Source organism: Loxodonta africana, chromosome 13, assembly GCF_030014295.1.
Source record: "Loxodonta africana isolate mLoxAfr1 chromosome 13, mLoxAfr1.hap2, whole genome shotgun sequence".
Classification (NCBI taxonomy): Eukaryota; Metazoa; Chordata; class Mammalia; order Proboscidea; family Elephantidae; genus Loxodonta; species Loxodonta africana.
Genome location: NC_087354.1, coordinates 1,881,926 through 2,026,104, shown reverse-complemented (window position 1 = coordinate 2,026,104; position 144,179 = coordinate 1,881,926). Strand labels below are relative to the sequence as shown.

At 37.9% G+C, this 144,179-nt stretch overlaps 2 protein-coding genes, 1 long non-coding RNA gene and 3 other non-coding genes across 10 annotated transcripts; all 6 read right to left on the bottom strand.

The window, feature by feature from the left end:
• Positions 1-31,135: 31,135 nt before the first annotated feature.
• Positions 31,136-31,202, bottom strand: LOC111747893 (small nucleolar RNA SNORD109A). Its single transcript, XR_002783845.1, has one exon. It is a non-coding gene; the product is annotated as a small nucleolar RNA SNORD109A (small nucleolar RNA).
• An 11,152-nt stretch (positions 31,203-42,354) lies between these two features.
• LOC104846949 (uncharacterized) lies at positions 42,355-99,658 on the bottom strand. Of its 3 annotated transcripts, XR_002783807.2 has the most exons (9): positions 98,680-99,658; positions 68,879-68,922; positions 67,491-67,585; positions 66,859-66,971; positions 66,140-66,279; positions 64,221-64,429; positions 63,184-63,345; positions 61,847-61,928; positions 42,355-52,540 (listed from the first exon to the last, which is right to left on the bottom strand). It is a non-coding gene; the product is annotated as an uncharacterized LOC104846949 (long non-coding RNA). The 3 variants fall into 3 exon arrangements; XR_010323738.1 differs by having other exon boundaries at positions 67,491-82,392; XR_010323739.1 differs by having other exon boundaries at positions 67,491-68,922.
• Positions 82,209-82,277, bottom strand: LOC111747891 (small nucleolar RNA SNORD64). The gene has a single exon (XR_002783843.1). It is a non-coding gene; the product is annotated as a small nucleolar RNA SNORD64 (small nucleolar RNA).
• On the bottom strand, positions 99,055-99,128 carry LOC111747892 (small nucleolar RNA SNORD107). The gene has a single exon (XR_002783844.1). It is a non-coding gene; the product is annotated as a small nucleolar RNA SNORD107 (small nucleolar RNA).
• A 4,265-nt stretch (positions 99,659-103,923) lies between the features above and the next one.
• SNRPN (small nuclear ribonucleoprotein polypeptide N) lies at positions 103,924-108,454 on the bottom strand. The gene is made up of 7 exons (XM_010600176.2): positions 108,340-108,454; positions 107,343-107,494; positions 105,864-105,975; positions 105,288-105,440; positions 104,684-104,822; positions 104,234-104,359; positions 103,924-104,109 (listed from the first exon to the last, which is right to left on the bottom strand). Exons 1-7 carry the CDS (start codon positions 108,340-108,342, stop codon positions 104,072-104,074), a joined length of 723 nt encoding a protein of 240 aa, XP_010598478.1. The 5' UTR covers positions 108,343-108,454; the 3' UTR covers positions 103,924-104,071.
• SNURF (SNRPN upstream open reading frame) lies at positions 108,375-136,382 on the bottom strand. 3 transcript variants are annotated; one of them, XM_064296184.1, is made up of 4 exons: positions 136,250-136,382; positions 127,737-127,847; positions 125,371-125,537; positions 108,375-108,485 (listed from the first exon to the last, which is right to left on the bottom strand). In XM_064296184.1, exons 1-3 carry the CDS (start codon positions 136,261-136,263, stop codon positions 125,432-125,434), a joined length of 231 nt encoding a protein of 76 aa, XP_064152254.1. In that variant the 5' UTR covers positions 136,264-136,382; the 3' UTR covers positions 108,375-108,485; positions 125,371-125,431. The 3 variants fall into 3 exon arrangements, with proteins under 3 accessions (XP_064152254.1, XP_064152256.1, XP_064152255.1); XM_064296186.1 differs by having other exon boundaries at positions 127,737-127,832; XM_064296185.1 differs by having other exon boundaries at positions 108,400-108,485; positions 125,397-125,537.
• Between the last annotated feature and the right edge of the window lie 7,797 nt (positions 136,383-144,179).

Genomic DNA, 144,179 nt, shown 5'->3' with positions numbered 1-144,179 from the left:
TTTAATCTTTCATGATATTTGGAACATTTCCTGCCAGCAAATTTTTAGCAATCATCTCAGTGTATTCCATTTTCTCTTCCTGTTCTGGAACTCTGATCGAACACAAATTTTTGTTCTTGATAGTGTGTCCCATATAATTCTTAGTCTTCATTTTTATTCATTCTTATGATTTGTGCTCAAAGTGGCATTGGGGGATTTGTCTTCAATCTTGCTGATTCTGTCTTCCATTATTGCAAATTTGCTCCTAAAACCTTCCACTGAGTTGTCCACTTCTGGAATTTTGTCTTTTATCTTTTTCATTTCTGGTTGCTGTTTTTGTATGATTTCTAATCGTTTGACGTTTAGATCTTGTATTCTTTTCCTAAATTCCTTCATTGCTTTCTCTGGGTTTTCCTTGATTGTGGCTATGTTTTTCTCGGTTTTGTCAGTTTCTTCTTTGCTCTTTCCTTATCTCTTGGAGAATCCTAAATATCAGTATTTTGAATTCCATATCAGGTAGTTACACTGCATTTTCTTCTACCAAACATTATCTGATTCTATATTTTGGTCATTTGCTGGAGTCATCTTGTCCTGCTGTTTTATGTTTTGTAATTTTCTAATGTCTCCAAGACATTAAGGTATTACTTTTTATTCATTGTTGAATACTTTTGTTCTGCTTTTTTGGTTTGTTTTGATATATCAGGGCAGGTGGGCCAGGCATATTTTGCTGCTTGCTCATCTCTGGGTACAAAATAGTCCTCAACATCTTGTCTCATAGGACAGCAACAGGCAGATAAAGCCTGCTTTGCTATACACTGGTTTGGCAAGGTGGCTGAGGGCAGGCTTGGCCACCACCGTCTGCCTCATAATGTTCATCGAGTGATGTGGACACTTTCTGAGCAGGGGTACTAAATGTGGAGTGCTGTGGCCTGACTTCCCAACATTCAGCAGCTGGTCAAGTGTCAGGAAGGGACAGTGTGTGCAAAGTGAGACAGATGGATGAGCACCAGGGGTGCTATGACCGTGGTGGAACACCAGGGACTGCTGGGAGGGAGGTGGCATACAAGGGCATTTGCGGGGGAGGAAGAAAAGAGAGGGAAAGGTTTTTAAAAAGTAGCTGGGGCGTGGAGGCTGGGTGATCCTGCAGGTTGGTGGTAAAGAGGGGGAGGTGGCGTACAAGGCTAGGCAAATGTAGAAAGAAAAGAAAAAAGAAGTACTGGTGTGGTGGGGGCATGGAAGACCAAGGGCAGCGGTGTAATAGTGGCTCTCCAGCCAGTGTTGAGGCGGGGTCCGGCAGCAGCAGGGAGATGGTTTATGAGCCTGGTGCAACGCAAAAGAGGAAGAGAGAGAAATGAAACAATAAAATTTTAAGAAGGTGGTAGCTTAGTGGGGACTAGCAAGTGGCAGCTGGGCAAACCGAAGGGCCAGTTGGAAGGGAGGGGTGTGATGTGCAGAATTAGGTGGGAGAAAGAAAAGAAAAAAGAGAGAGAAACCAAAGCAAAAAAAAAAAAAAAAATGGGACATTGGCAGACAGCAGGTGGGATCAGGGCAGATCCGGTGCAGTTTTGAGTCAGTGCCTCTTTAGCTGAGGCAGCAAGGTATGGCCCAGTAGAAAAGGGAGGATGTGGCATACAGGGTTATGCCGGAAGAAAAAAGAAAAGAAAGGGAGACAGATAAAAGAAAGAAAAAGGAAAAAAATGTCATCATGGCAACCAATGGGAGAGGGCAGAGCAGACTGATGAAGGCCGTGTGCCAGTGGCTCTCTAGTTGAGCAGTACAGCATGCCTGTCAAGAAGGGCCAGAGGTGGAGCACGGTGCTAGGTGGTCAAGAGGAAGAAAAGGCAAGAAGGATAAGAGAGATAAGAAAAAAAAAAACTGTACAGCTAAGAGGTAACTGGCCATTGGTGGCATGGCATAACTCGGGTGGCAGTGAACTAGGGTCTCTCTCACTATGTGGTGCGTTTCAAGTCATTGGTTAAGGGTAAGGGTGACACACAGGCCTAGGTGGGAGAGAGAAAAAAAAGGACAGAAAAAGAGGATAAAAATGGCATTGAGGGAGCTGGCTGGTGGGGGTGTGAAGGACAGACCATGGTGGCAAGCCAGGGTCTCTTGCGCTAAGCAATGAAGGGGCAGAGGCCACACATAGGGCTAAGTGGGAGGGAGAAAGAAAGGCAAAGGGAAAAAAGGAAAAACAATGGCTCCTGGGGAGACAGCAGGTGGGGCAGAACAGACCCAGGAAAGTCATGTTCACCTGGCTCTCTAGCTGTGTGGTGAGGCACGGTCCATCGAAATGGGGCAGGGGTGGCACATTGAATAAATTGGTGTAAAGATGGAAGGGATGAGAGAGGAAGAGAAAAAAGGCTCCATGGGAGACAGCCGGTAGGGGTAGGGTGGGACAGAGCCGGCCACTACTAGTGGGACAAGCCTGGGGTAGTACCGAGTTACTGCATCTCCAGTTGAGCAGCACTGGTTGGCCTGTAAGGAAGGTGTCGGGGGGCATCACAGGTGGCTAGTTGGAAGGAAGAAAGGGAAAGACAAATGAAAAAAAAATTATAAAATGGCACTTAGGGAGCTGGCCAGGGGGGAAAGGAGTGGACCCAGGGCATCAGTGAGCTGGTGTCTCACCAGCCAAGCTGCCACGGCCCACTGGTAAGCATCAGAGGCAGGGTACAGGGCAGAAGGGTGGGGGTGGGAAAGTGTACTTGTATGGTTATTGGATCTTCTGTTTCCTGTTAGGAGCTCCATGAAGTTGCCTTCGTATACTTAAATCTTCCATATTAGCTTGAGAAGAAGGCATATTCTGCTGTTGTTGGTTCTGAGGTCAACTATATCCTTCTTGATTTTCTGAATGCTTGATATTATCATTTAATCAAAGAAAGGCGTAGAAGTCTCTAATAATAATAGCAGTTTTGTTCATTTCTTCTTATACTTTTATCATATTTTACCTTATGTATTCAGATGCAGTGTTGTTAAAGACTACTATTTCTTCTTGAAGAATTTATTATTATATAAAACTCCACCTTATTCTTGAAAATTTTTTGTTCTGATTATTGCTTTGTCTAAAATTAATACTTCTAATTTGTTAATTAGCGTTTTTATAGTAAATCTTTCTCCCTTTATTTCGAACCTATGTTGATATGTAAAATATGGTCTTTTACATGGCATAGAGTTTCCAAAGAGCAGCTGGTGGATTCCAACTCCCTATGTTTTGGTTAGCAGCTGATTTCTGAACCTCAGCGCCACCAGGACATCGATATAGCATAAACTTGGATCTTATTTTTTCTATCCACTCTGACAAACTCTGACTTTTAACTTATATTTTCAGATCATCCTAATATGAATTTATCATTAATTTAATTAGAGTGGAGCCCTGGTGGTGTCGTGGTTAAGAACTCTGTTGCTAAGCAAGACACTGGCAGTTCAAATCCACCAGCCACTCCTTGGAAACCCTATGGGACCATCCTACTCTATCCTATAGGGTTACTATGAGTCAGAATTGACTCAATGGCAATAGGTTTTGGTAGCTGGAGTAATATCATCACTGACGATTAAATGCTGAGTGATAGATTTCTTTGTGTATGATTTATTTAGGCTACACTGATCATCATTAAGCTTAAAGTCTTTATTTCCTCAAATTTGATAATATTTCAGCTGTTATTTTACTGCATATATTTTGTCTTTTCCATTTTTTTCCTTCTTGGACTTGGTACACTTGACATCATCCCCCAGGTCTCTGAAGTTCGGTTATATTTTCATGAATTTTAATCTCCCTTCTACTGACTGGATAATTACTGATCTATTTTCAAAATCACTGATCCCTTTTTCTGCAATCTCTAATCTGCTGTTACAACCATCTATTAATTTTTAATCATTTTTCCTTTATTGAGAACCCCTATTTGCTGAGTAATAACATTTTTCTATAATTTTTTGATCAGAGTTTCCTTAATTCTTTGAATATATTTAGAATAAACCAAAAAAGCCTGCTGCTGCCAAGTCAGTTCTGACTCTTAGCGACCCTATAGGGCAGAGTAGAACTGCCCTATAGGGTTTCCAAGGAGCAGCTGGTAGAAATGACCTGCCACAGCAACCTTAATTTACAATAAACCCTGCAAAAACAAAATCTGTGTAAAGGCATAAAACCTGACAGGGAAAGAAAACTCAAATATTTTCCACTAAAACAAGTGACAGAAAAGTGCTAAGACTGCAACCTGTCAAAGGTGGAAAACTTGACCATCCCAGAAAAACAAGGCAGTTGCTTCAAGTTCTGGCTCTTAGAGGTTTCACTGTACTTACTTTTTGAGCCAGAAAATCAACATCAACAAATGTACTCTGAAGACAACTCCAACAATATGAAAGCAAACATGAAAATAAATACTGAAACATTTTTATAAATACAAAATATTTTTTTAAAAACTCAAAATGTCCAAAACGAATAAAATATGATATATCCACTTAATAGGATATTATGTAGCTTGCTATAGCAGGCCACACAGTGGAGTCTGCTTCCATGGTCATGTCTGCCACCATGCATAACTCAGTCCTCTGAAACAATGGGACAGACCTCTCTGAGGGTCAGTTTGGGACTGTCTGCTCCCCCTTCCAGTCATCACTAAAGGCTGTTGACTAAAGCTGCTGTATGCTAGGAAGCAGGCATCTTGAGCGGAGGATACACCCACAGGCCAACATACTACAGGACAGGCTTTGACAGCAAGAAGGTAGATCTCCCTGAGGGTCCACAGTGAGTATGACAACCTCTCTCTCAGCTAGGATTGGTCTACTGCTGGATGGATATGAAATCCTACAGAAGATTCCCTACAGCGTTGCCAGAAGGAGGAAAACCTAAGTGGAAAATGCTCCCCAACCACCACAGGGCAACTGGGGCCCTGAAACCAAAAATAGAAATCTCTTGGAGGTCCTTCTGGGGAACAACAGACCCTTTTCCTCCTGCAACAGAGGAAAGCCTACCTACACTTCGAGTAAATGCCAGCTCAGATATAAGCAGACCGCAGACAGCATGGGAAGAAAGCCTCAGGCAAAACCATAAGGCAACACACAGACCCAACTGAATATGTAGCTGCAGAAACAGAGAAGGGAAGGGATTAATAACAGATAGAGAAGACTGCGAACTCTGGTGGAGAGATGGATTAGTACATAATATCTCACCTATGTGGAGTTGTCCACTGGTGAACAGACTGATCACAGTGTGTTTTCTGGTATCTGGAAGACATTTATAGCTGAAAATTGAGATCAAGGACTTTCTAATCCTAATTAAGCCTGGGAAGGAAAAGGAGCTATCACAGAGTGGGAGAAGAAATGGTAAGGAAAGGCCAAAGGCTCTGACCACCTAAGAGGTTTTTGCAGAAAGTAGTGCTGGCAAAAATACCAAATAGGGGAGAACTGAGAAAGATAATACCATTAAAATTTCAATGCCCCAACAACAACAGCAACAAATCACAAAACACAAACAGACAAGAGAAACAAAGTTCCATGCAAATGAACATAAATAAGGAATTTAAAGAGCTACTAGGGAAGACTGAATAATAATAACAAAAAAAAAAGAATATAAAACAACATTAAACATAATTCAAGACAAAAGGGAATAGTTGGACAAAGAGGAGAAAAAATAATGAAAATGATTCAAAACAAAAATAAGGACCTAAAAAAGAGATACCGCAACTGAAAAGGACAATAACTGAAATGAGAAACACAACAGAAGACATACAACAGATTTAATCGTGCAAGAAAAAGAATCACGGAATGAGGATAACAAAATTATAGAAGCTGAAGAGCAAGAAGAATGGAGACTCATGAAGGCTGAACACATTTCAATGGAATTATGGGACAACAACAAGTACCCTAATACACACATCATGGAAATAACCAAAAGAGATGAGAGAGAGAGAGGGACAGAAAGAATATTTGAAGAAATAATGACAGAAAATTTCCCTCATCTAACAAAGGACATGTCTATACAAACAAATGCAAGAAGCTCAAAAACTCCAAGCAAGATAAATCCAAAAGATCTACACCAAACCACGTCATAGTTAGGTTCTCACAAAGTAAACATAACAAGAGAATCCTAAAACCAGGGAGAGAGAAGCAAACAGTCACATACAAAAGATTCCTAAAAGATTAAAGGGTGATTTCTCCTCAAAAACATTGGAGTCCATAAGGCAATGGAATGATATATATAAAGTGCTGAAAAAACAAATTATCAATCAAAAACACTATACCCAGACAAACTGTCCTTCAAGAGTTAGGGTGAAATTAAAATATCCCCAGACAAACATATTCACCAGACCAGCTGCCTCAGTTATCTAGTGCTGCTATAAAAGAAATGCCACAAGTGAATGGCTTTGGCAAACAGAAACTTACTCTCTCATACTCTAGGGGGCTAGAAGTCTGAATTCAGGGTGCCAGATCCAGGGGAAGACTCTACTGACTCCAGGGGAAGGTCCTCTGTTCTCAGATCTTCTTTCTTAGCGATGGGCGGTCCCCTTTCTCTCTGCTCAGTTCTCTTTCCTCTTATCTCTTGTAAAGTAAAAGATGATGCAGGCCACACCCCAGTGAAACTCCCCTTACACTATCAGTGCTGAGACCTGGATAAGGACGTTGGATCCCACCCTGATCTTATTTAACATAATCTAACCTTCCCTCATCAACTACAGGCATAGACTAGGATTTACAATACATAGAACAATTACATCAGATCACAAAATGCAGGACAACCACACAATACTAGGAATCATTGCCTAGCCAAATCGGCACATATTTTTGGAGGACAGAATTCAAGCCATGACACCATCCCTATAAAAAAAAACAAAACAAAAACTGTTAGTTCTGTACATAGAAGGTAAGTAATTCAAAGCTATACATAAAAAGAAAAATTCCTAATAATGGGAACTGCATGGACAAGTATAAGGGCTAACAATAAGGGATTTATACTTGAAAGTTATAATTGTTTTGTTCTTCACGTTTTTCAGAACAAATATATTTAAAAAAAACCTGTTGCTGTCAAGTCGATTCCAACTCACGGTGACCCTACAGGACAGAGTAGAAATGCCCCAGTAAGTTTCCAAGGAGCGCCTGGTGGATTCAAACTGCCAGCCTTTTGTTTCACAGCTGTAACAGTTAACTACTATGCCACCAGGGTTTCCAAATACATAAAAAGGATAAAATTATGTTAAAGGCTACATGAACTATAAAGACATAATTACAGTAAAATGGCACAACCACAATGGAAAACAATATGGCACCTCCTTTTAAAAAGCTAGAAATAGAAATACCAACCATACTATCCAGCAATCCCACTCCTAGGAACATAGCCTAGAAAAATAAGACCCTTTACACAAATACACATATGCACACCCATGTTCACTGCAACATTATTCACAAAAGCAAAAAATGGAAACAACCTAGATGCCCATCAACAGAAGAATGGATAAACAGACTATGATACATACACACAAGGGAATACTAGCCAATGACAAAGAACAACCTAAGGACCCATGAATGGATAAACTAATCATGGTACAATGCAAGGATTTAAAAAACAGTGATGAAACCAAAAAATATCTCCCGACATCAATGAATCTAGAGGACATTATGCTGAATGATATAAGTCAATCACAAAAGGACAAATACTGTATGAGACTATTATTATCAAAACTCAAGAAAAGGTTTATACACATAGAAAGAAACAATCTTTGACAGTTATGAGGGAGGGGAGGATTAGAGAAGGGAAATCATTAACTACTTAGTAGGTGGGTGTTAACTCTGGCGAAGGGAAAAAGAACACGCAGTATAAGGAAAATCACAGACCAAAGAAAAGGCACAGAAGCTTCCTAGACACATTCAAACATCCTGAGGCACAGTGTTACTGAGACCGAGGGCAGGGGACCATGGTTTCAGGGAACATCTAGTTCAACTGGCATAACGTAATTCATAAAGTAAATGTCCTACATCTTACTTGGTGAGTTGTATCTGGGGTATTAAAAGCTTCTGAGCAGCCGTATAAGATGTATCTCTTGGTCCCATTCCATCTAGAGTAAAGAAGAATGAAGAAAACCAAAGACACAGGGAAATATTAGTCCAAAGGACTAATGGATCACACGTACCACTGCCTCCAAAAGCCTGAAACCAGAAGAACTACATGGTGCCTGGCTACCACCATTGGCTGCTCTGACAGGGATCACAATGTAAGGTCCCAAGCAGAGCAGGAGAGAAATGTAGAATAAAATTTAAATTCACAAAAATAAACCAGATGTATTAGTCTGACAGATACTGAAGGAATCCTAGAAACTACGGCTTCCAGACACCCTGCTAACTCAGAAGTGAAGGCATTCCCCAAAGTCTACCTTTCATGCAAAGTTTAGATAGGCCTATAAAACAAACAGTAACATGCACGAGGAACATGCTTCTTAGTTCAATCAGGTATATGAGACCACATGGGCAATGCTTTCCCAAAAGCAGAGATAAGAAGGCAGAAAAGGGCATGGACACAGGGAAACCGGAGTGGAAAGGAGGAGAGTGCTGACACATTGCAGAAATTTCAACCAATGTCAAAAAACAATTTTTGTATATATTCTTGAACTGAGAAACTAATCTGCGCTGTAAAGGTTCACATACAATATTTTTTTTTTTTTTAAAGAAGACATAAGTAGGGATAACAATACCAAAAGGAAAGGCATAGGAATGGTATAGATACAGAATTCCTTGTATGTTACTTAAGTGAAGCTGGTACCAACTTATTAACCTTTTGCTTAGCAGCTGAGCTCTTAACCACTGCACCACTGGGCTCTGTAACTTACACTAGGGTTATACATACAAGCTTTTAAATGTAATATCCACAGAAACCACTAAAACATATCTAAAAAGCATATACAAAAGTAAATGACAATGAACCAAAATGGCTCACAATAAACAAAAAAAATATGAAAGCAAGTGATAATAAAGACAAAGAAGACCTAAGACATGCAAACAACAACAAAAAAAATGGCAGCAATAAGTAACTTATTATCAGAAATTACAGTGACTGTAAATGGAAGAACAGACCCACATGTTAGGTCACAAGGAAAGTCTTGATAAATTTAAAAAAGCTTAAAATCACACAAAGTATTTCCTATGGCCACAAGAAAGTGAAGCTTGAAACCAAAAACAGAAAAAAAAAGAAACTTGAAAAGACAAAGGAAAATATGGAAATTAAACAACACACTATTAAACTAGCAGCGAATGAAGACAAATCAAAACAGAAATTAAAATTTTCTTAAGACTAAAATGAAAAACTTCTGGGATACAGCAAAGGCAGTACTCAAAGGGAAATTTATAGCAATAATTACTTCTGGAAAAAAAAGAATGATCTCAAATCAACAGCTTAACTCGACAATTTAAGGAACCACAAAGCTTAGAGCAAACTAAGCCTAAACATACCTGAAGAAAAGTAATAACAAAGATCAGGTCAGAAATAAATAAATAACATAAAAGCATTTCCACTCCTAGCTATATACCCAGAAGACTTGAAAGCAGGGACTCAAACAGATACTTGTACACCAATATTCATTGCAGCACTATTCACAAGAACAAAATGGTGGAAACAACCTAAATGCCCCTTGACGGATGAATGGTTTATACAAAATGCTACATACATTCAGTGGAATACTATTCAGCCAGTAAGATAAATGAAGTCTTCATAGGTGCTACACTATGGATGGAACTTGAACACATTATGCTGAGTGAAATAAATCAAACAATGAAAAATATTATATTACCTCACTTACATAAAAAGATGCCCACCCAACCCAAGATAAGAACAGGCAAATGTACAGAGACCAAGTTTCTTAGTGGTTACCAGGGGCGAGAGGAAGGGGTTGAAGAAGGGGGTTATTGCTAATGGAGTGCTGAATTCTGGTTTAACATGATGGAAAAATCACATTGATTAAGGGTAGAGATGTACCGTCAATCAATATAATTGCTGTCAATAAGTAGTATACCCGGAAAAAGTTAAATTGGCAAAAGCAGTGCAATAGATATATTTACCATAATGACACACACACACACACAAAAATTAGCTGCTGATGTTGCTTAGGTACAACCAAACACTCATGGCATTTGGTCCCTTAGTTTGGAGGTTTAGGGTCATGATTTCATAGGACATCTCAGTTAATTGGCCTAATACTGTGTTTGGAGTTTCTGTTATACCTTCTGGTTTGTTGCATAGTGCCTGCGTTCTTAAAAGCTCCCAAGTGGACATCCAAGGCAACAGAGAATGGAGAGTCAGGAATAGGAGAAGAAAATGGAATATGTAGCCAATTGCTTCTGTGAACAAGTACCTCCTTTGCCATGAGTCCAAAAGAGCTGTATGGTAACCAGCTACCTTTATTGAACATTTTGATCAAAGATTCTACAGTAGAATCCTGATCAAAAGGGAGAAAATGCAAAGCAGAATCGCAAATTTTCATGGAATACAGCCTTTCTAGATCCATAGAGAGTGGATGAACTGTGGAACTATTGCCCTAAAATAATCTTTAAACCTTAAACCAAAAATATTCCTTTAAGTTTTCTTAAAACCAAACCATAATTCAGCTTAACTATTAAAGAATGTCTGCCTTGAGCATTATGCTACCTATCTATATTGGATCAAATTCACAACAGCAACTGGAAAGAACGGATAGGAACCTTAGGAAGAAGTAAGTTTCTGTCAATGGAGGGAAAGACTCAGAAAAGAAGGGTCAGAATGTTTGCACAACTAAAAGAACGTAATCAATTTCACTAAATTGTACATGATGAAACTGGAATTGGTTTTTGTTTTTCCTGTGTATGCACTCAGCAAGAAGAAAAAATAAAATGAAGAAATGAGGACACTGCCAGATAAATAAAAAGAGAATTTGTCACCAACAGACATGAAATGCAAGAAACACCAAATGGAGTCCTTCAGAATTAAACAAAAGAACCCTAGAGAGTAATTTGAATTCACACGAAGAAATAATACCAGAAAATAATTTTTAGGCAAACACAAAAGACAGTATAAATGTACTATTTGTTGTAACTCCTTTCTTCTCATATCAGATTAAAAAAAAAAAACCCTGCATAAATTGTGTAGATGACTCTAGTTAATTGTACTAGACACGTTTTGTAAAGTTACTGCAAGCACTGAATTAGCTTAGAAGTAAAGAGTTAGTTCCCTATGAACTAACATTGAAATTATGGCCAATAGCACCATAACTTATGCAGAGGAAAACAACTGTTTTCCCTGTTTGAGTTTCACTCCCATTCTCTCCGTGACTACCTGATTATACTAAGTATTCACCCCAGGGGAGGTATCTTCTCCTTGTAAGTTTTAAGCTGCTGTATCATCAAATCAGAATGCAGACCTACAATATTAATCGTTTAGCTAGAAGGGAAGGAATGTTTTTCTGTTCACACACACATGGTCACAGGAGTGCTATGCTGTTTGAATTTCAACAAACACACGTTTTTGGTCATAGGATGGTAAAAAGGTGGTCAAGACAAGGTTCAACTGAACAACAGTCCCTTCCTCTTAACCCCTTTGTCTTTTCCATTGCACTGTGAGGTATAAAATCCCTTGACCACTTGTCCCTTCATCTTTCGCCTACAACATATATAGTGGCCATACATGTTTAGAGGAGGTTTCGTAAGTCAACTCACCCTGTAGTAAGGGTCTGAGGAAGACTGACCCCATGACGCAGCTTACCTAATTTTCATCCTAATCATTATGTTAGAAAATAAAACTTGTTAAAACACAAGTGAATAAATGTCAGTGAGAGCTACAGACGTGCATAAGCACATTTTTCATCATAGCTCACAGCAGTCTACGTAAATAAAGCTTATCTAACACATGTCTTTTCTCTCTGAGGTACGTCACAGGCTTCTTACTCTTAATAACACTACACAGCACTTCAATATTACATTTTCTGGAAATTTTAAACAGTTAAAACTGTGGCTCTGAACACAACATTAAAAGGACGCTTTTTTTTTTTTTTTTAAAAACTATAAGGGAGAGGATCACCTTGTTCAGTCTTAGCCAAGAAAGTGACCACTGGTAGCTCAAAATTTTTGCTGTTCTGTACATTACTGTTAATGTCCAAGAAAGCACCAAGAGTACTGGTTTGGGGATTAAACTTTAAGTAGAAGATTCACAAATGAATCTATGTATAGGGCTATCAACTGTAATTCTAAAACTGCTGAAGTAGTTATATGTATAAAGATGCTATTGGAAAGGCAATTAACAGAAAAAAGGAGAGCAGAGGGAATGTAGCTATACTGGAGCAATGTTTTTGAATACTATTTAATTTCGTATTAATCCAAAATAGACCGTCTTAAGTGAAGACATGAATTATAACCCCCAAGGCAACCATTATAGAAACAAACCAGAGATAGCCTTTATATATTTGGCCTATGCTGTTTACTTCTTCAAAGCAGGTTGGGACACATTATCTCAAAAACCCAATGGTGCCAAACTCAAAAATTTTTATATCCAGTGGTTTTAATGTACCCAAATAAGAAGATTTTTAGCCATTTAGAGCCTTCATGCTTTATGTACTCCACAAAACTACACATACTATCTGATAACCATAGAGAAGATAAACCCCAGGACTATAAAAGACTGCAAGCTGCTGATGTCCTATGGAGCTCTCTGACCCAGAAACCTTCAAGCTTGCTTTTGAGTGGCATTACCTACACGTGTAATCCCCATTTCAGATTACTCTCTTCCCTGGGAGCTCTCTGGCCCCTTCTCCCTTCTGGGTGGTCCCATGCCATTGACTCTGGAAGGCTGCATCTGTGAGGGAATTCCCCTCTCACCTAACCCTGTCTAAGAGTCACCCCAATAAAGAACTTGTTTTGCAACACATCCATCTTCTGGCCCTGTATCCTCCTTGGTCAGTGCAGAAAATCCCTTTAATTTACTAAATCACTACTACCAAAACAAGCAACCTAAAAAATAAATAAATGAGGAGACATAAAATTAAAACTTAACACTAGAAAATATTTAACAGAAAAAGTCAATAATGGAAAAATAAAGGAATATATAAAACCAACAGAAAAATGATAGATGTAAATATTATTTTATCAGTAGTTATATTAAATATAAATGGATTAAATATTCCAATTGAAAAGAAGAGACCATACACATGGATTTACATGGGTCCTGCAAATTATCTGACAACTTGTTGAGGTCATGATTCCCAGTATTGTATGATTCTCCACCATTTTGACATCTGATGTGATTTCCCTAAGTGTTGTAAATCCTATCACTATGTTAATAACAAGGAGAATTGTTAGCATATAATAAGATCTACAATGTTAAATAGTGTCTTAAGCCAATCTCTTTTGGGACATAAAAGAAGCCAGCAGAGAGACACGCGGACCTCATACCACCAAGAAAGAAGTGTCAGAACCAGAGCACATCCTTTGGACCTGGGGTTCCTACACAGAGAATTATCTAGTCCAGGGAAAGACTGATGACAAGAATCTCCCTTCAGAGCTGACAGAGAAGACTAAGTCTTCCCCTGCAGCTGATGCCCTTAATTTGGACTTGTAGCCTGAGAGAATGAATTACTCTGTTAAAGCCATCCACTTGTGGTATTATCTGTTACAGCAGCACTAGATAACCAAGACACTGTGAATACAAAGAAATTGTTGTACCCTGAATGGCCACTGGCAAGCTTTTAAGACTCCAGACACTACACAATCAACTAAGAGGCAGAACGGAAGCACTAAAAACACTAAGGGCCAATAAAGTAGGGAGTCCCATAATACCATGACCCTTAACCCTCAAACCAATAAACCAACTCCCGTGAGGTATTTTATTATACATATGAAGCCTAAGCAGCTATTCTACTCATCTGGAGCAACAGAGGAATAAGAGTCAGGACCAGGGGGATGAAATGGAATGCACGGTTGATTGCCTCTACAAAAAACTGTCTCCTTTCCCATCAGACAAAAAATGGATGGTGCCTGATTCTAAAAAAGAGTCCTGACCAAAAGGGGGAAAATGTAGACAAAAATTTTGATTCTCCTAAAGTCCAGATTATCTGGAATCACTAAGGCTAGACGAACCCCTGAAACTACTGCCCTGAAATAATCCCTCACCCTGAAATCTTAAACCAAAGTATAGCTGAGCTCGTCTTTAAACCAAACGATAGTATAGCATAATTAGTAAAGGATATCTGCCCTGAGCACTGTGCTCTTTTAAAGAACTTTCTAGGGGCAGAGCCAACATGGCACTACAGACAGAAGCACGACGCCGGCCCTCCACTGAAATGACACAAAAAAAACTAACAGAGACAGACTTCATTCCTGAAAACCTAAGCACCAATTAAAGGGATCAAAAAAGTCAATCAAGCACCAAATGGAATAAGAAACTGAAAGAAAACAGGCAGTGAGAAAAGATACGGAATGGAGGTCCCCTATCAGATAACGTTTAACATGGAATTGCAATCTTGGACTCCTCAGCCACGAAGAGTGGCAGACAGGTAGTAAGACAAGGCAGCTTCAAAGAGTTCCCAGCTGGAGACAGAGCACACAGTAACCAGCAATACACACCTTCCGACCCCCCACCTATCTTCCCCCTTCACAGCCTCTGCCACTTTCGCTCCGCCAGGAAGTCTCCAGCTCCTAGACACTTAGATTTGACCTGCTCATACCAGCCAGGTTCTTCAGTACCATTTTTTTTTTTATTATTATTGTTGCTCCTTTCTTCGGCTTCTTTTTGTTTCCTTTCTTTCTCTCACTTCCTTACTTTCCTTCTTCTTCAACAACTGGCTCCATGTGCCATTTACACTCCTTCCTGATAGGCTGTGAAACACCACTGGGCTGGAGAACCACATCCCTGGTCCATGCCACCATGCCTGTGGGCTACGTGGGGGAATATTTTTCTTATTTTTCCTCTCAGTTTTTCTCCGTTTATCGGTTTCTTGTCCATCTCTACCGGCCTTCTTTTCCTGTCTCTTCAATACCTGGCACTGTGTGCCATCTTCGATTCCTCTAGACGGGCTGTGCAGCACCACTTAGCTTGGGAGCCACTTACCTGTCCACATGACCAAGCCAGTGGGCTCCCTTGGAGATTATTTATTTATTTATTCATTCTTTTCTCAGTTACTTGTCTCTCTCTACCTCCTTTCCTTATTCTCTCCTGAACTCCTGTCACCTTGGGCAATCTCTGCTCCTTCTAGATAGGCTGTGCAGTGCCTCGAAACTTGGAAGCCACTTCCCAGGAATGCACCACCACATAGTGGGCTCCCTCAGGCATTTGCTTTTCTTTTTCCCTTCTTTTCTTTTCTTGGTTTCTTGTAGCTCTCTACCATCCGTCCTTACCCTTCTCCTGAACACCTGGCGCCATATGCCATCACTACTCCTTCATGATGGGCACAGCAGCACCACTACTAGTTTTGCCCACAGAACACTTTCCTAATATCATGAAAGTGGAAAAGTTGACCATCCAAGAAGCTCAACAAACCCCATATACGACATACCCTAAAAGGAAGTCACCGGGGACAAGATGTTGGAGTACTCAAATGCTTCTGGTAGTCCCTCTTACAACAAAAACTGAAAACACAAGTGAATCGATTATAAATACAACAAGCTAGGAACCCTGAACATCAATGGCAAAGTTATGAAATTGAACTGAGCCGCAGGGGGAGGGATAAACCGTTCAGAAACAGCGAGGAGTTGCAGGACCTGACCCAGTGGGAAACGACAAAAATCAGCCCCGATCCCCTGGAATGACCATGGTGAGGCTGGCGGTAGCGTTCGGGATACAATTACTTCAGCAAAGAAGGTGAGTGAAACCCAGATCCCCTGGCGAGATGGTGGTAGGGCAGGAGGTAGAGTTCGGGATGTGGTTACCATACCCACAGAGACTCAGCAGCACAGAATCTACTTATGTCTCCAGAATCAGGGAAGAACAACACTCTTGCCATAAGGTAAGTGACTGGATCTCATTTACCGTGCAAATCTAATACCTCAGCTTTTGAAGGGAATCTCTCCCATCTATCAGATCCCTTTCCCTCCTCCCTCTGCACTGAGCTGGTTTCAGTGACAGTTGATTTCTCGGGCATGAGACAGGTCATGCTATGCACCCTGAGCCATTTCTCAAACATGGAAAGGAACAAATTAACAAATGGGGAAAACTAATCTGCCACCTCCCCTAAACTGGGAACTTAGGGCAGAAGTGGCTACTGTCCAGGCACAAGTGATCCACAGACATTGAAAGCCTTTCACCCCTGCATGGACCCATGTAGCCCCATTTCAGCACCTAGGCTTTTGTTACATTGCAAGGGTATATGTGCCTAAGGTCTGACACTAACTGGTTCAGCTGTGCGGTGGAGAGGTGAGTTTTTGACATTTCACACCACTATGCCTATTAATCAGGGTCATCACCTATCCACATCAGGGGCCTGAGGACTGGTGGCTAAACCCACAGCACCTGGCCACCTGCGACAGGAGTCCAAATACAAGTGGCACCTCCCAGTCCTTAAAGTTAAAAGCCTTGGGTGCCTATGGAATGGCTACAAAGGCCACCTGCCTATATGCTCTGGAGAACAGGGATGCACCTTACTCACAGGCACTGGGGACAGTTGTGAGTCTCCTGTCTTGCTCAGAATGTAACCTATTGCTGCAACCAGAAACCTGTGTATACACCAACCACCACTGCCCCTCTAAGATCGTAGGGGAGAGTCTGCAGCACACATGAGGTGAGCAACCAACTGGACACCTGAGCTGAATCTATACAAGAGTACTGAATGGACTACTAGGCTCATATATCTGGTAAGAGCTCTAGCCATCTGGTGACAGGACATTAGAACTTCAAATGCTCCAATAATCAACTTAACTCACTCGAGCACCCTATTTGGGTATATCAAAACAAGAGAGTAGAAAATAGTAAGCAACCATAAAATAAATTAATACAATAACTTATAGACGGCTTCCAAACAACAGCTAATATCAAATAAAAATCATGTGGGACTCTATCACGAGAAATAACCTATGAGTGACTGGAGTAACAGAACAGGGAGGGAAAACAGAAAATATAGACAGAATTGTGGAAGACCTGTTGGCAGAAAATTTCCCAGATATTTGGAAAGATGAGAAGATATTTATCCAAGATGCTCATGGAATCCCACACAAGAAAATCCCAAAAGAAAGTCACCAAGACATATTATAATCAAACTTGCCAAACCAAAGATAAAGAATTTTAAAAGTGGCTAGCGATAAACGAAAATTCACCTACAAAGGAGAGTCGATAAGAGTAAGTTTGTATTACTCACCTTAAACCATGCAAGCAAGGCAACAGGATGACATATATAAAGACTTGAAAGAAAAAAAAAAATGCAGGCCAAGAATCATATACCCAGCAAACTGTCTCTCAAATATAAAGGAAAAATTAGGACATTTCCAGATAAACAGAAGTTTAGGGAATTCGTAAAAACCAAACCAACACTACAAAAACTTGCAAGAACCAAACCAAAAATTCAAGAAATATTAAAGGAAATCCGCTGGTTAGAAAATCAATAACATTAGATAAGAACCCAAGACTAGAACACGGTATAGAGGAACCAGATATCAACCACGATAGAGAAATCACACACACAAAAAAAATTAAGATAAAAAATGCTGAAAACAGGAAAACAGACATCATTATGTAAAACATGACAACATTAAATCAAAAAAGAGGGACAAAAAGATGCAGTCACAGATCTTTCATATGGACAGGATGTCAAGGTGATATAGGGAGATAAAAAGTTTGGTTTAAACTTAGAAAAATATGGGTAATTAATAAGGTAACCACAAAGGAGACTAACAATCCTACTCATCAAAATAAAATACAAGAAAAACATAAAGACTCAGCAAACACAAAATCAACTCCAATGAAAAAGAAGAAAACACAATTTATAAAGAAAAACTTGGCACAAAAATTAAGTGGAAAAAAGAAACTGTCAAAAACACACAAAAAAAGGGTCAAAGTGACAGCTCTAAATTCAAACCTAAATGTAAATGGACAGCGCTAAATTCAAATCTGAATGTAAATGGACTAAATGCACCAATAAAGAGACTGAAAGTTGCAGAATTGATTTAAAAAAAACACACACACACACAATGTCTATATGCTGCCTACAAGAGACACTTCACACTTAAAGATATAAACTAAAACTCAAAGGAAGAAAAAAAAATCAAGAAAACAATCAAAAAAGAGCAGGAGTGGAAACAATAATTTCTGACAAAATAGATTTTAAAGTTAAATCTACCACAAATGATAAGGAAGGACACTACATAATGATTAAAGGGACAATATACCAGTAGGATATTACCATATTAAATATTTACACACCAAATGCCATGGCTTTAAGATACATAAAACAGATTCTAACAACACTGAAAAGAAAGATAGACAGCTCCACAGTAATAGTAGGAGACTTCAACACACCGCTATCACTGAATAGAACATCCAGAAACTCAATAAAGACACAGAAAATCTAAATGAACTTGACCTCACAGACACACATAGAACACTCCACTCCACACAAGACTAGTACTATTTCCTTTCCAATGCACATGGAACATTCTCTAGAATAGACCGTAGATTAGGTCATAAACCAAGGCTTAAAAGAATTGAAAACATCAAAATATTACAAAGCAGGTTCTCTGACCATAAAGCCATAAAACTAGAAATCAATAAAAAAAAAAGGGGGGGGGGAGGAGAAATTCAACACATGGAAACTGAACAACGCCTTGCTGAAAAAAGGACTGGATTATAGAAGAAATTAAGGATGGAATAAAGAAATTCATAGAATCTAATTAGAATGAAAACACTTCCTATCAGAATCTTTGGGGCATGACTAAAGCAGTGCTCAGAGGTCAATTTATAGCAATAAATGCACACATCCAAAAATAAGGGCCGAAATCAAAGAATTATCCCTCAGACTTGAAAAAATAGAAAACAACAAAAGAAACCCTCAGGCACCAGGAGAAAGCAACAAAGTTACAGCAGAATTAAATGAAATAGAGTACAGAGAAAAAATTGAGAGTTAACGAGACCAAAAGCTGATTCACTAAAAAGATTAACGAAATTGATAAACCATTCAACAGACTGACAAAAACAGGACACCAATAGCTCAAATAAAAAATGAGATGGGTTGGAGAGAGATGCTGATGAAGAGTGAGCTACTTATATCAGCTGGACACTTGAGACTGTACTGGCATCTCCTGTCCGGAGGGGAGATGGGAGGGTAGAGAGGGCTGGAAACCGGCAAAACGGTCACGAAAGGAGAGACTGGAAGAAGGGAACGGGCTGACTCATTAGGGGGAGAGTAAATGGGAGTATGTAGTGAGGTGTATATAAGCTTATATGTGAGAGAAAAAAAAAGCAATTATTTGGATGCTATAGATTATGTTAAGGCTTGCTTTATGGCCTAATATTTGGTCTATTCTGGAGAATGTTCCATGTGCCTTGGAAAAGAAAGTATACTTGGCTGGTGCTGGGTGGAGTGTTCTGTATATGCCTATGAGGTCAAGTCGGATAGCTGTGACAGTCAGATCTCCTTATCTTTATTGAGCTTCTTTCTCGAAGTTCTTTCCCTCACCGAAAGGGGTGTGCTGAAGTCTCCCACTATTACTGTGGAGCTGTCTGTCTTTTCAATGCTGTTAAACATCTGTTGGAGTCCTGCTGTTGGGTGTGTAAATATTACAGTTCTGTCCTCCTGTTGTGTCTTAGTCATCTAGTACTGCTATAATAGAAACACAAGTAGATAGCTTTAACAAAGAGAAATTTATTCTCTCACAGTCTAGTAGGTTCTAAGTCCAAATTCAGGGTGTCAGCTCCAGGGGAAAGCATTCTCTGTCAGCTCTGGAGGAAGGTCCTTGTGCTCAAAGTTCCCCCGGTTGAGGAGTTTCCCAGGCACAGGGATCCCTTGTCCAAAGGACACACTCTGCTCCTGGTGCTGCTTTCTTGTGGTATGAACTCCCCAACTCTCTGCTTGCTTCTATTTCCATTTATCTCTTATAAGGTTAAAGGTGGTACATGCCACAACCCAGGGAAACTCCCTTGACATTGGATCAGTGAGGTGACCTGAGTAAGGGTAGTGTTACAATCCTACCCTAATCATCTTTACGTAAAATTACAATCACAAAAAGACAGCCACACAATTCTGGAAATCAGGACCTAATTTGATACACACATTTTTGGAGGGACAGAATTTATGCCATGACATGTTGTATTGACCCTTAAATCATTATATAGTGTCCTTTGTTACTTATCCTTTGTGATGGATTTTAAATTCTACTTTCTCAGAAATGAATACTGCTCTTTTTTGATTGTTTGCTTTGTATATATACTTTTCCATCCTTTGAATATTTGTTTCTTTAAGTCTAAGGTGTATCTCTCATAGGCCGCTTACAAACGAATTTTGTTTTATCCATTCTGCACCCCTCTATTTCTTTACTGGTGTATGTATTCCATTTATATTCGGCATATTATCAATAGGTATGAGTTTAGTGCTCTGATTTTGATGTCCTTTTTGTGTGTTGTTTTAAATTTCTTTGTTCCACTTAATTTTCCATGCTGAGTTGTTTTTCTTTACTTTTCTTTTCCACTTTTCACTGTTGCTGATTTTGTATTTGATTTTTTTTTTTTCAATTTTGATTGTTTTGTTAGTTTTTATTTTGATATGTAGGATTATTTTCCATTGCACTTTCCTTAATATCTACTCATATTTTTATAAGTCTAAGCCAATCTTCTGTTCCTTTATATCAACTTCACTTCCACTCCATATGAAAGATCTATAACTACATTTTCTAGTCCCCCTTTTAATGTTGTCACTTTTACACAGTGAAGTCTGCTTCCCATTTTGACTGTTTTAGCTTTATTTTTGCTATTTCCCTATCTGGGTTGATAATCTGGTTGCTCTATTCTGTGTTCTAATCTTAGGCTGTAATCTGATGTTGCTGATTTTCTAACCAGAGGACTACCTTTAGTACTTCTTGTAATTTTGGTTTGTTTTTTTATAAATTCCCTAAATGTCTGTTTATTGGAAATGTCCTTATTTCACCATCATATTTCAGAGGCAGATTGGCTGAATATATAATTCTTGGCTAGCAATTATTTTCCTTCAAGTCTTTATATATGTCATCCCATTGCCTTCTTGCCTGCATGGTTTCTGCTGAGTAGTAGGATCTTAGTCTACTGACTCTCCTTTGTAGGTGACTTTTAGTTTATCCCTAGTTGCTTTTAAAATTTTTATCTTTCGTTTAGGCAAGTTTGACTATAAAATATATATACATATATATATAAAATATACCTTAGTGACTTTCTTTTGGGATCTACTTTGTTTAGGGTTCAATAAGCACGTTGCATAAGTATCTTCTCAACTTTCACAATATCAGGGAAGTCATCTGCCAACAAATCTTCAATAATTATTTTTGTATTTCCTGTTATTCCCCCCATCCTAGTACTGCAATCACTTGTAGGTTATTCCACTTGAAAGATTCCCATATACTTCCTAGGGATTCTCTGTTTTCTAAAATTCTTTTATCTGATTTTTCCTCAAATATGTTGGAGCCAAAAGGTTTATCTTCAATTTCACCAATTCTTACTTCCATTACCTCAATTCTGCTCCTATGACTTTCTGTTGTCTAATTCTGAAATTTTATTTTTAATCTTCTTGATTTCTGTTTGCTGTCTCTCTATGGATTCTTGTAGCCTATTAAGTTTGTCGTTATGTTCCATTCTAATATTAAGTTCCTCCCTTGTTTTCTGTGTGTGCAGCTTGGCTTGTTCTGCATTTTGCCTGTTCTTCTTCCTGATCTCTTGAATTCTGTATATTAATCTTCTGTATTCTACCTCTAGTATTTTCAAAGATTTATCTTCCTCTGGAAGATTTCTTGATTCTTTGTTCTGGGAGCTTCCTGAAGACATCCTGACCTGCCTCTATATGTAATTTGATATTGACTCATCTCTGAGTCATCAATACGTTATTGTATTTATTTATTTTGCTTGCTTATTGTGTCCTAACTTCTTGTTTGTTTTGATATCCCCAAAAAGGCAGATCAAGTGAGCCAGTTTGATTATTGAAGGCTTTGAAGTCCTAGCGTCCTGTCACCAGATGGTTAGAACTGTTATTAGGTATGTGGGCCCAGGAATCTGTTCACTTTTCTTTTATAGATTCAGATCAGGTGTTGCTCACCAAGTGTGTGGTGCAGGCTCTCACCTACAGTCCTAAAAGAGCAGGTGTGATTGGTGTAGGCCCAGGGATCTGGATACAGTGGGGGGTCATGTGCTAAGCAAGTCATGGGGCTGACGACCACCCAAATGTCTGTAAGGAAAGCTTGTCCCTGCTCCTTACAGCACATAGGTGGGTGGGTTTTACAGCCAGACCATGGTCACCCAACACCCTTGGCTGTAAGGACTGGGAGGCACCACTTATCCTTGGATCCCTGTCTCGGGTGGCTAGGTGACATGGGTGGAGCCACTAGTCCTCAGGCCCCTGATATGGGTAGGTGAGGACACTGTGGAATAAGTAGTGACAAATGTCATGATCCTGCCTTTGCACAATACAACAGGATATATACCTAAAGTCTAACTTCAACTGTTTCTATAGCTGAAACAGTTGAAGTTAGACTTTAGGTATATATCCTGTTGTATTGTGCTAATGAGGGCCTATGCTGTTGATATGGCCCCTAACAGGTCTATGCAGGGGTAAAAGGCATTCTATGTCTATGGAACCCTTATGCCTATGCCTAGGAAAAGGAGCTCTTTCTGCCCTGAGTTCCTGGCTTAGGGGAGCCAGCAGATCATTTTATCCCTGTTTGTTAATTTGTTCCCTCTCCAAGGCCAGAAGAATGTCTCAGGATGAGTGCCAAGTCCTACTTTTGGCCCAGGGGATACAGCCAGATGAGACACAGTGCAGAGCAGAAAGGGAGCAGGTAAGTGGGAGAAAGGTTTTTCCAAAAGTGGTATTTTTTTTCATCTGCATTGTAGGTTAAACACATGTACTCACCTTTTGCCAACTGAGCACAGCTTTTCACTGATTCTGGAGGAACAAGTATACTCTCCACTGCTAGTTCTCTCCCAACATGGAAAATACATCCTGAACACCACTGCTTGTGTTACCACACTTGCGCCAGTGGAACCAGCCTGCTGGGTGCCAGTTCCCGAAGGGTCAGGTCTGGCAACTCCTCACTGCTTCTGAACCTCTTCTCCCTCTCTGTGCCGCTAAGTCCGATTCCTCACCTTTTCCTTCGATGTTCAGGGATTCTAGATTGTCATATAAAATCAATTCACTCATTTTTTGGGGTCTCTGTTGGAAGAGGGACCACAGGTAGTATCTGACCACTCCGCCATCTTGAACCCACCTCTCATAATAATCAACTCTTCATAAACTAGTAATAAAAGGTAACTTTCTCAACCTTATAAAGGGCATTCATGAATAACCCATAGGTAACATTATAGTTAATCATGAAAAACTTCATGTTTTTCCTGAAGAACTGAAAAGAGATCAGGGTATCTGTTTTGACAATAAGGAAAATAAATAAAAGGCATCCAGACCAGACAGGAAGAAATAAAACTGTATCTATTCACGTTTTATATAATCCTGTATGCAAAAAACCCTACATGACACAGACACACACACACAAACTGTGAGAGATAACAATTTCAGAAATGTTGCAGGAACCAGGATCAATGCACAAACACCAAATGTATTTCTATATATTATCTACAAACAATCCAAAAAGATATTAAGAAAACAATCCGTTTACACTAATAACAAAAAATAATAAAATATTTAGTAATAAACTTACGAAAAGAATTGTAAGACTTCTATGCTGAACAGCACAAAACACATTTTTTTAATTTTTGAAATAAGTGGAAAGCTATCATATTTCAAAGATCAGAAGATTTAACATTATTTTAAAAAACGAAAAACTGATCTAGAGATTCAAAAGGGGAAAAGTAAATTTCACTTCTTCAAAATTCAAAATTCCTTTGTTTCAAAGGACATTAAGAGAAAATACAATCCAAAGAATGGTGATAAAATGCTTACAAATCGTACCTCTTATATGGTAATTGTATCCTTTCTGAGAGCCCCAAAATAGAGGCACTTGGCTATAGTAAAAATGACTGGCCTAGATCAGAGCTCTGATTCCACCTTACCGTAGAGTAAAACAATTGCAATTGGGGAACGATGCAGACAATTCAAAATGGAACCAGGCAGTCCCAGGGCAGTGTCATCATACAAGTATTCTTATGGGGTAAAAAGAGAAACCAAACCACAGGAAGGGCAATCACAGGAAAATGAATGAATACTATAACAATCACACTCTGCCTGGGTACTGATTATCAACGCTGCAGTTAGGGACCACAGACAGTTTCAAAGGATGCTTAGATCATGGTCCCAAGACGCTTACATGTATTTTCTTGTCTGTCTTACAAAAACATCTTGTTGGCAACACCATCCAAACAGATGGTCACTTTGTTAAAGAACCCTCGGGGCATATGGTTTCACATTCTGGTTTTGACCACCAAGGAAAAACATGTTTTTTGTCAAAAACATAGCTGTTAGTCTAGAAATCCAGATTAAAAATAAACAGCATGGTGAGCATATTATGCCTCTAACTGACTGCACCAAAAATTTTCTTCCAGAGACACTTCCGACCTCTTCATCAAACATGTCATATGGCGTCCTTCGAACATGGATGAATAGAGTAGTCTCTCTCACATGGATGCGCTTGCTAGTATTGTTTAAGCTGGTGATTGCTTAAATTATGAAGCATTTAGGAACTAGGATGCCACACCACAAATGCAAATGCAGTAAGTAGGCAGCCTTAACATCTAATAGTTACGTTGGAAAAATGTTATATCAAAACATGGAATAACTTTAAGTTTATGGAGTAAAGCAATTAAAAACAATACAGCAAAGAAAACAAATGGAAGAGCAAAGAAACTAATATAAGTAAACTTTATATATGAATTCAATTTATCTTTTTTTTTTTTAGATTATTTAGTCCAGTGTACCTAATCTTGGTTACATGTTATTCTGGATCAGCTGTAGTCTGTGAACCTGACACCTTGTACATAAGAGTTACGGAAACTGTGATTCGGTCTAGTCACATTCACTTTACAAGTCTAATATGGTCCACCTTTTTATTGAGATATTTTGGGCAAACATTTTCAGCAACTCAGCAAATTTAAAATTTACCCGCAGATGACAAAACTTAATATGGCCATGATTAACTTATAATAATAATAGTTCTTAAAAGTGAAAGACTTGATGGGAATTATAAAAGTAATGTAAAGGCAAAAGTCACTTAAAATATCTCTAAACATAAGGATTAACCAAGAGCTTCAGATATAACACACAATATTCTTGAGGCATAAAATTATGACATAATATTAATTGTTTGCAGTCTAGTAGCAGGCATATAAATTGTAAATTTTAAAAATTTGCTTATTTTAGTTGATTGACATGTTTCATATAATCCATAACATTTTAAATAAATTCTCTGGGCTATTTATGAAGTTTTAAAGTTGTCAGAAGTTTATCACAGATTTTTGAGAAACAATACTTACTTCAAACAAAGATTTTAAAGGTAAAAATCTTAGTTCCCTCAAAACTATGTAATAAAAGTTGAATTCTTGTCTTTGAGGGAGATTATATAAATAATAAACTTTTAATTTAGTAACTAAGGAAATTTTTGTTACTTCAATCGTGAGAAATTCCATTTTTTGCTTTACACATTATTTGACATTGAAAGCTCTTTTTAAATTTTTATGAATTAACCTTTTATAAATTAAGCCTTTAGTTATAATAGAAACATTAACTCTTTTAAATTTCATTTGAAACACTTCCTTCTAGGTGTTTATTATAACAAAAATAGAAGTTAAATCTCTTTTTAGCTAACAAAATGGATTTATTTTTATCATTTCCTAAAAACAGAGACTTTCTAATTTTATAAGATCTTATTTATCATTAAATCCACTAGAAATATTATAACTTACATTCAGCAATACTATTTATAGAAAACTATTATCTTCTTTTTCCATGTTTTATAAAATCTGGTAAAAAGAGGTTTTGCGAAGAGAAGGGTTTTAGAATAACTAAACTCCTGGTTGTACCAACCACCAACCAATTTATCTTCTTCCATGCATTTTTGAATACACTATTATGTAGCTACCATAGGCCCAACTCATGGCTTTTGGAACAATATATAACTTAGACATAAGTCAAAAATTAAATAAACTGATACTATTGTTTGTTGAGAGCCAAGTAGTACATTCTAAATTTCATGAAATTAATCAAGGCATATATGGAAAACAAAAAACTACAGATAATCAAATATTTACCAATAAACAGACATTTACCAATAAGCAACTAGGTGGGCTTAGTTTTGGTGAAAAAAAGGAGAATAAAGGTACGCATACAGCAAACATCTGATAGTCTTCTTCAGTAAGTTTTTCTTCAAACTGTAGATGACAATTTGACTTAGACCATTTGTTCTCTCCTTTTCATGGTAGGCTAAAGAATTTAGGCCACTCATGAAAGTATTTGGAGAGACCATGAGTGTTTGGAGGCAGACAGAGTTGTTTCTAATTAATGAATTTTCTTTTGGTAAATTTAATGGTATTAAAGGAAAGATCTCTGTTAATTCCCCAGCGGCTGGTTTTCCTCATGGTTCCTGGCCTCCTGTGTGCAATGGAAAGTTGAATTTGTTCCTCTCCTCCCTTTTTTTTAAACTCAAAACATTTTTTTTTTCCTAAAATGATCTAGTTTTTACAATAAAAACAATGGATTTGCAGTCTAGAAGACTGCTGGGTTATATCTGAAGCTGGTGGAGTTGTAAAGCCATAAGCTTACGTGGTTGTTCAAATTGTTCCTTTTTTTTTTTTTTTTTTAATTTGTAACCATCTTTTTCTCTAATACCCAGGTTCCTGTAATAACTGTAAAAACCAGGAAGGAAAAGATTAGGTGGAAACTCATTTTCTCAACGTGATTATTAAAGCTTTAAATTATTTCTAAATGCTCTCAGTCCGCAATATTTAGAATTGTTACCATCTAAGTATACATAAAAAACCAGAACAACAACCCTAAATACCCGAACCCTTGAAAACTTAGTGTTTAATAATCCAGTTTTGAAGGCTTACTAGTTCAGAATCAAGTTTATAGAGAGGGGTATCTCTGAAGGGACAGAAAGAATAATTTCCACGGAAGACAGCAGAAAAAGGAGGCACCTCTGAAGAGCAGAAACAGGATGTACCTCTCAAGAGCAAAAGGAGCAATGATTATTGGATAGAGCAGTTGTAGAGTTGTAACAAGTTTAAACTAATATTATCTTAATATTTTTTAAAAGGTCTAAAAATACCAGTTGAAACGATTAAAGGCTTCAGCCTGATTAAAGTTTAAGACTTTCAGACTCAACAATCTTAGTGGATTGTTATTTAACTAGCTAAGCCAACCAATCAATTAACATCTTGTAATATTAATCAATTAATAAATCAGTTAATAATTAACAGTCCTAATGGCTTATGGGGTCTGAGATTTTACAAACTGAAAAACACTCAGGATAAACAATAGTTGAATGCTGCAATTAATGAAGATAATATTTACAACTCCCCTGGACAAAACAAAATGAAACAAACACAAATTCTCAGAGAATTAGAGAGCAAAAAAATGTGAAATTCAATCTGAAAGGTTATTCTTCTGTTTGCTATTTTTGTGGATGAGATCTTAAAGATTCTTGAGGATGTTAAAACATGCTATTAGAGGCTGAAAAGGCACACACACACACACAAAACTCTGCATACTTAGAGAAATGAAAATAACTTTTTATTAAGTGATGTCAAAAAGACAAGCAGAATTCAGTGTTACCGAGTTTGGACAGAAGAAACTAGTGAAGACCTTTGGAAATGTACCCCAGCAGCCAGAATGGCTCTCAGGAATTTTCCCTGTTTTTTAATTTTTTTCTTGCTAGAAAAGCAGAACTTAAGGCTCTGGCAGCTTCTGGCCAGAAAAGAAAAATTGTGTACCCTCTGAAAAGCTGAAGTTAAAAGAATTTTCAGGTTTTCAACTCTGAAAAATTCAGGTGTTAGCTCTGAAACTTCAAACTTTAGATTTTAAAAATTTCCTAAATATTAAATTCAGCTTAAATTATTTAAAAGGATTCTGGAGCTTAATTTAAGTTGACATATTATAAAAAAATAAAAACTTTACAGAATGAATTTACATTAAAATTTTCAAAGTAGCTATTAGAAGCTGAGGCACACTAAGCAGTTTCTGCAAGACGTAAAAGAATTATGAGGGGGGAATGGCTTTTAAGACAAGACATGCAAAAACTTAAAAATGAAACGAGACAATTACAAATACTATTCTGTAAGGCTATTTCAAGTAATATATAAGACAACTTATGGGGCATTCTTTTTGAACTTATTTTGCAGGCAACAAAAATGTGTATCGCTGTTTAGAAGAAAACTTTGATTTCTCTTAAACAATTCTATGCCAGTGGATAGAAGTGTTGATCTAAAAATTAAATTAGAGTGAGAAACCACTCAAACCGATTTTAATTTAAAGGCTCTTAGATCCTAATTCACTGTGCAGGAAACTCTAACCCTTAAAGAGTGCATTCTGTGGCTAATGGTACTCTCTATACTCAAGTAAGAATGCCACCACATGTGTGAAAACCACTCCAGAACCTTTTTACCAAAAACACACCTGAGGAAACCTTAAACGGGCATTTAGGGAAAAACACTGCTAGTTCGCACAGCCAGAACGAAGCTGCAATTAGCGAAATAACAACCTCATCAAAAAGTTCTTAAGCAAGCCAAAAGTAAAGGGATGAAAGATGGAACAAATCTCAGAGGACTTCAAATGCAAGGAAGGTGGAGGTCCTTGGTCCAAGAAATTTTGCCTGGAGATGACTCCTAAGAGCTGGAAAAGCATGCAAAGGGCTCATTCTGGCACTGACATTCCACAGTCCCCTTGTGGGGTCCTTAACCAGGCAAATTGCCTTTGGATCCCATGTCATTGACAGTAAAATGTTATACACATCTTGCCAGTTTGAACTACCTTGAACCTCCAATAATTCTTTTTACTTTTATTTTAAACAGAGTATGCATTCTTACCATTTGACAATACAGAGTATGTAAAAAACCATTAAAACTCAAGAATAAGAAGACAAAGAACCCAATTAAAAAATGAGGAAGAATTTGAGTTGTCATTTCTCCAAAGACAAAGACGTGACAAAGAAACACATGAAAAGATGTTCCACATTAGTCATTAGGGAAATACAAATAAAAATCACAATGAGGAAAGATTTCGACAGAAGTAGCAAAGCAAGAAGCAGCAAAAACCTGTCTCACAAAAAAAGCAACAACAAAAAAAAAGAAAAAACCTGGCAAAATGTCAGAATCAACTTTTTCAGAACTTGAAACAAACCAAAAATTTCTAACAACAACTGAATTCCTTTACCCAAGAAAAAGAAGCTGAACCTTAGTAACAACAAACTTTTTGGTGTTTCAGCTTACTCTCATCCCATCCCCTGTTCCTTTGGTCAGTGGTAGTTTTGAAAGTAACAGCCCACGTTCCTGGTGCTTGTACGGAAAATGCACAACAGACCTCATTCACAAAGAATTGTAATAATTTGTTTTGATCTGTTTGGTGGCTCCCTTAAAGACTGCCTCAAAAGGCTTGCTTTTTCCTAACCTAGCTTGGACTTGTCCAGTGTTAAAGCAACTAGGCAGGGGGCATTTGTAGAAAATATTTTCAGGCTCATTTTTTAATTACTCATTGTTTCCTGAGGCAATGGAAAATAGTTGAGGTAAACTTTCTAACAATCCAACATGTTCCTGGGAATAAAGAAGACCACACTCAGGTATAGGACTCTCTGTATGCTCAGAAAAGACTTTCGAAGGCTCTATGCTCTCTCTTCTGGCTGATCTTGAAGCCTAGAGAAGCAAGAAGTGAAGGCTAAGGTAGAGTTGTAAACTGCCTGGCCTGAGGACTGAAGTCATGCCCCAATATATACACAAAGTTCCTCTACAAAACCTGGGAGATTTTTTCGGTTCTAGTAATATAAGGAAATGTCTATTCAGTCCATTAGACCTCAAATGTAATGCAACAGAGACTTCAGTGGCCACAAATGACAAAAAATTCAGACTTTGCAAAATGAGTCCAGGTTAAAAAAAAAAAAAAAAACACTACAAAAAGCAGCAATGACAAACCCTGGGAAGGAGGGTAATCTGGTCTCCAGAGTTGCTAGAATATAATATTCAAAATATCCAGTTTTCAAGAACAATTTATGAGGAATACAAAGAAACAGGAAGATGCCTCATATACCAAAACCAAACCCACAGCCATTGACTTGATTCTGACAAATAGCAACCCTGTAGGGCAGAGCAGAGCAGCCCTATAGGGTTTCTAAGGCTGTATATCTTTACGGAAGAAGATAGCCACATCTGTCTTACAACAATTTTTAAAACATTATTATTAGGTTGAATTTCACAAAAGCATATTTCATTGCAATATAAAACTGTTAAAAAACAAACAGAAAATAGCTTCTCCAAAATTTGAATTTGCATTCCCATTAAAAAATTAGATAAAATAAAGGGAAATAAAGGTAATGATCCACAAGTGCAGGTGGAGACAGTCTCCAAAGGAAAAGAGACCCAGAACCCATACTGTGAAAAAATTCTCTTAATAAGCCTCTGAAAAGATGCACAGTGCATTCTAACACAGAACACATGGCACACTGACATCAAAGCTACTCACCCTATTCTCTGGAGGAACGCATTTCAGTCCTTCTACCTCAGCAAAACATGACAGAAAGAAAAACAAAGAAATAGCTCAGAAAATGCTCAACAGTAAAATGACAAAGCACTAAAATTTCTTCCATTATCATTATTTAACATTTAATATACTTGATATTTCCTTTGTAAAACTATCTATCTAAAACTGGTCAAAATGAGCAACCCCTAGCAATTCTCCCATCACTGAGCACATCAAAAGGTGCACCTGCCTCATAAGACAGGATGTCACTGCCCTGTTCTGGAGAAAGAAAAGACACGCTTGCAGTGTTGTCATGCTTTCACTATGGGTTCACCAAATAGAGCCAGGCTCTCAGAGTCTTATTTGCCCTATTAGAAGGCTACTCATCTGGATCTCAGATTGACATCTGCAATGAGTCACTCAGCATCCTCGGACATTTATGTTCATCATTGACCCAGACCAAGCACCATCCTGACAAATAAGCATTTCTAGAGCCAGGCTTATTTCACACAAGTTTGTCTACTGCAACAAACTGTAGATATTTTGTTTAGTATCTGAATAATGGAGCTCTCATATATGTCTCATGAAAGACAGGTAACTTTTGATTGTTCTAATAAATTAGATAAAATCTATTGGGAAAAAGCAAAAATATTTCAATCAATTATAATTTCAAGCAGTAAATAAAGTAGCAGAAATAATGATCACAGTAGAAATTTGAGTAGAAACATCTATATTCCAAATATGCCAGTAATTAAAAAAGACTTTTTTAAAAAATCAATATTTTAACACACTTAAATTTTGCTACAAGATTATTTTCATCCAAAATAAAATGGTGGAAAGAGAAAATATATCTATAATCCAAAGAAATCCAGTTACTTAAAAACAGATGTTAAAAAAAGGAAAGAAAGAATAATGGAAATTCCTTGAACCACATTGAGTACGCTTAGGAAGAAAATCTACCACAAATAAATTCTCCTTTGAGTCTCTCAAAGCATGAACTTAGAGACCAAAAAGTTATATCACCGGCCAGAACACACATAAAAGAATTTCAAAAGCTGCTGCCCACCTTTCTTCCCTGAAGTACAGGAACTTGTTCTAGAATCTGTCCTGCAGAAAATACCACAAAGAAAACAGATCAGATCAGAAAACAGACATAATTCATTACAAATCAAGTACAACAACCCTACAGGCATCCGAGCACTACGTTGTCACTCCTGTCATTTCATTTCTTCATTTAATCCCTGAATTCTTTAATCTGAAACACAGTAATCCTTTCTACTATGAAGTTACCATTTACCTTTTAAACAAAAAACCCAGTGCCATCAAGTTGATTCCGACTTACAGTGACCCTATAGGACAGAGCAGAACTGCCCCACAGAGTTTCCAAGGAGCGCCTGGTGGATTCGAACTGCCGACCCTTTGGTTAGCAGCCATAGCACTTAACCACTACGGTACCAGGGTTTCCACTTATCTTATGGAGTAAACAAATACAGGATCCATTTATCTTATGGAGTACACAAATACAGGATATATATGTATCCCGTTTCTCCTAAATTTTCTCCAATGACTTTTAGCATTCTTTGATAATTATTGCCTGAAACAGTTATGATTACTCTCAAATGTTGATTTTTCATGCCCTATCATTCCTTTTATGGTTATTACTTCACTTTCTATTGTTAAAAAACAAAAAACTGTTACCTTCCACCCTGTTCATTCATTCAGTGCCTGAACAGCCCCAGATGCTGTCAAAGTCAAATTCGTAAGTGCCTCACTGCTTGCTGTCCAGAGACACTCTGTGTCCAATGCAGCCTTGCAACCCTGTCAGCTTTTGCCTTCAGTACTCCTCTTCTTCCGTCAGTAGTCTCAACATTGCAGAGACCAAACTACAAGCATCTCAAGTAGTCCATTCTTCCCACAAACACCAGAAGATAAAATGGTAAAGTTAAGCCATATTCCCCACATTATAAGCCACTCAAATTTCTAAACATACTTCAGCCGTTGCTGTGGCATAGTAAAGCAAAATTTCTGTCACCACTCCCCATCCTTATAATCATTTGGCCTACATCTCTATCACTAGGCTCAACATTTCCAACTACTTTGCACTTGCAAGACACAAAGTGTTGCCTTTAAAAAAGGGATAAAATAAATTTAGATAACTGTAAGAGTGACCTGATCATGGAATGCATATTCAAAGAGGTAAATCGGTCTTAAACTACAAGTTGAAAATATTCAAATTGAAGGTTGTGAATTTAAATTTATATAAATTAAGAGTTGTGTCTTCACTCAGAGATTCCCACTGGTCTTATCCCTGCATCTACATTACTGGTATTGCCTGTCTATCCCAAAGTTGGCTTCTCCCATTTGGTGGCTTTTAATTCAAAATCCCTTCCTGGCCATTTCTCTTTGGCTTCTGACCTGTGCTCTCACTGCTTCCCAGTGCTCTTTTCCTATAAAATGGTTTCTGACAAGAAACACAGAGTCCCTTCTCCTGACTAATCCCTGAAGAAGGTTAAAACCATTGAATTTTCCACAAACCAATGTCACGCTCATCTCTGTATCTCTTGTTCCTGAAACATCCCGATACTAACATATTTTATCCTGAGGGACTACAGTTAATAATTATCAAATATCTAAACTTAAAGACATGGGGGAGATTAATGTGATTTCGCCAAAACACAGTTTTGCTCAATGGATTTAGAAAAATGTAAATATTTCTAATTATTTCAAAGGCTATGACACCACAGATTAGTTTTTAACTGTAAATAATAAGATGAATTACATCAATACAATCAAACTAAGCCTCAATTTTCTTTAAAAATTGAATAAATACCCACCTGGAGTAAAGCAGAATGAAGAACACCAAAGACACAAGGTAATTATGAGCCCAAGAGACAGAAAGGGCCACATAAACCAAAGACTACATCAGTCTGAGACCAGAAGAACTAGAGGGTGCCTGGTAACAACCGATGACTGCTTTGACAGGGAACATAGCAGGGAACCCCTGAGGTAGCAGGAGAGCAGTGGGATGCAGACGCCTAATTCTTATAAAAGACCAGACTTAATGGTCTGACTGAGACTAGAAGGACCTCAGTGGTCATGGGCCCCAGACTTTCCGTTAGCCCAGGATAAGAACCATTCCCAAAGCCAGCTCTTCAGACAGGGATTGGACTGGACAATGGAATAGAAAATGATACTGGTGAAGAACGAGCTTCTTGGATCAAGTAGACACATAAGACTATGTTGGCATCTCCTGTCTAATGGGGAGGTGAAAGGGCAGAGGGGGTCAGAAGCTGGCCGAATGGACACAAAAAGAGAGAATGGAGGGTAGGAGTGTTTTGCCTCATCATGGAAAGAGCAATCAGAAGAATACAGCAAGGTGTACATAAATTTTTGTATGACAGACTACCTTGATTCGTAAACTTTCACTTAGAGCACAATAAAAATTTTTTTAAAAATTGAAGCAATACCCTTCTCCATGCAGTCATTATGAGCATTAAATGAGATAATCCATGTATATAACGTGTATCTCACCATGTGGTACACATACAAACTCAATAAAGCCATATATAATCAAAATATATATGAAACTACACATATATATGAGAGGTAGGGAGATTCACATGCATACAAAAGAAGTAGTAAAATAAAGACCAATAAAATAATGAACATTTTGTGATTATTTCTCCTACACAATTGGTTTATTGACCATATCCAATAAAGCACATACACGTATTATTTTACATGAATGATATAATACAATGTTAATGCCTCAAAGTTGATAATAATTCCTGAATAAATTGACTTTTAAAGTCTGGATTTTCATAGGAATTAATATGAACATACTTTATCACATTAATAACTGAATATAATCCAATTAAATGTGTCATCAATAATTTCTCTAGCATTATTTACAATTTTACAAGTATAACAGTGCAATGAGCACACTTGAGTTTATATACATGTTGAACACATCCTATTAACATCTTATAAATTCCTAAAACTGAAAACTATGAGTTGAAAATTTGCAAATTTCACACCTGATACATATTTTCCACTGTCATCTGGAAAGACTGTAACACACCAGGAGTTCCAAACTCCCCACATTTTGGTTAACACATATCACTGTTAATCTGATAGGTGAAAAAAGGCAAATAATTGTTGATCTATTACATTTGCATAAAAAATATGGTTTTTATATGCTCTTGGCCACTTACACTGCTTTTCTTTAATGAATTACTCATTTATGTGAGTTCCCATTTATCTTATAGGAAGCTTGTCTTTTTCTGATTGACTTGAGTCTTCCACAAAATATTTACCTTAAATTTGTCATATATATTTACAATTGGCTGCAAAATAATAGTTAAAATATAAACCTGGCAACCTTTGTATTAAAAAAAAACAGTGACATAGAGAAGTGACTAAGACTTAATAATTAATCAGGTTAACTCTTGCACTATGTGATAATCACTTCATTTTAATGAAAGCAAACAAAATTGACACAAAGGTGGAACAAAGAATTTTCTCAATTGTCTGTTTTCTTTCATCTCCTTTAATCCCTCCAATGCAGATAAAATGAACAAGAACGAATCCGAAAATCACAATTCGAGTACAAATTATATCCATTGGATACATACATTGCTGACTCCATGTTTTTGCAAACCAGGATAAATAGCAGCCTCGGGCAGATAATATCATATTCTGCTGCCAATTACAATTGTTTAGAGAATATCAAAATAGGTTGAAGTCAATGCCCAAGGAGGCTGGACACCAGCAAGACAGATAAGAGACAACATACTGACTAAGCCGTATTCAGTGGATAAGGAAGCCAGGCTAGACTTTGGAAACTGATCACTTGGGGCTTTGTAGGTGGGACATAGGACGAACAGGTCTAACTAAAAAAAATAATTTACTGGTATATGATAATCAGTTATATCACTCTTTTACGAAAGAGATTTGCCAAAGGAGCTAAAAATAATATTAATAAAAATAATCCCTACAAATTTTATCACATGGCTGAGTGAATCTTACTATGTCCTTGTTTATCCAAGTGCTTTAGAACTGGTAAACTCCAGACCACAGCTTGCCTCTTTAACGTTTTACTGGAACACAGCCACGCTCATTCATTTATGCATTGTCTACGACTGCTTTTGCACTACAGCAGGTGCCTAACAGAACATATGGCCTGCAAAACTGAAAATGTTTTATTTGGTCCTTTACAGAAAAAGTGTGTCAGTTCATGCTCTAGTGTAGGCTAGGATAATAATTCCATGTATTTAAAATTTAGCTTTAAAATGCGGAAAGTATAAGAGCAGTGAATAAGCAGAGTCATCACATTTACTCTAAGTTTTTTCAAGTCAAGGTGAAATAGGCTAGAAGCAGTTCTATTTTGATTTTTCAGATTCAAGCAAAGTTACAGGCCATAGTTACTTCTGGTCCTAATGTTAGCATCCCTCCACCCTCATGTTCTCTTCTTGCTTTCTCCTTGAATGTACCACCACTTCAAAGACTACTGTCACCCGTGGTATTTGGTGACAACGGAGTTAACTCCCTTGGTTTTCCATTGTTATGCTCTTCTCTCTCTTCTGCCCAAGGGTATAGATATATGATAGGCAGATGGATGAACAGACAGATGATAGATAAGATTAGGTAAGACAGACAGATAGATAAGAGCAACATCAAAGCAGAATTTGAGAATCAGCATTACTTCAAGATACAAGAACACCAATCAAGGTGTTTCTCAAGAGACACCGTTTCATTTTCCACAGCGTATTATCTTACGTGTCTTTTGGAACACTGATTCCTAAAGCCTCCTCTGTTCACACAAGGACAGTGACTACTTCTTGTAAAGGGTGTACACTGCAAGAACTGCAGTTGTTCCCCTTCTGTGCATGGCTGTCATGGGAGCTGATGTGTGAGATGCCTATTTCCCATTTATCTTTAATAAAAAGATGGTATTTTTAAGAGCTGGATCAATTCCGTGTTCAGAGAACTCACATCAAATGACAACATGACAATTCACAAAATATTTTCTATTTCTATGCTTTGACCATGACGATATTTTCAATTAACTAGATAAATCATATTTCTACCACTAATTCTACCCAATATTTCTACCTCCTTAACAGAGATTCATTCGCTCCCTAGCTTATTATTTCACTGTAAATATCAAGAAGACAAACAGAGACATTTAAAAATATGGAATGGCTATTTTCTACATGACTTTATGGGAAGACAATAATATTAACAAAATAATTCCCTGTCAAAAGGAGCTCTTTTTATCAAAACTGGCAAATGGACACAAAGAGCTAGATTAAAAAAAATTGCTTATTGAATAGCTCTTCACAACTACACCATGTTTAAAGCATTTATCACATCCTGCCTTGCCAGCCAAAACCTCGGCTTCAACATTTTCTTATTCTAACAACCCAAAAAGAAACTGGCTATATTGCATCTTCAGGCTTCCATATTTAGAAGGCATACAAGCCTGGACTCATTTAAGATGGCCAGGATATCTATCATGGGGCAGGCTCAGCTAACTCATTACCTTTTCTCACATGACCTAAACACATCAGAACATTAAACCTCCTCTCTTAAACGGACCATTATGAAGAAGAACGTGGCATCAGGATTGGACGGAAACAACTGGATCAATCAGCCACATCATGATAAACAGAGAAAATACTGAAGTTGCCTAGCATATGATTTTACTTGGATCCACAATCAATGCCCATGGCAGCAACAGTCAAATGCCGTAATGCATTGGGCAAATATGCTGCAAAACCCACTGCTGTTGAGTCAATTCCAACTCAGAGAGACTCTATAGGACAGAACAGAACTTCCCCATAAGGCTTCCAAGGAGCAGATGGTGGATATAAACTGCTGACCTTTTGGCAGCCAAGTTCTTAAAAAACTGCACCATCTCTTTAAAGTGTTAAAAAGGATGTCACTTTGAGGACTAAGGTGCATGTGACCAAAGCCATGGTATTTTCAATTGCCACATATGCATGCGAAAGCTGGACAATGGATAATAAAGACCAAAGATGAATTGATGGCTTTGCATTATGGTGTTGGTGAAGAACACTGAATATACCCTGGACTGCCAGAAGAACAAGCAAGTCTGCCTTGGAAGAAATACAGAGTGATACTTGTTTGCCAGGATGACAAGACTTGTCTCATGTACACTGGACATGTTATCAGGAGGAACCAGTTCCTGGAGGAGGAAATCATGCTTGGCAAGGTAGAGGGTTGGCAAAAAAGAGAAAGACCTTCAACGAGATAGACTGACACAGGGTCTGCAACAATGGACTCAAACATAGAAGTGACCGAGAATGGGTGGCACAGGACCAGGCAGTGTTTCATTCTGTTGGACATATGGTCACTATGGGTCAGAACTGACTCAAATGCACCTAACAACTAACAATTTATGGACTATGGACCGAAGATCTCTCCAAGACTTGGACGATGGGAAATAACACATAGACAAGGTGAGCTATATATATTGGGGTAAACGACTTCCTTCATTTTTATCTTTTTAACCATATTTTCTCTGAGAGTACTTCTGAGAATGTTTTCATCTCAGAAGTGGTAAAAGCAAGCAATAATGTTGGAAATGAGGGAAGAGCACCCAAAAAGAGAGGTGGGGGGGAAACAAATCCATTGCCTTGAAGTCAATTCCTACTCATTGAGACTCTACAGGACAGAGCACAACTGTCCCATAAGGTTTCCAAGGTTGGATTCGAATTGCTAATCTTTTGGTTAGCATCTGTAGCTCTTAATCACTGTGCCATCAAGGCTCTGGGGAAGACTGGCAAGACTAAATCAATTACCTAGCATTTTGAATAACATGACAAGGGCAAACTGGACACACAACAAAGTGAAATCAAGTCTCCCACCTTTTTAAAAATATAATTTCATTTTGTTGTTGCTGTTGAAGACATATACAGCAAAACATATACCAATTCAACAATTTCTACAGGTACCATTTAGTGACACTGATTACATTCTTCAAGTTGTGCAACCATTTTCACTCTCCTTTTCTGAGTTGTTCCTCATTAACATAAAGTTCTTACCTAATCTTTCCAATTGCTGTTGTCAATTTGATCCCATACGCTGTTTTTTTTTTTTTTTTTTTAAATAATGCACTCATAGCTATAACGCACATAGCATGCCTATGAAAATAATGCAGGAGGGGGTTATATGGTTGGCAAAAAACATAATGTGTGCATTGTTTCTATAAAAATATGGTAGTTGGTTCTTAAAAAACCATAATGCTCAAGGCAGACATTTTTTACTAGTTAGGCTAAATTATTGTTTGGTTGTAAAAAGACTTCAGGGTTATTTTTGGTTTAAGGTTTAAAGATTGTCTCAGGCCAGTATTTTCAGGGGTTCATCCAACCTTCGTGGCTGCAGGTAGTCTGGAGTCCATGAGAATTTTAGATATTGTTCAGCATCTTTCTCCTTTGGTTTAGGATTCTTCTACAGAATCTTTGATCAAAATGTTCAGTAACTGTAGCCAGGTACCATTCAGTTCTTCTGGTCTCATGGCAAAGAAGGTAATTACTCATGGAACCAATGAGCCACACATTCCATATCCTCCTCCTACTCCTGACTCTCCTTCCTCTGTTTTTCCAGGTGAATAGAGAGACTATTGTGCCTAGGATGGCCACTTACAAGATTTTAAGACCCTAGGCAGTATGCATTGAACTAGGAGATAAAACAGAGGAATTGTTATTAAATCAGTTAACTGGGCTGTCTGAAACAATGTCCCTAAACCTTCAACCCAGGAAACCAAGTCCCATAAGGGTTTTGGTTGTACATTAACAGCCTCAGAAGTTTTTTATTTGGTCGTTGTGGTAAATATGTCCATCACACACCTTTTGCCAATTCAGCTTTTTATAGATGTACAACTTATTGACAGTTATTACATAACTGGCTATGTAACCCTACCTTATACGCTATTTCTATCATGGTTAACCCTCCCTTTCCTCCCACTCCAAATAACCAGTAATAAACTTTGTTCTTTATACATTTGCTGTGAGGTCATACAACATTCGTCCTTTTGTTATTGACATTATTTCTATAACGTGGCAGGTATCAAGACTTCAATTCTCCTACTGGCTGGGTAATATTCCATTGTCTGCATGTACCATATTTTGTTTATCCATTCATCTGCTAATGAGCATTTACGTTGTTTCTACTTTTTGGCTGTTGTGAATAATGCTGCAATGAACATTGGTGTACAAGTCTCTAGAGTCTTTGCTTTCAAGACTTCTGGGTATATACATAAAAGTAGAATTGCTGGGTCACATGGTAGTTCCATTTTTAGTTTTTTTCAGGAACTCCCTCACTGTTTTCTACAAAAGCTATACCATTTTGTATTCCCACCAGCAACGGGTAAGGGCTCCAATTCCTGCAAATCTTTGCCAACTTTTTTTTTTTTTTTTACCTTAGCCATCTTAGTGGGAGTAAAATGGTATCTCATTGTGGTTTTGATTTGCATCTCTCTGATGGCTAACGATGCTGAGCATCTTTTCATGCATCTGTTGGCCATTTGAATATACTCTCCAGTGAAATATCTATTCAAGTCCTTTGCCCATTTTATTACTGGAGTTGTTCATCTTTTTGTTTTTAAGATGTTTAAGTTTTACATATACTTTACTTATTAGAATCTTATTGGATATTCTCCCAGTCGTTAGCTTATCTTTTCACTTTTTGGCATTTTGATGAAAATGTTCTTAACTTTTATGAGGTCCCATTTATTTATTTTGTCTTTGCTGTTTGTGCTTTTGTTATTATATTAGAAAACCCATTGTTGAAAGCGAAGCCTGAGGGCATTGCCCAGCTTTTTCTTCTAAGAGTTTTATGGTTTTAGATTGCACATTCAGGTCCCTAATCTACTTTCAATTTATTTTTGTGTATGGTGCAAGACATGGATTCTGTTCCATTTTTCTGCATGCAGATATCCAATTTTTGCAGCACCATTTACTGAAGAGGCTATTCTTCCCCCATCAAATGGATTTAGCATCCTCATCAAAAATCAGTTGACCACAGATGTGTGGGTTTATTTGATGAGTGCAGAAATGCAAAACACAAACTAGGCAGAGCTTAGACTGTATTTCCTAAAAATTGCTACGTTAAAGAAATTCCTATAGAAATCTAAGTTCTTAACACCCTTTTTATAAAATAAAGAAAGAGAACTTTCAGGTAAGATACAGAGCTCCCCGATATGACACTTGGATGCTTTGGAATGCATGAATAAATGGAACTAGCTAGCACATATTGTATTTTAAGTTAAAACTTTATACTGTCAAAAAAGACACAATGGTCTAGCTACTAATAGAGGAGTACCTACTATCAGCAGATATTAGTAGCAAAGAAGCTCTCTCACACTTATCATAAACTACAGATGAAATATAAAAACAACTACCAGAAGGCACTGGAAAGTGACCGAAAGCAAGCAGAAACTAGAGGGAAGTACAAACCTGAAAGAAAAAAAGCTTCCCTCGGTAAGTGTGTATTTTCATGCCTTTTTGCCTAAAGGCAGACCAAATCCAACCTAGGAAATGAGGGGTCAGGGAGTGAGAGGAAACTTCCATAGAGCAGAGAACCAGACAAGCAGAGGTCCACATTTTATGTATAAATTCTAGCAAAATCGTTGGCTGACCCCTGAACTACCAATTGTATAGGACAGACTCCAAATGGCCCAGGAAAAAAAAAAAATGTGCTGCTATTTCCCACCATGGAGAGGAGACAGAGATAGGAATCTACATCTAGCCAATTTAACTGCATGCCTTAAATTTTTAAAAATTAGTAAAAAATTAGGGAAAGGTCATTCTCAACAGGAATGAGGGTGAAAGATTTTGTCCCCAGGGAACATTTGAAAATGCCTAGAGCCAGTTTTGTTTGTTAGAAGTGGGGTGGGGGTGCAACTAGCATCTAGTGGGTTGAGGGGATGCTGCTCACTCTCCTACAGTGAGCAAGACCGACCCTCAAAAGGAAGAATTACCGAGCCCAAAATGTCACTGATGCCATGGCTGAGGAACCCTGCTTTAAAGTAACAAAACAGAATGCAGAGTCTCTGTAACACAAAGGCAACAGTGCCCCAGGATAAAATCCAAATTTAACTGAAATGCAAAGGAAATAGAAAATTTTAGTCCATGATCAAGAGCAAGGGCAATTAATAAACCTGACCCTGAGACAGCCCAGATGTTGGAAATTTTAAAAATCCATTGTAATTATGTTAAAGACATAATGAAAAATATGCTTATTGTGAACAAATAAGAAATCTTAGCAGATAATGGAACATGTGAAAGACAGTCAAGAAACTCTGAAACTAAAAAATCAAACATTTGAAATTAAAAAAAAAATCACAAGATGGACTTAAGAGCAGATTAAAATAATACTCAACAAACAGATTATCAGAAATTATTCAAACTGAAAAACAGAACTTGTAGAATACTGAACGGTGCAGTGCAGGCACCCGCACGCACGTGCGCACACACAGAACAGTCCCAGGGAGAAGAGAGACAGATAAATTTTTTAAATGGCCAAAATTTGCCCCAAATTTGGTGAAAACCATAAACTTACAGACCCAGCTACGGAAGGGATTTGGTAAAAACAAATATTTTCTACAGTCATTTAAGTTGGGCATCTTACCTATGGCTAATAAAAATCAAGAGATGAGAAAATTATTGAAGCAATTACTTCCAACTTGAGAATAAAAAAAAAAATAGCCAAGATAAAAATCTTAACTAAGAATCAAGATTCAAAAACTTTAGGAATCAAACAAAGGTAGTAGCAACTGACACAGCAATTAAGCCCACATATTTCCATGGGCAACAAAGAAAGCATTCCTCAGTCCAGAAAACCCCATTTCCTTGTATACACAAAATATCTGAAGACAGGCCAAAACTGATGCCAACGGTGGCCCTTAGCTTTCCCAGCACAAATTTTTAAAATTTGGCAAGGTAGGAACAATAGCCATATGAAAACTACACATTAAAGTTGAACAGGGAAAGGAGGAAAGCCCCCCAAATAAATCCTTTTCTAATTTTCCGAATTCAGACATTTTGATGGTTGCTACCTATCACTAATTAAAAACACTCACACAAACACTACTTTCTAAAAAAGTTAGCATCTACATGTCCATAGCTCAGAAAAATTCACTAAATTTTATGTTCGTCTTTTCAATACTGCCAAACAAAGCATATTTCCAAATTACTCAAACTACAGTGCAAGGCTATATAAATATCACCATCTCTCTTTTATTGCTACATTTTCTAATCATTCATGATCTCTCTCATTCATTCATTCACACATCTGTTTACCAACAAACTTAAATGAAACTCTCCCTTTTTGACATAGAATAAAACAAGACAACAGAAAAAAAAAAAAAAAAGCCCTGTTAAGCAGAAGCTCATTATACTTATTTTGGGGGACAGAGACAAAACAATCCATTGAATCAAAAATAACTCACCTATAATTCCTTTTCCTTTTCCTTTTGTCTTACTTAGTCTTTTATTCCAAACACATATACCCAAGCCCCATCTGCCATTTATCAGTAGACATTTCTTCAGGACTCTTTGAATTACAATACTAAACGAGTAAACAGGGCCACAGACATGAGTATAACTCTATCATACTTTTGGGATACTGACCATACTCAGCATGGTATGATATATATATAACAGAACAATTTTTAAAAGTTGGAATTTTCTAAGTAATGTAAGTACAGTATTATGATAACACTGAATGGTCTCTCTGAAGCTAGCCAGGTCCACAGGTTCTGCTATATTTTTCCCTCTCATGATTAAAAATCATGAATCAGTTACTATATTCTACAATTTAGCATCTCATCATTAATCTGTCTGAAGCCTCTCTCCAAGTAAAGACCTTCTCTTTCAAGAAATTTTTTTAAATAGAAGGGTTGTTCATGTAGAAAATGAATCCTTTTGAGGGACTGATAACACATAAAACGAGCAATACTACAAAATATGCTGGCTCTTTTCAGAGTAAAAAGTTCACCATCCATAAGGATTCCTCCTTAGATTGTTGGAAACCCTGGTGGCTTTGTGGTTAAGTGCTGCGGCTGCTAACCAAAGGGATGGCAGTTTGAATCAGCCATGCGCTCCTTGGAAACTCTATGGGGCAGTTCTAGTCTGTCCTACAGGGTCCCTATGAGTTGGAATCGACTCGACGGCACTGGGTTGGTTTTTAGAGGACACAGTGAAAAAGAGGACACCACTGGCACAGGCCCTACAAGGGGCTGAACTCCACAGGAAAGAAAAGAGGAGTAACATCCTACACCCCAAACTCTGTTAGGGTTTACAATTGAATCCCAAATTTTCATTATTAAAAGACAGCGTATTCTAACGGAAGCTCAGTCCTTCAACCCTACAACCTATATGTGCACATTCCAATTTACTGTATTCTACAAATGCTATGGTTTCCTGTCATACCATAATATGTCCCAAAAATATCCTCAAAGAGCTACCTCATATCAGGCCTCTATAAACTCTTGTTTATAGAGGTTGGCTCATTCATCAAATCTCAGTCACCCACACAGTGTAAACAAGTAGTCTAGTCAACATGATTATTAAAGCAGACATCTGCTACACATTAGGCTGTGTAAGATAATGGAAAGGTAAATACGAGAAAGGATACATCCCTGTCAAAAGGAGCTCATCATTTCTAGTCTGTTAAACAGACATGAAAAGGAAGAATGAAACAAAATTTGATAAATATTAATGACATAAAGCACATTATAAATTACGTGGTGACAATTTAGACAGGTAGGACAATAAAAATTCCACACACTCATCTCTAACACACAAGTTGAGGAATGACAATGTACAATACATTTCTAGGTAAATGGGTAACACCCTTTCCAGGACATAACTGGAAAAGATCATCTTCCAAAGTCATATCTGCTCCCTGACTTAACTCGTGCTACTTCCATTTACTATCTCCTGGAGCTAGTGTCTAAAATGTAGGCTCAGCACTGTTCTGCCTTGCCCTTGCAATTATTTCCTTCAAAATTCTACCTTCTGTATGTTCTCATTTCACTCCCTCAATTCCTAGACTAACTAGGATTGTACAATTTGATTTGTACAACTTGCCTCAACCAGAGCCTTTCTTTTATTATGTTCTCATTATTGTTTCCTGCAAACCACTCACAAGGTATCAGCATGTGTCTGTGCTGGGCAGACATGGGTAACAACATTACAGGTAAAACAGTCAACTGAGAGGGATTCTTTGATTTGAGCACGCCGATATTAAAATCCCTGCCTTCTCTCTCAAAAATGCGCTTTTACTTATAATCAACAGTATCTTTATTTCTACACAAAAGCCAACTCCTGTCCCTATTCCTTTTCAAAAGACATTAATCGACTGCCCTCACAAGCACCACAATCCCTTGGTTTTCATCCAATAACTCTGGTTGGTCTTAACCATCTCCTTTAAAGGATCCTCCTCATTTTCTCAATACCTAAACATTAGAGCCTCTAAGGCTCAGAATTCAGACTATTCCTCCCTGCATTATGCATTCCATTTCTAGTGCTCATCCTTTCCCATAGTCATAAATAAGTCATTTATTGATGAATTCAAAGTAATATATCTATCGCCAAACACACTCATGAGTCCCAGCTTCCTCTTTCCAACCTAGAAATCTGTATCTTTCCCAGGGGGTTTAATATGAATTTAAAGCTTTCACTGGCCAAAAAAGACATCTATTTGTCATCCACTATGAGAAACTCAACCTTCCCTAAGTCTTCCTTATCATAGTAAAACACATTACCATTCACTCGGCTCTTGAGGCTCTGATATTAAGAGTCCTATTTAAACCCCCTCTCCTGTACAATATTCAATGCTTTATCATGTAGAACTGGCAATACTTTCAAATACACTGAAATTCTAGTATGTCTCAACACTTCTGTATCAACCAACCTAGTACAGGCCACCAAACTTTCTTATGCCTATTTAAATGGCCATGTAACCTGCCTTGCTATTTCCACTTTTGCTTATTTTATCAGTATTTTATCTAGACATCCTCCACACTGATTTTTATCCTACTAACTTGTTTTAATATATAAAAATGCTATGGAAATATAAAGAAAACATTACTATACATTCCATAGGACAAACTGGGTGGGAAAATAACAGAGAAATTTTCAAACTGTCAAATGGATATGAGGTGGTATTTTTATGAACTGTGTAGTTTTGCCTTAGAATTCACTTAATATCCTTTCCTAGTCAAATGAGACTGAAAAGACATGACACCTGAATGCAATACAGGATTCCCTTTCTGGATTCTGTATCGGGGAAAAAATGTTGTGAAGGACATTACTAGGACAACTGACTGAACCTGAATGTGTTACATAATAGCTCTTTACTGGTGATAAATTTCTTGAGTTTGAAAGTTCTATCAAGGTTAACCTAAGAAGACACCCAGGCTCTCATAATGTGCACGCTTAAGTATTTTAGGTTAAAGGGATCTTATCTCTGTTACTTAATCACAAACAGTTCACAAACAATGTTAACAAAGGGAGAGAGAGAGTGCACACACATGGTGAGAGGGAGAGAGAGGGCATAACAATGTAGAAGAAAACAGTAAACCTGAGTGAAGACTATGTAGGTTTTTTCTACATGACTCTTAAAACTCTAAGTCTAAAATTACTTAAAAAATAAAAAGCCAAAAAAAAAAAAAAAATAGAAACACTCAAATAAGGTACTCTTAATGAGTATATGAACTTCCCAGAAATGCTAAATTTGGAAAAGGTTAATAGTGTCTGCCTCTGACAATCGTGATGATGCTTGTGACTAGATGAAAAATGGACCATTCATCTTTACTATAAATCATCCATCACTGTTTGGTCTTTTTTTCTCCATGGCATGAAATCAGACTTTTTAAGTTAAAAAATTGAATTTTCATCTACTAGGTTTTTTTTTTTTTTTTTGGTAGATTGGCTAAAATTGTAAAGGACTAATAAGATCGATCATGCACAAATTTTTTATGAAAATCAGCAATGCTTTCACACCAATGCTGAAAAAACATTTTCAAAAGGGCAATTTCACAATATCCACTGAAATCAAAAGTCTACATAACCACTATTCCAACAATGTCACATCCAGAAATCCACCCTATAGAATTATGAGCCCAAGCGCATTGATACAGACGTATACTGATACACACATCACATTATATACGAAACAGCAAAAACAGAATCTACCCTATAGAATTATGAGCCCAAGCGCACTGATACAGATATATACTGATAACACACATCACAACATTATATACGAAACAGCAAGAACAGAAAAGAAGCTGACCTGCACTTCCCAAAATAGGAAAATGGATAAACTCATTATGACATGTGCTTTATATCCAACAAAAAGTCTGTTGATGAGCTATATTTATTGATTTGGAAGTAAGTTCACAATATACTAAAGAAAAAAACCGGCTGTAAAACAGTATCTACCATAATGATTAAATATTTATAAAATGAATTCCACATAAAGTTATATAATTAGAAAAGTTACTGTACACTATAGCACAAGTGGTTAACTCTTGTCAACCCTAGGAAGGAGGAATGGAAAATGGAGCATGAGTGATCGCAATTTGCTTTATATTGTTTTAATGACCCATACTTGGTGGTCCTGGTTCAAGTACTAGGTTAAGCCTAAGTGGAAACTTTAAAATAAATTTTAAAAAAGCATTAGGAAGAACAGACACTTTACTTAGCTTTTAGAGCCCAAAATTCAAAGGCCTAAAAGCAGATTTCTCCCATTTGTTATCTAATTAAACACTTTGTAATGCTGAGGATTCAGAAAAAGGGTATGGGAAGAGAAAACATTTTTTCACTCTCTTCTGGTTTCTCTATCTAGCTGCCTTAGGCCAGGGTTCAGCAAATTAAAGCCTGTGGTCCAAATGCACCCTGTCACTTTTCATTTTGTAAATAAGGTTTTACTGAAACAAAAGTGCATCCATTTACAGGTTACACATTACCTATGGCTGTCTTCACACTACCAAGGCAGAGATTTGACAGCATGGCCCCTGTTACAGACAAAAGTTTGCTGACACCTGGCATAGACTACCAACAAGTGTTATATTTTATCTTATGCAACCTAAAAGGTGTATCATTGGGATATCAATCTTCTTATACCGTATGTACATTTTGAACTTAGAAAGAGTTCATCACACGAAATGTCCTGGGATACAATAATACAACCTTGGAAGTACAAACGGAACTTCTCTGTGTGTAAAATCAATGAGTATTAAAAAAAATTTAAGTTCTACCTTAGCATCTAGCTGGCAATAAGGAGAACAAGATAATGAGAAAGGAAACATTGCTGGCTGTACATGTTTATGAGACTTTTAAAACCATTAAATCTTCTGTTGGTAAAAATAACTTGACTTAAAGGAAAGGGATTATAATATGATCTTGAATTTCCAGGCAATTTTTTTTTTATTGCAAACACTATACTATTAAAGTAATATTATGTGATGCTACTATATAAAACAATCTATTGAGATAGGCTGGACAAGGTAACTCCCTGATGGACAGTGTGGTTTATCTTCCAGAATTAGACAATTATAATGTCAAATAAACATAGTCTTCTATATTAAACACACTTAGGTGAAACAGAAAATAAATGAAAATTAGGGTAATATGAAGAGCAGTAAAATCTGCGGTGCCTTTAGTTTTTTACTCCACCCAAAAGAATTCTAGAGATACCAAGACAATGATGGGACCATGTGGTCTACATGATGGTTTCACCATGGCCTGAATTTTTACTACAAAGGTTTGTCTCTCTCTTGATGGAATCCAGATCTCAGGTGTGGGCACTGGGGAAGAGGTGAACTACAGTCACTTGCAGATTCTTCTCTAGAGAGAGCCCTACTACGTTTAATAAATGGGGCAACTACAAACAGTCTAGTGCAGGTAACACTAATGTTTAAGTGGATGTTGTCTGAGACCTCTTGGAGAACTGTGGGTCCATGAGTTAAATCAGGAACAAACTATCTTAAAAATGGTTCCAAACTGACACTTGAGAGGTACCCACCTTCTAAGAAGGCCTGGCTATCATCTGGGACATGGCCAAGGTATCTGTGGGTTGGATCAATTCTGTGTACCACACTAAAATCTCACTCTTATTTTTAAAATGAAACATTAATAAATAAAATACAATGCAGTAAGCATGACATCAGAGAAAATCACAAAATATACTCAGAGTGAAGAGAAGTGCAACCTAAGCCACCTGATAACCAGCAAGTTCCAAAGAAGGTCATTTAAAGTCTTAACAACACTCCAGGCAAATACGTGCCAAAAAGTAGATCATTTCTATTTCAGGGGGCACTTATATAAAATTGTCCACCTTGATGTACATAAATTCAGTAAGTTCCCAGGAGGGAGGTATAATATGAGCAACTGGGTGGTGCTATAAATGGCACCACTGCAGAAGGTATACAAGATCCTCTGGTCAACATGGTCACCACCTGGGAGAGTTCAGAAGGAGAGACTGCAAATTAAGACAAACAACACATTATGACATAGCCATGCCTCATGACAGACTGATATAATCAAGTACTTACTTAGTATGCCATAGAAAACAACACCCATGATCCTCATCCTAAATAACTTCTAAGCTACAAAAACCAAGTATATTTATTTTATAAAAATCAAGAACTCGTCATTATTTCTGCTCTGCATATACTGTGAATTTAATCTCCCATTCTAAATTATTTTCATGACATTTAACTACCCACTTATTCTTTGAACCAGGGTTTCCTGTGTACCTTATGAGTGCCAATTTATATCCCCGCTTGGCAATTAAAAAAAAAATGACGATACAAATATTAAAACAAATGCTGTCAGTATATTTCATAGTATTTCATGGAAATCTTTCTAAAAACCAATACTCGGTATCACATGATCCACATATTCATTCTCCCTGTTTTCCTGGATGGTTCTTGGACAACTTCTGATGGTGCAAATCAAAAAAATTCTTTGTATTTCAATTTCTAATTTCATTAATTTTCTGTACTAACAAGAGACAACTAAAAAATCCTGGATTAAACTTTCACAATAAAAACAAAGGACATTTAGTGTTAACTCAGAAAATAATGTAATCCACCATCAAAATACCCAAAAGCACATTTTAGAAATCAGAATACAGGCCTTCATACTCTTACCTGCAGGGAAAGTCTTTTTGGTCCTTGCTTGTAAAAAGAAAAAAAAAAAAAAAAGAATATTTGAAAATACTTTAAGGTTATTCACTCAATCATCAAATGGAGGGGTATCAACAACCTACTTCTATTACTCTCATGTTGGAATAATCTTCAGCTTCTACACACCACCTCACATACCCACTGAGATCATTAGCAATACCTTAAATCATGGACTTGAACAAAAATTCAGGCTCCTACTGTAATTAAAATCCATATTTTTTGCAGCAAATTCTACTTCCTAATAACTTTGATTTTCATCATTTTGTACCTCCTTTACCTTTTTTTCACACCTGCCTGACTTCTTCCTTCTCTCCCTCCACTTATCCACCATTTACACTCTTATTCCAAAACATTTACTGTCTACCAAGTAATTTAAAATTTACTGAATGTACAGAAAGAAATTATAGTCTCTGTCCAGAAAACATCACCTTTTATAGTGAGAGTAGATGGGAACAGTAAATCAAAATCTACATAACCTATATTTCAACACTGGATCAAAATTAACATAAAGTTTCATTTTATCTCTTCTTTTGTATTTAACTGATCATCACTCCACCATTAGACAATCTTGTATGCTTTCTAGCAGGTTGTTTACGTGTCTTCCTCCAATCCTGATGCCCCATTCCTCTTCATATAGTCCAGCTTCTCATATTATCTGTTCAGCGTACAGATTAAATAGGTATGGTGAAAGAACCCTGACGCACACCTTTCCTGACTTCAAACCAATCAGTATCCCCTTGTTCTGTGTGAACAACTGCCTCCTGATCTATGTAAAGCTTCCTCATGAGCACAATTAAGTGTTCCGGAATTCCCATTCTTCGCAGTATTATATATATACACACACACACGTTATATACACATATGCGTCGCTTAATGTCCACGACACGTCCTGTGAAATGGGACACACATGATTTCGATATTGTGTGAACATGTCTAAATCATGAGCAACAGCATTCACTGACTCTCCACTTTAGTGTTGTTTAATAACCTTTTCTTTCACTTCCAAACTGACGCTTCTCCTGTGCAGCCTGCTGCTATCACCAGCAATGGTTTTGCTGCATTTGGAGGCAATGGGGCACTTCCGGTAATATTTTTGAAAGAAAATTAAACAGAGAGATAACACTACAATACACAAGAGACATGCAATACACACGAGTGGATGTTGCTGTGTGGATGTTGCTGCCTACGAGTCAAAGGATACACAGTTACACAATAAACTTTTTATTTGTAAGTAGGGGAAGTTCACATTAATACAATGATAGAAAGTACAGTACAGTACATACATGAGCCAGTAACACAAGCCTTTATTATGACTACCAAGACATGGGTGTATTATAGGTTATATATGTACTGTACCATTATATTCCTGGTAGCACAACTGCCTTTATATACAAGAGACATGAGATACACGTTACATGCAGGAAGCTGTTGTATTCCCTACATCCAGTTACATCCACTACGTCCCAATCTCTGATTGGGATTAATGAACTCTATTATAATCTTACAGGACCACAGATATATATGTGGTTGGACATTGTCGGAACAGACGTTATGCAGAACAAGAGTGTGTGTGTGTGTGTGTGTGTGTGTGTGTGTGTGTGTAATGATTAGAGAAAACTAATTTGTGAACTTACTATGGCTGGTTTCTATTTTTGCTAGTTTTACAATAACAACACTTGAAGAGTCTAAATGCTACACTTTTCTGATTTTATAAATTGTAACAAATATGCCTATGGCAGCAATACAGGTTAACTGCTCGATGCCCATATGTCTTTTCATTCAACGTTACATATGTGCATCTATTATTGTATCACTTTATGCTTGCATATTAGCTTTGATTCCTACATTCATCCGTTATCTTAGCTAGTCATACTTGCATCCATCAATCTAAAAACTCATATACGTATACATGATCCATTCATCCAACTTTCCATTCTGGAACAAATTCCAACATCTATGCATCTATCTGTTTTTCAAAACATTTATTCTTAATTCTAGCATCCAGTCATCCACTCATACATTCTATTTTCCTTCCACTCTTCTATTCTTCCATCCAGCCAATTTTTCATCCATACATTGTTATGTTCTGAGTTACAAAAAGCAATATATTTTTGCATCCTCCTTTCCATCCTTCTTTCTAAATATCCAGTATTGCATTCATTCATATATTAATTATTAAATTCTCATAAACTTCATAAACTCACATACATCTTTATATGAACATTTAATTCTCCTTCATACTATCCATCCATCCACCCATCTATTCAACAGCCCATCCACCCATTCTTACAACTTAGCTTTAAACCATCAATCCAACCTCAATTCTTTAATGCATGTATCTACCAATCCTTGAATTACTGCATGTGTTTATCCTTCTTTATTACTACAGTTCAAAGTCACAATAACATCAAAAACTCAATGGCTTCACACAAGATATGTTTACTTCTCACTCATGATAAGTTCCTTCCAGATCTGGTCGGATGCCTCTCCATGGTGGCTTTGCTCCATGTGACAGCTCGTTATTACAGGCCATTCTGCTCCTGTAGCACCTCCTCCTCAACACATGATTCTACGATCAACACAAGGAAGAGATGAAGGAGAATCACATGTATGGTACTAAATTTTCTGCCCATGACACATTTTAGGCATTCTACATTTCTGAGTGAGCAGTGCTGCTTAAGAAAGTAAAGAACCTATGAGTAACTGAGAATTCAAACACTGGACACCAACTCACTACGAGCCGAGAAAGTTTTGTAGCTCCCCCAGAAATATATATTCTAAACTATTTTTAAACTAATTAGTCAGGATAACGGAAATGGGAAAATGTTCCAGATGCCGAACCCAAGGCTAGGGAGAATAAAGGATAAGTGATCATCTCTCAAGACCTAATAAAACATTCTCTATCTTCCAGATAGACAGCCCTCACAGTATCTTTCCAAAATTTCAAACTTTCTATGGAAAGTATATGGCTACTATATGTCTCATTTTCTACCCCTTCCAGTTTGGAGTTTTGACCATGACTGCCCTGTTCCTAGGAAGTGAGGTACAGGCAAGTCTCTTAAGTTCATACACCTTTGGGCTAAGAACAGGCACAGGTTGATCTTATATACAGATTACTGCGTAACTCAGAGACCTGTGACTTTAAGATGGATGTGACATCAGCAACGATATCCCTCATACCACATCCTCTTCTGAATGCAGCTTGTATTTCTGGTAGTTCACTGTCAATGTGCAGCTACAGCCACTTTTGAATAATCTTCAGCAAAATTTTACTTCTGTGTGATATTAGTGATATTGTTTGATAATTTTCACATTCAGTTGCATCACCTTTCTTTGGAATAGGCATAAATATTGATCTCTTCCATTAGTTGGCCAGGTAGCCATCTCGAAATTTCTTGGCATAGACGAGTGGGTACTTTCAGTGCTGCATCTGTTTGCCGAAACATCTCAATTGGTATTCCATCAATTCCTGGGGTTTTTCACCAAACCCTTCAGTGCGGCTTGGACTTATTCCTTCAGTACCATCAGTTCTTGATCATATGCTACCTCCTGAAACAGCTGAACATCAACCAGTTCTTTTTGGCACACTGTGTTTGTGTATTTCTTCCAGCATCTTTTGACTCTTTGTGCCTCGTTCAGTATTTTGCCCAAAGAATCCTTCACTATTGCAAAATGGATGTCAGAAGATACTCTGAAACTTGCTGTTGAACCTCATGCAGCTAAAGCGAATCAAAGAAATGATAAAGCAAAATAACCAAACAGAAGATTTCAAAGGGCAGCTCAAGAAGACAAAGGAAAGTACTTTAATGACACGTGCAAAGACCCAGAGTTAGAAAACCAAAAGGGTTAAACACACTCGATATTTCTCAAGCTGAAAGAACTGAAGAAAAAATTCAAGCCTCAAGTTGCAATCACGAAGGATTCTTCCTGGTCTACTGCAATGCATCATTTGATTTCTTCACTGCTGCTTCCATGGGTGTTGATTGTAGATCCAAGTAAAATGAAATCCTTGACAACTCCAAGATTTTTTTTCCTTTAATATGATGTTTATTGCTCCAGTTGGCAGGATTTGTTTTCCTTATGTTGAAGTGTAATCCATACTATGGTCTTTGATCTTCATCAGTAATATTCTTCCTGGTCTAATTACACACATTGGTCACGTGTACATCAGTCACCTAGGCAGACAGAGCTAAGTACTCTGAGGAGCTGGGAATTCTAAACAGTCTACACCACTCCAAAAGCAAGCTCTGAAAACACGTTTTATTGGGGGGGCTCAGGTTTCTCTCTCCTCTTTCTCTTCTTTCCCATACCCACTTAGCTCCACATATCATAAGCTCTCCCCTCCCTCCTGTCTATCTGTGCTGTGCATTAAGCATCGCACCCACAAGCAGCACAGGCACAGTCTTCCAGAACCTGCCCTGTACTGACCCCTGGGCCTGCCCTGTCAGGCCCACTATGTCCAAAGACAACCATCTCATCCACTCCCCTTCCACTGGACATGCTCTGTTGCACCACAGCTGAGCAACTGGACTTGCCCACTGCACAAGGTGATGAAAAGTATCGTGGCCACAGACGAGCAAACAACAAAGAATGTCCAGCTTACCTGCTCAGACATAACCAAATAAAACAAAAAAGAACAAAACCAACAAATCTACAATCAATAAATGCAGAAAATAACTACTGAATGTCACGAAAATGGTAGAAAATATCAAAACACATTAAAAAACAAGACAGGATAGTTCCAGTAGGCATCCAGAATAAGATGCCAGATCACCCTCCGGTAGAAGAAAACGCACTGGAAGCACCTGATAGGGAATTAAAATCTCTAATATTCAGAGCTATCCAAGAGCTGAAGAAAATAGCAGATGAAAATGAGGAAAAAAATAGATGAAATGATGGAAAAGACAAGACAAAGTAATAGAAAAGACAGATAAATTGAAGGAAAATAATACAGGAAATAAATGTCAAAATATATTCACACTTAGGAATCATACAAAAACAGCAATTAGAAATCAAAAAGATAAACATTAAGATGTCAGAAATGGACAGTGTCATAGAAGGTTTGAAGTGCAGGTCTGAAACAATGGAAGACACAAACCCAAAACCAAATCCAGTGCTGTCGAGTCAATTCTCACTCATAGCGATCCTATAGCACAGAGTAGAACTGCCCCAGAGTTTCCAAGGAGCGCCTGGCGGATTAGAACTGCCAACCCTTTGGTTAGCAGCCATAGCACCTAACCACTATTCCACCAGGGTTTCCAATGGAAGACAGGATCAGCAAAATTGAAGACATATACGTGGATACCACTTTGTTTAAAGGAAAATCAGAGAAAAGAATGAAGAAAAATGAAGAAACCCTGAGAACGACGCAGGAAACAAACGCAAAAACTGGTTACTGATCAAACTTACAGAACACTGGGACAAAGTGGAAAACACAGAGAGGAACGTTGAAGAACTGCTGACAGAACACTTCCCTAATATTATGAAAGATGAAAAGCTGACCATCCAAGAAGTTCAACGAACCCCATATAGGATAGATTCAAAAAAGGAAATCACCAAGGCATCTCATAATCACACTAACTAAATACAAAGAAGGAATCCTGAGAGCAGCTTGAGAGAAAATTAAAAGTCACATAGAGAGGAGAGATAATAAGACTAAACTGATTACTTGGCAGAAATCATGCAGGCAAAAGGCAACGGGATGACATATATAAAACCTTCAAAGAAAAAAAATGCCAACCAAGAATAATATATCCTGCAAAACTCTTACTCAAGTATGATAGTTAAATTAGGACACTTCCAGATGAACAGAAATTATGGGAATATGCAAAAACCAAAGAAAACTTACAAGAATTATTAAAGGGAGTCATTTGGTTAGAAAACAACGTCAGATAAAACCCTGAAATTAGCACGTAAGACCACATCAGCCAGATACCAACTTAGGTAATGAACTCTCAATAATAAAACTAAAAGATTAACAAAAGTGAACCAGAGAGGTTAATCTGTAAATGACAACAAAGTCAGAACAATAAAAGAGGGACTAAATGGTGTAGCTATAGAACTTTCAAATGGAGAGGAAGGCAAAGCGATATCAAGTAATAAAAGACTGGTTCAAACTTAAGAAGATAAGCATAAATTTCAAGGTAACCACAAAGGAAGTTCACAAACCTACTCATCAAAATGAAAAAGAAAACCAAAGTCTCAGTAAACACAAAATATATAAAAACAAAAGAAATTTTAAAAAATCCACAAACAAAAGGAAATCAGCACAGAAAAGTTAAGAGAAACAAAGAAAAAAAAAAGAACTACAAAATGATAGCGATAACTCACACCTATCAATAACTACACTGAACATATATGGCCTAAACGTACCGATAAAGAGATATACAGTGACAGAATGGATTTTAAAAAACAGGATCCATCAACATGCTGTCTATGAGAGACACCCCTTAGAAACAAAGACATACACTTATTAAAAATCAAAGGGTAGATTAAATATACCAAACAGCTACCAAAAAGAGGAGTGACAACACTAATCTCAGATTAAAGAGACTCTAAAACAAAATCCATCATAAAAGTCAAAAAAGGGCATTATTTAACAATTAAAAGTGCAATTCATCACGAAGACATTACCATAATAAATATCTATGCAACGAATGACAAGGCTCCAAAATACATACAACAAATGTGAACAGAGAAACTGACAGTTGCACAATAGTAGGAGACTTCAACACACCACTCCTGGTAAAGGACAGAACATCTAGAAAGAAACTTGACAAAGACATGGAAGATCTAAAGCCCACAATTAGCCAACTTTACCTCAAAGACTTATATACAACACTCCACTCAACAGCTGCAAAATATACATTCTTTTTCATCACACATGGAGCTTTCTCCAAGACAGACCACATCTTAGGTACCATTCAGAGGCTGATTTGTACCAAAAGGTGCACACACGAAAAAAGAAAGAAATACTAGCTACACAATTCAAACTAACCAAAAGAGAACATAAAAAGAAGTCCACAGCCACTAGCAGAAAGGAAATAATAAAGATCAGAGCAGAAATAAATGAAATAAGAGAACTGAAAAACAACAAAAAGAATCAACAAAACTAGAAGTTGATTCTTTGAAGGGATCAACGAAACTGACAAATCACTGGCCAAATGGACAAAAGAAAAAAAGTAGAAAACACAAATAACCCATAAAGAAATGAAATGGGGGACATTACAACAGACCCAACTGAAATAAAGAGGATCATAACAGAGTACTAAGAGAAACTATATCCCAACACATTTAAAAACCCAGAGGAAACAGACAAATTGCTAGAAACATGCCACGTACCCAAGCTAACAGAAACTGATGTTGAAAATCAAGAGACGAGATTGAAAAGCTAAAAAAAAAAAAACTCCCAACAAAAAAAAAGTCCTGGCCCAGATGGCTTTACTGGAGAATTCTACCAAACATTCAGAGAAGAGCTTACACCAGTACTGCTCAAACTATTTCAGAACATAGAATTCTGAATTCATTCTACGACACGAGCATAACCTTCATACCAAAACCAATTCGAAGACACCACAAAAAAAGAAAATTACAGACCAGTATATCTCATAAACACAGATGCAATAAGTCTCAACAAAATTTTAGCCAACAGAATTCAGCGCCATATCAAAAATATAATACACAAAGACCAAAAGGGATTCACTCCAGGTATACAAGGATGGGTCAACACTAGAAAAATCAATCAACGTAATACACCATATGAAAGAAATAAAAGAATCACATGATAATCTCAATTGACATAGAAATGGCATTGAACAAAGTAAAACGCCCATTCCTGATAAAAACTCTCAATAAAATAGGTATAGAAGTGAAATTCCTCAACATAATAAAGGGCATCGATACAAAAACCAACAGTCAACATCAGTCTTAATAGAGAAAGGCAGAAAGCATTCCCCTTGAGAACAGGAACAAGACCAGGATGTCCTTCATCACCATGCTGGAAGTCCTAGCTTGACCAACAGTGCAACAGAAAGAAATAAAGGGCATACAAATTGATAAGGAAGCAGTAAAACTCCCTATTTGTGGATGATATGACACTATACACAGAAAATCAAAAAGACTCTACAAGAAAACTACTGGAACTAATAGAAAGATTCAGCAGAGTTCAAGGATATAAGATAAACACACAAAAAATCAGCTGGATTCCTATATACCAATAAAAAGAACAACAAAAAGAGAACCAAGAAAACTACCATTTATAATAGCCCCAATAAAAATAAAATACTTAGGAATAATTCTAACCAGGGATGTAAAAGACCTATACAAAGAAAACTACAAAACATTACTGTAAGAAACCAAAAGAAATCTACATAAATGGAAAAAGCATACCACGCTCATGGGTCCAAAAACCCAAAAACCAAACCCACTGCCATTGAGTTGATTCTGACTCATAGTGACCCTACAGTACAGGGTAGAACTGCCCCATGGGTAGCTGAACATGCTCATGGGTAGGCAGACTTAACACTCTGAAAAAGTCAATTCTACCCAAAGCAATCTACAAATACAATTCAAACCCAATGCAAATACCAACAACATTCTTTAAAGAGATAGAAAAACTAATTATTAACTTTACATGGAAAGGGAAGAGGCCCTGGATAAGTAAAACATTACTGAAGAAGGAAAATAAAGTAGGAGGACTTGCATTGCCTGACGTAAGAACCTACTATACACCTACAGTAGTCAAAACAGCCTGGCACTGGTACAATGGCAGATACATTGACCAAAAGAACAGAATTAAGAACCCAAATGTAAATCCATCCACCTGCAGTCACCTGATCTTCGACAAGGATCCAAAGTCCATCAAATGGAGAAAAGACACTCTTTTTAACAAACGGTGCTAGCAAAACTGGATGTCCATCTGCAAAAAAATGAAACAGGACCCATACCTCACACCATACACAAGAACTAATTCAAAATGGATCAAAGACCTAAATATAAAACCAAAATTATAAAGATCATAGAAGAAAAAACAGGATTCATGTCAGAAGCCCTAATACACAGCATTAACAGGATATGAACCATAACTAACACGCCAACTCCCAAAGGTAAGCTAGATAACTGGGATCTTCTAAAAAATAAACATTTTGCTCATCAAAACACTGCACCAAAAGAGTAAAAAGAGAACCTACAGACTGGGGGAAAAAATTTGGCTACGACAAAGGTCTAATCTCTAAAATCTACAAGAAAATCCAACATCTCTGTAACACAAAGACAAAAATCCAAATAAAAAATGGGCAAAGGAAATAAAAAGACACTTCACCAAGGAAGGCATTCAAGAGGCTGAGACACATGAGTAAATGCTCGCATTCCCTAACCATCAGAGAAATGCAAATCAAAACCACCAAGAAATACCATCTCACCCTGGCATTACTGGCATAAGAGGAAAAAAAAAAAAAAACAGAAAATAACAAATGTTGAAGAGGCTGCAGGGAGATTGAACTCTTATGCCCTCCTAGTGGGAATAAAATGATATAGGGCTTCCTTAGAAAGCCAGAAATACCATATGACCCAGCAATCTTACTCATAGGAATATATCTTAGAGAAGTAAGAGCTGTCACACGAATAGACATATACACACCCGTGTTCACTGCAGCACTGTTCAAAACAGCAAAAAGATGGAAGCAACCTAGATGCCCATCAACAGATGAGTGGATAAATAAACTATGCCACATACACACAATGGTGTACTACACAACGATAAAGAACAATGATGAATCTGCGAAGCAACTCATAACACAGATGAATCTGGAGGGCATTATGCTGAGTGAAATAAGTCAATCACAAAAAGGCAAATCTTGCTTGAAACAACTACTATAAAAACTCATGAAAGGTTTACACAAAAAAAGAAACAATATTTGATTGTTACAAAGGAGGGGAGGGGTGGGGATGGAAAAATACTAGACAATAGATAAGCAGTAATTTGGTGAAGGTAAGACAGTACACCATCCTCGGGAAGCCAGCACAACTTGTCCAAGGTAAGGTCACTGAAGACCCATAGATACCTCCAAACTCCCTGAGGGTGCAAATTACCGTGGTTCCACGTGGGGATCATGGTCTCGAGGAACATCTAGTTCAAATGACGTAACAGTTTATAAAGAAAATGTTTTACATTCTACAAAAAAAAATCCTGTATTGTTTCAGCTACTCAGGGTACTAGAAACAAAGATGGTTATCACAGTTATGGTAATAAAATACACTAAATACCAATTTGCTATTTTCCGTTCCTATAGCCCACCTCTATCGTATTTCACTTATATCCTACAAATTGTTCCAAGGAAGTACACAAATATCCCTCAATCCTTGCAGCAGCTCTACATTACTACTGGATGGACCATGGAATGTAGTGTGATACAATGACTAATGCATCCAATGTCCTGTAATAAAATCACCTTCTGCAATGGTGTCTAATGTAATAAAATCAATCAATCAAGGTGAAGTCATTCCAGTGTATAGTGGGTCCTAAATCTATCACTTCTGAATTACACAAACAGCAAAAGACACACACAGTAGGTACAGACGGCATGTCATGATTATCTACAAGTAAAGGAACTCCAAGGATCAGCAGCTGACACCAGAAACTAGGGAAAGAGTTCCACAGAAGGAACCAGCGAGGCTGAGATCCTGATTTGGACTTGTAGCCCCCTGAACTGTGAAAAAATAAATTTGTACCCTTTAAAGCCAAACACTTGTGGAGTTTCTGTTATCACAGCAGCACTTGGTAACTAAGACAGATGAACTAAAATTTAATTACACTGGAAAGAAAATGGTACACTCAATATGATATACTGAGGTTAGCATCAACAAGTAAATAACATGAACATCATGTTTCTCCTAAATGAAATGAATTATACCAAAGGGAAAACTATTTAAACAAAAAAGGGGGGGATGCCCCAGATTAAAAGCAATAAGGAAACAATAATAATAGGGATATGATATATTTTAAAAATGTGACTTGTAGGCATAAAAACTATTTAGAATTGAAATGTTGTATTTGTAACTTTGAATATATGGCAAAATGTTGATAATTATTAGTTCTATTTCCTAAGTATATCGAGATTCATTATTCTGTTCTCAGTATCTGTGCCTATGAAATTTATAATTAAAAGTAACAAAAAATTATACAACTGAAGACTTACTTGTAATTAAGTCTAAATGGGTATGTTCATTCAAGTACTAAGAAATAATGGCAACACACATACATACAGCTCCTACCTCTGTTTGTGAGGGTAGTGATAACCCAACAGAAATGAGCACACTTAGCGTCCAGAGATCATGGTCTCTAAATGACATTCCTAAGGAACCAGGGCCACTTGTAGGAACAGACGGTTCCACAACCACAGTAGAATAAGAATAAAATAAACCTGGAGTATCTACTGTGGCCAGAAAGTAATGGAATGATTGAGAAAGGATTAAGCCATGTTGAAAGGATACAGAAGCAAATTTAAAGATGCCTTGAATGGTCAAATTTGAGACAATTTGGTGGGAAAAAAAGGTACTAAAATTTTTAACCCATTGAATGCCATAAGTCCGTTATGATATACCCAGTGCCGTCGAGTTGATTCCGATATATATAAATAGTTAAAAACTAAATGGGAGAGAAAGGACAACTCTTCCTTATAGTACTACCCCAATAAATAAAATGTAGGATAGATGAAAATTTTAAAAAATACATCTTGCAAACAGTAGTAGTTGTTGCAGGCAATAAGAAACATCAATACATGCTAAAATTAGTAGATGAAAAATATGAGAAACAGTGTAAAGGAAAATTATTAATTATAACATTAATCAAAAAAGCATCACTAGCAGTAAGACATACCAACATCGTCTGCCTCCTGATGACGGACTGAGAAGGGCACATCATTCCTGTTGCATTCCTGCTAAAAATGCACAGCTTCAATCTAATAATGACAAAAAAAAAAAGACAAACCCACATTGTGGGATATGAAAAACAGCAATCTCGTGTGTCAGAGTAGAACTGTGTCCCACAAGATCTTCGGTGGCTGATTTTTTGGATGCAGATCATCAGGCCAGGAGAACAGCACAACTAACTATATGCAACGTGGAACCTACATTAGATCTTGGACCAAAAAAATGACTTCAATGCTGGAAGTCTGAATAAGGTGTGTGAATCAAGTAGTAGTGCATCAACTTGATTTTCTGGTTTTGGTAACTGTATCATGCATATGAAAGAAGATATAAAAGGAAGCTAGAGAACATAAAGTATGTAAAAACTGTATTGTAACCATTATTATTTCAAGGTAAAAAGCAAATGATACTAATCCTCAACTGTTTTCGGAAAAGCCAATAAATCAAATAAAAACCCTGATAAAAATGGAAGAAAAATAATGCTACAGCTTATCAACTTAGGAAAGTGGACTTCAGAAAGTCCACATAAAATTGTAACAATTACAATGACAATTTTAGTTCAGTCATTCACAGAATGTATGAAATGTTTCATTTCTAGGAATATTGTTTAGCCTTATCAATGATTATAAGATCACCTATATAATATGCTGAAGGTATTTTTATTAAATCTGTCATCAACGTTAATGAAAAATCTTAATAAAAGGAAGTTTTCTAAAACAAACCTCAAACCAAGGCTATTAGCGTTAACATTCAAATAGTCAAGAACACTTTCTACTTCTACTAAAAGTATTACTAATTTTCTTTATCATAACAAAATTGATAAACTGTAAGAATAAAAACACAATTTTAGCGAGATGAGAGGGCAGGGGGGACAAAAGCTGGATGAACTGACATGAAAATAGAGAGTGGAGGGAAGGAGTATGCTATCTCATTAGAGGGAGAGCAACTAGGAGTATATAGCAAGGTGTATATAAATTTTGTTTTTTTTATATAAATTTTTGTATCAGAGACTGATGATTTGTAAACTTTCACTTAGAGCACAACAAATACAAAAAAAAACACAATTTTAGAAATCCAATGAAATACTGTTAGTAAAGATGTACAAAAATGTCTTTCATATATCAATAAGAAAATAAACTAGGGGATAACAATCCTAATCATTAAATTAACAAAAACTAATCAAACTAGGAAATGACTAGAAAGCAATTTTGGGAAAAAAAAATTAACAGTAAAGTTGTGCTATCAATATTCAAATCTAATCATTCAATTAAAAATAGGAAGACATACCTGGTAGATGGTTAAGAAGGCTCAGTTTTAAAGAGATCTAGTCTCTCCCAGATAATCTATTAAATTTGGTGCAAATGAAATTAAAACTTCATTTCTTTCCAACTTACAAAATAATTGTAAGCATCAACTAGGAGAAAAACTTGAGTATATGCACAGGATATTCTGAAAAAGAAGAGAAATGAGATAGAACTCAAATGAGATATATCAGACAGTATAAATCAACAGTCACTAAGAAGTGTCAAGGCAAGGCAAACAAACAGAAGTATAGCCAACTTCATGTGGACATTTTCTATATGATAATGTTAGAACTCAATCACCTGCTCAAGATCAGATTAGTAATTTGGACATTTTAATGCTTTAAAAAAATAATGACTGGCACAAGAGTAAAACAAAAATAATTCATAAAAATACAATATAGACATGTTTCTGATAGTAATGTAAACCTGGTTTCCAAAGAAATACACAAACTTCAGAAGCTGTAAAACAGAACATGGTTATATTTAATACATAACTTCTGTACAACCAAAACACCACAATGACATAAATAAAGGAAAATGTTATTTGCAATATATGGCAATGAAAGTGTAAGCCTACTTAATTATAAATGAGCTGTGGGAAACCAATAACAAAAGAAACTAATATTGCAACAAAAATGAGGAAAATGAAATAATACAGATGACTAATAAAGGTATGCAATGATGACAAGAGTTGAACATTAACAGAAGAAAAACAATTGTTTGTAATCTAATACACTGTTATCTAGTATCTGCAGAGTTGTAGAAGACACGAACTCTGATCCATAAACGCTGGGTAAGAAGACAGATGAGGATGTCTTCACGGACATCTATCTTACAGATAACCATGCAGGCAGGTAAAGCTATTTAACCAAAACAGGACAAGGGGCTCAAAAATATTGTTTAAGAGAAAAAGCAAATTCAAACACACCCCAAGATAAGCTGCATAAAAGAAAACCCCATTACTATTAGACGACACTGGAGATTAGAATTTGAAGACCATTAAGAAGTAGAATACTCTACTTTGCAAACTTCTACGTCTCTGGGTTCTACAAAAAGATGATTTTTTTTTTCAATCGACATCGGCGTTCCTATTCCCTTTTCTGATCTGTAAGGAGTGTCCATTGCAACACGTGAAAGGGAGGAAACTGCAGGCATGAAGAAGGCTGTAGTTCCACTTTGGTGAAGCTTGTGGTAGAAGCAATGGCATCAGTTTCCTATGCAGTCATTACCTGGGAGAACACAGTGGGAAAATGGCAGAGATGAGAAGCACAACTCCTAGGACCAGTAAAGGCTAATAACATTTTTGTGTAAAATGAAATTTAATACCCATTCTGTTATGAATAAACTGCAGGTGGGTCAAAATTCCTCCTGGAATTTTCTAACTATATGAGGGTACCAAAAAATCCAACCTCACTGCCATCAAGTCAATTCTGACACTGGTAATCTTTCTTCTTATACCTTACTTTTAAAATGGACTGATTTCTCCAATATGATCCTCAGTTTGCCTGGGTCTCTTTTCAACTATATATTTGATTGCTTGTGTATCTAGGTCACTAACTCATTCTATATCCAGTCTACATGCAGTTCAGCACAAACTATATAACAACAACACCTAAATATTACAATGAAAATAACAAAAGTAAATCAGTTCATTTGATGAGAAAAAAACAGTAACTGTACTAACATAGAATCTATAATAGAACTTGGGGAAGGACAGAGCTCCTGTATCATTATTTTACCTGGCTATCACAGGTCAATCTTTTATTTGCTGTAATTTATCCTACGAAAAGAAACATTTTCTGATTAAAACCTTCCCTTTGAGGTTATCCTTTGGTTAACAGGCAAAAAAGGGTAAGGGAGACTGCTGCAGGAATTCGGCAGCCTTCTTGACAGCACATCCCATGCGGTACCTTTCCAGGAGGCCCGTGGAAAATTAAACAAAATCGAGAATCACACTACCTCTTATTTCATAGTAAACACACTGGAATTCACTATTTGGCAGAATGATATCCTTGGTTTCAATCAGAAACTATCCCCTCTCATTCTAACACACTTCCATAGCTATGACTTTGTTTCAGTATCAGCATATTGCATTTGGACTCCTTTGTTTTACATTTCCAAAAGTGACTTTATCTCACAGATTATGTCTTTTATTCTTTGTTTCTTCTCTTTTACCTAGTTTACTCCAAAAGTCACCAAACGTAATTCAATAAAACTTTATGCTATGCCAGGCAATGATTACCGGTGCATGCTAGAAAGTATCTGAAAAATTCAGATTGTGTGAGAAGTGGATTTCTGAAAATCAGTTTAGTAATTTCTCTCCATGGGGTAGATGTAGGTTACGATGTGAGCACTGAGAAGGACTTTCAACATAAACATGCCTAACGAGGCTCCACAAGTGTAGCCCTGAACTACTACATCTTCTTTATCTATCTAGTACGCCATGCTATTCTTAAGTCACCTTAGCATTTTCACATCAAGAATGGAGCCTGCACCCCCAGAATGTGACAGAAGTGATGAGGCAGGACTTCTGAGAGCAGGTCAAGAAAAGCCATTCAGCTTTCACCAGGTTCGCTTTGAACACTCTTCCTCTGAGAACCCTGCTTTGTGTTGATGCTATATTGGAAAGTCTGCGCTTAGGCCAACATTCAAGTCACCCCAAACCAGGTGCCAGACATGTGAGTGAAGTCTCTAGGTGACTTGAGCCATGTCAATGCTCCCAGGGGATTCCTGACCCACGGAATCAATGGACGTAACAAAGCAATTGTTTTATGCCACCAAGTTTCAGAGTAATTTGTTATATAGCATTATATAACCAGATTTCAATGCCTATGAGCTTTCACTGAAGTCATCAAGATTCAGAGCAGGATAACTTATATACAATCCTTCCCCTACCCCTCCATCAAATGAGCACTCAATTGATTGTAAAATCTTATTACCAAAGCGTATTTCTGGGACCAGAAATGGTAGTGAAGAATTCTTGAACGAGGAGTACTGCAACAGGTCATTCACTGGCGATGCTATTCTCGCAGTTAAAAACAAAGATAGCAGAAGTGTCTCTTCCTGGAACTATTATCTCCTGACCAATAAAAGAGGAAACACTGTAAGGTGAGGTACACACACATCATTCTTATGGTACAGGTGAGGGCGGCAGGAAAAAAGATTCATATTGAACTTTGTCAAACACTTCTCTTAACCTATAGGAACAATTGCAGATTAATCAATCCATAGCTGGGTCAAGTCTACAACCTTAGCTTTTCAATATCAACTTCTTTTTACTGGTTTCCATAAATTTTCCTCTTCAACATAACCAAAAAGAGTATTTGGAACAACACAAAAAGTTGCTCTATTTCCTACTTTCTTATTCTTGGACACTGAAGTAGTCATTTACCTTACGACATTACCTATGTTTTAATGTTTGATAACAAAGAAATAGTAAATACAAATAAGTAAACAGATGGAAGACAGAAATAATCCCCAGCATTCTGCATATTAGTCTTCATATTTACTTTTGTAGAATCTTTAAGTCACGCTAATTCTTTCTCATGACTGAAAACTCTAAAGCGCCTGAGAACAATGTCTGCACCAGTATTATTTTTCCTGAGACTAGACAAAGTCACACCTCAGAATAGCACTTCTTGGTCCAAAATATTCTTACCTGTGGTTTGCAGTTAAGACTTATGAATTACGGGACTTTGTAAGAGGGGTGCTGTTGAAAATGTCAGCTGTCCTCAGCTTCTTTACAAATAATATTTTGCTCATCGTGATTCTCTGAGAAACATGATAAACAACATAGCAAAGGTGAGTTATGACTGAGGGACCAGAACATATAAATTTAGATAACTTCAGGTTGGTCAGGTATAGTAAAAGGATATAATTAGGTAGACTTAACAAATATAACTGTTCACAGAGTTAACCCTATTTCCTGGCAATCTTTTAAGCACTTTTAGGACAAATGCTGAGAATATGGAAATTTTTCCCTAGAAATTTTGAATTATCTATAAAAATGTAAACACCTGAAATCCTTCAGACAGATTCAACCACTGTAGCAGAAGTAAACAAACCATTCCCCATTTACTCACAAATTAAGGGTAACTTCCAACCTTTTTTTTCCAACCTATCCCAAAAGACCCACCTTCAACAACTTGACCTAGTCAATACCCACAAATATGGCATTGTCACTATGAAAACTCACCCTCTTTAAATGTTTCTGTGAAAGATACTTTAAATAAACATTTTCTTCATTCATCTGTTAAAACAAATATAATCTTCTGGCTTATTGGCACCTACCTCAAATCTCATTTTCTCTTTTCTTCTTTCCATGGGTAATCCAATACTGTTTCACTGTGAAAGACTGCTGCACTAGTCTCTAATCACATTCTCTTCTTGAGACCATTCAAAAACCAATGATAATGGCCACTGAGAATACAAAGTTGAATACAACAGCCCAACACTCCCAAGATGATGATAAGCAGGAATAAAGACAGGCATAAATAGGTTGTTTTATTACAGATAACTTTCTATTCATACATAATCACTTATTTAAGATTTTTGTCATATAGCACATACACTGACGAAATGTTTCATTTTTTAAATTCAAATATGTATATTTCAAAGAGGGTGTTAAAATAATCACTATTTTCATAACACTGAAGAGTAAGCATTATTTAACTTCATAATGATATTAGGCTAATCCCATTCCCCAGGAACAATTACCATTAACGTTTCAGCTAGACTATCTAGACACCTACCCATGCAAAAGGGGACTAGGTGATGGTTGTTCAAGGTGACATAATGTTCTATACTATTTTATGGCATTTTAAATACAAAAATACAACAAATATCCTTCCATTTCAGAATATCATTTTGGTATATGGATTATAGTCACGTGTTGAATGAACTATAAGCATTACCAGATTTCTTTTATTGATTAATGGCAGGTATTTCAGATGTTCGGTTATTTGTTACTTTCATCTAAATTTTTTTCTTAAAATTTCTGAGAACTGGAATAGATAAAATCCCAGCAAAAAATCATACCATTTCAAAAGTAATGGGCGTGCTCAATTTTGATTGTCATTGCCAGATATTCTTAACATATTTTGCCCAACACTGACTAGTGCCTTTAAATTGTTCTAACTTATTTACGCACAGAGGTATAAGATGCTTTTTGATATTTTTTAACATTCATTTGTGATCATCACACAACATATACCCAAAAACCAAACCCACCGCCCTCGAGTCGATTCCGACTCATAGCGACCCTATAGGACAGAACAGAACTGCCCAAAATAGTTTCCAAGGAGCGCCTGGCGGATTCGAACTGCCAACATCTTGGTTAGCAGCCGTAGCACTTAACCACTACGCCACCAGGGTTTCCATACGACATATACCCACAGTAAATTTTTAAAAAACTATCAGGAAAACAAAACACTAGCAACCACAGAAGTCATTCTCATATTGATGTATACACATGAGAAGAGATTAGAAAACAAATGGATATAAAAAAGGCAGTCTTTTTTGACTCTAAAAGCAGGCTTCTAGAAATGTGTCTAAGCTTAGAAATAAAATACCACAATCTTCAAAGAGAAAAAAATGTAAATCAATAACTTAACAAGTAAAAATAAGGTAATACTCTTGAAACAGCAGTTATCAGGTCCGTAATAATCTTGTGTACATACGTATCTACGGTATCCATTACAGAATGCATTTCATAGGTGCGTTCCTATAGTATAGAAAAATAACAATAATTTTACCGTCTGAATGTCTTTTCACTGTGTGTAAATCTCATTTAAAATGACAGTTCCATTCTTACGTCTTCCTCTTTCTTCCAAAAGATAAAAATACATACGAGGGGTTTCTTTGTTACAAGTTATAAGTACACAAGGCTCCCAAAGACCAACGGCTACCGCCTAAACTTTTACTCCACATGAGACTTAAAGTCTGAAGACAGACAGTAAAATCTGTTTATCCCTTCTCCATTAACACTCACTGAAAAGACACACAGCAAAGTTACACAGCCTGAAGTAGGCCAATTAGTAATTATCTATTCTACTGCCAAATCATTTACATAAGCTGATTAACTATGATATCTTACGATGAAATATTTACAAATTTATACCCTGTGAGACTCCATTCATCTAGAATAACTAGATTTTTTTAATGGCATTATTTGTTATTTACAAAATTGTCTTGAACGTTGTCATGCAGTCCAATTACGTACAAAACGGTATAGTTGAAAGAGGAAAGATACAATCGTCTTTATGTATAAAACATTTCCTATAATGATTATAAAAATATATATTTATAGAATGCCCTATGAATAACTCCATGCAAGTTGAAAATGATGGTTTAGTTGCACCAGTTTGGATTTTTTTCTAATGTTTACAATACAAACACTAGACAATGCTTAAAATCTAAACTGTTTCAATGCAAACACAAATGGTGACAACAGAGAAGACTTCGCTTCTGCTTCCATTAACAATCCAATAAACAAATATCGAAATATTTATACCTCAAAATCCCACTTTATCAATTCCATTGGTAAAACATTTGTAGAAAATAATGAAACCATGTAATTTTACAATGGATTATTTACAAAATTATACTTAGTGAGACTCTATACATCTAGAAAAGACTAGATGTTATAAGTTAAAAACTTATGCCTGCCTATTAAAGTTTATTTTGAATATTGTCATGCAACCAAGGGAGCACATACAAAAGACTGTATAGTCGCAAGAGGTAGTATAAAATCTCTTTAATAAAGTCATTTCTATCATAAATGTTATCACCAAAAAAATATCAAATTGAGAAACTAGATAACATCCTGAAAGACCAAATGAATTTACATTGTCTTCATGCATTTCATTTTTTTTTTTTTTTGGTGGTGGGGGAGGGAGTATTACTATTTACACAATGGGAAACTTTTCTTCAACATGAGAACAGGCCTTGTCTTTGAGAATTTCCGTTGTTATTTTGTCCTCCTAACGACCAAATTAACAGATGATAAATCTTGTATAGCTCTAAGAGCCTGTTCATGGATGATCAATACAGCCAAGTCCATTGCAATAGACAATAGAAATATAAATTTACAACAAGAAATTTATAAAATTATACTTTGTGAGACTCTCAATACATCTAGAAATACTAGATGTTTAAATTTCAAATATTTTATTTTCCCATTATTTACAAAGTTTTCTTGGACATTGCCATGAATATGAACACTGAAATACAGACTCTGTAAGATGCTCTTTACAAGTCTCTTAAAGAGGCAGAGAAATGTTTATATAAAACGAACAACAAAAGCTTAATTATAGCTTAAAGTTTTTCTTCTAAATGACTATGTATGGTTTAAAAAAAAACTTTTTAATCATCATTCTATCCCCCTTTCTGACACCAAGAATACAAATAACAAAAATATATCTCAAAGAGACTTTTGTTAACTCAACTTCCCAGTAAATCCCAGCAATACAATGCAGACTACAAAGGCGAACTATGGATCACTAAAAAAAAAAAAAAATTTATTCTCTGTCATTATCTGTCAAAAATATCTACAAATATTACAAACATATCTGTCTTAACAATAAACCCCAAAGAGCCACCCATATAGAATTCTTATAATCATCTGCAAAAGTTATACATTTCCACGATATTGTTTTAACAATGGGAGGCATATAAAACATATGCATGCTTGCAATCTCTACACCAATAAAAAATATAAAGAATGTTGTATATTATATACTTGAGATCACAAAACAATATCCTTGTCCATAGCACTTCTGACAAACCAATAAACTCCAAGAAGGCAGCTACAGATTATAGTGATTTTTAAAAAGTTTCTCATATTAAAAAAAAAACATTTATGTATATCAGCAGTGTCTATACACTCAGAAAGCTGTTTTAAAGAAGTATCTTTATATATACAAAAGTCAAAATATCCCACTCAACACTTCAGAGGTTTGTTCTATTCACTGGTCTATTTCATTTCCACAAGCTAAAAAAAAAAGCTTTGCTCTACAACTTTAGGCAAAATATATTTACAAAACAGGACAATAATTTCTGCACTACATGGTATAAACAAAAACATCTGACTACTACACACAACTGTCTAATATCCACCCCTTTATACACAAAGTCATAAAATAAAAACATGCAGGGTTAACGAGAACACTTGTATTGGTAATAGTTTGCTGTGTGTGTATTTCTCGAAGAGGTAGTTTAGGTTCTATACGAGGTGCTTGTCTCACACACACAGTCCAATGCCCCCGCTCCTTCCCATCCAACAGCTTAATGAACACAGAGGCAAGTCAATAATTAGAATGGAATACAAAAACTATACATACATACATTATCCCAAAGTGTGTTATTGCGTATCAGAGAGATCCTAAAAATTCTATTTCCAACATGAGTTATTAAAATATTTCTTCAAAACAAAAATTATAAAAAAAAATTTCTGCCACCGGGTAATCAAACCAGCTCTATCACACCAACCGTTAAAATTATCTGAAAACAATTTTTTATTCATAAATCTACGCCTCTATGCCTGAGTATTAGATTTCAATGAAAAAACAATAATAAAACTATTACATATCTAATTTTATCTGAATATCCTAATGTCCAATGAATAATTTATACATTTTATCATTTAATTAGCAGTTTACATTTCACTGAAGCAATGAAATAATAATCTTCAAGCATTTAAACAGCAAACTGGTAAGGCTACACACATCCAGAAAAGCATTTAATATGACTTTAAAATTTAGAGCTGTTTTTTAAACTAATAGATTAATTTTTCCAAGGAAAGTCAGCATTTCATAGCAAGAAAAACCAATGTTCTTGGTTTTTCTCTTCCCAAATCCAAGGATTACCCAATGAAATGTAAATGCTTGAAAGGCAAGATGAAGTTCAACTTAAGCTGAGGGTGAATAGTCATTATTATTTTGTCCATACTTCTGTGGCTGGGTGAAGAGGCTAGCTGAATTCTTCTCTTTCTGTCTATACATTCCTCTAGGGCTGGTTTATGTCTACTTGATACTGTCCAGTGTAGCCCAAATAGTTCCAGTTTTATGCACTGAAAATATTTTTCAGTTGAGAAGATGCTCTTTAGGCACTTGTCAGTTGTGAAGTTGGGGCATTCTGGGGAGGAATCTGGAGTGATAGGTCCTGTCATGATGCTGTTGGACCAGGTGATGAATACAGAGTAGATGACCTAGAGACTGGCTCTACAGCAGGACTCAGACCACAGGCCCCTTAGAGCAGCAGGAGGTTTAGACTTCCATAGCTGTCCACAAGTTAAGTCCTCGGGATGTTCCAGAAGAATTTAAAAACTGTAACTACCAATCTACCATAACTCATCCTTCTGTACAAATTTCTGGAGATTCTCAGGGGACAGTGGATGAGAATGAAAGGATGTCACAAAAGTTACGAATTAAAATGTTCAACAACTAAAAGTGGATGATTTCTAGTTATTACTGTGGCAAATTATGTTCTTCTCTGATCATTCCTTATTTCTAAAACTCTTGAAACATGCCAACTGAAGGCTTTTGAAGACAATGTGGTGACGTTCATCATCTATTCCCTTCAGACTGCTCTGGCCGATACGTGAATTAGAGAATCTGAGATGAGAATCGCCGGGATAGTTGGGAGGGTGTAAATACAGTTAAAGAAGTCAAAGTCCTCAGCTAGAGCTCCAGACAGACAGCCATCTAATGGAATTTGAACAGTGCCTGTCATACAACAATCTTGATCCATCTTTCTAGACTCCATTTGTGTCCACTGAGAGCTACTCCCTTACCTCCTAGCTATCGTGACCTTTTACATCTCCACAAAATTTAAAATGTATCACAACTGGATTTACAAAGACATTTATGAATGGTTAATGTGTCTGAGATGTTATACTATACACGTTTGCTTGCCATGATTTTCTTGTGATTTATCTGTTTGTGTTCATCTACATTTTTAAAACTCTTCAGTACATATTTTTACACTGAATTTCAGAAGATATTTATGTACATTACAAAAACCAACACCATAAAATATAAACAATATATTGTTGTTACGTGCCATTGAGACAGTTCCAACTCACAGCGACCCTATGTACAAGAGAATATAGCAGTGCCCAGTCCTGTATCATCCTCACAATCGTTATGCTTGAGCCCACTGCTGTGGTCCTTTTGTCAATCCACCTCGTTGAGTGTCTTCCTCTTTTTCGCTGACCCTCAACTCTGCCAAGCATGGTGTCCTTCTCCACGGCCTGGTCCTTCTTGATAACATGTCCAAAGTATGTAAGACAAAGTCTCACCATCCTCACTTCTAATAAGCATTCTGGCTGTACTTCTTCCAAGACAGATTTGTTCATTCTTTTGGCAGTCTATGGTATATTCAACATTCTTCACCAACACCATAATTCAAAAGCATCATTTCTTCTTCAGTCTTCCTTATTCACTGTCCAGCTTTCATATGCATATGAGGTGACTGAAAACACCATGGCTTGGGTCCACTGTACCTTAGTCCTTAAAGTGACATCTTTCCTTTTCAATACTTTCAAGAGGTCTTTTGGAGTATATTTTCCCAATGCAATGCGTCATTTGATTTCTTGACTGCTGCTTCCATGGGCGTTGACTGTGGATCCAATAAATGAAATGCTTTACAACTTCAATATTTGTATACTGATACATTCACTGACAATATATTAGAAGCCAAAAATATGATACATGCCGTCTTAGTTATCTAGTGCTTCTACAATAGAAATATCACTAGTGGATGGCTTTAACAAACAGTTTACTCTCTCACAGTTTAGGAGGCTAGCAGTCTGAATTTTCAGGGTGCCAGTTCCCAGGGAAGGCATTCTCTCTCACTTGGTTCTGGGGATAGATCCTTGTCATCAATCTTCCCATGGTCTACGAGCTTCTTAGCACAGGGACTTCAGGTCCAGAGGACAGGCTCCACTCTTGGTGCTTCTTTCTTGGTAGTATGAGGTCCCTATCTTCTGCTTGCTTCTCTCTCCTTTTATCTCTTGTAAGACAAAAGGTGATGCAGGCCACACCCCAGGAAAACTCCCCTTGTACTGGATCAGGGCTGTGACTTGAGTAAGGGTGTTGCATCCCACCCTAATCCCCTTTAACACAACCTAATCTTGTCTCATTAACCATAGCAGAGATTAGGATTTACAACACATAGGAAAATTACATCAGATCACAAAACGGAGGAAAATCACACAATACTGGAAATCATGGCATACCTAAGTTGACATACATTTTGGGGGGACACAATTCAATCCATAATACATGCATTTTAACATTTTTATGTAGTAAAGTGCTGTTATACATTAAAAATTAAGTCCTCTCCTCAGGAAAAGCAATACCATCTATTTATAAATGATTTCACAACAGACAAGTTCCAGTAAACACATTGCTTTGTTTTTTGTTATTGCTGTTATGTAGAAGATTTATTCTGCAATGAGCTGGGCTGAACCTGGTAGAGGCATTCTATAAAAGAAAATAACCTCAATGGCCACCCTTCTCTATTTCTCATAAAGCCCTATCCTGAAATATGGTGCTCTCTTGGAAATACATATTTTTTTTTAATCTTGTCTCATTAACCACAGCAGAGATCAGGATTTACAACACATAGGAAAATTACATCAGATCACAAAATGGAGGAAAACCACACAATACTGGAAATCATGGCATACCTAAGTTGACATACATTTTGGGGGACACAATTCAATCCATAATACAGGCATTTTAACATTTTTATGTAGTAAAGTGCTGTTATACATTAAAAATTAAGTCCTCTCCTCAGGAAAAGCAATACCATCTATTTATAAATGATTTCACAACAGACAAGTTCCAGTAAACACATTGCTTTGTTTTTTGTTATTGCTGTTATGTAGAAGATTTATTCTGCAATGAGCTGGGCTGAACCTGGTAGAGGCATTCTATAAAAGAAAATAACCTCAATGGCCACCCTTCTCTATTTCTCATAAAGCCCTATCCTGAAATATGGTGCTCTCTTGGAAATACATATTTTTTTTTAATCTTGTCTCATTAACCACAGCAGAGATCAGGATTTACAACACATAGGAAAATTACATCAGATCACAAAATGGAGGAAAACCACACAATACTGGAAATCATGGCATACCTAAGTTGACATACATTTTGGGGGACACAATTCAATCCATAATACAGGCATTTTAACATTTTTATGTAGTAAAGTGCTGTTATACATTAAAAATTAAGTCCTCTCCTCAGGAAAAGCAATACCATCTATTTATAAATGATTTCACAACAGACAAGTTCCAGTAAACACATTGCTTTGTTTTTTGTTATTGCTGTTATGTAGAAGATTTATTCTGCAATGAGCTGGGCTGAACCTGGTAGAGGCATTCTATAAAAGAAAATAACCTCAATGGCCACCCTTCTCTATTTCTCATAAAGCCCTATCCTGAAATATGGTGCTTGCTTGGAAATATCTAATTGATGATATTTAACATAACCTAATCTTGTCTCATTAACCACAGCAGAGATTAGGATTTACAACACATAGGAAAATTACATCAGATCACAAAATGGAGGAAAACCACACAATACTGGAAATCATGGCATACCCAAGTTGACATACATTTTAATCTTGTCTCATTAACCACAGCAGAGATCAGGATTTACAACACATAGGAAAATTACATCAGATCACAAAATGGAGGAAAACCACACAATACTGGAAATCATGGCATACCGAAGTTGACATACATTTTGGGGGGACACAATTCAATCCATAATACATGCATTTTAACATTTTTATGTAGTAAAGTGCTCTGCTGTACATTAACAATTAAGTCCTCTCCTCAGGAAAAGAAATACCATCTATTTATAAATGATTTCACAACAGACAAGTTCCAGTAAACACATTGTTTTGTTTTTTGTTATTGCTGTTATGTAGAAGATTTATTCTGCAATGAGCTGGGCTGAACCTGGTAGAGGCATTCTATAAAAGAAAATAACCTCAATGGCCACCCTTCTCTATTTCTCATAAAGCCCTATCCTGAAATACAGTGCTCTCCTGGAAATATCTAATTGATGAAATAGGAGAGCTGAGTTCAAGGAAATACAATTTCCCCAATCCCCTGCTCCCAGCAATGTGGCACAATAAAATGTCCTTGTTCTTGTCCCAAACCCTCCCAAAGAAGGTGTGAGCACCAAACTTTGCCTCTACTTGCACCTTTTGTTCTTTCATGAATTGATTCTACTAATATACCAATATTATGTGATATTGGTATATGTGACAATATGCAATGATATACCAATAGAACAAATACTGACTATCCATCAAGTACCTACTAGGTGCCAATTATGATACTAGGCCTTGGAGTCTGAGCAGCAACAAGGACATCAAGGCTCTGGTGAATCGTCAATATATCTTTTTTCACATAAAGGAAGAATTTCTGAAAAAGCTAACCTGTAGCTTCTTCGAACCATTTTTCAAAATCTAGCAGTGTAATCACCTTAAGCAAACAAGAAGCACTATTCAATAAATCGAGGCTTTTATGAAAGTTTCATCTTTATGACCCCCAGAAACAATTTCTCAGGGATAGGGTATTTCTTTTGTTGACTCAACATCGGTTCAGCCAAGTTCACTAGAGAGGATTATACATGATATACATTATGTAATAGATATTGACCGTAAACCGTACAGTATCCAAAATTTGCTATCACACTGCAAAAATAAGAAACTCGATTTCATTATACTAAACTTATTCTCAGACAAACTCTAACCCACATTTTTTTTAACTCTCTGTGATCTCTTCTTATTCCAATCGGTCCAATCCAAAGTAAAGAAGTCTTCTTGTTGGAAGTCTCATTCCCTTCTTCAGCTGCTCTAGCACAGGAAGGAACTGTCACTAGACCAGGATATATGTTCTTCAGCACTTCCCAACTTAGAGGAATCGTACCTAAAGTGACTAACTTTACAAAGTTGCTAAGAAAAAGTGGATGACAATTCATTATAACACTAGCCACACAGAGTAACACAGTTAGAAACAGAACTAATTTTCCAGAGCTAAACACATCCAACAGAGCATGTATAACAAAGCTGTACTATACAGTAAAACCTGCAAAAGCTGAAACCTGTGTAAGGCAGAAACCTGTCAGAGAAGGAAACTCAAATATTTTCCACTAACAGATAAGGATATAAAAGTGGTAAGGCTGCATGCTATCAAAGATGGAAACCTTGCAAGACCTGAAAATACAAGGCAGGCCTGTTGAGTTCCAGCTCTCATAGGTTTTACTGTATATGTTAAAACTTCCCAAGGAATTGGATACTTCCCATACCCAATACCAAGAAATCCATTAGTAGTGCCATTTTACAGACCACTAAAAACGATCAACAAGTAGATGATTAAAATGAATTTAGATCATATGCCTCCTTAAAAAGTAACGCAACTTACATGGAATTCAAAACGTAACTTTAAACACAAACCAGATAAACCTTCCTAAGATGGTAAGTATCAGGCAATTATCACCATGTCTAGGAAATCTGCCAATTGAGAACACATATACTCTTAAATGGCTTTCCCAAACAAACACCTACTGTTCTCCAGAAATTTTTATTTACTGGTCTTTTTTTTTTTCCCCAAAGTGACCTTCTATAGTAAATATTAGAGTAAAAAACAAACAAAAAATACACTCATTGCCATTGAGTTGATTACGACTCATAGCGACCCTAAAGGACAGAGTAGAACTGCCCCTTGGAGTTTCCAAGGAGCACCTGGTGGACTTGAACTGCCAACTTTTTGGTTAGCAGCTGTAGCTCTTAACTACTACGCCACCCGGGTTTCCAAATTAGTGTAGTTAATCCATTATCAAAAAACAGAACATTTTCATACATTATCAAAAAAATGTTTTAGAAAAATAACGAATGTTAGAAGAAGGCCCGGAAACTGGAACCCTTACCCACTGATGGTGGAAATGCACAATGATACAACTATTGTGGAAAACAATGTGTAGGTTCCTCAAAAAACTCAAAATAGAACTACCATATGATTCAGCAACCTCACTCCTAGGTATATACCCAAGAGACTTAAGGACAACAATACGAACAGAAACCTGCACGTTGATGTTCATTGCAGCACTATTTGCTATAGCCAAAAGGTGCAACAACCGAAATGTCCATCAACGGACGAACAGAAAAGCAAAAGTGGTACGTACATACAATGGAATTCTACTGAACCAGAAAGAGAAACGAAGCCCTAGTACATGCTACAACATGAATAACCTTGAAGATATTATGAGTGAAATCAGTCAACCACAAAAGGACATATACAGTCTGACCTCACTAACAAAATGACAAGAAGAGACAAATACATAGAGACCAAAGTTTATTAGTGGTTACCAGGGTAAGAAGAAGGGGGAGAAAGGGAGCTACTGTTTGGGAAGCAGTGTGTTCCTATTCATGGTGATGGGAAATTCAGCATCAATCAAGGTTATACACCTGATTAATGTAATTGACATCACTAAGCTATAAACCTGAAAAATGTTGAACTGGCAAATATTGTGCTATACATATTCTTAACAAAAATGAGCAGGAACAGCTGTTTAATCTCTTTATGCACAACCAAACAACTCATGGGATTTGTTTTCTTAGTTTGGAGGTTTAGGGTCATGGTTTTGAGGGACATCCCAATTAGCTTAGTATACTATTTCTCAGTGCTTCTGTTCTACCGCCTAGTTTGTTGAGTAGTGACTGGAGTCCCAAAAGCTAACAAGCAGCCACCCAAGGTGCAACAATTGGTCTCCATTTACCTGAAGCAACAAACACAGGAAGAAGAAGGGTCAGAAATTGAAGGAAAATCAAGTCCATATCTGTGTGTCTCCATGAACAACTGCCTTCTATGCCATGAGATCAAAAAAAAAAAAAAAACTAGCGCCCAACTACCATTGCTGATGTCTTGATCAAAGATTCTATAAATAAAAATGGGGAAAAATGTAGAAAGTTTCAAATTCTCAGTGGAATCCAGACTTTCTGGAGCCACTGATGTAGAATGAGCCCCCTCAAACTACTGACCTAGATAATCTTTCAGCTTTAAACCTTAAACCAAAACTCAGTCTTCACTGAACCAAAAAATACCTTATTTTATTCAGAAATGTACATTTGTTTTGAGAATTGTGCTCTTTTAAAGAATTATGTATGTGACATCAAACTAACATCAACTTGATTCGTTGGATAGGAAGCTTAGGAGGCAATGAGTATAGGATAATAGTGGTACAATAATGTGGAAAAGGATAGCAAGACTGGCAGCACAACTTGAATGCAAACAATGTCACTGAACTGTACATGTAGGAATTGTTGAAATGGTGTATCTTTCTGTGTATACTTTCACCATATATATTTAAAAAAAGAGTTTCTTTCCTCAAATGAAGTACATACTTTAAATGTATATTGGCAATCTCTTCTTCACAAATGATATATGAATTGATATTCCCAAAGAAATTATGTGCATGTTTCTTCCCTATTTAACCCTAATGGCTGCTATTAGTCATTCTTAGTTTATGTAATATTGCAATAAAAATATAAATATACTATTTTTCATTTAGATTTTTAATATTACAAAAGATAAATTCCTTTCAAAATTTGCTGCTCATTTTCACATTTATAAACATGCTATAAGCTATTTCATTATGTTCTCCAAATCTGTATATAAGTCATAAAATAGCACTTTTCTGAAAACGAATGTATCCTCCTAAATATAATCTAGTTGCTCTCTAAGTGGAGCACCTGGGCCAGCAGCATCTGGGAGCTTGTTCAAAAGCAAGTTCTCAGAATTAAGCCTAAGGAGTTAGAACCTGAGGGTAGGACAATTCCTCTAGGTGATTCTGGTGCTCACTAACGTTTGAGAGCCACTGATTTAACCAAAGCTGCCTGGAAGTGTGCAATCATTTACCCATCCCAGCAAAGGCAGCAGTAACAGCCATTTGAGTAGTCTACTTTGATAATTACAATAATCTCAACCAAAGACATAATCTTGTCTACAAAATTACCTCAAACAAATATGGAATAAGTGGCTGAGACTCAAACCGAGGAAACACGCAAATTTGACATGTACATGGCAATTATGACTTCTAATCTCCCCTCATTGTTCTAATATTCAAACCTACTGTTAGTGAGATTTTTCTTGTTGCTAACAATTGGAATAATTTACACTCCTCACTCCACACGTGAGCAATGCAAGGTCATGCTCCAATCACCTTAAACTGGTTGCTTTCCTTCTTTCCTTCTTTTCATCCTCCATCTATTGCTAACTCATTCCTTCCATTACTCTTCAAACTACTCTCCTCATAAATTAGCTTGACTGGATCTCAGATTCTTTTAGCAAGAATGAAAACTAAAGTCAGGTCCATAACTGACTTATCATCAAGCCAACCAAACAAAGACTTAATCTCCTTCCAGGGATTTCTGTTCACAGGACATTTTCTTTAGACCACATGTAAAAATGAATTTGGGTTAATAAAATGGGGCTGTGTCAGAAACTACCACTGTTTCTCTTCACCCATAAATGACTGACCACTCCAGGTTTCATCAAACATCCAAGGTCAAATAATCCCACATTAAGGCTACACCTCAATGCCTGTGGTTGGAGCCCTGCTGGCACAGTGGTTAAGAGATCAGCTAATAACCAAAAGGTCGGCAGTTCAAATCCACCAGCCACTCCATGGAAACCCTATGGGGCAGTTCTACCCTGTCCTATAGGGTCACTGGGAGTCAGAATCCACTGGAAGGCAATGGGTAATGCCTGTGGTTATAATTCCATTTGGGAATGGGTTGTCTTTGTTATGTTAATGAGGCAGGATAAGTGTAGGGTGTGTCTGCAGTCAATCCATTTTGAGTTTTAAGAGATTAAACAAACAAGCGATAGGGGGACTATAAATCCAAGCCACACAGAGATCTCCAAGGAACCAGCAAACAAGCTGAAGGAACAACAACCTTGCCCCAGAGCTGAGAGAAAGAAAGCCTTCCCCTGCGGCCGGTGCCCTGAATTTGGATTTCTAGCCTCCTAAACTATGAGACTCTATGGGGCAGTTCTACTCTGTCCTATAGGGTCGCTATGAGTTGGAATCGACTCGACGGCACCGGGTACTGGGTTTTTAAACTGTGAGAAAATAAATTTGTTTGTTAAGGCATCCATTTGTACTATTTCTATCACAGCAGCGCTAGGTAACTAAGACAGGTGGATATGTTAGTGTATTAAAATGTGCAATGAACCTTTTTAATATGAGTTTTCCTAAGCTACTTCTCCTTCATAACAGCTACTATAAGCAAAGCACAACCACCTAATAGAATGCCAATAAAAGATAACTTAGATAATACAGTTACCACCTACTACTCACACAAACACAGAGAAATATTCAAGAATGTGAGATTATAACGTGATTTCAGTTACCAATGTCATCACTGAAGAAATGTATGGCATTAAGTGAATCATTTCATCTCTTTCGGGCTCAGCATCAACAACTGTAAAAAAGCCAATTTCATGCATTTAAATAAATCACAAAGAGTCAAAACTTCTAACTTGCCATCCATGTCTTTTCATGATACAGAAAACCAAATAAAAATTAATAATTTACTAATGTCTCATCTTAGATCAAAGAAATGTCTCCACCAACAAACTGGCTACTTCTTATTCACGTGGTAAACGCCTCACAGAGGTTGGGGACTTGCCCTTAGGAAAGTTTGGTAAGAGGCTGAAACTGAGTGATGCTAGAGTCCTTAGTCTCTTAAAGTTTTCACTTGAAATGCACAGTGTAAAAGAAGACAAAGGTGAGATATACCAATGCTACAAACACAGAAAATAGCCTACACAAGGAAAATGTACTGGGAGATCTAGAGCCAACCTGAAAGACATGCAACTTCTTCATTCCCCCTAGGAATTTTTCAACAGAAAAACCCTTATAAAATTCACAACTCATTAACTATCAGAAAATTTGTATCCTGAGTCTGTGGATTGACACTTAGGCTGGAATTCAGAGAAATCATATTGAGCTTCACTTCATCATGCTCATAGTCAGCATATCTCATCATAAGTCCAGCCAAGGTCTTTACCAATAACTGGTACAGCTCTGAAAACGACTCTTACCTGCAGACAGTACATCTCCACTCATGGCAAGTCCCCGAACAATGTATGTGCAACAGCTCATTCAAACTGCACAGAATTGAGGGCAAAATATGAAAAAATAAATTGGCCACAATAACTCTGAGATTTTGAATTTCAGAACTAAATATGCAATAGCTTATAATCCATTTCCATAAGCAAACCATCTAAAAAATCAAAACTAAATACTGAAAATGTCCCCACAAACAGGCCAATAATGTGCTATTTTCCCTATAAATCTATTTCTGGACCAAGATTATACAGAAAACATCCACCTACGCATTTACAAAGTCTGAAAAAATAGCATGGAAGAATAAATAAGAATGGCCAAATAAGATGAGGAAAGCCTAGCTTGGAATGAAGCACCAAGTCTAACAACAAGCCTGCTGACGCACATAATCCTGGAGGGTTCTGAATGAGGTCTAAGCTAAAGATCTAACATCACTGACATAAAAAAACAGAAATGGTGATGTCATCTAACTTCTAACATGGAAACAATAGAAGCCACGTGGCTTTTCCTGATAAAGCTCTCCCAGTAGACATGAAATTACTGACATTGGGAACTACATCTTTTCAAATCTATTTTGGCTTACGCGGTAAAAAGTAGCCATAAGGGACTCTGTAAATAGCTATACAAATTAAATTACATCCATAAGATAGGCACAGACAACTCCCTACCCTTCTAGGTAAATCTATCAACTTCATCAGTTTGAAAAAAAAAAAAAAAGACTCACATCCAAAAATCCAGGTAAACCAAGAGTTACTTAGTATGGGCCTCAGTTACTTTTTAATATTAATTGCCCAGAAAAGGAAATTAATCCAGTCCAGTATTCTCCTACTATTTCTATTCCACGTTCCCACTGCCTTTAAGTCAATTCCTACTCACAGCGACCTAACAGGGCAGAGTAGAACTGTGACACAGGGTTTCCAAGGCTATGCTCTTTATGGAAATAGACAGCCGCATCTTTCTCCAGCAGAGCTGCTGGTTGGTTTGAACCACCAACCTTCCTGTTAGCAGCCAAGCTCTTACCCACTGTGCCACCAGGTACTCCTATTTTCAACATTAGAAGGTCTTAAACCACAAGCAAAGCAGCATTATGTGAGAAACTGGATTTCAGCGCCCAACCATGATGATGTTAAAATTGGAAGGAACTGTTAGAACTATATCCTTGGAACTGAAACTCGAATCTTGTTCTTCTATTAGGTTTTACACGTTTCGTTAACCAAGAATGGCCTTCTCACTCCTGTGACCTCAGACGACACTTACGGATTTCCACTTTTTGATCACTAATGACTAAAACTGGAAGTCCCAGTTCTAGTCAAGATTGCAGCTTAGGGTAGATGCACCATGACAACCCCATACCACAAAGGTTCCAGAAACTAAGTAAAACAGACACAAATAATGACCTTGGACCTCAGAACGTCAAATGGGGAGTTGAAGAAAGAGATTTAGCACCGATTGGAAGGACAGACAGAACAAGACCAGCAGGAAAACAGATCTGTGGACTGACCCTGCCCTGCCAGCCAGCACAGCGCAGTGCAGTGCAGCATGGCCATTTTAGGACAGCAACCTGGAGTGACCCAGGAAAGCGGCCTCAAGGAGAACAAAGCTGGTGGCACAGATTCTGTGTAAACAACCCTGGAAAAAACAATGAGGTGGACAAGATGCCACACCTCTGAGAGGGCGATACATGGAAGGGGGTACAGCTTTGAAGTCAGGGAACCACAGGGAAGTGCTAATAAAGCAAGTGAGGCAGGACTGAATTATCCGAGCATAAGGGTAGGAAAGAGCCTTGGTGGCACAGTGGTCAAGGACTTGGCAGCTAACCAAAAGGTCGGCAGTTTGAATCCACCAGCTGCTCCTTGGAAACCTTACGGGGCAGTTCTGCTCTGTCATGTAGGGCCGCTATGAGTCAGCATCAACTCTACAGCAATGGGTAAGTGCAGGAGACCAAAGAAACAGGATGTACACATTTGCAAAGGAGCAACGGGAAAGTACAGGAGGGTGAGCAGGAGCTCCAGTCCCTCTGGCAAGTGCAGAGAAGGAACGGAGCTAGGAATCAGTGCAGACTTCTTGTCGGTGGCATCTGTCCACTTACATGGGAGATGCCTAGGAAAAAGTCAACCCACGGAGTAATAATTAAAAGCCATCCCAATCCCAGAACCAGCCCTGTTCAAACGACCCTCCCCTCCTGTCCACGTAAGCTCCACTTCAATTCCTTCCTCTCCCAAAGGCACATGCTGTCGGTGTTAATGCACACAAGTGCCAATCCACCTGTATCTCCTCCCTGACACACAGGCTATCTATGTAAACCCTAGAAGATTTCACTTCTCCCCTCCTCCCATCAGGGACATGCTGGCCTGTGCTTCCCATACCCCCACAGGCCTCTCCTCACCAAGCCCTCTGGCTCTTCCTCTGCTGCTTGGACCTCCTTTGCCCTGCCTATAGACCCCTCCCTGGCTACACTACCCTCTGTGCCCCTTTAGCCCCTCCCCAGCCAAGTGACCCTTCCCCAGCCAAGTAGGACTTCCTGGCCAAGGGGACTCCACATACTGCCCTGCCAATGCCTCCCAGCAATCTGAGGACTAACTTGCCCTATTGACCCCCTTTGTGGCTAAGGGGAACTCCAACCCTTACTCACCAGATCCTCCCCCCACCAACTCCCCACCCTCTATCCACTCCCCAGCTGAGTGAGACTGAGCACCCCCAGCCTTCAGCCTCTCCCCTACATATCAAGACCCGGCGCCCTGCCTGTAGACCCCTACCTAGCGGTATGGTAGACCTTGGAACTCCATCTTACAGACCCATCCCAAGCCAAGCTGGATTCCACATCCCTGACTGCAGCCCCTTCTTGAGATCCATCCTGTCCTCCATTGGCCACAATAACCACTCTGCTTGCACCAGTCTGCAGGGACCACATTATTCCTCAAGAACTGAGAAAGGTTTCTTGCTGCCTGACACCTGGAGTCTCATATCAAGGAGGGGATCTGTTCTCGCACCACCACTCGATCCAGTAAGAAAAATCATAAGCACCTAATAACAAAGAACACCCATGTATGTGGAACGCACCATACCCACCAGTAAAATGAAAGCACCCCCAGCCAACCGAATGCACCAAAACCACAGACCAATGACACAAACAACAATTAAAACAAGACATAGCAAAGGAACCAATCCAAAGAAAAAGGGAAGAAGCTAAGATCCTGAAAAATCTAAAACAAAAGCAAAACAAAGGAAAAAAAGAAAATCACACTATATATATATGTGCATGTGTATAAATAAATAAAACCTTAATGCCTTGAAGACAGCAGTCAATTACAAATTATATTTAGAAACAAGAAAAGATGGATCAAGAAAGGGAACAAAATAAAGAGACAGAAATGGTCGAGGAGGAAGAACAGATTACAAAACTACAGGACACAGAATTAAAAAAGAAGTATTAAGATTCCTCAAGGAGATCAAGTAAACTATGGAAAAAAGACTAAAAGAATTCAGGAAAACAATGCAAGAACAACAACAAAAAAAATTAAATTACCAAACAAAATCCTTACAAAAACATGAACTAGAAATTCAGAAGCTTAATAACAATAACAGAAATTAAAAAAAAAAAAAAAAACTCAACAGAAGGACACAGAAGTAGAATTCAATCAATGGAGCGTAAAATTTGTGAAACAGAGAACAAAAACCTTTTATACCATTCAGTATAAAAACAAAAAAGAAGAAAAATAAAGAAAATGGCTTATATGGGACACCAACGATAGGAATAATACATGAATATTAGGAACCCCAGAAGAGAAAAAGAAAACACAGAAAAAATCTTTGAAGAATTAATTGCAGAAAACTTTTCAAACTTCATGAAAGATGAAAAGATTTTTATCCAAGAAACTCAACAAAATGCACAGAGGATATACCCCAAGAGAAAGCCACCAAAACACATCATAATCAAACGTTCCGGATTCAAACACAGATCAGGAATTTTGAGAGTACCACATGAAACGCTAAGTTTCACATACATAGTGGCTCTAGTACAATTAAACACTGACTTCTAATCAGAAACTATGCAGGCAAGACGACAATGGGATGACACATACAAAGCCCTGAAAGAATCAAGAATTATATGTACAACAAAATTATTCAAAAATGTAGGAGAATGTAGGAAGTTCTCAGATACGCAGGAAGTAAGGGAATTTATAACCACCAGACCATCCCTGAAAGAAATACTAAATGGAGTCCTTCAAATAGAAAACCAAAATAATGAGACAGACAAGGCATGGACCTGGCTGAGGTAGATAAACTCTGGCTCAATACTCCTAATTGAAGCCTACACACAAGCTTAACCACCCCCTCTCCTATGGGTTGCTGGAATGTATTCCCTTCTGAGTAAATAACCTTTTCTTACATTTTGTCTGCAGCAGGTAAATGGCAACTTCCTCAGGGTTCTTCTTCAGGTTCCACACCAAGAGTGGGTCCTGTTCGACATCCCAGCAGCCCTCGCGATGGAATCCATCTTTGTTCCAACAGCCTTTGGTGGGCAGGGAGGGGAGGGCCCATCTTGATTTCCAGTTGTATGCACATCTGATTTTCACATTCCCTTCCCTTCTCTTGGAAATCTCCACCCATTCCACGAATATAGATAATGCCTTCCCCCCCACCAGCCCTAAAACCTTTATAATCCCTGGGAGGTCCTTTGTTTAGGGAGAGGCTGGAGGCCAGCATAGGCAGAAGCCCTCTCCATCTCTCCCCTGTGAGCCTCTACCTTTTTCTCTGCCACTAATAAAAATAAACCTTTGTTCAAGTGGAACTTCTGAGCCTCTCCCAGTCATTCTTGGCCAGTGAAAGGCAAGGACCTAGGCAGAACTTAGTTTTGAACTGGGAAATCTTAACCTGCAACAATAACAGACAACAACCTAAGGAAAAGACACATAACAACATCACCCTGATACCAAGCCAGGTAAAGATACCACACAGTAAAATGAAGTTAAAAAAAAAAAGATTACACAGAATCTGAAACACCGAGCTGTAATCTACAACATCAAAAAAGGTGGCATGATCAGTGTAGTTATAAAATTTCCATATGAGGAAGAAGTTATTACAGCTATTTGAAGATACAATAGACTCTTTTAAATATAAGATTTTAAATAGAAACTATATGATAACTGCATGGAAAATAATTAATCTACCCACCAAAATATTAAAGAAAAAAGGACTTAATAAAAACAAAATCAACAATTAATGAAGGAAAAATAATCTACATACACAAACTCAGCACAGAAAGAACAAATAAACCATTAACACAACACAACCCAAACAATTGATAAACACACGAAACGTAAATGGATTAAATGCATCAGCGTATAGGCAGACTGACAGAATAGATTAAAAAAACAGAACCCATCAATATAGTGCCTATAAGAGACACACCTTAGGCATAAAGACATACCATATTTTTATGCAAATAACACACCTTCTAGTTTGTTTTCCAACCTCGCCCTCCCAACAAGGAATTTTCCTAAGTATGCTATGCTGATTTTTACAGCAACATATAAAAAAACTGGCATAATGGTGCTTATGAAAATACTTCATGGGGGAGGACCCAACTGGCAAACAAACTCAGAAGGCGGGTGTCATCTATATAAAAATACAGTAAACAGGTCAAAATTCAAAGAATGGAAAGAAATATACCAATTAAATATTAACCGAAAGAGAGACATGGCAAAATTAGTATCAGACAAAAATATTTTAAGATATAAAGAAGAACCTTATATAATGGATAAAAAAGACAATTCAACACCAAGATATAACAATTATAAATATTTATACACTCAGTGCTGGAACTCCCAAAGTTTATAGAGCAAACATGAACAAAATTAAAGCAAGAAATTGATTCACAATAACAGACTTCAAAACACCAGTACTGACGATGAATAGAGCAGTTAGAAAGAAAATAAGTAATGTATATTCCCTGAATGACACTATTAACCAATTTGACCTAAGAAACATACACAGAACATACCACTCAACGGCAATAGAATTTTTTCTTTAATATACAGGGAACATTCTCCAAAACAGACTGTATCTCATGTAACTAAAAGCAAATCTCAATACATTTAAATAAACTGAAAACATACAAAGTGTCTTCTCTGATCATAACAGTATGAAGCAAGGTATCAGTAATAGGAAGAATAAGTAAAAATATAAATTAATACGTGGAAACTAAATACCACACTACTAACAATCTACTGGGTCACAGAATAAATCAAAGGTGAAATTAAATATACTTAGAGTCAAATAAAAACAAAAACACAACATACCAAAACCTATGAGATGCAGCAAAAGCAGCACTCAGAGGGAATTCATAGCAATACATGCCTACATTAAAAAATAAAAAAAGAGGATTGGACTGGACAATGGGTTGGAGAGGGATGCTGGTGAGGAGTGACCTTCTTGGATCAGGTGGACACTTGAGACTATGTTGGCATCGGGGAGATGAGAGGGTGGAGGGGGTTAGAAGCTGGCGAAAATGTCACGAAAAGAGAGAGTGGAGGGAGAGAGCAGGCTGTCTCATTAGGGGGAGAGTAATTGGGAGTGTGTAGCAAGGTATACATGGTTTCTGTGTGACAGACTGGCTTGATTTGTAAACTTTCACTTAAAGCACAATAAAAATTATTTAAAAAAAATAAAAAAAGATACAAAATCAGTAACGTAACACGACAACAAATAGAAAATGAAGATCAAAGAAGACCAAACCTACCAGCAGAAAGGAAATAATAAAGGTCAGAACAGAAAAAAAACAGAATGAACAAGAACAAAAGTTGGGTTTTTGAAAGGATCCGTAAAACTGACAAAACACTAGCTACACTGATGAAGGAAAAAAAAATTTGAAAAGATGCAGATAACCAAAATAAGAAATGAAATTGGAGACAAAAATGAACAGATTTAACTGAGATTAAAAAGACATTAACAGAATACTATGAAAAATTGTACTATACCATATTTGAAAACCTAGAATGGAGAAACTCCTGGAAACACATAATCTACCTACCTAAACTAACACAAATAAAGATAGAAAATCTAAACAGAGCTATAACAAAAGAAAAGATTGTAGATGTCATCAAAAAATCGCCAACAACAACAAAAAAAGCCCAGGACCAGATGAATGCACCAGGGAATTTTACCAAATATTGAGAGAAGAGTTGACACCAATTCTACTAAAACTCTTCCGAAACATAGAAGAGGAACGAAAAGTTATCTAACACATTTCATGAAGCCAGCATCTCCCTGATTCCATGCCGAGAACAAAAGAAAGAAAGAAAATTACAGACCAATAACCCTCATGAATACAGACACAAAAATTCTCAACAAAATTCTAGAAAACAGAATTCAACAACCTATAAAGAACACCATACACAATGATCAAGTGGGTTTCATGCCAAGAATGCAAGGGTGGATCAACATTAGAAAATCAATATAATTCACCACATAAATAAAACAAAGGAAAGGAATCACATAAACATATCAATTAATTCAGAAAAGCCATCTGGTATTATTCTACACCCTTTCCTAATTGTCTTAAACATCTAGTGCTGCTACAACAGAAATATCACAAGTGGACAGCTTCAACAGAGAGAAATTTACTTCCTCACAGTCTAGCAGAATGGAAGTCCAAACTGAGGGCGTCAGCTTCAGGGGAAAGCTTTCTCTCTCTGTGGACTCTGGAGGAAGGTCCCTCTCATCAATCTTCCCCTGGACTTGGAGCTTTTCCACACAGGAACCCAGGATCCAAAGGACGCACTCTGCTCCCGGCAATTTTCTCTTGGTGGTGTCAAGTCCTCATGTCTCTCCGCTGGCTTCTCTCTATTGTATCTCAAAAGAGATTGGCCCAAGACACCATCCAATCTTGTAGATCTCATCAATATGACTGCCACTAATCCATCTCATTGCATCATAGTGATAGGATTTACAACACATGGGGAAAGCACATCAGATGACAAAATGGTATACAATCACACAATACTGGGAATCATGACCCAACCGAGTTGACAGACATTTTGGGGGGACACAATTCAATCCACGACACTGATTTTAAAAAAAAAAAAAAAACTCTCAGCAAAATACGAATAGAAGGGAAATTCTTCAACATAATTAAGGGAATAAATGCAAAACCAACAGCTAACATCATTCTCGATACAGAAAGGCTAAGATACTTCTTGTGAAAAGAAACAAGACGAGGATGCCCATTATAACCACTCTTATTCAAAAAGTCCTAGCCAGAGCAATAACACAAGAAACAGAAATAAAATGTATCCAAATGGGAAAGGAAGAAGTTAAAATTATCCTTACTCACAGAGTTCACATGAAAGCTTCTGAATCTAACAGAAGTCAGCAACACTGCAGGGTACCAGATCCAACATACAAAAAGAATCTGGATTCTTTCACACTAACAGGGGTAATTCTGAAAAGGAAATCAAGAAATCAGTACAATTCACAGCAGCCCACATAGTAGTAAAATACTTGGAAGTAAACCTAACCAGGATATAAGAGACTTAAACAGTGAAAACTACAGATCACTACAAAAAGAGACTAAAAGAGGAAAAGGAAGAACACCAAGGTCACTCGACAACTAGGAGCCCAAGAGACAGAAAGGGCCACATGAACCAGAGACCTACATCATCCTGAGACCAGAAGAACTAGTTGGTGCCCAGCCACAATCGATGACTGCCCTGACAGGGAGCACAACAGAGAACTCCTGAGGGAACAGGAGATCAACGGGATGCAGACCCCAAATTCTCATAAAAAGACCATACTTAATGGTCTGACTGAGACTAGAGGAATCCCGGCGGCCATGCTCCCCAGACCTTCTGTTGGCACAGGACAGGAACCATCCCCGAAGACAACTCATCAGACATGAAAGGGACTGGTCAGCGGGTGGGAGAGAGATGCTGATGAAGAGTGAGCTAATTATATCAGGTGGACACTTGAGAGTGTGTTGGCAGCTCTTGTCTGGAGGGGGGATGGGAGGATAGAGAGGGAAGCTGGCAAAATTGTCACAAAAGGAGAGACTGAAAGTGCTGACTCAATAGGGGAAGAGCAGGTAGGAGTACGGAGTAAGATGTATGTAAACATATATGTGACAGACTGATTGGATTTGTAAACGTTCACTTGAAGCTTAATAAAAGTTAATAAAAAAAAAAAAAAAAGAGACTAAAAGAGACCTACATAAATGAAAGGACACCCCATGCCCACAGACTGGAAGACTTAATATTGTGAAAAGATCAGTACTGCCCAAAGTGACCTACATGCAATGTAACGTCAATCCAAATCCCAGTATTTTATTTTTTTAGAATTTACTTCTATTTACAAAACTATCAATATACATAAAAGTTATTTCATGATTTTGTCCTTTGTACAGAATTTTTTTGGTCGCTTTTTAAAATATTTTATTGTGCTTTTGTTGAAAGTTTACAGCTCTAGTTAGTTTCTCATTCAAAAATTTATAAATATATCGTTTTATGACACTGGTTATAATCCATTTTGAATTAGTTTTTGTGTAAGGTATAAGGATCTTGTTTCATTTTTTCACAGACAGTCACCCAGTTATGCCAGCATCATTTGTTAAAGAAGCTATCTTTTACCCATTTAACAGACTTTGCTCCTCTGTCAAATATTAACTGCTCACAGAAGAATGGATTTACGTCTGGGTTCTCAACTCTGTTCTGTTGGTCTGTGTGTTTGTTGCTGTATCAGTACCAGGTTGTTTTGAATACCAAGGCTACATAATAGGTTCTACATTCATGGTGAAGTCTCCCATTTTGTTGTTCTTCATTAATTCTTTACTTATCTGGGGCCTCTTCCCTTTCCATATGAACCTGGTTATTTGTTTTTCCACCTCATTAAGAATGGTGTTGGAATTTGAATCAGCATTGCATTGTATCTGTAGATTTCTCTGAGTAGAACTGACGTTTTCACAATGTTGCCTCTTCCCATCCATGACCATGGTATGTTTTTCAACTTACGTAGCTCTCTTTTGGTTTCTTACAGTAGTGTTTTGTAGTTTTCTTTGTATAGGTCTTTTACGTCCCTAGAGCCCTGGTGGCGCAGTAGTTAAGAGCTACGGCTGGTAACCAAAAGGTTAGTAGTTCGAATCCACCAGCCGCTCCTTGGAAACCCTATGGGGCAGTTCTACTCCATCCTATAGGGTCACTATGTGTCAGGATCTACTCCACAGCAGCAGGTTTCATTTTTTTTACATCCCTGGTTAGATTTATTCCTAAGAATTTTATCTTCTTGGGGGTTACTGTAAATGGTATTGATTTGGTGACTTCCTATTCCATGCTCTCTTCGTTGGTGTAGAAGAATATGACTTTTGTATGTTAATCTTGTATGATGATTCTTTGCTGAAATCTTCTATTAGTCAGTAGCTTTCTTGCGGATTCTTTGTGGTTTTCTGTGTATAGGGTCATATTACCTATGAATAGGGATAGTTTTACCTTTTCCTTATGAACTTGGATGCCATTTATTTCTTTTTCTTGCCATATTGCTCTTGCTAGGACTTCCAGCACTATGTTGAATAAGAGTGGTGATAAAGGGCATCCTTGCCTGTTTCCCGTTCTCAAGGGGAATCTTTTCATTCTCTCTCTGTTTAGAAGGATGTTGCTGTTAGTTTGTACAAATGCCCTTTATTATGGGTGCCCTACCTGTTTCATCCTAATGATGGCATGCTGTGCCAGATCAGCCCACCAGGCACAGGTAATGGTAATCAGTAGGGGTGAAAGTGCTGCAAGTCTGAGGACCCCCTAACACCAGTGGCTGGGTGAAGGCCAGACCCAGCCGTGAGCTCCCAGCTTACGGGGCATTGTGGTGTTCAGTGTGAGGGACTAGTGCTGGAGCAGGGAAGTGGATGAATGAGAAGGGGTGCTCCTCAGCTGTGGAGCTCTGGTAAGGGAAGGGTTATGGTGCACGTGCTGTGGTTTGAGAGTTTGCACTCAACTTTCACAGGCCTGGTGTCACTCATATTAGGTTCTGGAGGTGCCTGCAGATTCACTGCTCCTTGGCTGCACCAGGTGGGGTGGGTTTCAGCTTGGGATGTTGCTGCTTGCCTCAACCTTTGTGCGCTGTGCAAATTCAGCTACCAGGACACCAGCAACCCCATGATATAAAATTCCCCATTTCCACTGTTTTTGAATTATCTCTCCTTTCACCTGTTGCTCAATTCCTCAGCTTCATCTTTGATGATTAGTGTTCCTAGATTGTCATATATATCCCATTAACTTGCTTGTTTGGGACTTTGTTGTAAGAGGGATGACATGAAGTGTCTGGGTATTCCGCCATCTTGGCCCTGCCTCCTCCCAACAGTCTTTAATGAAATGAAAAAAAACTAATCACCAACTTTATATGGAAAGTACATACAGGTCCTAAATAGCCAATGCACTATATTACAGAAGAAGAACAAAGTAAGCCTCACACTCTGCAAACTCAAAACATACTACACTGTTAGTTATCAAAACAGTCTAGTATTGGTTCAACGACAGACACGTACCAGTGTAACAGAATTGAGAACCAGAAACAAGTCCATCCATCGATGGACTTAAAAAAAAAAAGTAAGCACAGTTGAGAACTCAGAAATAAATCCATCCATCCATCCATCCATGGGTTCTCAATTCTACCTCACTGGTCTACGTGTCTATAATCAAATGACTTATTGCATTGGACATATATACTGCAAAAGACCTCTTTCAAGTGTAAAAGCAAAGATGTCATTTTGAGGACTAAGGTGTTCCTTACCCAAACCATGGTATTTTCGTATTCATGTGAAAGCTGGACAATGAATAGGACCGAAGAAGAATTGATTCCTTTGAGTTACGGTGTTGGTGAAGAATACTGAACATACCATGGACTGCCAAAATAATGAACACATCTGTCTTGGAAGAGGTACAGCCAGAATACTCCACAGAAGCGAGGATGGTGAGACTTCACCTCACATACTTTGGACATGTTATCAGGAGGGACCAGTCCCTGGAAAACGATATCATGATTGGTAAAGTACAGGGTCAGCAAAAAAGAGAACACCCTCAACGAGATGGACTGACACAGTGGCTGCCACAACGGACTCAAACATAGCAATGGTTATGAGGATCGTGTAGGACAAGGCAGTGTCTTTCTGTTGTATGTGGAGTTGCTATGAGTCAGAACCAACTCGACGGTACCTAACAACAACTATGGACGATCGATTTTTGACAAGAGGTCAAAGTCTATTCCACTGGAAAGAAACAGTCTCTAAGAAATGGTGCTGGCAAAACTGGATATCCACTTGCAGAAAAATGAAGCAGGGCCCATATCTCACACCATACACGAAAATTAACTCAAAATGGATCAAATACCTAAATATTAAACCTAAAACTCTAAAATTTCCAGGAGAAAACTATGGAACCTAATGTTTTTTTAAAAAATAAACTATCAAACACAACTAAAAATGCACAAATAGAAGAAGGTAAATGAGATAACTGGGACCTCATAAAAATTAAAAACGTATGCTCATTAAAAAACTTTATCAAAAGAGTAAAAAGACAACCCACACGCTGCAAAAAAATCTTCAGAAATGATGTACCTGGTAAGGGTCTAATCTCTAAAATATATAGAAAACTTCAACAACTCAACAACAAAAAGACAAACAACCAATTATAAAATGGGCAAAGAACATGAACAGACACTTTACCAAAAAACACATTCGAGTGGCCAACGAACTCATGAAAATTTATTCCTGTTAGCCATTAAAAAAAAAAAAAAAAAAAGCATTGTATTCAAATCGATTCTGACTCTTGGCGACCCTGTAGGTACTGGAGAGGTGCAAATCAAAGCTGCAATGAGAACCCATCTTACTCCTGCTAAAATGGCATTGATTAAAAAAACAGAAAGTAACAAATGCTGCTATGGGTGTGGGAACTGTAAAATGGCACATCAAACCTGTTCTGTTGTCATCGATCCCAACTCGTTGCAACCATATAGAAGAGAGTAGAACTGCCCCATAGGGTTTCCAAAGAGTGACTGGTGGATTTGTACTGCTAGCCTTTTTGTTAACAACTGAACTCTTAACCAGTGCGCTACCAGAGCTCAAAACGGTACAACCACTATGGAGAACAGTATGGCACTTTCTCAAAAACCTAGAAATAGAACTACCTTATGATCCAGAAATCCCACTTCTACTTATATACCCTAGAGATCTAACACTACAGGCACAAACGGGCATATGTGCACTTACTTTCATTGCAGCACTATTCACAATAGCAAAAAGGTTGAAATAACCCTAAGTGCCCATCATTGGATGAATGGATAAACAAAATGTAGCATATACATACAATGAAATACTACGCATCCATAAATAATGATGCGTTCTCAAAATATAATGTGGATGAATCTGTAGGACATTACGCTTAGTGAAATAAGTCGATCACAAAATGCCAAATATTGCATTACCTGAATTTTATAAAAAAATTTTATAAGAAGATAAGAATAAGTACACACAAAAACCAATGTTCGTTGGTGGTTATAACGGATAGGAGGGGAGGTAGAAATCACACTCTTGATAGTAGACATTTGTTATTTTTGGTGATGAGAAATATAACACCAAATGTGGGTAAGTGTGTACAACTTGGCAAAGGCAAATGATGTCACTAAGAAGCACACAAAAATAAGGGGTGTTTTAGGAAGTACTGTAACATAACACAATTTTTCGACAAAGTAAAAACAACCAAAAATGTGTGTGGTTACATAGGTATGTATACTATGTGTGCACAGACATGTTTATGTGCAGGTGTATCTACAGGCAAATATATATAGAGAGAGAGACACACACATTTATGTGTGCTGCACACATATTCATATATAAAATGAAACACATAGGAGGCAGGTACGGATAATTCCTAAACATAACGAAATACTTCTCGGGGTCAGTTTAATGGGTTTAAAGCCTTAATACCATAGTCTTGTGGGATAACTTGGTGAATTGGCATAATACCGTTTATAAAGTTATGTTCTACATCCTAGTTTGGTAAGTAGTGTCTCAGGTCTTAAAATCTTGCGAGCGGATGTCTAAGAAACAACTATTAGTCTCTACTCATCTGAACAAAAGTGAAAGAAGGAAACAAAAGACTCAAGCAAAAATCTAGTCTACGGAACTAAAAATCTACACAACCACGACCTCCTCTACCCTGAGACCAGAAGAACTAGACAGTGCCCAGCTACCACTCCTACCTTTCTAATCCAGAACACAACAGACTGACTGATAGGAGAAATCCATAGAACAAAACTCAAATTACTAGAAAGTTCAGACTTACCGGACTAGTTAACAGTAGAGGAACCCTGCAGACTACTGCCCTGAGAACTGAAACTACTCCCGGAGTTCACCCTTTCAGCAAAATAACATATGGGCTCCTAAAATAAACAATAGAGCCCATGAGTAATGTGCTCCTTTAAAAAAATCATCTATGAGGCCAAATGGTCAAAATTTACTCTAAAACAAAGATGAGAAGGTAAGGGAGGGCACGGAAACTAATGGAAAGAGAACAACCGAACAGAAATAATGAAAATGCTGACACACTGTGAAAAATGTAAACAATGTCACTAAACAACTTGTATAGAAATTGTTAAACAGGAACCTAATTTGCCGTGTAAACTTTCACTGAAAACGCAATCCAGTATTATTTGAAAAATGGCTAAAACTGAGAAGGGAATCCACTGTTCAGAAGTAATAAGTTTCTGTCTATGGTGATGGGAAATCTGGTACAGAATAAGGTAACAGCTGTGCAACATGATTAACGTAACTGATACCACACAGGACAAAGGCTGAATTTACAACACACACACATACACACAAAAAGAGCAGCACATGACACTGCATATGTACAACTAAATACCCCACAGGATTTGTTTTCACGGTACGTAGGTTTAGGGTTATGGCTTCCTGGGACATTGCAGTTAATTAACCTAATACTGATTTTAATGCTTCTCTTCTACCTCACAATTTCTTATACAGTAGTCCCCCCTCATCAGCAGCGGATACGTTCTAAGACCTCCTGTGGCTGCCTGAAACCACAGATAGTACCAAACCCTAGATATACTGTTTTTGTCCTATACATACATATGATAAATTTTAACTTATTAATTGGGCATAGTAAAGAGTTTAACAATAATAACTAATAATTAAATAGAACAATTGTAACAATATACTCTAATAATATGTGAATGACAGAGCAGGATGTTGTAAGATTTTATCATGCTACATACTCATTTAACACTTTCGGATCACGGCTGACTGCAGGTTAACTGAATCCGTGGATGGGGGGCCTACTACATAGTGCCTGGGGTCTGAAAAACTTGCTATCGGCCACCAAAGGTACAACTGACGTCTATTCATCTGGAACAGCAGAGGAAGAAGAAAGGTCAGGAATCGGAGGAGGAACAGGAATGTGTGGCTAACTGTGTCCACCAACAGCTCCCTCCTCTGTTGTGAGAGCAGAACTGGATGGTGCCCGGGTACCATTACTGAACATTTTGATCAAAGATTAGAGTGAAGAATTCTGATCAAAAGGGTGAAAACGTGAACAGAATTTCAAAACCTCATAGAATTCACATCTTCTAGAGCCACTGAGGCTGGATGATCCCCAGAACTATTGTCCTGAACTGAAACTGTCCCCTGAAGTCGTCACCTTTAAACCAAACAATAATAGTTTAGCTTAATTAGTAAAGAATGTTTGCTTTGGATGTTGTGCTTTTTAAGAATTATCTGCAGATGATAAAATTCACAATAGCAACTTAAAAAGTTTGATGAGAAGCTTAAGGGGCAGTGAGTATATTCCAATGATGATGAAATAATTTGGAAAAGGATGAGGAAAAGTGCCACAACTTGAGGAATGTAACCAATGGCACTGAATTGTACATGTAGAAATTGTTGAATTGGTGTATGTTTTGTTGTGTATATTTCACAAATGCATAGTAATTTCATGACAAGGTTCTCAGCATCACTACAACAAATGCTGGCAAATATACTAAATCATCTGGCCAGCCACTACCTGGAAACCAGTGACGACTTCAGGGTGTGAGTTTATGGGGTTAGGTATCAGACAGACTAGATCCTAATCACAGAAATTCCATTACAAGGGTGTAACCGTAAAATACAAGGATGTAACTTAGTAATACCATCACATTCATTCACTAGGAATTCCTTAAAAATCTAGTGTGTGGCAGGCTCTTTACTAGCCGATTAACAGCAGACAACTGAAGAAAACACACATACAAAATCAACTGTCCTCAAAAACAAGTAACGTCCATGAGGAGGCACTTACCATACTCATTGCATTCCATATGTTCCACAATTATTAGTTTCCTTCCTTCCTGTACAGCTCTGGCACTCAATTTTTGATCAAGAGGTGGTAGTGACATTTTAGCAAAGGACATGTCCGTGTTTCCACTTCATATGTGTGTGTTTTCTGGGATCCAAAGAAGGGTTTCTATTTTGCTTTGAACAACATATAAAGTTCAGGAAAAAAAAGAAAAACATATATTAAGCTAGAATATTTATAAAAATAAAAAAGGATATTTGAGGAACCAGCAAAGTGCAATACTGCACCTGCCATTTTTAACTATTCAAAATATTCACATGTCAATATATTTTGCTGCAAATTACATGCTCTGAAAAGTCTAGTGAGGCACACTGACTGGGTTTCAGAAAGTCATTTTAAGCTCAAAGTTTGAAATCATTACATTCAGATAAGGTCCATTATCATCATGAACCTAGCCAAGGCCTCTGCAATATACTTTATTTTTATTACAAGGTTACTTTACCTGTGATTTATGTTTCTGTCCTAAATGCAGTTAATATGATTTTCAGCCTTATGTGGGACACTACTGGGTAGGAACCTTGCTGATGATAGGTCAGCAAATTCAGTACTCGAATTCTCTCTTTCCTTCAAAGTCATCACCTAAGTTGGCAAAAGGACATCAAGTGAGACTGAAAAAGTTCTAACACACATATATCCCATTTCAGGCTTAGATGTCATTCTCCTAGTACAGAAAACCCAGGATCCTAAGCTTTGCTCTATTTACTTAATAAAACGCATACACCACATATTACATGTATGGCCAGTACCAAAGGGAATAAAATGCACACAAGTAAGACAATCTAGCAATGTACAATCATTTGGATGACATACATTTTTAAAATTACATCCATTAATACTTTAGAGATATAACTGATTACTTGCAGATATCAATGAAAGTTTTTATTGGAAGTGACTACACTGTTTTTTCTGATCCTAAAACAAGATTACATAAACTCTAGACAAAACATACTACTATAAAATAATTAGCTATGTAAATTGGTTCCCAACTGTAATAATTAAAAAAAAAAAAAAGAAAACATCAGTCCGTTAATTACAAGACTTTTAAACATTGATATCATCACATGATTGGGACTAATGACTGTGAAAATAGAGAATGCCTTAATATCTTAGTAATCTTTTCTATCAAGTTCAGTCTACCTACCTTATTAACAGAGAATACCAAAAGGACTTCATAACAAATTACTAACACAGCTTAACTATTAAATCGCAAATTCTATTTCAAAGTATTATTTAAATCACAGAGAAAATCTTATCAGACATGATATGCAACATGTTTTTGGAGTAAGTTAATAAGTATGTATACCTGGAAACCAACAGTTTGTTGCCCAGTCATGTTTCACATGGGGCATGCATTAGTTTGAATTCAGGAATACAGAGGACAACAGACCCATATCTTTGATATCTGAAGATACGTATCTTACCCTCTACATTATGAGAGTCTTTATCCCGAGTGGTCTTCTAGTACATGACACACAATTGGGTTCTCAAAAAAAGTTCCGGAGCACCAAAGAGGACATTCAAATGGCCAATAAGCACATGAAAGGATGTTCGTTAGCATTCCCATCCCATGGCCACTGAGTCTATTCCAACTCATACTGACCCTACAGGACAGAGCATAACTGCCCCACAGGGTTCCAAGGCTATAAATCTTTATGGAAACAAACTGCCACATCTTTCTCCCATGGAGTAGCTGGTGGGTTTGAACTGCCAACCTTTCAGATAGCAGCTGAGCATGTAACCGCTGGACTGCCAGGGCTCCTTCATTAGCTATTAGCCATTAAAAAAAAAAATTAATGGCTAAGGGAGATGCAAATCAAAACCACAATGAAACAACATCTTATCCTCTATGAGAATGGCAATGATAAAAATGGAAATCAATAGGTGTAGAATGTTTTAAAGAAACAGGGATCCTCAACAATTGCTGATGGAAATGGCATAGCTGGTGGTAATGTATAATAAAACAGTACAGACAATATAGAAACCATTTGGGTGGTTCCTCCAGGTTGAACATATAAGTACCGTATGACCCAGAAATCTCAATGCTGGCTACATACCTAAGAGACGAGAACAGTTACATGTACACCAGTGCTGACTGCAGCACTACTCACAACAGTCAAAAGGTGGAAATAACTGAAATGTCCATCAATGATGACATTGATGAATGCATAAACAAAATGTGGTACTTGCCTATAATGGGATATTACTCTGCCATAAAAAGAAATGTAGTTCTGATGCATGCTACAAGATGGATGAACCTTGAAATCATGCTGAGGGAAATAAGTCACCAAAGAACAGACACTGTAGGATCTCATGTATATGAAATAAGCACATGTTTACAAACCAAAATTAGTGGTTACCAGGGGTGAGAGGGATGGTGAAAGGGGAGTTTTTCGCTTAGTGTGGAATGAGTTTATGTTAATGGTGATGCAGTAATTTGAGAAGGGACAGCAAGCATTGTTGAACAACTTGAAGAATGTAATCAATGTCACAGAGTTACCTGTAGAAACTGTTGGGAAAAAAACTCCAGAAAGTTCTATGCCAAGAATGGTATTATCAAAACTAAAATAGCCATTAGAAATAAACACCTTGCATAACGTAGAGTTCTTGTCATGCACCTCTAACTTGCAAAACAGGCCATCTTTGGCCTAGGAGCCATAGTTACAGGAGACATTTAGGTTAACTGGCATATCATAACCCACACAGACAATGTTCTACATCCTACCTTGGTGAGTAGTGACTGGGGTCTTAAAAGCTTGAGAGCGGCCATCTAAGAACAGTTGGTCTCTTCCTGTCTGGGGCAAAGAAAAGTAAAGAAAACCAAAGACTCAAGGAAACGATTAGTCCAAAAGACTAAAGGACCACATGAACCATGGCCTCTACTAGACTGAGACCAGAAGAATTAGATGGTGCCCGGCTACCACTACCAACAGCCCTGTCCAGAACCATGATAATACGTCATGGACAGAGAGAAAAGTAGAACAAAATTCAAACTCGTAAGATCAGACTTACTGGTCTGATACAGACTGGTGGATCCTTCTGAGACTATTGCTCTTTGACATCCTTTGAACTCAGAACTGAAGTCACTTACAGAGATCGTACTATACCCATAAAACAGACAGGCCTATAAAATTAACAATAACACCAGTAAGGAATGTATACACCAGAAAAATCAACTATATGAGACCTAAAGGACAGCAGCATTTGCCAAAAGCAAACTTCAGGGCGGTAGGGGCAGGAAACCTGAGGGAATGGACACAGGAAACCCAGGGAGGGAGTGGGTAGAATGTTGACACATTCAGGGCTTTACAACCAATGTCACCAAACAAGCTACGTATAAATTGTTGAATGGGGAACTAATTCGTTCTATAAACTTTCACCTAAACAATAACAAAATCTTTAAAAAAAATTCCTATGGAGCAGTTCTGCCCTGTAACACATGGGGTTGCAATGAGCCAGAATGGACTTGAAGGCAATGGATTTTTCATTCTCCTCTATAATGGAAGGCTTTGAACCTTCCAGACGTTTGCAGATTTTAAGGTCAGAGAGCCCTTCCTTTTGCAATAGGTCCCCCCACCCCCAATAATGCTTTCGAATAAAGTCTCTCCTTACTGAAAAAAAAAAAGAGGCCATCTTTGAGGAGTGTTATAGAATGGGTTTTCTTCATATATGATGCATGATCACTCGCACCAAAATCAGAATGCCATATATGCCAGCAGACATATAGGAGTAATATTTTCCTTCCAACAATGAAAAAAGTTAGCACAGATCACCAGGAAAAGAGGGTCCACATAGCAGACTGAGCAGAAAACATAGCTCCTTAAGTATGACCCACACACTGTTTAGAGAGGAAAAACTGTCTGTCATCTCAGAGACAAGTTTGTCCTGACAGAGTGGCTTTGTCTCCAGACTCACATAAAATACCTTGGCTGGGGGAGCTGAAATCAAAGTTCTTTCATTTTTTTAACATTAACAAACTCAGAAAAAGTAAATGTCTAATCTGTATTACAGAACTCCCCCCAAACCAATTAAGACTTGACTATTTTATGTTCCTTACCTGATAGTTAATGGCCACCAGTCCTAGAAACCACTCTGGTGAAGACATAATATCGGTGATAACCAACTGTAGTCACTTCAAAGGTCCCTTTTTCTTGAATGACTACCACTTGCGAGGATATGATTGAAAAGGAAGAAAAGATGACATGTATATACACAGTCTCTGCTGGAGAACGCACAGCCTCAATCAGTCTATCACTCTTCGGCTTACTGTGGAGTTAACACCAATCTAAAGTCTTTGATAAGCTAACTCCTGCAGTCAACATAGGTGATTTGCTCATTGCCTACTGAATGACCCTGAAATCTTACTAATAAAATCTAAAAAATCTCCTTCTCCTTACCTTTTAAAAATGACTTCATTGTTCAATGGGTAATGGACTGGGCTTCATTGTTCAAATACTAAAATTGGGTCTAGATACTACATTCCTCAGCTATTTAACTAGAAGAGAGTATCTACTTCTCTAAAGAAATCCAGTACTTTATTAAGTGACGTCATTGGGCATAATCGGAATTTGTACTGTAGCAAATTATCTGTTTGGGTAAATAATATAATGTATTATCTCAAACATGAAATCCCTCTGCCTCCTAGTACCCAGGCTCTGTCTTTTTTTTTTTTTTTTTCAGTTATTGATCATACTTACTCATTTCAGGTGATGGTTACTCCCAAGGTCAGATCACCTACCACAGCCACGTCAGGCACTATGGAGCTGTAAAAGCCGATCACCTCAGGTAAACTTTCAAGAAAAAGTAGTAACTTTTTGTTCCAAATGCTTTGGCTTAATGAGCAGTGTCTGATTCAGTACCACAATTACCTTTGCTATATATGTGGCCTCACAATGCTTCTCATCTCATTCCCATTACCCTTCAGATACAGGTAGTGTGATTTAGGAGGTTAGTGTGACTCTTAGCTTGACTTCTTAAATCTCCCTGGTCATTAGTTTCCTTATCTATAACAGGTTACGGACCAGCACCGGTCAATGCACAAAGCGCAAGTCAGGAAGCAAAAACAAGTATACCATATGGACTAAGCTGCTTGAGAGAATTCACCTCACCCATCATAATTTCAAGACCAGAAGAACCCCACTCTGACTTCAATGAAACGAACAGACACACACACCAAAAAAAAAAAAAATGTACACAGTACCTTGCAGTTTAATTGCTCTATTCATTTATTATTAGCTAATATTAATGCAGCAAAGAGGAAACAAAAAGCTCACGAACACTACACAGTTTTACAAGATGCATTGCAGGAAAAAAGTGACTAAGAAGGATCAACAGTATCCTAGGGTCTTGGTGGACGCATTCCTGGGGGAGGTGGACCTAGAAAAAAAAACAAGATATCCATGAAAAAAAAAAAAAGAGCAGATACATATTCAGGGCTTGGCTGCCACCACCAGGCACACTATAACTGAGTAATCCCAAGAGCACCAGTGTGCCCACTCACCTCTAATTCCTGGTGGAGGGGGTCTCATTCCTGGAGGGGGCATGCCTATTGGGGTCCCTCGAGTCGGAGGAAGCCCAATTGGTGGGCCCATGGGTGGTCTCATACCAGGTGGAGGGGCCATAATCCCTTCAAAAGTAAAATGATGAAATAAAAGCCTCATAAATCAGCTCATCTAAAATAGCAGAATTCACCCCAAGATGATATTTACATAAATGGGCCCAGGTATCTATTAACCCCGTATGCCATCCCTAATTTAAAAGGGACCATACGTAGCCTTTTATTAAAAATTCAGTATCCTAAAGGAAGCATAATCCCATGCTTCTAGCTAGGTACCTGGGCTGGGCCTTAGCACAGTATCTTCTTAGCAATAGCATCTTTAGGCCTCATTCCCTCATCATGCTACAAGTTTCTCATCCCAAATCTTCTACTACTTGTTCGTCAATCTCTTACCTGGAGGCGGGGTTGCTCTGCCCACAGGTGGAGGTGGGGTCCCCCGACCTGGTGGGTACTGTGTTGGGGCTCCAGCAATGCTAGCAGTAGCAGCAACTGCAGCAGCTGCTACGGTGCCTCTTCCCTGGGGAGTCATTACCTGAGAAGGCATGACCAGGAAGACAGTGAAATTGAGACCATTAAGTACAGAAAACAAATGGGGCTAATGACCAATTCAATCCTTTAAAAGTATAGCAATTTTGTACTTCTCCCATTATTTTTAAATTAAAAAAAATAACTTTCGGTACACTGACACATTCTGCTTTAAACTTAATGAGCCCCTTTCCCATCTGATAAGCCCTTTTGTATTTTCTCAACCCTATTATTTTCATACTTCTCTTTACTCATCTAGTAATAACAGTGGCAAGTTACTCGTAACTAAGGTGATTTTAAAAAGCCAATGCCCATCCTAAGAAGCTAGTTCTAACTCCCTTCCTTTCCAGTGCCCTCTGCAGCATATGCTGCTTACATCACATAGGATGCAGACTCAGGTTTTTAAATCTCCTCAGTCTCAGGGTCTAGACTCATCCTCTCAATAAAATAAAACCTCTTCGTGGTTCCTCACCTGTTGAGATGGCCCTCCAACTCCTCGGACAGGACCTGCTAATCCAGCAGGAGCCTGGGGAATTGGGACACCAGCTGGTACCCCTCTGCCAGCTGCCCTGCCAACTCCAGGGCCTCCTGCAGCTCCAGCAAGTGGAACCCGAGCAATGCCAGTCTGAAACAAAAGTTTACAACTTGAAACCAAATTCTGAATTGTCGTAATCTCTCACTCGTACACTGATTAACTTCACCCTGTTCCCATTCCACCTATCTCATTTTGGTTCTTTACTCAAAGGAAAAAATGGGCAAGTGCACCTTGGAGACATCTTGCAGATGCCTAGAACGTACATTATATTTGTCAAAACATGTATGTTTATGACCATAAAATGAGAAAGTAAATAAGCAACTGCTATGCTTATCTAGGTACTACACGGTGCGAAGAATAATTTATCATAAAACCCTAATCTCTAAATACAAAGAACTGACATCAAGTGCTAAGTACGTTTTAATTGACGAAGATGTGCTGTACTGTGCCTCTCTCATCTCCAATAAAGCAATGCTCTTCCACATGAAAGTTCCATCCTACCCTACATCTTACATCTTTGGGGGGTGGCCCCTCCACAGTCATGGAAACCAAGTTCTCCCCACGCAGCAACACCAGACCCAAAACCCGCTTTTCTTCACGCTCTGGCTGCTTTGCATTCTTTGGCCTACAAATCAGAAGCAAATTTTCGTGAAGTAAGTTAGTATCTCTAGCTCAAATTATTTTACATAACTTACATGTGTATCACAAAGTAAAAATTAAGACAATAACTGATGCCAAGAATCTTATTTAAACATAAGACAGTCACTGAGCTGTGATAAAATTAACACCTAGACTCAGCTGATATGCAAATACTAGGCACAGCAAGGTGAGTGCTGAAGCTCTTCTATTAAGCTTCAGCCCTTTAAAGAATGTTCTCTAGATATTACACTTCAGCAAAACTAATTTCTTCATTGTAAAATAAATGCAATGACACAGTAAGCCTTTTAAAACAGTCAAAACTGAAACCTAACTCTATATAATTTTAAGATGGGAAATAATTTCTAAATCATTTTTTTAACTAGGTAAATCTTATTGACATATCATGGAACTGAAATAATGAATAAGACAGTAATAGGCAAAAGAGGGCATACAAAATGGTAAGGAAGTACTTGGAATCAGAGACACCTGTGTATTCCTGAGCTTACCATTTACTGTGTAACTTTGGAAAATTAAATTCCTATCCTAGTTTCTTCAAATGTAAGCAGGAAAAATCAGATTAATGTCTACTGCATACATGTATGGGGTTTAAACCGCATTGTGTAGGTAAAAGGAACCATTACAATTACAATGCCATTTAATAAATCCCATTAGGTATTACCAGAGAATAATGCAAGCTGAAGCATTAATTAGGTATAATTACTCCCACGACTTGGTCAGAAAGGAATGAAAAACAGAACTGAGAATATGCCCGAAGCTCTCAAATACCTTCTTTGTTATTTATCAATATCATAAGGGTTTTTTAATGCTTTTTAGTATAAAGGTGGTTTAAACAAAAAAAGTAAAAATAAAACTGAGGCATCCACCATCCTAGCACTTCTGGAATGATCCGCCGCCTTGGTACAGGAAGGCGACTGGAAATAAATGAAAGGGGGACGACAACGAAAATGTCATGAATTCTGTTCATTCAAATTTAACTGAGAAGAACTGTCCTCAACAAGCACAAGGAGTCAAACATCACTTTTCCTCATTATTTTAAAACCCAGGAAACCCTGGTGGTGTAGTGGTTAAGTGCTACAGCTGCTAACCAAAAGGTCAGCAGTTCGAATCCGCCAGGCGCTCCTTGGAAAGTCTTTTTGCAAATTAGAAATAGTTCTACGGCGATAAAAACTTTGAGACTGGGAGCCTCTACAGCTATTTGAAGATGACACCGAAGGGTTAGAAACTTTTTCCCTACCTCCTTCAACTACCCTCTATAATCCCTTACTCCTGCTCTAGCCTTGGCTTCCCACTGCCTCTACCTGCATATTCTTTACCCAAACAGGTCTTCCTTACTTGATCTTCCTGAACTCATCACAATCACAAAGGATTAAGTTCATATGCTTGTCAAAGGCCTTAAAGGTGCCAATGAAGATTCGGCCATCTTGCAGGATACATCTCATTCTATAGTCAATGTGCTGCAGCATCTTACTGCTCTTGCCCACGGTCTGCAAGGAGTAAAATGAGAGTCAATAATCAGCTTGTTCACAGCCTATTTTTCTATGCCACTTGGGTTTCTTTCCCACTCCTATACCAACCTGAAACTGACTTCTTTCGCTGACCAAATCCCTCCACCTTTCCCCAATTTCCTTCACACCTACTCAAGACAATAGTCTACATTTGAATCCAGTTCCCCTCTATAGCTCCATCATTCTAATCCCATTCCTTTCCCAAATCATGGCCAAACTTCACCCTCTCACAGACACTTGACCCTATCTCTTTTCTCTCCTCTCCAAGTTTTGTTTTTTGCTTCTGTTTTTACTATTAATAGGGTAGAGTAGTGGTTAAAAGCTTGGCTGCTAAACACAAGGTTGGCAGTTCAAATCCACCAGCCACTCCTTGGCAACTCTACGAGGGCAGTTCTACTCTGTCCTTATAGGGTTGCTGTGAGTCGGAATCAACTCTACACCAACAGGTACTAATAAGGTTAGGATACTGTATCTTTCTCCAGACTGCTTTCATCTATACTAACTGAGCCCCAAATTTCTCCATTTTCAAAGTAGATGTTACATATACTGTAATCTGACCTAACAGTCTACCTTCAAATGGTCTCTTACAATTATAATCACAACCAAAAACTCTTCTGTATTTTCTCACAGCAAAATGGTTTGCAATCCTTTTCACTACTACAACATGAACATCACACATTACTTATCTTCAGCCACTACCCTAATTCAGTGAGAATCCATTTCTACAAACTTCTGATTTTTAACATTCAGAACCCAAAATCAACCCACACTCTGGCAAACCCTTAGAGCAGTTTACCACCCCTCTCTCCTAATCTTCATCTTACCATGATTGCTGTTCCACCAAATCCAATGTCCTCACAGTAAAGTTTCTGGAACCTTAAGACCTAGGGGAAGGCTACAGATAAAGGTATGACGTGGTTCTCCTATAAACAATGCCAGCTGGGAAGAAGCTTCAAACAGCAGACGGAGCCTGCGGAGGAGAGCATGTTCAAGCTGCACCACCATCTACCATGTTTACAACAGGCAGATAATTTTGCATGAAAACCACAAAAGACATATTCAAAAATATTCCTACTCCCATGTTCCCACAACCACCAAGAAAAAATTCACTATTCCCTCATATTAACTATCACATTTGACAAAACTCATTTAATTTTATTTTGCCTAGAAATGTGCCAAAAATCAGCTTCATTATCCATTCCCAAAATTTACTATTTTCTCTTTCCATCCTTATTTAAGCTACTGATTCATTTTTTTCTCTGGTCTAAAATTAATACCGAGTCACCTCTACATCAACATCTTGATAATCAAGTTTCTCCATCCCAACTACCCCTAAGTTAGTTCAAACATTCACGGTTGGTTGGTTGGTTGTTTTGTTTTGTTTTGTTTTTTGGCCATACCACCTAATAACTCACTTAAATGCTCTCAGTTGAAATGTTCCCTTACTCCCTACAGCTCCATCAAAATGATGTTAGCTAATCTTTATTTACCAAGAGCCAGGTTTATTACTACATACCTGCTTCAGACTTCCTACGTCAAAAGGGTGCAAACAACTAATTGTCGATATATCGGAATACGGCAACTTCCATAGTCACCAAAGAAACACACACTTTAACAATAAGCTATCCTTTTCCCTGTTACTCTAAAAATGCGCCTTCCATATACGGCTACGAAATCTAGGCTGAACTGGTTATAACAAAGCCTCAAGCTGTGACTTATTAAAAAAAAAACCATAGACATACTTTTTAACAGAAGTTTAGGTTTATGCATAAAAGAAGCACAGCATTAGAAACAAAATCTGATATAACTACTTTTAACAAGGCAACCATTTCCAATAATATTATACCTTCATTGTTTTCAATACAGAAATACTAAAATCAAGAAAAAGTAAGCTGGTTATTTATGTCATGAATTGTACATGTGAACAGGACTGAAATGACAGCTGTTTTATTTTGCCACAATAAAGAAAAAAGAAACTGGTTACATATACAAGTTAAAATTAATTAAAGTGTGGTTACAAACTACAGAAACATCAAAACAATACAGAGAAATAATGCTTTGAGGACACTGTCACGTGGAGCTATATGGTAACAGAACAGAAGAGAATGTAGTATCAAAGTAAAAGTTCACTAATGGTGATGAGATGCAGGAAAGATGCTTTCCTTCTCATTTCCAAAATTTTACATCTATTAAATAAATTTTTATGACAACTCGGATTGCCTAAACAAATTCCTGATGTTGCTTCTTTTTGGAACATTTCCTGCAAGATGATCTGTCCATATCTTAACGCATGGTCTGACTAATCTCTATACACACCTCTTCTCCAATCAACCAGGCTTATATTCTCAAGAGTGTAAGAATTATGTCCTTCCAGACACTTCAATGCCTAGCACCCAGGAAGAATCCAATATTTGTATGAATTAACGTTTTACATGAACCTTATACTTAAATGAGTATACTAATCAGCAGCCTGAGGACCCTCAAATGCAGTATCTGACGCAAACTCGTTTAAAGCCTACAACATCTTTGTTCTGAGTATTGCCTTAAAATTCTTTATGATGCAGAGTCCAAACACCACCACCTATATATAAAACTCAATCCTCCTTCTCTTCTTAAATACAGCACATTTTTTTTTAATTCTTCATTTTTATAACCCTGTATCTATTAAGTCCTGGGACCCTGAGCAAACCTAGAGACAAAGTAATAGATGAGTGGTTGTCTGGTGCTGGGGGTGGAAATGGGGAATGGCTGAAAATAGGCATGATGGATCTTAATGAAGTGATGGAAATAGTCTAAAATTACCCTGTGGCAATTGGTGCCCAATGATGTAAATTAGCTAACAAGTCTAGATTTATACACACTTCTGTGAAATATCTAGAATAGGCAAAAGCAGAGACAAAAGTGTATCAGTGATTACCAGAAGTATGAGTGAGGGAGGATTGGGGCATTATTGCTTAAGCGGTACTGAGTTTCTGTTTGGAGTGAGGCAAAACATTTTATGGATAGTGGTGATGGCTGCACAACATGGTGAATAAAATTTATGTCACTGACATATATTTAATAATGATTAAAATAGCAAATTTTGTTATATATATTTTATCACAATAATATCATACAAACAGTTGGTAATTTTATGGTATTGAAAGCTATGTATCAAAATGTTTTAAAGGGTTCAATAAGGTCAATAACTTAAAATAATGTACAAAGTTCAAACTATTACTTTCATATGCCACTGATGGGGGAAAAAAATCAGCACAACCACCGAGACACTATTCCTTGACCACACTCCCTTGCCGCCAACAATGGAGACATACTACCAGCGTGCCACAGAAAAGTTATTAAAAGAAACCAGTAGAGCTGGATATAGCTTTTCTAAGACTAAATTTGAAAGACAAAAAAAAAAAAGTAACCACAAAAACCTTTAAGGTTTTTATTGAGTAAGAGGAAACCCTGGTGGCGTAGTGGTTAACTGCTATGGCTGCTAACCAAGAGGTCGGTAGTTCGAATCCACCAGGTGCTCCTTGGAAACTCTATCGGGCAGTTCTACTCTGTCCTATAGGGTCACTATGAGTTGGAATCGACTCGACGGCAGTGGGTTTTATTGAGTAAGAACAAGTAAACTGAGGCACTTGACTAAAGTAAAATGGCTGCTTTAGCGTTCAGGGTCCTACTCCATCTTGCCTTTAAGATATGCAAACCCCTAACTTATTCTTTAAGGCCTATAACTAAATGTAAACTAAAGAAACCTTTTTCTTTTCCCCCTTTTCTCTGTGGTTAGGAAACCCTGGTGGTGTAGTGGTTAAGAGCTACAGCTGCTAACCAGAAGGCCAGCAGTTTGAATCTACCAGGCGTTCCTTGGAAACCGTATGGAGCAGTTCTACTCTGCCTTATAGGGTCACTATGAGTTGGAATCTACTCGACAGCAATGGGTTTATCAAGACCCTTCCTGAAACAATGTCTCAGGAAGAAGACCTTGATGCTGACTCTCTTCTGGGTCTCCTAGGCAACTACTGACAAGAAAAATTTCACTTAAGCCAGGTGTTTCTAGTAGAAAAAGGACCTGTAAACCTCCACAGCCCCCACTTTCAGTAAACCCACCTTGCGTTAATCTAAGTTTGTAATGTCCAATCAAAATAGTGCACCTCAAGTTCTTTGTTCTCATCCTTTAAAAGTTCTCTGCTGCTTCACTGTTTTGGAAGTATTTGTTCACTCTGTAAAATCAGACGTCTTATCCAGGCCAGACTGTTAATGAACCACCAATAAATCTCCTTTCTTCAACAGAGTAAGTGTTTACTACGCTTAGACATAAAACAGCACCCGAACAGGCTCGGAGGCATCACCTTTGGTAATCTCCTGGGACATCACCAAATCAGACCTCTGTGCCACAGGGGTATCTTTGTGCTGTTCCATTTTTCTGGGGTCCTGACATTGTCACTCCAGGTAAATAGCCTCTCGAGCTGAACTCAGCCTTTTTGCATTGAGTTTCTGAAGAATTATGATTGGTTTTCTATCTTCTGCTGTCTGAAATTGATCAAACACATAATAAAGATGCACTGATAATTACTAGTGATTGTAACTGAAAAAGTTGAAAACAAAGAAGTACTGGTAGTTGGAGAACTGGCCTCGGTGACAGAGATCTCATGATACACTTTTACAAGAATGAATTATTCATTGCAAATACCTTTATTCAACAACAAAAATGGTGACGATACATGTGGACCTCACTGAATGGAATACTCAGAAATCAAATTGACCGTATCTGTGGAGAGAGACAATGGAAAGTCCAATATCAGTCAGAAGAAGGCTAGGGGCCAAATGCAGAACAGATCACCAATTGCTCATATGCAAGCTCAAGCTGAAGCTGAAGACAGTTAAAACAATTCCACAAGAGCCAAAGAACAACCTTGAGTATATCCCATCTGAATTTGGAGACCATCTCTAGAATAGATTTGACACAGTGAATACTAATGATCAAAGGCCAGACGAATTATGAGATGACATCAAGGACATCATACATGAAGAATGCAAAAGGTCATTAAAAACACAGGCAAGAAAGAAAGAATAAAAATGGATGTCAGAAGATGACTCTGAAGCTTGCTTCTGAACATAGGGCAGCTAAAGCAAATGGAAGAAATGATGAAGTAAAAGAAGATTTCAAAGGGCAGCTTGAGAAGACAAAGTAAAGTCCTGTAGTGAAATGTCCACAGACCTGGAACTAGAAAACCGAAAGGGAAGAACACACTTGGCATTTTTCAAGCTGAAAGAACTGAAGAAAAAATTCAAGCCTCAGAGCTGCAATACTGAAGCATGGTCTATGGGCAAAATATTGAATGATGCAGGAAGAATCGAAAGAATACAGAGTTACCACACCAAAAAGAACTGGTTGATGTTCAACGATTTCAGGAGGGAGGATATGATCAAGAACCAACAGTAGTGAAGGAAGAAGTCCAAGCTGCACTGAAGGCACTGGTGAAAAACACCACCTCAGGAATTAACTGAATACCAATTGAGATGTTTCAACAACCAGACACAGCGCTGGAGGTTCTCACTTGTGTATGACAAGAAATTTGTAAGACAGCTACCTGGCCAACTGACTGGATGACCTCCATATTTGTGCTCATTCCAAAGAAAGGTGATCCAACAGAAGGTGGAAAATATCGAACAGTATCATTAATATCACACACAAGTAAAACTTTGCTGAAGATCTTTCAAAAAACAGTTACGGCAGTACATTGACATGGAACGGCCAGAAAGTCAAGCTGGGTTCAGACAAGGACATGGAAGAAGAGATATCATGCTGATGTCAGACGGATCTTGGCTGAAAGCAGAGGATACCAGAAGATGGTTTACCTGTGTTTTACTGACTATAAAAGGCATTCAACTGTGTGAATCATAACAAATTATGGATAACATTGAGAAGAATGGGAATCCTAGGAAGCTTAATTGTGCTCCTGCAGAATCTGTACACAGACCCAGGGGCAACCATTCGAACAGAATAAGAGTATACCACGTAAAGTCAGAAATGGTGTGTGTCAGGGTTGTATCCTTTCACTATATTTATTCAATCTGTATGCTGAGCAATTAATCCAAGCAACTGGATTATATAAAGAAGAATGCTGCATCAGTGTTGGAAGAAGGCTCATTAACAACCTGCATTACGCAGGTGACACAACATTGCTCGCTGAAAGTGAAGAGGACTTGAACCACTTACTGATGAGGATCAAACACTATAGCCTTCAGCATTGATTGCATCTCAACATAAAGAAAACAAAAATCCTCACAAGTTGACCAATAAGGAACATCATGATAAATGGAAAAAAGACTGAAGTTGTCAAGGATTTCATTTTACTTGTATCCATAATCAACGCCCATGGAAGCAGCAGTCAATAAATGAAACAATCCATTGCACTGGGCAATCTCCTGCAAAAGGCCCCTTTTCAAAGTGTTAAAAAGCAAAAATGTAACTGAGGAGTAAGGTGCACCTGACCCAAGCCCAAGCCATGATACTTTGAACTCCCTCATATGCATGTGAAAGCTGACAACAAATAAGGAAAACCAAGGAAAAATTGATGCCTCTGAAGTTTGGTGATGGCAAAGAATACTGAATACACCACGAACGTCCAGAAAAACTAGTCAGTCTGTGTTGGAAGAGTACACCCAGAGGGCTCCTCGGATGTGAGGATGGGAAGACTTCCTTTCACGTTCTTTGGACATGTTATCAGGAGGGACCAGTCCCTGGAGAAGGACACCATGCCTGGTTAAGGTAGAGAGTCAGCAAAAAAAGAAGATGGACTGACAGTGGCTGTAACAATGGGCTCAAACATAGTAATGATTGTGACATAGGGTCATTCTGAGTCATAACCAACCTGACAGCACCTAACAACATCATCCTGTGTTTCTCCTTTCTGTGCTTCTCTGCTGTACTTTAATTTTTCGATGTCCTGAGGAGTTCCAATTGACAGGGGTAGAGAGGTAACAGCTCCTGCCTGTTTTGTAAGGTTACTGACCTCTACCTTTCAAGTACACTATTAAGAACCCCAAAGGCAGTATTTATTTGAACTCTTGATTCTTAGGAATGTTAATTCACAATGGGAAGGTGGCAGCCCCGGGCTGTCTTGTACTTTGGTTCCCATAACGTAGCATTACCTGACTGGGGACCCTTTTATGTCAGTAGCCACTTTGAGAATCTTTTGAACTTTCTGCTCATTTTCTCTTTTGCTTTTTCACTCGCGCATGGGGTTCAATAGTTTTTATTGAACTGCATGCCTATTTTGATGAGTTAATTTGTTTGTTTATAAGCAATTTCAATTGGTTAAATTCTTGTTGAGGCTTGAATTCCCTTATTTATAACAGGTAGTCTATGTAATAATCAGGCAAAGGAAGCCTCTTAAAAGCAAAAGATCTAATTTGAACCATAAAGATACAAAAAAAAAAAAAAAATTCTCATGAGACTGGGAATCAATTACAGCTTTCTAGGTCTCCAACACTAAACACCCAGTGCAAAGAAAGAAAGAAGAAAGTAGAATACCCTCCCAAACAGCTATATGTTAAAGCAACCTTAAAAAGACTCTAACAGGCCTACTCTGGAATTCTTTAACAACTATAAGCTAAAAATGAGGCGCTGACCATGCTTGCTGCATTTGACATGGTGGGGCCAACTCCATAAATAACTCAATGCTCTGCAAACTTTCCCCAAAGTTTCTGATCTTCAAAATTAATTACCAGGTAGCTGAATAAGCTGCTTCTCCAAAATTTGTTTATTGATGACTCTAATTTCTACAAATTAATTTTAAAAAGACTTTGAAAACATCTTTAAATGAGCCTAGACTTCCCCTCTACCAGGATGCTGAATTAAAGTTCATGTTTAAAAAGAACTATAAGCTGAATATACTTAGAAGTAATTTAGAAACTCAGTGATCATTTAAAGAAAATGCATTCCCATCTTGTGTTAACTTTTCTCTCCTTTGAGGAACTTTTGTTTAATACTAAGAAACTAAATTATTTACATTGTATAATATTAAAGAAGCCTGGGTCTGGTGTTGGCCAGAAAATTTACATAGTTTTTCTGTTTCATTTTGTGTTGAGAACTTGCCTCTAATATTATGTTTACATTTCTGTCATTCATCAACTTGAAAGCCATGTCTGGTACTTACTGCTTTTCAAGAGGCTGTCTTTTCTTTTCTGCTCCTGAGTGTTTGATAATTACTCTGGAAAAACTTCGCTATAAGTTAATATATTTAAAAAGTACAATATAAAAGAATGAATGGTTTATTTTAACTGAGGTAATGGGCCTTAAAAAGAAACAAATAATTCTTGTTTTTTTAAAGGAGCCTGTAATATACAGAAAATAAGGTTATTAACATATAATTTGTTTTACCTCCAGATGGTATTAAATATTTCTTCAAAGAACTTACTCATTGGTTTAATGATAAGTAAAAAAAAAAAAAAATTTTTTTTTTTTTTGTAAGTGCTCATAAATTAAACAGTCCTAAATGCTGGTGGCGTAGTGGTTAACAGTTTGACTTCTAATCAAAAGGTCAGCAGCTGGGATCCACCAGGTGCTTCTTGGAAACCCTATGGGGCAGTTATACTCTGTCCTGTAGGGTCACTATGAGTTGGAATCGACTCTACAAGGGGTTTGGTTTGTTTTTTTGGACTATTCCCAGGAATTAATAAAAGTAAATTCATTCAAGTTTTTACATTTCATAAAATGTCAGCTTAAAATAGTTTCCAAGATGAGAAAGAAGAATTTAAAAAGGTTATATAGACATTAGTAGAAAGTCAGACGGAAGTTAAATAGAAAGTTAAAGATAAAGATACTAAAGAAGGAAGGCTAAACTTATGCCACAGCGAACAGGTATGTGTACGTATGTTTGGGTCAAACAATAAATGTGTTTGCCACTAAGGATTACACTATAAGAAACATAACAAAGACAAGGATTTGGAAAGTATGGTAAAGATTTTGTTTTTAATATAATCAAAGTTCTTGTTTATTGTAACTAAAAGTTTAATGGGTTAATTCATAAAAAAAAAAATTCTAAGAATGTTATCAAATAACATACACAAAGAAATGGGTTTCTAGCTGTTAAAATAACAGTTTTTTCTTTAATTACTAAGTAAAAAAGTTAATTTATTTTTATGTAATCTGCCTTGAAAACCAGTGTTCATTTTCTCATTAAAATAAAACTCCTGAGTTAAAACCAAGCTATGTAGTTAAAAAAAAAAAAAAACTAAGGTTTACATATTCAAAATCATTGCTTTAAATAACTTAAATATTGTTTTTCAGTAATCTATACACTCCTGACAATTCTGAAACTTTGTAAAGCCACAAAAGATTTGTTTCTCTTTTATTAAAAAAAATACAAAAATTTTATTTAATATGGTTACATAAACATGTTGTCAAAGCTGAAGTGCCAAATTTTCTGAGTTAAAACTTGTGTGTCAGCAGTATTTGCATGATACTAAAGAAACACATGATATTATGTCATAATTTTATTATTTCAATTACTAACTTGGTTGCAACTTTATTTCTTTTTAAATCTAGCATCACCAAGCCAATGGTTTAACTGGGGAAATTCACATGGTTTCAGATATTTAAGACTTCGTAATCTTGGTATATTTTTGATGTGTTCTGACCATATGGTATTATGTCTCAAAATCGTGTTTTATCTGAAGCTCTTTGAAGACAATGTTTTAAAAGTATTTTTGGTCTACATTGTCTTTATTTGGCTTTGCATTACTTTTGTAATTCCCATCAACTCTTCCACATTTTAATAGTATTATTTTAAGGTAATCAGGGCCATATTAAGTTTTGCTGTCCACAGATAGGTTTTATTCTACTGCCTTGCTAAAAACACTTGAAAACATTTCAGCCAAAAAAGGACAATATTGAACTTACAAAAATGACTATAATATTTCAGACACGGATACTTTGGACTAAATCAAGATTTTTAGAACTTCTGTGTAGAAAGTAACAAAGGTTCTAAAGTTACTGCTAATCCAGAATGACATGGAACCAGGACTAACTACATGGAACTATGTAAACTAGAATAATTACCATAAGGTTTTATGAGAGTATTGCTAATGCTCAATGTTCTGATTTTTTAGATGTAAGAAACCATTTTCATTTTCCTTGCCTTCTCATAGCAACACTATAGGAGAGAGGAGAACTACCCCATAGGGTTTCCAAGGAGCAGCTGATAGATTTGAACTGCTGAGCTTTTGGTTAGCAGCCAAACTTTTAATCACTGTACCACCAGGGCTCCTCTTTTAATATAAGAATTAGTTATTTCAGTAACTAATAACATTAAGTTGCTTACAGAGTATCCTATAAGTTAAAAGATGCAATAAACATATGTTAAAGTTAAAATTAAGTATATTCCGAATACTTTAAAGGATTCCACCTGTGGACTCCAAGAAATGAATACTGAAATAACTACAGAAAAGTAGTTCTTAGTTCAAACCAAACAGCCCTCTCTTATTTTACCTATACCAGCTCTAATATTGTTAAACATTGTCAATATTTAACCCAATACTCTAATAATGTTTTCACAGGATAAAAGAGCTTTGATAATGAAAAACCAAAAATTCCAAAATCTGCCTGATATTGTTCCAAGGAATCATATATATCAGAAAAGACATTAGCTAAAAGATTCCCTGGAGTCTCACTGGAAAAGACTGTATGTAATACTCCTTACTAATCCTTATGCCCTGAAATTACAGAGAGTTAATACTTAGATGCACCTCTCCAAACCACCAAAGGGCTTAAACTGAAATTCAAATATTACAAGGATCAGAAACAAAGAACACCTGGCATAAACTGCTGATCCCATGATCTCCCAATCAAGTCTGTTATTTACCTGAACACCATTATCAAAATCTCAGACTCATGTAGACAATTTAAAACTACTGGATTGTGCCTTATATATAGTTTTTGTTTTTCTGCTTAATTGTGCTACATCTATTTAGTCTCCTTCCATGGTAACTTTTAAATAAAGGCCCTTGAACTAATTGTTCTCTGCTTGATACTTATGGCCTTTAAAGAAGCTTCATTTTATTGACTTAGACTCACAGAATGATAACGTACTTGTTTCATCAGTTAACAACTTAAGCTATTATTTGACTACTCATTTCTCACTCAAGCAGGCTGCTGAGATTCTTAGAATTTTATCTTTAACAACACTGATTATTTCTCATGAGATTAAATTTAGGTTGCCTTATCCCTATGTCAGAAAATTTCCCTCCATGGTGTTAGTTTTTTGTATCCTCACTGGAGATTATTGTCCCCTAATACTTACCTCTGAAGTTATTTTCTTATATAAACAGGAACTCATAAAGTGTTAATTTTAATTTTCTGCTTTCATGCTGGAATTATTAAATGTTGCATTAATGATTTTACTAATGATAAACACCATTGTTTTCTTGTTAAGAATAGCATACATGCCTTTAAATGAGGTAGGAGTTTATCTTGGAATTGATGTAATTTTTATGACCCTTGCCTTACTATATTATTTTTGACTAACATTTTTGCACTATAGAGCTTCCCTTAAGTACTCGGCTGGCTCTCACAGCCCCATTGAAACCTGATATGAGTATGCCTTTGTACAACTTAAGAAAAACATCCACAAAAAAGCTACTTGGCTTCATATGCCTGCTCCTGATGAAACTGAATCCTTTTTTACATTCTTAGCTGGCTACCAAAAAGAGCTGTATCCTAGGTCAGGTCACTCCTGTTTGCTGGAGTTATCATACCAGTTACAACAATAACTATAATTAGGCTCATTAAATGTTGTCTAAGGTGTACAATCTAAAGCAGCCACATGAACTATTAATCAAATGCCCATGCCATGCATGCATACAGAGGCTGTCCATCTCTGCAACAAACAGGCCACACACCCTGGAACAGCCATTTGAAACAGTCAAGTTGTTAACTCTAATGTGTCCCCACTCTTTACTAACCCTCCTCCAGGACATCACAGAACCAGAATATCAAGCTATGGCATAGTGAAGAGGTCTGATGGTAACAAACTACTGAAAAGAAAGCAGGTGGTGCCCAGCTACCAAAGAGTAGCATCCAAGGTCTGTCATAACCAGCAGCTGCTTAAGAACAGTAATGTTCGAAAAGCTGACTAAACTTGAGCAGCCACCAGAAGAACACAACTCGTCAAATCTATGCAGAAGAAACTTTCACTCAAAAGTGACTTCCTAGAAAGGTTAAAAAAAGTTTCTCTTAAGGAGGTGGCCTTGAACTTTAGGGACAATTCTTTCTCATGCTCTAAATTTAGCACACCATAATGATGGAACCCGCATGAAAGAAAGGAGATATTTCACTTTGTAGAATGTACATTAAATTTATCTCCACAACAAAGAAAAATGCTTTATTAGGGAAAAAAGGACAGGAAGAGCAAGGACATCACATTGCACTAGTAGATTAGCAGTCATGGTAAATCTCAGATCACAGGGCACATAACAACAAATGACTCTTAATTCAAGTCACCCCGGGGTCCATCAAAGCAGCAGTAGTTCTCAAGCTTTCGGGCTATGCAATATAATGAAGAAGCATTACTGATAAACATTTAAGTGAAATAAATAGAATATAAATTAGTTAACAGCACAACTACATTTTCAAAATAAAAGCAAACGGGTTAATGACTAAAAGAAAAGTCAGTCTAACGCTGTGGTCAAAATACAGGAATTGTAAATTCTTTTATTTCTTTCCCTAGTTTTCTCTGCTGTCGTGTGCTTTAGGCTTTTACCATGAAAAAAGGAAAGCTATCAGTGACTACAGTGTCTTAAAAAATCTACCCATCAAGCTGTACAGTTCACTTTGACATGATTTGCAGACCTGGCCCTTACTGAAAAAATGCATTCAGTCCTTTACTCCATAACATATATCTCAGATAACCACCATCTATAACTCCCTTCTTCACTACCTTCTACAACATCAACTCTCCTTTTAATTTGGATCTCTATGCAGAGGTTAGCCAACTTTTCACTTTCTCTATTAGAGGCAAGATGATATATATTGTTGGCCTTACCTGACATTTAATCTGTTGTAATTACTCAAATCTGCCATTGTGATGCCGAAGTAGCCAGAAACCCTACGTTTATGAAGCGCGTAGCTGTGCAAAGTTTTTAAAAACAGGCAGTAGGCCACAGTTTATTAATCCCTAGTCTAAAGTAATCCAAGGAACTAGTACTATTTAGGTAAAACTATTAGTTGACACTAGAATAGAACAGGATATAATTAAATATAAGAAAATTAGATGGTTCTACTTGTACACAATAACAAATGATTTAAATAATACTTAAGAATTTTTAAAAGAATATGTGATTAATGAGTCCAGAAATATACCCACACATCTATGGTCGACTGATTTTGACAAGGGTGCTAAGTCCATTCAATGATGAAAGAAGAGTCTCTTCAATAAATAGAGCTGGGAAAATTAGATTTCCAAATGTAGAAAAATGAAACAGGATCCATGCCTCATACCATTTCAAAACAGATTAAGGACCTAAATGTGAAAGCTAACACCATAAATTCCAAGAAGAAACAGCAGGGGCAGTGTTGTCAGGCCTAACTTTTAACAATGGATTATCTAATATAATAACAAAACTACAAACAACAAAAGACAATATGAGTAAATGGGATCTCATAATAAATTTGTTCATCAAAAGACTTTACCCCAAAACTGAAAAGACAAGCTACCGACTAGGAGAATATATCTTGGGAAACCATATATCCAACAAGAATTTAAGAACCAAAATATATGAATACCTTCAACAACTTAACAACAAAAAGGCAAATAACCCAATCATAAAATGGGCAAAAGACTTGAGTACACAATTTCATCAAAGAGGACATTCAAATGGCCGCCAAACACATGAAGAGATGTTCAGAGTCATTAGCCATCAGAGATGCAAATCGAAACCACAATGAAATACCATTTCACTTCACTAGGGTGGCTAACATAAAAAAAAAAAAAAAAACACTTTTAAAACTCTGAATATAACGAATGTCGGTGAGGATGTGGGGAAACAGGAACCCTTACCCATTGCTATTGGGAATGCAAATTAGTACAGCCACTGTGGAAAACAGTGTGGCAGTTTCTCAACAAATTAAATAACTACCATGTGACCCAGCAATTCCACTCCTAGGTACTTCACCAAAAGACTTGAAAGCAGAGACTCAAAGAGAGGCTTATACAACACCAATGTTCATTGCAGCAGTAGTCACAATAGCCAAAAAGTAGAAACAACCTAAATGCCCACCAACAGATGAATGGGTAACAAAATGTGGTACATACATACAACGGAATACTACTCAGCCAGTAGGAGGAATGAAGTACTGATACATCCAACAATACGATAGAGCTGGGAGCCATTACGCTGAGTGAAATAAGTCAATCATAAAGAGACAAATATTGTGGGACTTCACTTATATAAAAAACAAGACAAGGCAAATATATAGAGAACAAAGTCTGTCAGTGGTTACCACGAGCAGGAAGGAGGGGAAAGGCGAATTCACGGTGATGGATGTATCACATGGATTAAGGGTAGAGATGCAGAGTCAATTAGTGTAATTATTGTCAATAAGCTGTACATCTGTAAAAAGCTGAATTGGCAAAAGTTGTGCTATAGACATATTTAGAACCACCACCTCCCCCCTCCACCCCCCAGAAAAAAAGTAGTTGCTGAGGCTGCTTATGTACAACCAAAAATTTCATACGATCTGGTTCCTTGGTTTGGAGGTTTAGGGTGGTGGTTTCATGGAACATCCCAGTTAATTTGGCTAATAACATGTTTAGTGCTTCTGTTCTACCTCCTAGCCTGTTGTGTACTGTCTGGGGTCTTAAAAGCTTACAAGCAGACATCCAAGGCACACTAGTTTATCTCTATTCACCTGAAGCAACAGAGGAAGAACAAGAGTTAGGAAATGGAGGAGGATATGGAATGTGTGGCTAACTGCCTCTGTGAACAATTTCCTCCTTTGCCATGAGACCAGAAGAATTTGATGGTGCCCTGCTACCATTACTCAATGTTTTGATCAATGGTTTTATTTAAGAATCCTGAGCAAAAGGGGAAAAATGCAGAACAGAATTTCACATTCTCATGGACTCCAGACTTCCTGAGCCATGAACGTCAGATGAACCCCTGAAACTAGTGACCTGAGATAATCTCCAACTCAAACGTTAAACCAAAAAAATGTCCCCTGATGTCTTAAAACAAAAAATATTTTACCTTAAGCAGTAAAAAAAAATATATGCATTTTTATGCTCTCTTAAGAACTACTATAGGGAATCAAATTGACAACAGCCAAATTTCAAACATTAGATAGGAATATTAGGAGACAGTGAGTTTATGCTCATGATAGAGGAACAACTCAGAAAAGGAAGGTGAAAATGGTTGCACAGCTCCAAAAATGTAATCAGTGCCACTAAATGGTACATGCAGAAACTGTTGAATTCGCGTATGTTCTGCTGTACATATTCTCAGCAACAAAGTAGCTGAATTTTTTTTTAAAGCTAGGAGGTGGGCATCCAAAGTACAATTAGTCCCATTAGCCTGAAGCAACACAGAAAAAAGGAGAATAGCAATAGGAGGAAAAAATGGAATGTGTGGCTAATTGTCTCCTTTGCCATGAGACCAGAAGAAATGCATAGTGCCCAGCTACCACTACTGAACATTTTGATCAAAAATTCTATAGATAAATCCTGATCAAAAGGAGAAAATGCAGAACAGAATTTCAAATTCTCAAAGAATCCAGAATTTTCTAGAACCATGGAGGCTGGATGAACTCCTGACACTACTGCACTGAGATAATCTTTAAACCTTAAACCAAAAATATCCTCTAAAGTCTTCTTAAAACCAAACAATAGCTTAGCTTAACTAGGAAAGAATGCCTGTCTTGAGCATTGTGCTCTTTTAAGAACTATTTACGTGCCAAGAAATTGACAACAGCAACTCCAGGGACTAGATAGAAAATGCAGGAGACACTGAATTTATGTTAATAGGGAAGAAAAATTCAGAAAAGAAGGGTGCAAATGGCTGCACAACTTGAATATCATCACTGTCACTGAATTCCAAATGTAGAAATGGCCGCATTGGTGTATGTTCTGCTGTATATATTCTCAGGAACAACAAAAAATTATTTTTTAAAAATATATACACACACACACACACACACACACGTATATACGAACTACTGGCACAAATGGCTAAGCACTGGACTACTAACCAAAAGGCTGGCAGTTCAAACACACCCCAAGGCACTCCTGAAGACAAGCCTAGTGATCTGCGACCAAAAACTCACACCCTTGAAAACCCTATGGGGCAGTTTTGCTCTGTACACACAGGGTCACCATCAACAGGAGCTGACAGAAACTGACAGTGACAAAGTGTACTACGCTAGGGATTGAAAAAATTCCTGGGCTAAAAAAAATCAACCATGAACCTAACTGACTGCAAAATGCCCTTACTCTGGGGGATAGCTCAGATGAATGATCAGATTCCACTACTTCTTTCAATTAAATCCATGCAATAACTGAAGAACACTGGAATGAATAGTGGAGGGTTTTTTTCTCTCAGAAAATTATCTCTTAAGCTATAGAAATGACAGTGGCGTCCAGAAACAGGCCCAATTAATTCAAGTTGATAAAATGAATTATCAAGTATTATTTCAAAAACAAACTATCAGGTATTATTTCAAATATATAAACAAAAAAATCTTTAAAAAACAAGTCACATAAATTACCCTCTTCTCTCATCTTATTTTTTTTTAAAGATATATATTAAGCCCTTTGGACTAAAGCCATTCTAATCTTAAAATACCAGGAATCACAAAGGAAAAAGATACTTTACTAAATCAAAATCTCAACTACCAAATAGCTTTCTCCTAAAAATGTAAGCATCGAACATAAAGACATACTGTAAATAAATCTGTATCACATGGAAAAATAGTGGATAATAATCTTTATTACATTCTATGTTGATTCAGACACAAAATACACTGGTAAAAATGGAAAGTGAGAAAACACACAAAAAAAGATTAGTAAACAAGCATGGGAAAATATTTAGCTTCTCTACAATTCATTGCTAATCAACGTGAAGTATAGCGATAATTCAAAAGGTATAAACGATATTGGTAGTCTCATAATTTTAAGGCAATGAAGACACAATACTTTGTAATATAATTTGGAAAATGTACCTGAAGCTCATCCTCCTTGATGCGATTTATTTTCATATCTGCATATCTGAGGAAACGAGTCTATCTAAAGGTTTATACGAAGCTATTCACTGAAGCTTTATTCAAACTACCAGCAGAAAAAATTAAGTATCCCACAAAAAGATATTGGACAACATTTACTAGCAGAATATTCAGCAGCTATGTATAATTATTTTTCAAGTAATGTTAAGCTAAAAATTAATGCAAAACAAAATATGAATGAAACTACCTTAAAAACATGCCTACAAAGATGTCAGTTCCTGGGTGGTGCAAATGGTTAACAGCTACTAACTAAAAGGCTGGAGGTTCGAGTTTACCCAGAGGTGACACAGAATAAAGACATGGCAATCCACTTTTGAAAAATCAGCCACCGAACACCCTGCGGCACACAGTTCTATTCTGACACACCTGGGACTCACCGTGAGTCGGAATCGACCCAACGGCAACTAGTTACATTTTGATTAGAAGGCAATATACACATTACAAAAGTGTCAGGGAAGGATACTGCTTTTACTTTTTTAACTTTCTGAAATCTTGTTATGTGAAATTTCTAAGGTAAAATTTTTTCTGTAAACCTGTTCCAGAAAATTAAATGATCCAAATACCCTATTCTTTGGTGATTTCTTTGTACCTGGTCGTTACTTCATCAGCTCTAACCTGGCTCTCTGCTGCAGTCAGGCTCCAGCGCCACTTTAACCGCCTCTTGGGGTCTCGGCCAAGAAGGCCTGCCTCAGGTCGGCCTGGAAGTCCACCACAGGCACTGGCTGCTGCTGGGGTCGCCTCGGGTACAGCTGACACCTGTCGGGAGAAGGGGACACAGACTCATAAAGGATAAGGAAACACATATCTACATAGATGATTACGTGGGAAAAAAAGTGAAGACCCTTACAACATTTAAGAAGATCTTTCTTTAGGGTGAAAGCATGTCATAACCTCATGAAAAAGCTGTAAAACAGGACAAAGGAGCATCTCTGCACACGAAGAAGTATAAGGAACTGGAGGGTACTTACCAAGACTGGGGATACGTCCAAGGAACTAGAAAACAAAAAGCTGCTTTTGGTTTAAAAAGCCCTACAGAAACATGATCAGGACCACATTTACCACTTACTTGCCAATCACTCTATCTGGAAACAATCCTTTGAGGGGCAGGTAGCACTTCCTAAAGCATTTTTAGTGAGCCATTAAGGCTGTCATCCATGACTTCTTCAAACAGACCTGCTAGAGTCATGGTTATTTAAGGGCTCTCAAATTATTTTTATCTATTCCAGAGAAAAGCCATCAACACACCCATATGGATTAGTAACCCAGCTACAAATCTGATCACAGGGAGGAGGAACCAATGTAGGAAGTGATAAAGTTTGCTAGATAACAAGATGAGCCTGAAAAAAAAAATTCATCAGCAAGACCACACTTCAGCCTTTTAACCTCTCTCTGATTCTCCAAATGTCTTTTATCAAATTTCTGAAAGGGCAGAAAAGGCTAATACTTGTAAACAAACAAACAAAAAATCATAGTAAGTATTGAAAATTTATCTAACAAGATTTTTAATATTTGTATTTCTAGAAGTCAGAAAGAAACTAAAGACACCAAAAAAGGCAAACGTGATGAAAACAATTTAATGCACTCAATTAAATCTACAAGAAAACATCTGGGAATGTATCAAGATGTGGAGATGCAGCCACAACAAATCAAAACCACCATAACCAGTGGGACTATGACTGAGTGTAGTCATTTTTCCCGAGGTTGAAAAAAATTGGCTTTTTGTTGTTGATCTTTTTCTTCTAGTCCCCACCATCTGTGGGGGAAAGGGAAGGTAATTTATCCTTCTTAATGTCCTTGTCATTCAAGTGTGAAATGTAGGCAAGAAACCCCACAAGTCCTCCTATGGTAGAATAATTTGTATCTCTAAGTGCAGATGGAAACCCTGGTAGCTAAGGCTGCTAATCAAAAAGTTGGCAGTTCAAATCCACCAGGTGCTCCCTGGAAAGTCTATGGGGCAGTCAGGGTTATTATGAGTCGGAGTCAACTCAAGGGCAATGGGCTTCATGGGCTTCGAGTGCAGATAGGAGCCCTAGTGGCACAGCAGTTAAAGTGCCTGGCTGCTAACCTAAAGGTCAGCAGTTTGAACCCACCAGCCAGTCCACGGAAAAAAGACATGGCAGTCTGCTTCCTTAAAGATTTACACCTTGGAAACCCTATGGGGCAGCTCTACTCTGTCCTATATGGTCACTATGAGACAGAATTGACTGGAGGGCACCACATAAGTGCAGATAATGAACTACTTAAACTTCTTGGGGAAAGTACTAGTCACGTAATTAACTCAACTCTGGGAACCAATAAAGTACACTGAAACACATTCTTTCCTTTTAAACACAGTAATCTCCAAGTATATCAAAGTTAACATGTGGAATTTTTACTAGCTAAGGCTGTGCTTTTTCTTCAGGGGCCCAGGCATTCGTAGGTGGCTCTACAAAGCATGAATGGACCTTCAAGTTGTGGCAAGAGGTCCCCAACAGAGAGAAACAAACACAAACGTACTTTAAATGTTCAACTTAAGAAATATACTAACCAAAAAAAAGGAAAAATCAAACCTAATTACTGCCAAGCAAGAATGAATATGTAAGTTAACGTCACTTCAATGTATAGAGCATTTAGCAGGCACAGGCAGTGATTTAACGACATAACCAATAAAGCAGAAATTAATTCAACTATACTTTTGTTGAAGGATAAGTATACAATGTTACAAATATAGAACCCACCTAATACATACATGGTGAAACAAAGTAAATGCATTATACTAAAGTCTTAACAGGGCTTGAGTTAGGTCAGGACAACACAATGAAGAATGTCACTGCTTTTTTCCCAATATCTCCTGTATTAGGTCCATGTGCTTCTTCCATTAATTAAATTCATTTTAATCCCATAAATCAATGATACTTTGCTCCAACATGAAACAGGATTCCGACCCGAATTAGTCCCCAGCCAGGCTTTACTCACTCTTGGTTGTTCAGCGAGGCTGTCCTTCTGCGCTTGACTTGGACTTCCACCTCAGGCACCTGCTGTTCTGTGGTTCGTCTCAGATGTAAGCGGTCCCTGAGATAGAAAAAACTGGATTTGTTTGAATAAATTTATCAATTTACGAAACCACCGTGTATTTCAAGGTTGTATTTAGAACTAAATTTAATATGCTAGAATTTTAAGTGTCCACAATCTAATTAAACATGACAAAATTCAAATATTAGTAGGTCTTCATCCTCCAAAGTCAGGGCCTGTCCTTAGCTACTTTCTTTCTCCCTTTAGAAAGCCCCTTCACATCACAAAATCTGGTGGAAAAAACGTCATGAAACAAAGCAAATGTAGGGTGGCACAGTGCTTAATAACTTGGCTGTTAATAAAAAGGTGAGAAATTCGAATCCACCAGCCACTCCTTGGAACCCCTATGGGGCAGATTTACTCTATCCTGTAGAATCACTGTGAATCAGAATCAACTAGACAGCAAAGGATTTGGTTTTGTTTTTCTATGTCTATTCACATATTAACATACACATATGCAAATATACATACTCACAAATACACCCCCCACCTTCACCCACCCAATTCCTCCAAATAACCAGCAAAGCTTTTTTCCAAAGATTATTTAGAAAAACATTGGTAGAGCATTAAGTTTAAATTACAAAATACCTACTAAGCAACCTCCTATCCAAATACTGTCAGAATCTGCAAAAGAAAACGAGCTCCTTAAGCAAATAACCCACATAACTACTAACATATTATGCTCTTCCGAAGCGTTCACAAAATGGCCGCTCAAGGTGACTGCATAAAACATTCCATACTTCTGCCATGTTAGGAACTACAGGAACTATTCGTAAAACTTCAATTTTTAAAAGCTAAATTATAAAGAACAGAAGAAGAGACATTTCACAAAGGGTGATGCAGTGAAACAATTCAAAGGGAGAATTCAAAGGACACATGCCAAAAGTGAATTCTCTGAACCCTAGCTATTTAAGAGATGTAAGTATATAAGTATTTCCTGTATATACACAGATACATATACACACACATACATATATAATGCAACCCCTACTCCCATTGCTGTAGGCTCGACTCTGACGATAATGACACTATTGGACAGAGGAGAACTGCCCCAAGGGTTTCCAAGGAGGCGGCTGGTAGATTTGAACTGCCCATCTTTTTGGTTAGTAGTAACAATCAAATGACTTACCAACTGCATATGTTGTTTATTGCTTTAAGAACCTTGACTATTCTAATTAAGCAATAGAAAAAAACATAAAAATTCAAATATATTAGATTTCAACTGACAGAATTATATACACTGCTACTTTCTTGTCCTTGGATTAGGCAATGGTTTCTTATAGATATGACACCAATACTACAAGCAAAAGAAAAAACAGATAAACTGATAAGAACCTAATAAAGAGCCCTTACAACTAAATAAAAACACAAATAATCTAACTTAAAAGTGGGCAAAGCATTTGAATAGACAGTTCTCTGAACATATACAAATGGCCAATCAGCACGTGAAAAGATAGTAAACATCATTAGTCTTTAGGGAAATGCAAACCAAAAGTACAATGAGATGTTCCTTTCCATTCAACAAAACAAATTTAGAAAAACAACAACCACATGTGTTGATGAGAATGTGGGCGGACTGTAACTACCAAACTGCTGGTAGGAATGTAAGATGGTGCAGCTGCTTTGGAAAGTAATCCAGCAGTTCCTAAAAATGTTAATATGCAGTTAACATATAACCCAATAATTGCCAAAAGAAATGAACACACAAACTCGCACAAAAACATTCCTAGTAGTATTCACGTTAATAGTCAAAGAGTGGAAACAACCAAATCTCCATCAACTGAGAAACAAATAAATAAAATATGGTGTGGTATGGTATACCCAATACAACTGAATAGCACTCATTCATAACAAAAGAATGAAGTACTGATTCATGCTACCACATGGGTCAGTCTTGAAAACATTAGGCTAAGTAAAAGAAGCCAGACATAAAAGGTTACATAGTGTATAACTCCATTTACATGAAATGTTTAGGACAGGAAATTTCATAGAGGACAAAAAGTAGATTCATGGTGAGAATGTGGACTGAGTGTGCACGGTTCCCTTCTGGGATGTTGAAATGTTCTAGAATTAAGATAATGGTGATGTTTGCTCAATCTTGTGTACATAGTGAATTATATCAATAAAAATATTTCATACATTGCCACAGATAATCAAATGTTTCGACTGACAAAACAAACTACACTCTATCTCCAATTTATTGAATTAGAAAAGAGATTATCAGCACTCCCGCTTATCTTAAGATGACCAACAACCTGCCCTGACATAATTCTGACACTCAGAATGTAAGCTGGTGACGCTCTAAGACATCTTATCAAGATGAAGATGCAACAGCTGTGTGACAAGGACCCCCCACAGTACAATTTTCCCTACCAGACATCTTCATCTATACAGAAATCACAAAAATAAATAAATCACCAAAAAACAGATTTGAATTTTCCAGATAAAAGCTGCATTTCAGCTTTTATAAAACTTCTTTCAAAATGTGAGAACCAAACCTCTTGCTGAACATCAAAGTGAAGATACTTCCAACTTCCTGGAAGTGTACAAAAATCTGAACCTCATCAGTGGACTTCAGATACAGGAAATGTTCCTACAGTCTTCAAATCATTTTGTGGCTGGATATACAGCAACAAAAATGAAGACTGACAACAACATACAGAAATCTTAAAAAAAAAAAAAAAAAAAGGTGAGGGAGAATGGCGTTACAAAAAAAAAACTAAGGATTCTGACAAGATTAAAAACTGAGGTACTTTTGGGATAGAGGCCTCAATATGAATCTGACGGATTCTATGGACAATGGATCAAATAAAATGCAAAATCTCTAACAGCGCATAAAAATAGGAGTGCAGATAATTCTCAGCATAAATATAAGACAATACTTGTGAATATATAAAATATTTAAATTAAATAAAACCCACTCATAGCGACCCTAGAGGACAGAGTAGAACTGCCCATAGAGTTTCAAGGAGCGCCTGGCGGATTCGAACTGCCGACCTTTGGTTAGCAGCCATAGCACTTAACCACTACGCCACCAGGGTTTCCTTAAACGGTCATGTTTTTTACTTTAAATTTTTAAAATTACAAAAGCAAGCAATACTTCTGTTTTGGCCAGAATGTAGTGGGAGGGGGGGAGGGCAATGCAGACTTTTAAAAGTGTAAATTTATCCTTGAAAGGGCAATCAGAAATAAAAAAATCTTTAAATGTAAAATCTTTCACTCAGAAATTCTTAAAATTATCTTAAGAGAAATGTCATCCAAACTCAACTGCATATAATAACAAATAAAACTTGAAAAATGAACCTACCAAACACGTATCAATAACGTTTTCATGGAAAATTATGTAACTCAAAAAATAAACCATAAAACTAATAAAGGCAATGAGACAGAACTTATTTATTTATGAACACATAACCATGGATAAAATGAGCCCTGGTAGCAAAGTGGTTAAGCACTCTGCTGCTAACCGAAAGGTCCAAGGTTTGAACTCACCAATTGCTCTGGGGGAGAAAGATGTGGCAATCTGTTCCTGTAAAGATTACAGCCTTGGAAACCCTATAGGGTAGAGTTCTCTGCCTTACAGGGTGGCTATGGGCCAGAATCAACTGGATAGCAATGGGTTTGGGTTTTTGGTTTAACCATGAGTCATAAGTGAAGAAGTTGCATTATAAATATTATTTCTACCATAACAAAATAATGTTAATGAGTATTTTAATAAAAGCATAGGAAAATTCCTAGAATAATCCCTCTAAAACAGCCCTAGGTGGGCTGTTTCTGTGGGAAGCAAGGTCACTGCCTGCCTGATCTGGCACCTACATGGCACAGCCATTCATTCCACAAACTATTAAATCTGGTAATTATTTCCGGAAAAATGAGTTAACAGGAACTTTCCCTGTCTTCAAATATTTTAGTACTGTTTGAATGTATGACAAATAAAAGTATGTTCTATATATGTGAATATAAACATTAAGTAATATTACACATTTTCAAGGGGGTCTTTTTTTTTTCTAGTGTCCTAGTCACAAGGGTTATCTGGACCAAATGGATATCCACCCATAAAACCCCATTCCCTAGCAGTATTAATTCTCTCCAACCACTTCACCCTAGCCTGTCTTAAAATTAACTGCAACCACATCTGGAGCCCAGTATTATATTGAAACATAATTCCCTCCTCTAAACCTACCCTGCTTATATAGCAAAGGCAAACTTTTTTTCTCAAATAGTTAACACTTACAAATTCGGTATCCCAACATTAAAACATAAAGATCCTGAATACTAAGGCCTATCCTAAACTGCCAAACTTACGGGTCTCAGTTTAAAAGAGGAAATTGACACAGCATATAAAATTATAGTAGACGTAACCCACAACTATCATCCTTTTCTCAAGCTCTTCTGCACCTGTAGTTTTTAAACCCTCATAGTTACAACTCCTCAAAGAGTAGCTTTAAAGGGCATCTTATGTCCTTAACAGCTATGCTACTTTACCAAATACTCAAACTTAAAATAAAAATGTGAAGACAAGTGGAACATTTGGCAACTAAAGAGAACGCCAAAACCTTAAGAAAATCAGTACCTATAAAAAACCCAGGAGTCTTCAAAAAGGTAATTCTGGACCAGCTAGCACTCAGAAAATGGAAGATAAAAAGAAGTAACTTCCCACGTTCTACTGTTACCAGTGAATGAGGTTGTTTTAACCAGGAACACCTCTCAGGAAAGCTTCCTGGCTCTGGGCCAGAAAAGTTACGGGGCGAGACTAGACAAAACGGGAAGAGCAGATTTGGAGTGCCCCTTCTTTACCTAAAGCTGTCCCCAGGCCCCCCATTCTCCACAGGACCAGCGATAAAGCCATAAAAGGAAGATATCTTTTTAAAAATCTCACCATCCCTCCTATGTTGACGGCTGCACTCATATGGTACTTATTTCAAAGATTCTTCCTAAAAATAGCTTCCAGTGTCAAGGTGGAATCCTTGACATTACTAAAGGTCCATATTGCTTGAAACAAACATGAACACGTTAGGGAAAGCAAGAGGGAAAGGAAAAATAAAGATGTAAAGTAGTCATAAATGAGGAAAAATTTCAGCAGTAAAAGACTGGACAGACACTCTGTGGATAAACTCTCAGTGTCGGATACTACACCTTGCTTTAGCCAGCAATGGAGATCCCTTGCCCAGGATTCCTTGTTCTAAACCAGGGAAGGGCTCACACTCCCTTCTCCCTTTTCAAAAAGCTCTAGTACTAAACCACACACACACTGGCAAGGCAGAGACCTTGAAACTTATAAGATGTCTGCATGTTGAGGCCTTTGCTTAAGGGATCCCGCCATATTGGGAGCCTGAGCGAAAGACTCTAAAATGGCGGACAAGAATAATACACACTCAGCTTGGAAAGTGCCAAATGATCCGAAATTAAGCCAAAATATAATTGCCTGAAGCAGTATCTTCATACAAGCAAGAAAAATGGAGAAATAAGTATCACAAAAAAAATCCCAGATCCCTGCTCCCGAAAAGACAATTCCGGAACAATGTTTTTCAAGCTTTCTATGTTTACCTTTTCCTTAATTACATCCCAACTCAACACAACGAACTGGTTAGGTTAAAAAGAAAGAGAGGCAATCACATGAATATCCTACCAACCCAAGAAAAATAAATAAAAACCTTAAGGTAAAAATGTCCCTTTCCCCCCAAAAATCAAAACAGTAGAACACAAGAACAGTTATAATGCGTCATTGTCCTTTTTCACCAAATATTCATAGAATCTCCAGCTTCAAATATGATCAAAAGCATTAACTTAAAAATCTGCATAAATGCAAGAATTCCCTGACCCTACTCACATACCCACCCCAATCGGATTCTCTTCACTTTTCTCATCCCTCTCTTGTAAACACTACTCAGAGATGGCAGCTCCTTGCAGCCTACGCAGGCCATAGTGTTTGGCACTCCCCTCTGGACTTGGGCTGAACTACATCCCAATACGAGTAGAAGGAAATCGTCTACGCAGCGGGGTCACGAGTGGAATAACCACAGGTTAAGGATAAACTCTGAAGGTGATGCAGACGTGTAATCAACAAATCTGGGAAGGCGGAAATCAAAGGCTTCGAAAAACGTTTAGGTATAAAGGATTGGTGAACCCGCTTTGAGAATGGAGATTAATTAGAATGCACATGATACAACTAAGGGAGGATCCACAAAATAAAAAGGTGAGCCTTTCTGGAGAATCAGAAAACAGATGTAAAACGCACAGTGTTGGATTCCTGATGGAGGCTGCCTTAAACAGCACAGCCAGTCCTGGGGGTCGGGGGAGTCCCCCTTGGTCTCCTGCCATCATAGTTCTCTCTTCTTACTGCCTAACAGAAAGGAGGGTGTGCCGCATAGCCGCCATCCTAAGCAGACACAGGCTGGACGAATCCCTGTCTTCTTCTCCCTTCCCTCCCCCACTCCACTGCAGCACTGTGGGGAGGGGGCTGCAGCCAATCCTGCTAGGCAGAGACGATTGAAACCCTGAGTCCTCCATCCCACTGCCGCACAGTGCGCAAGGAATGTCCCCTGTCCCAGGCAGGTGGAGGACAGACTGCACACACCCCCGCCCCCGCCTGCCCCACCAAGGGGCCAGAGCGGTCACCAGCCCTACTGCGCCTGCGCATCCTGCACCCTTCCACACTGCGACGTTTTGAGGAAGGGGCTACCGCCCACGCAGCAGGCCTGCACAGAATGGCACCCTCCCCTCCCGGTGGCCCTTTTCAGAGGATGCTGCCTGGATGCCTGACGGGCATAACCTGAGCAGGCCTGGCCCCTCCCTGCACTGGGCACCTTGAGGAGGGGGCAAGTGCCCCCCACCCCGCGCCTGCGCAGATCCACATCGCTGCGGCAGCCGCCATCTTTGCGGGGCTGCACAAAGGCGACGAGACGGTGCGGGACCCCTGCGCCCTGGTCTACGTGCTACGACGTCATTCTGAGCACGAGGGCAGGACCCCGCGAGCGAGACTGCCAGGGTCGCCGCCCAGACCCTCGCCCTTCTGCCCTTCTATCAGGACACGTCTGCAAGGACCTTCGGGGCATCTCCCTGTCTTACCACGTAGCCACAAAATGCGAGCTAAGTAAAATACACTAAAGGAGTAAAATAAACGAAAAAACAAAATATTTCCGCAGCCACCCCTTTATTTTAAGGATGGGGTTTTTAAAACACAGTCGCCATAAAATCGACATGGAAGTCACAATATTTAGCCTTCTCCTTTTTGATCCGCGGTGGTAACGGTATCCGTTTACAAACTGAAGACTTAACGGAACCCTTTCTCCTGTGACTAGCCGTCCACCTCCCCGGCCCCCACCCCACTGCCGACCACTCCCACCTCGCTGTGGCCACCTCGCCTGCCGCCACAGACCACCCTGTGGCCCCCGGCCCCTCGACACGGCCTCCCCTCCACCAAGGCTACCCGCTACCACCCGTCCGGCCGCCGCAGGAACCCTGCACCCCCGCCGGCCCTGCTGCCCCCTCTACTACGGCAGCCCCTCCATCCTCTTCCCTCCGCCGCAGACCACGCCCCTCCGACGTGGCCACACCGCCTGCCACCACAGACCACCGTGCCGCCCCCGGCCCCCCGACACGCCCTCCCCGCCACCACGGTCCCCCGCCACCGCCCGTCCGGCCGCCACAGGCACCCTGCACCCCCGCCGGCCCTGCTGCCCCCTCTACTACGGCAGCCCCTCCATCCTCTTCCCTCCGCCGCAGACCACTCCCCTCCGACGTGGCCACACTGCCACCGCCCCTCGCCGCGGGCCAAGGCAGCCCCTCCACTGCCCTCCCCTCCCCTCCACCAGTCACCGAGCCACCAAAGCACCCACAAGCACCGCCCTGCCGCCCCTCTACCCCTGCGGCTGCCTCGCGCCGTCTCCTGACCACTGCGGCCGTCTCTCTGCCCTCCCCGCCATCCCACCTCGCCTTTCCCCTCGCTGTGGTCACCTCACCGCACTTCTCACCCGTGCGGCCACCCAACGCCCCCCCAGCATCACAGCTAGTCCGCCACCCCCGCCACGGTGGTCACCCCACCACCGCTTCTCTCCACGGAGGCCATCTCGCCACCTCCCCCAACCACTGCAGCAATCCCGCCACCCGCTCCCGGGCAGCCACAAGCACTAGCTCACACCCACGGGACACAGGGGTTGCAGTGGGTGCAACAGCACGCAACGGGACCTGACTATGTGGGAGGATGGGACCCTAACAGGATGCGGACAGGATACGGTGCAGGGACCAACAGCAGAGGATCCGAGCCTCCAAAGGCGCCCGATCCAGTTCTCCAGAACAAAGGACTGGAGTGCCCGCATTCCCAAGTTATAGAACTTTTCCTGCAGATTTTAGTATCTGAGGAAGAGATTAAAAAGATCCCCAAGCTGGCTGTCCGAGGGCAGCCATCCGCTCCTGACCTGACTCGCTCCATGTCGCCACTGACCGCTCCTCACGCTAAGGCGTGGGGCATCTCCTATCGCTGCTCCGCTCTGCGTCCGACCAGCTGCGCAGCGCCTCCTAAAAACCTAGGATCCTGTGCGCTTGCGCACCAGCCCTGCACCGCGCAGGCGCACCAAATTGCCGCAGTGGTCCGGTGTCGTCACACCGCAAGCGGGCCTGCATCATCCGGGACCCAGGTGACTGAGTGGTACCCAGCCTGGCACATCCGCAGAGCGGGCTTCCTGAGACGGGGCTTCAGGTACCCCACAAACCACTGCCGTGGGGACAGTAGCCATGTCTTCCAGTTTTTAGAGATGTGCAAAATACTTGGGAAGTCACTGAGTTGCCCAACAAATCCTTGCAGGCACCCTTGGCTAAACAATACTGGTTTACAATCCCCTTAAGGTCCACCTGGAAACTCTGGTTGCACAGTTAAGAGCTAAGGCCGCTAACCACAAGGTTGGCAGTTGGAATCCACCAGGCGCTCCTTGGAAACCCTATGGGCCAGTTCTACTCTGTCCTATAGGGTTACTATAAGCTGGAATCGACTCTATGGCTACAAGTTTGTTTGTTTTTTGACAGCATTATACTTCAGGTTAGATCCTGAAATGTTCTTTTTGACAATGAATGCAACACCATTCCTCTTCAATCTGTCATTCCTGGAATAGTAGACCATATGATTGCCTGATTCAAAATGGCCAATACCAGTCTATTTCAGCTTACTAACGCCTAGGATATCAGTGTTTTATGCATTCCATTTCATTTTTGATCATTTCCAATTTTCCTAGATTCGAACTTCATACATTCAAAATTCTGATTATTAATGGATGTTTGCAGTTTTTTTTCTCCATTTTGAGCCATGCCACATCAACAAATGAAGGTCCCTAAAGCTTGACTCTATCTACATCATTAAGGTCGACTCTACTTTGAGGAGGCGGCTCTTCCCCAGTCATCTTTTGAGTGCCTTCCAACCTGGGGGGCTCATCTTCCAGCCCTATATCGGACAATGTTCCACTGCTATTCATAAGATTGTCCCTGGCTAATTTTCTTCAGAAGTAGACCACCAGGTCCATCTTCCTAGTCTAAGTTTGGAAGCTCATCTGAAACCTGTCCACCACAGGTGACTCTGCTGGTGTTTGAATACCAGCTTCCAGCATCACTGCAACACACAAGCCCCCGAGTACGACAAACTGACAGGGGAATGACCGAAGACCAGAATAATTGTGCAACGACATCAAAGACGTAATACAAGAAGAAAGCAAGAGGTCACTAAAAAGATAGGAAAGAAAGACAAAAATGGATGTTAGAAGAGACTCTGAAAGTTGGTCTTGGATGTTGGGTAGCCAAAGCAAAAGGAAGAAATGATGACGTAAAAAAGATGAACAGAAGATTTCAAAGGGCAGCTGGAGAAGTCAAAGTAAAGTATTGTAATGAAATGTGCAAAGGCCTGGAGTTAGAAAACCAAAAGGGAAGAATGCTCTTGGCATTTCTGAAGCTGAAAAAACTGAAAAAGAATTCAAGCCTCCAGTTGCAACAGTGAAGGATTCTATGGGCAAAATGCTGAACAACACAGGAGTCATCAAAAGAAGATGGAAGGAATAGAGTCCCTGTACCAAAAAGAATTGGTTGACGTTCAACCATTTCAGGAAGTAGCATATGATCAAGAACTGATGGTACTGAAGGAAGAAGTCCAAGCTGCACTGAAGGCGTTGGCAAAAAACAAGTCTTTAGGAATTGACAGAATACCAATTAAGATGTTTCAACAAATGGATGCAGTGCTGGAGGTGCTCACTCGTCTATGCCGGGAAATTCAGAAGATAGCAACCTGGCCAACTGACTGGAGGAGATCCGTATTTATGCCTATTCCAAAGAAAGATGATACAACTGAATGTGAAAATTATCGAATAATATTATCAATATCACTAATTTTTTTTTTTTATCACAAGTAAAATTTTGCAGAAGATCATTCAAAAGCAGCTGCATCAGTACATTGACAGGGAACTGCCATAAATTCAAGCCAGATTCAGAAGAGATCATGGAATGAGGGAAATCCTTGCTAATCTGAGATGTTTCCTGGCTGAAAGCAGGGATACCAGAAAGATGTTTACCTGTGTTTAATTGACCATGCAAAGGCCTTTGACTGTGTGAATCATAATAAATTATGGATAACATTGTGGATGGGAATTCCAGAACACTTAATGGTGCTCATTAGGAACTTGTACATAGATCGAGAGGCAGTTGTTCAAACAGAACAAGGGGATACTACATGGTTTAAAGTCAGGAAAGGTGTGTGTTAGGGTTATATCCTTTCACTGTACTTATGCAATCTGTATGCTGAGCAGATAATGCTAGAAGCTGGCCTATATGAAGAACGGGGCATCAGGATTGAAGGAATACTTATTAATGACCTGCAATATGCAGATGACACAACCTTGCCTGCTGAAAGTGAAAAGGACTTGAAACACTTACTGACGAGGATCAAAGACTACAGCCTTCAGTAGGGATTACACCTCAACATAAAGAAAACAAAAATCCTCACAACTGGGCCAATAAGCAACATCATAATAAATGGAGAAAAGATTGAAGTTGTCAAGGACTTAATTTTACTTGGATCTACAAACAACACCCATGAAAACAGCAGTCAAGAAATCAAATGCTGCCTTGCATTGGGCAAATCTGCTGTAAAAGACCTCTTCGAAGTGTTAAAAAGCAAAGATGTCATTGTAAGGACTAAGGTGTGCCTGACCTAAGCCATGGTGTTTTCAGTCACCTCATATGCATGTGAAAGCTGGATGATGAACAAGGAAGATAGAAGAAGAATTGATACCTCTGAGTTATGGCAAAGAATATTGAATATACCATGAACCACCAAAAAGAACAAACAAATCTGTCTTGCAAGAAGTACATCCAAAATGCTTCTTAGAAGGGAGGATGGTAAGACTTCGTCTCACATACTTTGGACATGTTTATTAGGAGGGACCAATCCCTGGAGAAGGACATCATGCTTGTTGGTAAGGTAGAGAGTCAGTGAAAAAGAAGAAGACCCTCAACAAGATGGAGTGACACAGTGGTTGCAGCAATGGGCTCAAAGAATTATGAGGATGGCATAGGACTAGGCAGTGTTTCCTTCTGTTGTACATAGGGTCACTGTAAGCCGGAACCAACTCAATGGCACCCAACAACACCACCACTTCTGGGGAGTGGTTATTAGGTGTATTTTTTCAATTAAATAATTATATCTTATCAATATTTCCTCAGTTTTCCCTAATGCCATTTTTCTGTTCCAGGATTCCATCTAGGACACCACACTGTATTTAACTGTCATGTCTCCTTAAACTCCTCTGGGCTTTGACAATGTGGGCATTTTTTAATTTTTGTCTTGTACGTGTTACAATTCTTTGTACATTTTACAGTGATCATGAATTAAATTTATAATTAAAATATAAGTATTTTGTTGTTTAGTTGTTGCTGTAGAGTTAATCTCAGTATCAACATAAAATAAAATTATTTCTCAACTGTAATATACTTTTGATTGTCTAATTTCCTGGTGGTGATGCTGCTGCATTATGAACTTGGCTTTGTATGTCAGAGAAGGCATCATGGGCTACCTGGGCCTTAAAGAAAACTGAAAGTGGGCTGCCCTTTTGGATCACTCATTTTCTTAAAGAAAGGGTAATTTACGTCAATTCATAGGCCTGGTTCAGCATATCCTGCAATTGGGAATTGAAGGTACAGAAACAGAGACATAACCAGTAACTTTGATATAAAGACTGTGCTGCTAGGCCCTGATGGGTCTCCCCAAAAGTTCACTGTTTTTCAAAGTGTAGACTTATCTCCGTATCAAACACACAAGGATATGAGTTTTAAAAACAAACAAAAAAACTGTTCCCTTGGAGTTGATTCCAACTCCTAGTGACCCTGTAGGAGGACAGCGTAGAACTGTTCCATAGGGTTTACTAGGTTTGTTTTTCCAGGATAGCAGCCAAGCACGTTACCACTGTACCACCAAGGCTCCTTGACCTTGCTATGAGCTTTAATTACATAAAATCTGAAAACAAAGCTATTTTTTACAGAACTGAAACAAGTATAAGAGCTAAAACTATAAAACTCTTTAAAAAAAGAAAAAAAAGATGTAAATCTTTTTGACCTTGAGATAGGTAATGATTTCTTAGATACAACACCTAAAGCACAAGCAACCAAAGGGGAAAAAACAGATAAATCTAACTTCACCAAAATTAAACTTTTTTTTTTTTAATTCAAAGGACACAATTAAAAAAGTGAAAAGACAACACTATGGGAGATAATATTTGCAAACCCTAGAACTGATAATGGTCTAGTGTCCAGAATATGTGCAAAAAATAATAGTAAATCACTTAAAGCACAATAAAAATTATAAAAAAAATATAAATTAATAAAACATTTACAGGTCAACAATAAAACCACAAATAACCCAATTTAAAATATGAGTAAAGGTTTTGAATAGACAGTTCTCTAAAGAAGGTAAGGAAATGGTCCATCAGCTCTTGAAAAGACAGGCGCTTAACATCATTAGTCTTTAAGGAAATGCAAGTCAAAAACACAGTGAGATGCTGCTCCCTGCCCACTTGTTGTTCTTAGGTGCCTTCCTGTCATTTCCAACTCATAGTGACCCTATGCACAACAGAAGAAAACACTGCCTGGTCCTGCATCATCCCCACAACTGTTGCTATGTCTGAGCCCATTGTTGCAGTCACTGTGTCCATCTATCTTGTGACAGTCTTCTTCTTTTTCACTGACCATCTATTCTATCGAGCATAATGTCCTTTTCCAGGGACTGATCCCTCCTGATAACCTGTCCAAAGCATGTGAGATGTAGTCTCGCCATCCTCACTTCTAAGGAGTATTCTGGTTGTACTTCTTCCAAGACAGATTTGTTCATTCTTTTTGGCAGCAATGGTATATTCAGTATTCTTCGCCAACACCACAATTCAAAGGTGCTGATTCTTTGGTCTTCCTTATTCATTGTCCAGCTTTCCATGCCCATTGGGAGGGATATAACCAAAGAGACAGACAAAAACAAGTGTTGTGAGGATATGGAAATCAGAGCTCTAATACACTGCTGGTAGTGGGAATGTAAAATGGTGCAGCCATTTTGGAAAAGTGTTTAGCAGTGCAGTTCTTAAAAGTATTAACCACATAGAGGATATTAAGATTCTGTTTTTGGAGCCCTGGTTGCATAGTGGTTAAGAGCTTGGCTGTTAACCAAAAGGTCATCAGTTCAAATCCACCAGCTGCTCTTTGGGAACCCTATGGGGCAGTTCTACTCTGTCCAATAGGGCTGTTATGAGTCAGAACTGACTCGATGGCACCTAACAACAACAAGCTTCTGTTAAGGATGATGGAACAATTTGGAAATGGTTCATGGTGATGGTTGAACAACATGATGAACATATTTAATGCATTGAACTGTGCATGTGAAGATTGTTGAAATGGCAATGCCCTGTTACTGATACATTTACCACAATGTAAAAAAAAAGCCTTAAAAAAATATTAACCATAAGGTTAACATACGCTCCAGAAATTCCACTCCTAATATACACCTAGGAGAAGTAAAAATATACAACCATAGAAAAATGTATATGCATATGTTCCTATCAGCCTAATTCATAATAGCTTCATTCATAAAACCCAAATATCCATCACCTTAAGAATGAATAAACAACATGTGGTATGGTATAATATATCCACATAGACCAACAAGCCTGTTGCTGACCTTTTGGTTACCAGCTAAGCTCTTAGCCACTGCGCCACCAGGGCTCCATATCCATATGACAGATACATAAAAAGGAATGAAGTACGGTGTGATGCTGCAATACGGATGAACCTTGAAAACATTATGCTGAATGAAAGAAGTCAGTCACAAAAGACCACGTATTGTATGATTTCATTTATATGAAATGTCCAGAACAGACAATTCATAGAGACAGAAAGCAGATTAGTAGTCGCCAGGAGATAGGGGTGGGGAGTGATTGCTAATAGGCAAGAGGTTTCCTTTTGGGATGAAGAAAATGTTCTAGAATTAGTAGGGATAGTTGCGAAATGTTGCAGATATATTTATACAAGCACTGAAATGTGCAATTTAAAAGGGTGAATTTTATGGTATATGAATAAATGTATCTCAAATTCAAAAATCCCAATTTAGGGACATTCTACAAAATACCTGACCAGTATTCCTCAAAACCGTCAAGGTCATAAAAAACAAAGTCTGAGAAACTGTCACAACCAAGAGAATCCTAAGGAGACTTGACAATTAAATGCCATGTGGTATCCTGGATGGGATCCTGGAACCCAAAAAGGACATTAGGGATAAATTGAGAACAAGTGAAGTATGGACTTCAATAAATAATAATATATCAGTACTGGCTCCAGGAATTGATGGAATGCCAAATGAGATGTTTCAACAAATGGATGTAGCACTAGAGGTATTTGCTCGTCTATGCCAAGAAATTTAGAAGACAGCTACCTAGACAACTGACTGGAAGAGATTCGTATTTGTGTCCGTTCCAAAGAAAGGCAATCAAACAGAATGAAGAAATTATCACACAATAGCATTAATATCACACACAAGTAAAATTTTGCCGTAGATCATTCAAAAATGGTTACAGAAGTACAAGCAAATGGTACAGAAAAATTTGTCCAAGGAAACTTGTGTGGCAAAAGGACATAATAAGCAAGGTTAAAAGAAGTGATAGAAGAGCCCATTTGTAATCAACTTAGATAATGAATTAATACCCACTCACTACATGAAGAACTCATAATAAATCAACAAGGAAAAGGACACTTCAAAGAAAAATGCACAATGCTCAGCCATTGTGAAGAATTTGCTCTTTGTGATTTCCCAACCCTTGGACCAGCTGCTTTCTCTATTTGGTGATCCTTCCTGCATTCCAGTCTTGCCTCACTAAACCTTCACACTATTTAGGACTCCCCACTATGGCTGTTGTATCCCTCCTGCAGGTAAAGAATGCCAGACTCCTTTCTCCGGAATTGGAGCCCACCCACAGCCACTGCAAACCCAACTTGCCCTCAGAAAGAGGGTGAGGTAGGCAGGCAAACACTGGGAGATTTTGAGAGGAATCCAGAAGAAAATGTTTAGATTCTGACCGAGAGGACTTTAGAAATTCTGCTACCTGCACAAGATTGGCACAAATGAGTGCTCCCTACAGGATTATTTAAAATTTAGTTGTTTTTAAGCAATTCAAATAAAAAACAGTAATAACTTCAAATATACACACAACACTTTTTTTTTCTGGTCAATCGGTCAATCCTAGGGGAAAATTTTGAGAGCAGGGAGGACTAAAAAAAGACATTTGTTTTATTTTAAAGGTAGATTTTTATTTTGAGACTTTGAATTGTAAAACACTGACGGAATGTTAAGAAATTCAGGTAGAAATGTGAATGGTGAATTGAAGTGTTTGATTCATATAAACTGTTTCGTATTTCCTGAATTTGTGGTTAAAGTGATTGATTGCTAACTGAAAAGTTCGTTGTTCAAAACCATCAGCGGTTCTGCGGGAGAAAGACGTGCTTGTCTGCTTCCTTAGAGATTTACGGCCATGGAAACCCTGTGGGGTCAGTAACTCGGAATGAACTAGTTGGCATTTTTGTATTTTAAGAAAGAAGTCCTGCCCATGCATAGAAATAAGATGTGCTACTTATTTGGATAAAAGACTTTGTAGAGAGTTAAAAAAAAAAAAAAACACTTTAAATTAGAAGTTAAATTAAATTTAAATGTATTAAAAGGAAAAATATAAAAGCCATTCCATTCTTGAATAAAAAACAAAATATTTTGACATTTTATGTCCTCACCTAACCCTTCCTGGTTTATCTTCTCTGGCATTAGGGGCACTTTTGTGGAAGATTCACTAA

Bases quoted from the DNA above. Each gene is read 5' to 3' on its own strand.
- SNRPN (XM_010600176.2), bottom strand. The intron at 104,823-105,287 runs GTGAGGAACCAC...ATGCCTTCTCAG, and splicing joins TTGGAGGGCCATCTCAACAG to GTAATGACTCCCCAGGGAAG. The intron at 104,110-104,233 runs GTGAGTGGGCAC...TTTTTTTTCTAG, and splicing joins CCCTCCACCAGGAATTAGAG to GTCCACCTCCCCCAGGAATG.
- SNURF (XM_064296184.1), bottom strand. The intron at 125,538-127,736 runs GTGAGTAAAGCC...TTCTCCCGACAG, and splicing joins GCCTCGCTGAACAACCAAGA to GTGTCAGCTGTACCCGAGGC.